The sequence below is a fragment of the Macaca fascicularis genome, chromosome X (assembly GCF_037993035.2).
Source record: "Macaca fascicularis isolate 582-1 chromosome X, T2T-MFA8v1.1".
In the NCBI taxonomy this organism is placed as follows: Eukaryota; Metazoa; Chordata; class Mammalia; order Primates; family Cercopithecidae; genus Macaca; species Macaca fascicularis.
The window spans coordinates 51,329,805-51,473,983 of NC_088395.1; the positions used below are offsets into that span (position 1 = coordinate 51,329,805).

Sequence of the window (144,179 nt, forward strand, 5' to 3'; positions counted from 1 at the left end):
ATATGAACTTTTTGAGGACTAGGACCCAGACTGAATCCTCCCCCATATCCTCAGAGCCTAGAACAGTGCCTGGAATTTGGAGATATTTGTCATTGATCCACAGATTAGAAATGTCTACTACAAGTGTATTCCCGATTTCTCAGCTTCATAATGTACCTGGGACAATCTGTTATTCCCTCAGGCTCTCATCTGGCCTCACAGGGAAACTGCATTGGATAATTCACTGGAGGCTTTTCCAATTCAAAATGGTTGATGAGCCATAGTAGGAGCTCAATAAATATTTGTTGATTAGAGGAATTGATGAACCAATAAAACCCTATTAATAAGATTTTTTTTTTAGGTGAATGGCATAGATGTTGTTCAGATTTACTTTGAAAGGATCAAGTATGTGAATGGATGAATGGAATTGTGAAGCACAGATGAGCTCTTTCGCACTCCAAGGACACAGCTCATCCTATGCTTTTGGACACTTCTTCCCTGTTTATTACAATGACTATTCTCCAGGTTGTTGCACTACCGCTGTATCTGTACAGAATTCTAACTTGGCACCTGTGGCCTTTTTTGTGCTTTTATGATTATGTGTCTGTATTTCCCACCAGATTATATGCCCTTGAATCCAAGGAACTTGTTTCCTTAGTCTTTTTTATATATCTAGCATATAAGATATTGCTTAGAATATGGTAGACATCACTGAAGATTTGTTTAAATAGTTCATATTTTGTAATGATACTGAATGGTTAAACAATCCCTTTCTAATCTGTCTAGCATATATGTGACTTTTGTTTATCAAGTGTCACACAACTGCTTCAAGGCAGCTGTGAGATACTAGAAAGCAAAAATTCTTACTCCTATGTCTGTGTCATCCCAGACATGTGCCTCCAGATGGCAGTATTCTACACCATCTATAAAATATATTTGCAAAGCCAGGCACAGTGTTAAGCATCTGCCTCAGGATAGCTTGAGCCCAGGAGCTTTAGTCTAGCCTGAGCAATATAATGAGACTCCGTCTCTTAAAATATTTGCCCAAACATTGAACCTAAATTTGACCACGCCCCTAGAAATAATTCCTAATTTTTAGAAAATAGGGCAGAGAAACATTATTTTACACCATGGAGATGAGATCAGCAGAATCCAGACTATAAGAAACTACAGGACACATGACTCAGTTTCTTCTGTAAATAACTTGCAAGGATGAAAGAGATGGAGGATGAACCTATAGATTTAAAGAGACTTAAGAGACATATTAACCAATTGTATGGATCTTATTTGAATTGTGATTTGACCGAACTGTAAAACAAATACATTTATGAGACAATCGGGGTAATTTGAACATTGGTGGGGTATTTGGTATTAGGATAATGGTTTTATCATTATGTTAGAAAGAAGGGTCCTCATCTACATTCTCAAACATTTGTGGCTGATATGATATGATTCTTGGAATTTGCTTCAAAATAGTAAATCTGGATGTTAAGTGCATTGCAAAGATTGATGAAACGAAATTGGCCTTGATAATTGTTGAAGCTGGGTGATGGCTAAAATGAGGTTCATTATATATGTTCATCTCTATTTTTGTATGTTTGGCATTTTCCGTAATAAAGTTTATAAAAGTAATTACTGGAGTTCTTCTTATTAAGCCTAATATACAAGGTAGAAAAAAAGGAAAACATTTAGATTGTTTAAAAAAGGTTGGCTGTGGCATACTGCTTCTGGCCCAAGAGGTCAAATGCCCAAAAAGAGAAGGGAGAAATACCCTGGAGTGGCTAGCAGTTCCCTTGCTGTAGACCAATGTTAGCAGTTTTTTCCTTTAATTTGGCCCATTGAAATAGGAAAAGCTAAATTCTTATTTATTCAAACTGGAAAGTAAGAATGGATTCTTATATGCTGGTGAGCAGGGGTTTTGATAACACCTACATACCAGTTCATACAAATGTGAAAAATCAAAGAGGTGGAGTCTCCAAGGGGAAAGTTTATGGAATTTTATAAAAACCTATATAAGCCACTTTTTAAATGGTTTTTAGGGAAACAATAGCTGTAGACTTGTTAGTTGCACATAATTAAGTTTAAAGTTGTATTTGAAGGTACGTAAAACAGGAAATTAAGCAGTTAACATTCCTGACTTCAGTGAACCATTTTGCATTTCACAGATTGCAGATACTCCTTCAGTTCTGGACTGCTTAAAATTCTGTAAAGGCCAAAATTCTGTAAAGGCCATGCTTACATCAACAAATGTGGAGTCTGCCCCTGATGTTTCTGTGAGTCAAGAAGGAACAGGCAGAAAGTAAGAAGAGTATAAGAGGTCCCTCCTAGGGGAGATGAATTCCTTCCTAAGTGTGAAGTACTGAAGCGGAAGCTGCCCCTTCTACTTCTGTTCTTTAAATGTGTTCTAATCCCAAGTGCAAGCAGCTCCCCAGAACCAACTGTTACTGGGAAAAGGGGAGGTGAAAAGTTTACCTTAGAGTCTTTTACCAGTCATAGCTGGACAGAGCTTTCAGTTCCAAGATTCCCCTGTGAGAAGGCACCATGATATACCAGAAAAACTTTCATCAAGTTTTCCCTGGAAACTGTTTTCTAATTTGAGTCTACTCTGATTGTAGCAGATTTTTTTTTAAGTTTGGAGGCGAGCAGAGCCAGGGAAGCTGTACTTTGGTGGGTGTAAACTAAAACAATTTATTGATTTGGAATCCAACAAGCTATGGCTCAAAACTGTCTTGACTAGAGGCTATATGGCCTCTGCCAGATTAGTTTACCTCTCTAACTTTCAATTTTCTCATCTGTAAATTTGCAGTAATTACAGTCCCTACTTTTGTAAATCGCTGCTTCTGAGAAGCCCTTCTTGATATTTTTTGAAAAAGTTCTTTTTTCATAGAGATGGGATCTTGCTGTATTGCCCTGACAGGAGTGCAGTGGCATGATCATAGCTCATTGCAGCTTAAGCAATCCTCCTGCCTTAGCCTCTTGAGTAACTGGGACTACAGGTGTATACCACCACACTTGGCTATTTTTTTAGTGTTTGTAGAGATGGAGTCTCACTATGTTGCCCAGGCTGGTCTCAAACTCTGGGGCTCTAGCAATCTGGAGTCTCACTATGTTGCCCAGGCTGGTCTCAAACTCTGGGGCTCTAGCAATCTGCTTGGCTTGGCCTCCCAAAGTGCTGGGATTACAGGTATGAGCTACCATGCCCAGCCCTGTTTTGTCATAGTTCTTATCAAAATTATACTTATTAGCCTGAATATCTCTGTCTTCTTAATTCTGAGGTCCACTGGCTCTGAGACCCAGACTGGGTTGTCTCTGTGTCCTGAGTCAGGCACAGAGCCTGGAATATGGCATCCCACAGATGTTCCTAACATGTTTATTATATAAATGGTTGTCACACCTTCTACTTGTGAAAGATACATTAGCTGTTATTTTGCCAGGTATTTGTTTACCTGAAAATATGAAAAATGAGATACCATAAGACTGTCATCTCTGATCAAGTTTCTTTTTTTTTTTAAGTTTCCCTTTATTGGGAAGAATATTTCATCTATAAACCATGCATTTTTCAGGATTTTCCAGTACCAATATATTCCTGACTTCTTAGCTTCGTAAAGTACTGTGTGCTTTAGCACCCTTAGGTGCTAAATTGGCACCACAGCTGCATTTGATAGTTCACTGAAGGCTAAGGCTTCCCAAATACAAATGAGTTAAAAACATGGTAATCCTTCAGTATTTATTTAATGTAAGAACCTTTGAATGAACACAAGTATCCTAATTATTTTAGTTTACAGGTAAAAGACATAAGACAGCAATTAGGATTATATGGTAACTAGCTAATATAGACAAGGCCAAGGCCTGACTGATTTGACTGGTAAAGATACAAGGAAACACTTTTAGATTGAGACAGTTTAGTACTTACATAAACAGTGCAAAGAATGAACCAAAGAGGCCAACTCCCTGGGTCCTTGTCTCATATACCCTAAAAGACAACAAAGAAACAAAAGGGGCTAGATGATTATAACGCAAGTTGAGGGATACTCCCTGGCTGAGGAGCCAAATCTATACTGCGGCTGAGTGGTTATATATTCTGCAGCTCTATTCCAAAGGGCACAGGACAGAAAGTTCCGTACCTCATCAGAATCTGGTAAGTGATGAGAAATTCATTCAAGACAGCCTCTCAGAAGAGAGAGGGAAGTGACTGAGAGAAGGCCTTATAGCAGCTCCTTACAGCCTCTGATCTTCTCATGTTCTGGGAGAATCATAAGGCATTTAACCAAAACTCAGATTAGCTACAGTTCAAGCCTATATGGATACATGCAAGGGTGCCAGGTCATCATGGAGGAGCCATTCCCCTACAACTCCACTCTCCTTTCATATATCCACCTGAGGATTCTTTTTACAAACATAAGCCACCTGTTATGGCCACTCTAAAGACACAGAATGGACCCCATGCAAAATTTGGTTTAGATATCGAGAGCGATAATACACATCAACAGGGTATTCAAAAGTTTATTACTCGCAGCTGGAAATGGAAGGTAATGAGCTGAGTGCCTATGAGAGCCTCTATTTCCAGGAGACTCCAGTATATATCCAGCAGTTGCCACTCTAACAATATACAGCATAAGACTTACGAAGGCAGTTTCTTGCATCAGAAGGTCATGGGCAACTCATAGCCATCATGGATGGTATAAAGACTCCAAGAGGCATTAGAGGAGGATGCTAAAGCTTCTACAGTGAAGAAGTCTCAGGGTGGGAGTGGCACTAATATGGTTGAAAAAATTCTAGAGTGTTTTGCTGGGAGGGGGGTCCCACTCAAGGTGGGCCTATTTTGCAAGTAATGGCATAAATGGGCCAAAGTAAAATTTGTAAGTGAGGAAAATGTTGCCTCCAGAACCCACAAAGGCCTAAATATGTTTGGCATGCTTTAATGTTGACAGAGATGGAACAGCCCTGAGTTTACCAATAATTTTCAGGAATTTAAACAAAGTGGCAAGACTTCGTGCCCTGTGTGGGGCAGTGGTCCATCCCCTTTTTGTGAGCTCCTTCTTAGAATATTTGTATGTCCTGAATGAGTGTTCTAAAGAATTCTCTTAGAAAAGAATGCCATCAATGTGGTGTCATATCTGTGCTCCTGGAGGAAGTTAGATGCAGTTAAGGTCTTGCCTCCAACGACTGTGTGAGATAGCAGAGCTGTTGAGGTACCCTCTAAGTAGCCAGGTAAAGGTGTACCATTTCACTTTGGAGGGGAAGGAAGAGAGGCTACTGAAGTATGCACTAAACAGAATGTATTAGCCAAATATACAATAGCAAAACATTTATCAGTTGCTGATTGGATGGAGTCAATAATTTCCATTGTAATAATAATTAGTTGGTCTAATTGCTGGGACCACAGCATAAAGGCTGTGGTAATTCATCAAGAAGTCTCATTCATTCTTTCCAAGTTTAGGAACGGGCCAAATTAAGCTGTTAAATGGAGAAGCAGTGGATATAATCACCCTCCCTCTTATCTAAATAGGCCTCGTAAAATGGGTTGCAATCCTTTGAAGGCTCTATCTTGAGCTAAGAGCCATTGTCTTGTCAATGTCTAATTGACACTAGGCTCTCTTAGCTCTGTATATTGGGGAGTTTTTCATGGAGGCTCATTTCTTCAAGTCAGTTTGTAAATGCCAAAGACTCAATCTAATTTTGATTTATTATTTAATGAGTCTGAGAGTCCATGCCCACTACTGGATATTTTAGGGCCATGGATGCTATAACCATGGGGAATTTAGTCAAGACAATAATTATGAAGGTTAAATGGAGGCATACATGTTTGTCCTCTATTTTATATTCAGTAACTACCCTAAGATTATAGGGTTACCCTGTGTATTAGGGTTCTCCAGGGAAACAGAACCAAGAGGATGTGTGTACATATATTGAAGCACATCTATTATAAGGACTTGGTTCATGAAATTATGGTGGCTGGGGTGAGTCCCAAATCTGCTATGTGGACTGGCAGCCTTGAGACCCAGGAGAGTTCATGGTACAGATGAAGTCCAAAGGCAGTCTGTTAGAGTATTCCCCCTTGCTCAGGGAGGTCAGCCATTTTATTCTATTCAGGCCTTCAGTTGATTGGCTGAGGCCTACTCATATTGTGGAGAGCCATCTGCTTAGTCAAAGTTCACTGATTTGAACATTAATCTCATCCCAAAACACCCTCCAAGTTGACATATAACATTAACCATCACAAGTCCAACGCTCGTCAAATTGGCACCCATACACATCTTAAACCATACTTTATCCCCCAAAAAAGACAATAACAAGGCCATACTTCTACTTAACATGATACAACTCTTCTGCATGCAGTGGGAAGTGAATAACCTTTTCCCCAGGAGAAGATGTGAAGTCTTTGCATTTAATCTCTTTGATATCTCATAAGTTAAATACTATGATAAAAAGTTCATACATCTTGTGTTACGTGAAAAGGAGATAAGATAGAGAAGAAAAAGATATTTGCTACACACACACACACACATACACATGCAAACACAAACATATAACAAAATAAGATGGAAATACTCATAGTGACTACTGTCTTCATTTCTGTAACTGGTCACATAGTAGTAGCTGGTATTTATAATTACCTTCTTCCACTACTGATTATGTATTCCCTTTGCCTTCAGCAAACACCTCACCTGGTCATAGTTCTTTTTCTGGTAGGGTGACCCAAACCTTCATTCCTAAGTACATTAGTAGTCTTACTTGAATTAGGTTGTAATAGTTTACCATTGATTTTAATTATAGGACATGATAATACTAAGAGAGGCCCTGGTGGATCCTCCTATATTGCAGACATACTCTTCCTTACCTCCATTGAGGAGTAGCAATCTGATTTCCTTAGTAGTCAGAATTACTCCAACTATCAGAGTAAGTCCTTTCTTTACCTGTTGATTCAAAGGCATGAGGATCCCAAAGTGGCCAGGTGGCAATCTTAACTTCCAGATCAATGGAATAATTGTATCTTCTGGTGGAAGCACTCCTCCCTTTGGGCGTAAGACCTCTAGGCCAGCAGAGTATAAGGTTGTGAGGAAAGGAAGCAAAACTGTTGCTAGTGGGTCACAAGGCTTGTTACTGAGTGGTGTCACTCCCATTTCCCTTCCTTGATTACTGGACCTGTGAATCCTGGCTATTGGAGAAACAGCACCATATACTGGACACTGATTCAGTGCATATATATCCTCCTGGAGAACCTTGCTCTAGCCCTGCAAGGTATTGTCACTTAGCTTGCAATCTTTTAAAGGTCACTCCACTGTTCTGTCAAGCCAGGTGCTTCAAGATGATGGGGAACTTGGTAAAAGCAGTGAATTTCATGAGCATGAGCTCATTTCAGCACTGCATTTGCTGTGAACTTAGTTTCTTGATTAGAAGCAATACTGTATGGAATGCCATGACAGTGGATAAGGCATCCTGTAAGTCCATGGATGGTAGTTTTGCAGAAGCATTGTATGTAGTGAAGACAAACCAGCATCCAGAGTAAATGTTTATTCCAGTAATAAAATTCTGCCTTTTTATAATGGAAGTTGCTATGGTTTCAATGTCTTTCCAAAATTAATGTTGAAACTTAATCCCTAATGTGGCAGTATTGAGAGATGGGGCCTTTAAAAGACAGAGCCCTCATGAATGGATTAATTTTTCATTCGTGGATTAATGGATTAACAGGTTATCATGAGAGTAAAACTGGCAGCTTTATAAGAAGGGGAAGAAAGACCTGAACTACATGTGAGCACACTCCTCAGCTGCCTCAACATGTGATGCCCTGCACCACCTTGGGCATACAAAAACAACCTCTATGAGGGTCCTCACCAGAAAGAAGACTTGTACCAGATGCAACCCCTTGACCTTGAACTTCTCAGCCTCCATAACTCTAAGAAATAAATTTATTTTCTTTATATATTACCAAGTTTCAGGTATTCTGTTGTAAACAACAAAAAAATAGTCTAACACAGAAGTAGTCCAATGTAATCAACCTGCCATCAGGTAGAGAGCTGATCACCCTGGGAAATAGTGCCATATTGGCAACTTGGTGTTAGTCTCTGATGATGGTAGTTTGGGCACTCAGCAGCAGCTGTAGCCAGGTCAGCCTTGGTGAGTGGAAATCCATTTTCCTGAGCCCATGCATAACCTCTATCCCTGCCACCATGGCCACTTTTTTCACAAGCCCGTTGCATGATGATGGAGTGACTGGGTAAAAGGCTGACTGGTATTCACAGAACATGTCATCTTATCCAATTGATTATGAAGATCCTTCTATACTAAGGTCACCTTTTGTGAGCATTCACATGAGATGAAATATCTTCACATTTTTCACCCAGACAAGTCTATCCACATAGCTCTTTCCCAACCTTGCATATCACCAGTTTTCCAATCATGTTCCCTCCAAGTCCCTGACCATCTGGCCAAAGCATTGGCTACGACCTGTGAATCAGGATGTAATCCCATGTTTGGACATTTCTCCTTCCAAGAAAAGTGAGAAAAAGTTGTATTCCTTATAGTTCTGCCCACTGGATAATTTTCTTTCACTAATGTCCTTCAGGGATGTTCCAGGAAGGGGATGTAGCACTATAGCTGTCCATGTTTGGGTGATGCCTGCATATCACGCATAATCACCTGTAAACCAGGTCCGAGCCTTCTCTTCCTCTGCCAACTGATCATAGGGTATTTGTGTCTCCAGGGCCTGCTTGGGCATGATTTTATTTATACACACACACATACACACACACACACACACATACACAACCACTTCCACTTCATGGAGTACTGCTGTGCACACCCAACTTGATGACCTAATGGATCAAATAACACTCATTTTATGAATAGCAGTTCAGGTCCCATGGTAACTTGGGGGCCCATGGTTATCATGGTTAATTGTTCAGTCTCTACTAAGGCCCGGTAGCAAGCCAAGAGCTATTTCTCAAAAGGAGAGTAGTTAAATGCAGAGCATGGCAGGGATCCCCTCCAAAATCCTAAGGGCCTGCACTGTGATTCACCTATAGGGGCCTGCACTGTGATTCACCTATAGGGACCTGCCAAGGGCTCTGTAGTAGTCCATTTTCATGCTGCTAATAAAGACATACCTGAGACTGCACAATTTACAAAAGACAGAGGTTTATTGGACTTACAATTCCATATGGCTGGGGAGGCCTTAAAATCATGGTGGAAGGTGAAAGGCATACCTCACATGGTGGCAGACAAGAGAGCTTGTGAAGAGAGACTTCCATTTTAAAAACCATCAGATCTCGTGAGACTTATTCACTATCATGAGAACAGCAAGGGAAAGACCTGTCCCCATGATTCAGTTACCTCCTACCGGGCCCTTCCCACAACACATGGGAATACAAGATGAGATTTGGGTAGGGACACAGCCAAACCATATCAGGCTCCAAACAGCATCTCTATCTGCCACTGTCACTTCAAGCACCACTGGATCTGCTGGATCATATGGCCCAAGTGACAGAGTAGCTTGCAGAGCAGCCTGGACTTGTTGTAGAACCCTGAGTTCCACAGTCAAGCAAATTAACATGCCCATCATCTCAATTTTGTTGTTGTTGTAATAAAGGTACCTAAAATCTGCTTTCTTCGCAAATTACCAGTATATGATACAATATTATTAACTATAGTCCTCATGGTGTACACTAGATGTGTAGACGTTCATCCTACATACCATAACTTTCTATTCTTTGATCTACATCTTCTCTATGTTCCTCTTGTTTCATTGCAGGAGGGGCCAGATGCAACAACTTATTCTTCACCTTAGAAGGGATATCTTGACATGTTCCACACCACTGGACCCCTAGAAATTTCACTAAAGAAGGCAGCCCCTGAATTTCTGTCAGATTTATTTCACATACCCTGGCATATTAATATGTTACCAATAAGTCTAGAATGGTTGCTACTTCTCATGCACTAGGTCCAATCAACACAATATAGTCAATGTAATGTACCAGTATGATTTCTTGTGGAAGGGAAAGATGATCAAGATCCCCACAAACTAAATTATGACACAGGGTAGGACAGTTGATATACCCCTGATGTAGAACAGTGAAAGTATATTCCTGGCCTTGACAGCTGAAAGAAAACTGCTTCTGGTGGGCCTTATGGACAGGTATGAAGAAAAAGGCATGTGCCAGATCAATAGCTGCATACCAGATGAGATGTGTTAATTTGCTCAAACAATGAAACCACACTGAAACAGCAGCTGCAATTGGAGTCACCACCTGATTAAGCTTATGATAATCCACTGCCATTCTCCAAATTCCATCTGTCTTCTGCACAGGTAAGATATTTGAGTTGAATGGGGATGTGGTGAGAATCACCATCCCTGTATTTTTTTCAAGTCCTTGATGGTGGCACTAATCTCTGCAATCCTTCCAGGAACATGGTATTGCTTTTGATTTACTACTTTCCTAGTGTATTAGTCCATTCTCATGCTGCCCAAGTGTGAACTGCCCAAGACTGGGTAATTTATAAGGAAAGACGTTTAATTGACTCATAGTTCCACATGGCTGGGGAGGCCTCAGGAAACTTACAATCATGGCAGAAGGGGAAGCAAACACACCCTTCCTCACATGGTGGCAGGAAACAGAAGTGCCAGAAGGGGATATGCCAGATGCTTATAAAACCATCAGATCTTGTGAGAACTATCACGAGAACAGCATGGGGGAAACCATCCCCATGATCCAATCACTTTCCACTAGGTCCCTCCCATGATATGTGGGGATTATTGGAACTACAGTTCAAGATGAGATTTGGGTGGGGGCATAGCCAAACCATATCACCTAGGTAAAGGAAGTTCTAGCAGCTTCCACTTGTCCTTTTCCACCATAATAGCCCTCACTGCAAAAGTCATTCTTTGAGATTCTGCCAGTTGCTGAGTATATCTACACTAATTATTCATTCTTAAAATAAAATAATCATAGGATGGACTCAGGGACTCACTGGGCCCACTATGAGGTGGACCTGAGCTAAAACTCCATTATCACCTGACCTCCATAAAACCTTACTCTGACAGTGATGTTTTAGGCCTCCTGGAATTAGTGTCAGAGCCAATAGTAGTCCCTGAAAGGTTTGATTATTTTCTTTTCTCCTATGCAGTTACCCTGGCATAAGGCTTTAGGTGCCTTTGGGAAATGTTGGGAGATAGATTAATAATATCCATTTTTGGCAGTGTTTCAGGGTCCTTGCTCAAGGGGATCTGGCCTCCTTTTCAATTCAAGAGTTTCTGTGTCTGTGAACTGGCTCACATCTGAGAATTGATTGAGGACCTGTGACACTATTTTTATGATTGTGAATTTTACCTAAAGTTTTCTGCTTATACAGATCAAACGTAACTTTAGTAGACTTCTATCTTTGTCCACTCAGACTGCTCTAATAAAATACCATAGACTGGGTTGTTTTAACAACAGACATTTATTTTTCATAATTCTGGAGTCAGACTCTTTATTATATGACCCTATCAGATATCCCAATTACTTCTACTCATTATACCAAATCTGTTCTGTTTGTCTTAGGCAACATTGGAGTAGAGTGACCATGACTATAACTCGTAGTAGGATAATTGAACCCATCTGCAGGATAGACTTCAGCCACTTGTAGTCAAGGCAGTTAAATATAGAAAAGCATAGAAAAGAGCCCAACAATAACAAGATGAGGCTAAAGGGAATCATATCAGTGTCCAAAATATTAATCTTATTATTGTTTCAAGTGGAGGCTAGTTCTGGAGCCAGTGGATGTTAGGTTTCTGAGAATTCTTAGATTGGGATTTCTTCTTGGCCAGAAATTAAGTTGTGAATGGTGGGAACATGAAATTGGCCAGATGCCCTGTGAACAAGGGCTGAGAGAGAGAGAGATTAATAGTCTCCCTTCCAACTCTTGACCATTCAGGGTCAACGGTGTTTTCTCCTCACTGTTCATGGTTGTTCTCTTTCCACAGCCACAAGACTGATGTGACTTGTTTCTGCAGCAGTCACTTCACTGTTTTTCCAGTCTTCCCAATGTCTTACCCACTCCATATCCCTGACCTCATCCCTATGTGGTTTGGAAGTTTCTTCTTCGTATTTCTTGTACCATCTAGATTATCTCACACTCCCTGACATGTGGGTCATGCCAAGATCACCTTAGAAGCGGTCATTTCATATTTATGATCAGTATCATCAATGTCCATAATTGCCCAAATATAGCCAGATGGCAAAAGAAGCATTAGGTTAATCTCCCGCCCCCACAGCTTACAAGTTTTAGTAGCTTGATTTCCCAGGAGTAGGTGTAGGAGTGAAAAAGGTAGAATGAGAGGAGAAAATTATGGTTTGTATTTTCTTACAGCTAGCCGGGACTTCCTTTCCCACTCTTCAGCCTCATATTAAACATTTTATTTAAATAGGAGTTACCCGTCTGAAGAATCACCACATTTAGAGCCCAAACTGCCTGTCTTAAGTGTGTGCTCCACTGGGATCTGAGCCTTGGTTAACCAGTTGCCTTTTTCATTTTCTCCTTTAAGAGTCCACTTTATCTTTCAGTGGCACCTGCTGCCTGGAAATTATATGGGGCATAAAATATCCAGAGAATATCTATACGGCTGCCCACTGTTTGTTACTTTTTGCTATAAAGGCAATACCTGATGTGTTCAGGGAATCCAAATATGTAACATAGTCCATCTTAGAGTCACTGAATAGTATGGCCCCCATTTGCTAAGTTGATAAGAATAGCAATGCCATGCCTGAAAAGTTGTCTATGAAAGTCAATGTCCAGGGGTAGCCTCAAGAGGAGGATAGGATGTACATATTTTCCAGGATTGGCCAGGTCTGGTACCTCTGGCTATGTGCCCCAAAGCTCCCTTTGCCACTTAGTTGCATAGCTTTCAGTTTGAACACATCTGCCAGGCTTCAAATCTCATGTTCTGGAATCATTAGGTCTTGTTTGTTTGTTGTTGTTGTTTGTTTTTGTTTTTGCCCAGTCCTGAATTGTAAATAGATTACTGTACTCCATGTGATGTTATATTCAAGTGGATGCCCTACCCAGGTGTCCTTTTATGGGTAGTACAGATTTGACCATCTTGCTGTTGCCATTGATGTTCATCTTCAAAAGGTCCTTTGTCATGGGCATCCATGTTAGTCATGAACAGAGGTTGTGGTCCTGTGCAATTTGCTGCTATGTTGTTTGTCTCTGCCAGGACTGAGACTTGATCATCCAGTCATCCTACTGCCAGTTACTACACTGCCAGACTCTTGACTCCTGCTCGTAAGTCAATGAAAAATATAACAGGGTGCATTTTGGGGGTTGTTTTCCAGGGAAAACACCATGAAAATATATCACTAAACAGACATCCCTTTTCCATGAGCAGTTATAGTACACAGTTTTCTTTGGAGATGCACTGCAGCAGTGACCCAGCACATCTCACTGGTTTTGAACTTAGCTGATCCATCTGTAAACCAGGCCCAGATGTCCTCAGGAACCTCAGTTTACTGAAGCCCTCAAGAAGCTGAAGGTGCTGGCACAGACCCCACATCTAAGACAGCCTCATCTAAAACATGACGAGCCAATATTTCATGTAACTGTGAGACTCCATAATGCCCAGCTTACTTTTTCCTGGATATACAACTTCCACTTAATAATGGATGCTTGTTGGGTGCTATAGTTGGAATGTTTTTGTCCCCTTCAAATTTCATATTAAAATTTAATCTGCAATGCAACAGTATTGGGAGATGTGGCCTTTGGGGGGTGATTGAGTCATGAGGGTAGAGTTGTTATAGGATTAGGTGCCATTATAAAAGGGCTAGATGGGGGGAGCTCATCCCTTTTTTGCACTTCCACCTTTTGCCATGTAAAGACATAGGGTTCCTCCCCTTCAGAGGAGGCAGCACTTACCAGACAACCAAACATGCCACCACCTTGATGTTGGACTTTCCAGCCTCCAGAACTGTGACAGAATAAATTTCTATTCCTTATGAATTACCCAGTCTATGGTATTTTGTTGTAACAGCACAAACGAAGACATTGGGCAACATCTACTTTGTTGATGTTCTCCTTTCTGACCCACCTGACAGTAGAAACGTCAGGGTGTCACAACACCTGCTGCTGCTTTGTTAGTTTCTCAGAGTCCACCAGCAACAAATAACAACCAGTAATAGGCTGACAAATGGACTATGCCAGGTGGTCATGCCAGCCAAGTGCTGTGTCCAAAACCCCAGGAAGCACCATTGCCTAGTGTATTAGTCTGTTCTCATGCTGCTGATAAACACATACCCAAGATTGGGCAATTTATGGAAGAAAGAGGTTTTAGTGGACTCACAGTTCCACATGACTGGGGAGGCCTCACAATCATGGCAGAAGTCAAGAAGGAGCAAGTCACATCTTACATGGATGGCAGCAGGCAAAAAGAGAACTTGTGCAGGGGAACTCCTCTTTATAAAACTGTCATATCTTGTGAAATTTATTCACTATCATGGAACAGCATGGGAAAGACTTGCCCCCATGATTCAGTTACCTCCCACCAGGTCCCTCCCATAACACATGGGAATTCAAGATGAGATTTGGGTAGGGACACAGCAAAACCATATCACCTAGTGACCACACTGTTTTGTCATAAGCTCCAGTCTGTGTAACTGTCAATTACTGATACTTATAGCTCAAAGAGCTTTTTAGGACTGACTGGCCTGAGTGGTAAGTCTGTACAGATTCACAGGACAGGTATAAAATTACGTAGTTTCTTGAGTCACTTCTGCCTCCATTAGTCCTTGGTTAGTATAGTGATATCCATTTCCTACCCCAATATCTTTATTGCTTTGCAGTTACTACATGACTAGACTGGGAAAGTCTGGAAGTCTGGCAGGCTTCTGGTTGTGCACTCACACTACTAGCACTGTTCTAATTGTGTCATTTCCCCTCAGGGTATATCCATTGCAACCATGAAATGTTACAACCACTTGAGTGTATACTGGTCTCAAATGACCCATATATAAGATTTTATAAGTTCATTGTCCAATCTGAGATTTCCACATCTAGTTAAAGTAATTTTGAAGCTATGTTAATTTCCTATTGCTGCAACAACAAATTAGTACAAACTCAGGGGCTCAAAAAATATATACATTTGTTCTATTACAATTCTGGAGATCAGAAGCCTAAAATTAAGGTGTTTGTACGGCTGCATTTCTTCTGGAGGCTTCTGGGGATAATCTATTTCCTTGCTTTTTCAATCTTCTAGAGGCCACCTGCATTATTTTCCCATCTCAAAATTTGTAACATAATCACATCTACTAAGTTCCTTTTGCCATGTAACATATTCATAGTTTCTGGGGATTAGGATGTGAACATTTTGGGGGGGACAGCATCATTCCACTTGTCAGACTAGCCATGTCTATGGATGCTACCCAGCATCACAGTGACTTGTATCCCAGTGTTCAAAAGAGTTGAAAAGGTTTGGCAACCTTGGTTGCTGTCAAGTCAGCAACATGCCTTGACCAGTGTATAAGGCCTCCAGTCCCACTTAGAGAAGTAGGGACCTTGGCCTCTGCCCTAGTTGTTTTTTTCTTGAAGCAGGGCAGGACCTGGGTTAAGAGGTAGTGTTGAAGGTGTTGGGTCAACACTAGCTTGAACAGCACAAATTTCATCAAGGATTCTAGGTCCTTTTGGTGCTCCTCCTGTTTGTCCACAGTAAATACCAAAGCTAGCTAAGGATTCTTCCCTCCTACAGCCAGGATCTTTAAATTGTGTGGTCCTCTTGGGGCCTGATAGTGAGAGAGAACTTCCCTCGTGGGAGTATTATACATCTCTTGGGGGACCCTGGCATAATAGCCAGCTCTACAAGGTACTATTGTCTGGATCTTCAGTTGGTTTCTTTCTCTCCTCCTTAGCCTGAAGGACATTTTCCTAGTCCTGTGTTCTGTAGCATTTTGTTTCCCAGGAACTGAGGAGTTTTCCAGAGGCTATGTCTGGGACACAAGAGAAGATTTTTATTGCCGCTGATAGCCTGGTGGTGCCAACTGAACAAACCAGTGAATCTGACCCTGTATGACTATCTCATCACCTAAGAACTCTTGTTCTCCATTATAAATCCAGCCTCAGGTTACTTTAGCTCTAAGGGAAGTTATAGCTGCCCCTGCTCTCACCCATAGGTGTTTATCAAATGACACAAATTCATCTCAGGTTGGTCACTGTTTCATTATGAATGTAAATATCTACTGCAACAATTCCTCACTGGTCTCAACATACTCTTCTATGTCAACGTTATCAGCCAATGTGTATGTGGCCAGGCTGGCTTGGAGCATGGGGCCAGTCTTTAGATGACTGAGTGATTTCCATTCCTTCTCATTTACAAAAACTGGAATGGCTATCTCATCTGCTAGTCAGATAAGCCAAGTCCCTGTACTCTTACTGGAATCTGTTCAAAGCTTTCTCCAATTTACCTAATTTCTAGCTCATTGTAAGAGTGGACCGCGGCACATGTATGAGTAACTGACTGCCCTTGATTATCAGGGCACATGTTATCTGCGGTTATGGCCACGGATTAGAGGAAAACAGTTTTGCTCTCCCAATGGGACAGAAGGGTGGATAATAACCATGGAATACTTCTTTTTGGCTTTATGGAGTCCCTATCTCTTATCTCTATCAATGCAAGTCATCAGGGGTCTCAGGGATTATGGTCAAGGACCACTTGTCCCCCCTTATTGCCAAACGCTTCAGTAACCAGGTCTGCGCTACTGCTCACCAATGTTCCATACCTGGCTACCCAGCTTATGGGGTCACAGCTGTCTTTTTTTTCCAAAAAAAGGCATTGTGACTTTATAGGCCTCCAGGAAGAGAGGATTAAAAATTAGAATGGAGTCAATCTGTCAGGGTAAGGTCAAAGTCCCCTATAGTGTGGCCTCTTTTACTATATACAAATGGTCAAATTTTGTAGGAGTTACAGTTTTTCTATCAGGAACATACCATTATTTAGTTTCCAAAACACAGTAGTTTTTCTTTGATGCCAGAGGGATTCAGTGTTGTGAAGCTACCTACATTGTTTCAAGAAATTTTATTTGATAAGCAGGCCTTCAATTTTGGGGGAGCTTATCAGTTTTTCCTGTAGCTGGGCAGCCAAGGGCTGATAATGAAACCCTTAATTTGTCAACCAACAAGACATCATTTATACAGTGAAAACTTTGGACATCAGAGGAATTTCCTAACACCGTATAAACATTTAAGATTCAAGTATATAACCTATCTTAAACCAATTACACATTTTTACAACTATATAAACAATGGATCTTCTCAAGCCTCACTCAAGTTACTTTTTTCTGTCTCCATAGCAAGTTTTGCCCAAATTCTACCAGGCATCTTTTTTTTTTTTTTTTTAACAGAAACATAGAACAAGAGGCACCTCCATTACAGGGTAGCTGGAAGCTCAGAGAATGGGGGAATAGGGTGGCACAGGGTGAGCAACTTACACCAATAAGTGCATCTTTGCACTTACTTTTGTGGTTGTAAGTGGTCATTCACTGGGTTTCAACAAATGTACTCTTAATAACATCAAAGCATCAACTGAACAGCTGGTTTCAATCTTACTTCTAGCCACCTGACCTCCAAATGTTTATCAGCAGGTAACATGGTAACACTATGGGATCCCTGGGAGTCCTGTCTCTTAACAGGGCTCATACAGACCCCGTGCGAGGACCCTTACTTCTCCTCCCTCACCTACTTCTTAGGCAAGGGTTACGTTACCAGGTCCTGGGAATCTTATCCTTCCTAATGTGGCCTATGTAATCCCTTAATAGAAGGACCCTCCTCCACCTTTTTCCCACCACATAGGCAAAAGCATGTGCAACCAGATGCCAAGGAATCTTTTTACTTAACCAGGACTGTGCAGCTTCATGTTTTCTAAAAGGACACTATAAATTTACTGGCTTCACATTGACACAAAATTAGGCTCACAAATAATGATAAGGCAAAGCCAAGGCCTGACTGATTTGACTAGTAAAAATTCAACAAGCTGTTTTTAGATTTAGGCAGTTTAGTACTTATATAGACAGTGAAAGAAAGATCAGCCAAAGGTGCCAGATCCCTGCGATCCTTGTCTCACACACCAGAAAGGATGACACCAAAACTAAAGGGACTAGGAGACTACAACACAACTTGTACAGTACTTTGTTACTGATGAGCTAAATCTAGACAGCAGTTAAGTGATTTTATATTTTGCAGCCCTATTTTGAAGAGGATGGGTCAGAAAGCCTCTTACCTCCTCAGAACCAGGAAGTAGATGGGAAACTGTCTCATGACAGCCTCCTGGGGAGCTAGGAAGGTAAGAGATCGTCTTATAGCAGCTTCTTATACGCTTCCCATTCTCTTGTGTTCCAGGAGGATCATAAGGCAGTCTTCTAAAACCCAGGTTAGCTGTGGTTCAAGCCTTTGCCAATGTGGACACAAACAGGGCACAAGGGCACCATGACAGAACCATTCCCCTATGGGCGAAAACCATAGATGTGAACCCAGTGATACATAGAATTACTAAGTCTGTTTAGGCCTTTCACATTTATAATGAGGGATATCTCATTTTCCTCCTCCTCATTTAGCCATTCATTCTCAGTCTACTTTGCTGTCTCTTCTATTTTTCCCCTCCGTGCTCAACATTTTACTCTATACAAACTGTAAATTCAGAACCTATACTCCTTTTGTTTGTGTTTGCTCCCTGTCTAGATTCTGAAACGTTTGTAGGGAAATATTCCATTTCATTGCCTTTTCCATATCCAGTAGATATCACACTGAATGAAATATGGTAGACTATTTGTTGAATTAAAATTAATTTTAGCATTGACACTAATTGGAAAAAGATCCCATCCAATCTGGATTAATAGATGATTTCTCTGTATGTGCTGTATGTGTCTTGTTTGTGATTTTAGTGCATCAAGTGCTATATAAATTATGTTAGGCAAGTGAGGTATTTGAGGACTAGAAATTGGACTCAATTTTTTGTATCTGTCCTCACAGTGACTATCTCAGTTCTTAATACAAAATATGTTAAGCATCATTTCTATCACTTTAGTAACTCATGTCATCCCTATGGTTTTTGTCTCATCTACATGTAGCCTGTACTTAATATTTTTAAAATTAAATTAACTCCAAAAATGAATCCTCTGGGTACTGAACAATATTATTAAATAAAAATAAATTTAAATGTTAATATATCCACAGATACTCCCATCCTTAGAATCCCCTCCCAGAACATACCCTCCATTCCTATGGATGCTTCAAGGGTTCACCTACCAGTTCCAGGGTTGGTATTTCCAGTCACAGACCCTCCTTAGGTGATGCAATGACCCTGAGTTAGGGCCACCATAGAAACCAGAGAAAGAACTGTTCCTGAAGCTAGAGAAAAGGAAAGTACTTACAATCTGAACCCAAAGGAATTTTGTACTTCCTATATCATGATCTCAGAACTTTTTTGAGCCAGTGAGGCAGAGCAGAAGGCAGACCAGAAAGAAAAAAAAAATGAGCTCACTTTGGCTTACTTTCCTTGAGGGGGAAGATATTCTAGCTTCATGCCTCTAAGGTTCTAGGAGAGATCACAGCCCCAGAGCTGCACCTAGAAAAAGAGGCACCTGCACATCAAACAACTCTGAAGAAAATCTGCCAAATTCCAAACTTCCCCTCTCCCACACGTTCCCCAGAGAAACTCCCCAACAAGGCCCTCAATAATAAAGTGGTAACACCAAGAGGATATATGTCAAAAGAAATATAGATCCAAGATTATTTTCTAGGTTCTAAGAAAGGCAATGGCAACAAAACCCAAAATAGACAAATGTGATCTAATTAAACTAAAGAGCTTCTGCACAGCAAAAGAAACGATCATCAGAGTGAACAGGCAACCTACAGAATGGGAGAAAATTTTTGCAATCTACCCATCTGACGAAGGGCTAATATCCAGAATCTACAAAGAACTTAAACAAATTTACAAGACAAAAACAAATGACCCCATCAAACAGTGGGCAAAGGGTATGAACAGACACTTCTCAAAAGAAGCCATTTATGTAGCCAACACACATATGAAAAAAATGCTCATCATCACTGGTCATCAGAGAAATGCAAATCAAAACCACAATGAGATACCATCTCACACCAGTTAGAATGGCAGTCATTAAAAAGTCAGGAAACAACAGATGCTGGAGAGGATGTGGAGAAACAGGAACACTTTTACACTGTTGCTGGGAGTGTAAATTAGTCCAACCATTGTGGAAGACAGTGTGGCAATTCCTCAGGGATCTAGAACTTGAAATGCCATTTGACCCAGCAATCCCATTACTGGGTATATACCCAAAGGATTATAAATCATGCTACTATAAAGACACATGCACACATATGTTTTTGTGTCACTATTCACAATAGCAAAGACTTGGAACTAACCCAAATGTCCATCAATGATAGACTGGATTAAGAAAATGTGGCACATATCCACCATGGAATACTATGCAGCCATAAAAAAGGATAAGTTCATGTCCTTTGCAGGGACACGGATGAAGCTGGAAACCATCATTCTAAACAAACTATCAGAAGGACAGAAAACCAAACACCAGATGTTCTCACTCATAGGTGGGAGTTGAACAATGAGAACACATGGACATAGGACAGGGAACATCACGCACCAGGGCCTGTCGGGGGGTTGGGGTTCAGGGGAGGGATAGCATTAGGAGAAATACCTAATGTAAATAACGAGTTGATGGGTGCAGCAAACCAACATGGCACATGTATACCTATGTAATAAACCTGCACGTTGTGTACACGTACCCTAGAACTTAAAGTATAATAATAATTTTAAAAAACGGCATCTAAAAACCTAACATTAACAGGAGGAGGACTGGAGACCATGAGAAAGAAGAAAGCTTAGGGGTAGAACATGAATCAGATAATAGAGACCTTTTCTTTGTCTTTTATAAATATGAAAATAGGGCTCATCAATCTAAAATAATCAAAAAGATGAGAATCTAGTTGAAAGAGTTTTATTCATGAGCAAAAGTTGAGGACAGGCTGCCCAGGAAAGCACAAGCTCCAAAGAATGGAAGTCAGTATTCCAAAGTGTAGAAGTTTGGGATCGTTTATATAGACAAAGTTCAGGAAAGTTTCACAGAATTTCAGTATCTTTCTATGTAAAACTTAAGGCACAGTTACAATGATCAGATTAGTTAAGGAGGTCCTTTTATTTCATGAAAGGTATATTTAACATTCCACAGTGAAGATGAAACTGTCATGGGGGTCCTATTCAGGTGCCATCTTGTCTGAGTTAGGTACAGGACAATAAAGGAAGCAGTTAATCTGTAACAAAGTTCAGTGATTGGAGGGGAAGGTCTCCTCTCTGGTCTTTCCTAGTCATTTACAGAAAAATAACAATAAGGACAAGAGTTAAGCTATAATCTGTCTGTGAAGTAGAATTATAATCATGCTATGTGACTCAGATTACAGTCACATCTCGCTCAAGGCTTAAAATGTTTTGGGGGTTCCAGTGATTTTTTAAAAATTCCAATGGCTTTTAAATCTTACTCATTTTCAAATTTCCCCCTTTTTAATCAAGATCTTTCAAAGATTAGAAGGAGCAAGATTATGTGTAAAAAAAAAAAAAGATATTTCAAAGAAAGCATCATAGATGACCACAATAGCTTTGCTTCCTTTTATGTTCAGGAGTTTAGTGCCATGTCACTAGGAAGGTTCTTTCATAGAATGTCATGTGCCATGAAAAAGGGAAATTGGACAAGCCATAAAGTTGATGGAGTATAGGCCAAATTTAAAGAAACATGAGAAAAATTATTTTGTGACCTCTGTTAAGCTAAACAGATACATCTTCAATTAATGCAGTTCTTTGGGCAATCATTATTCTAATCTTTTTAGTCATGTATCAACTCCATTGCAAACAAATGCCATAACAGCAGTGTAGACAAAAACAGGCCAAAACACAACATATGATTATAATTCCCAGGATAAATAACAGCTTTTGCCATCAAATTCCCCAAAATCCAAACAAGCTGCTTAGCCAATTGCTTGGAGAGGGTTTTGGATCTGAAAGGTTGGGTAGTTGGGTTTTCATGTCATTGTTTAATTTAGTGATGCTATTTGATTCATCTGGGATATAGACACAACATTCAGTTTTTATGATAGTGCATCTTCCCCCGTGGGCAGCACTGAATATGCTTAAAGTCATACACGTCTATAATATACCATTTCTCACAAGAGTAATTTCATTATTTAATAACAAAATACTCACGCAGCTATCATTTAGTGCCTTTTGTGTATAATTGATTAGGGTCTCTACATGGCAAAATGACATGTTGTGGTATGAAGATGGAAGCTAAATGGGCATACCAATGGGACACAACAAATCCAACAAGATTGTAAATGAGGAAAATTTAAAGGTTTTGACAAGGTATGTACTACTTAACCTTGTACCCAACCATAACCAAGGGAACACTGTCCTAACCTTCCTGGGGATAACCATGGCCACAGGTTAGTGCCACATCACCAAGATAGTCTATTTGGAGCTAACCAATAAATACATGGTCATTGTGCCTATTCAGTGTTATGTCAATCAGTACTTTTAAACATAATGTTGTCGATACAATATTGTTTGGGTATCCATCCCATATCTCTAGTGCTACTGGGCCAGGTATCTTTAGTATGATTTCTCTGTTCCCAACATAAAGGGCCCACCTGGCTAAGCTGACCAAAGGAGGGGTTAAACCAGAAAAAATGATACCAAATTTGTTATACCATCCTGAAATAGTATTTTCTTAGGTTTTAATTGGGGCAGTGTTGTGGTTTCATACATCAGTTGGGGTAGTGGCAGCATTAAAACTAATGAACTAAATTTTTTACTGATAAGCTTTTCCCATGCCTTTTTCTGTAAAGTACTAACAGACCAATGATGAACATCATCCTTAATTACACTAGTGTCAAGCACTAATGACTGGTTTTGAGAAAAGGTGGATATATTTCTGATGTTTTATCTATCCAGTCTTGCCTGAAGGGAAGAGATACTCACCACAGAAGGCTAGAAATACCAGAAAGGGGCATGAGACTACACACCCATCAAGCACCTTTTTGCTACCTACTGCATAGTCCTGGGCTCACTGCAGAAAGAGGTTTGCTTCATAAGCAACAGCTGGTGATAGTACTGCCACCATGGGAGAAACAAGGACAAAAGGAAAGAAGTTTAGTGGGAGTTTATAAAGGAAAATGTTCCCCATCTGTTAATAATTGTTAAATATTAAGTATTCATTTAGATAGAGGCCTAACCCAGAGTCTTGTGTTTTAGCTGTCTATATCAGATGTCATCTTCTTCTTGAACTGGCATCAACTTATTTTAAGTTGGAGGTCACTTTCTGGGGAAACAGTCTACTCAGGAGATGGAACATTCTTTAGAAGAGAAACGTGGATCTTTGTGTCTATTCCTTGTAATTTAACAGTACAAGGGTTACTAAGAAGCACATGGTAAGGGGCCCTCAACTTTGGTTGGAAAGAGTCTTTTAAATGATACGGGGGAGGGGGCGGGGTCAAGATTGCCTACTAGAAGCAATGGCATTTAGAGGCTCCCATGGAAACAACAACAACCAAAAACAACAACAACAGAAAAAAACATAATAAGCGTGTGAATCCTTTACCAGCAACCAAGGTATCCAGGTTCTATCATCAAAATTGACTAGAAGACAGGCGCGACCCACAGAGAGAAGGAAGAGCAATGTGGTGTGGTGGCCCACCTGAGAGGCACAAGAGCCACACAGGGAAGGGGAACCCCCTCCTGCCAGCCAAGAGAGGTGGTAGGTGAGCATGCTACCCAGTGGGGGAAACTGTGCTTTTCCCACCTAACTGTGCTACCCACGGATCGGAATATCCCACTCGTGAATCCATGCCACCGGGGCCTAGTGTCCCAACCCCAGAACACACAGATTCTTACAGCCTCTCAGCTAGAATCTGCTTAAGCCTACAGAACTCCTGGGGGGAGGGGCGACCAGCAGTAGCTGCTGCTGCCTGCTGTCTAAGCCCTTTGAGCTCTTTGGGGGTTGGGCAGCAGCCATCAATGGGACTCGCAAATGCCTAACATACTAAGCTCCCTGGGCAGGGGAAGGGCAGCACCCATCTCTATAGCCCCAGGCTGTGCTTTTCCCCTGCTGGAGCCAGGGAGGCTGGATGGCTTGGTCCCAAGAGTTGTCCCTGACAGCCCAACACACAAGCTGTGGTAGTCTGAGGCCAGAGGGCCTCTTCAGGCCTGAATCTGACCCATCCTTCCTCACTGGTTGTGGCTTCCCTGCAGGAACTCCAATAACTCCAGCCAGAGGCTCAGGGACAGAACCCAGATCTCCCTGGGCCTGAGTCCCTAGGGGGAGAGGTAGCCCCAGTCTCTGTGGACCAACAGACTTAGCCTTTCCTCCTGGTAGTTCTGAGGAATCTGGGCAGCCCAGATGAGTGGGTTTTCCCCCAGGGAGGCACACCCCCCTCCACCAAGGGACAAAGTGATTTGTTACACGGGTCCAGTCCCCCATGCCACCCAACTGGGTGAGACCCTCCAACAGAGGTTGTCAGATACCCTATACAGGAGTGATCCTACTGGCATCAGGTTGGTGCCCCTTGAGGTCAGAGGTCACAGAAAAAGAAGCAGGCACCCATGCCATCTGTGCTGTTCTCCAGCCTCCCTGAGTGACATCTCCAGGCGTGGGAGTGAATCAGATGAATAGGGTCTGAAGTGAACCCCCAGCCAATGGCAGCAGCCCTACAGAAGAGCGACCTGATCATTGACCGAAAAACAAACAAGTGGAAAGCAACAACAACAGCATCAACAACAACAACAAAAAGCCCCCATAAAAACCCCATCCAAGGGTCAGAGCAAAGAGTAAAGCTAGACAAACTCATGAACATGAGAAAGAATCAATGAAAAAATGCTGAAAACCCAAAAGGCCAGAGTGCCTCTTCTCTTCCAAATGGTCTCAATGTCTCTCCATCAAGGGCACAGAACCGCAGAGAGGATCAGGATCAGATGGACAAACTGACAGAAGTAGGCTTCAGAAGATGGGTAACAAAAAACAAAGATGTGCTAAAGGAACATGTTCTAATCCAATGCAAAGACGCTAAGAACGTTGATAAAAAGGTTAGAGGAATAGACCAGGCACAGTGGCTCAGGCCTGTAAGCCCAGCACTCTGGGAGGCTGAGGCAGGCAGATCACAAGGTCAGGAGATCGAGACCATCCTGGCTAACATGGTGAAACCCCGTCTCTACTAAAAATACACACACACAAAAAAAATTAGCCGGGCGTGGTGGTGGGCGCCTGTAGTCCCAGCTACTCAGGAGGCTGAGGCAGAAGAATGGCGTGAACCCGGGAGGCGGAGCTTGCAGTGAGCTGAGATCGTGCCACTGCATTCCCTGATGGAGCTGAAAAACACAGCATGAGAACTTCATGAAGCATACACAAGTATCAACAGCTGAATCAACTGAGTGGATGAAAGGATATAAGAGTTTGAAGATCACCTTACTGAAATAAGCCATGCAGACAAGACTTGAGAAAAAAAAAATGAAAAGGAATGAACAAAGCCTCCAAGAAATATAGGACTTCATAGAAACACCAAACCTACAATTGATTGGAGTACCAGAAACAGACAGGGAGAATGGAAACAAGCTGGAAAATACACAAGATATTATCCAGGAGAACTTCCCCAACCTAGCAAGATAGGCCAACATGCAAATTCAGGAAATACAGAGAACACCATTAAGATACTCAATGAGAAGATCAACCTCAAGACAAATAGTCATCAGATTCTTCAAGGTTAAAATGAAGAAAAAAATGTTAAGGGCAGTGAGAGAGAAAGACCAGGCCACCTACAAAGGAAAGCCTATCAGACTAACAGCAGAACTCTCACCAGAAACTCGACAAGCCAGAAGAGACTGGGGACCAATATTCAACATTCTTAAAGGAAAGAATTTCCAACCCAGAATCTCATATCTAGCAAAGCTAACCTTTGTAAGCGAAGGAGAAATAAAATTCTTTCCAGACAAGCAAATGCTGATGGATATTGTTATCACCAGGCCTGCCCTGCAAAAGCTCCTGAAAGCAGCACTAAATATGGAAAGGAAACACCAGTATCACCCACTGCAAAAACACACCAAAATATAAAGACCAATGACACTACAAATAAACTGCATCAACTAGGTGTGCAAAATAACCAAATAGCATCATGATGACAGGATCGAATTCACACATAAGAATACTAACCTTAAATGTAAATGGGCTAAATGCCACGATTAAAGTACACAGACTGAAAAATTGGATATGGAGTCAAGACCCATGGGTGTGCTATATTCAGGAGACCCATCTTACATGCAAAGACACACACAGGCTCAAAATAAAGGGATGAAGGAAAATTTACCAAGTACATGGAAAGCAAAAAAAGAAAAAGCAGGGGTTGCAATCCTAGTCTCTGACAAAACAGACTTTAAACCAGCAAAGATCAAAAAAGACAAAGAATGGCATTACATAATGGTAAAGGGAACAATTCAACAAGAAGAGCTAACTATTCTGAATATATATGCACCCAATTATCCCGGCCCGCGGGATAGTCAGAGCAGGCCCTGGAGGAGGGGGTGGGAATTTGGGGAACAAGAGACACGAGAAATGGAGACAAGACAGTGCTCTGATCAAGTCTCGTTTAATGGCGGTAATGCACTGCCTTATATACACTTGGAAGGGAAGGGGTTGGGCTAAGGCGGAAATGATCTCATTGCCGAGGGCGTGGCCAGGTTAGTTTCGGTTTCTCCGGTGGGACGTCATGTTGCGCTTGCGCTATTAAGTAACAATTTTCCCGGGCGCGGGAAAAGTGAGTGAAGAAGAAGCAGGAAGAGTGCCATCTTTAATGAGGTATTAGTACAGGGGAAGAAAGGCAAAGATAGGGAGAAGGTGTGGGGTGGAAATGAATATAGCTCAGGCGTTTAATCCTCAATTATTATTCGCTATGGCCGGGGCGTGCAGCTCCGGACAGGTCCCCCTTTTTATATTTTTATGATAAGAAAACCCCTCGGGAACTGCGCCTGTCTTAGGTTGGGTCAACTCACCCCCACCTTCTAGGCCCGTCATGGGATAAGGCAGCAGCAAGGGCGGCCCTCCTGTCTTAGGCTCCGATGGAGATAGTGTCCTCTTACCCGTCATTGACTGTCCAGTTCAGCACACAGGGGAGGTGGTCTTATTAAGGTAAATAAGACTCACCATTTTCAGTCATCTCAAGGCGATGATAATGGACCTATATAGGTTTGGCCTGGAAGGCCTCAATTTGTTGTCTGACAAATGCCATAAGCTTATTAAGGATTATAGGCCCGAGAGTGAGGAAGAGTAAAAGAGTGAGTAAAGGACCAAGAAATGGCAGGAGATAGGGGAGAAGTCCATCGAGTCCAGTCCATAGTGGATTGGCGGCCAAGCCTTTTCTGCGCTTTTCTAGTTCTTCTTGCAAAGTTTTTATCTTATCTCTGACGATTCCAGATTTGTTGGTGTAAAAACAGCACTTTTCCTGTAAAGCCAAACATATCCCTCCCTGTTCTGCCGTTAACAAATCTAGACCTCTTCTATTCTGGAGAACTACTTCAGCTAACGAGTCTACTTGGTCTTGTAAATCTTGTATAGTACTGGATAAGGTCTGTACATCTGAGATTAATTGATTGGATAATTTAGTATATTGGGTTAGTGAGACTCCTAGGCCTGTGGCTCCTGTAGTAAAAGCAGTGGTGATTCCTAGTCCAGCCAACAAGGGAATAAATTGTATGGCTCGTTTCGGTCTATAAATAAAATGTTCAATAGCGGGGATGGGGATAGGTTCATCTCCAGGGATGATATCAATGTCGGGGAGAAGAGTGGCCAGAACACAAAGCCCTGTCCAATTTGTAGGTAGATACGTATATGCCATGTTGTTTCCACAAACGAAAACCGAGCCATTTATAGCACACAAAGGGTTGGTGGCATTGATTATGGAAGTACAGTTGCCAAACACAACATAGCCTAAATCAATTTCTTTAGTGTTATTATATGATGGTGAAAAGAGGCAAGGGGAATTAGAAAACGTCATCGGTTGAACTAAGGGGGGGGGGTAATAGGACAGGAATTATTTACTAAGGATTCATTTGAGTAATTGACATAGGGCAATGAAAGGTTAGGTATGGCTAGAGGAATAGGGGGGCCCATTTTAAGACAAAGCCAACAATCGTGGGCCAGGCTTGTATTGGACATTTGAAGTAAATTGTAAGTAGCATTGAGGATATCAAAGGTTTTGGCATCGAGCCTAAAATTATCTCTAAGCTCAGGCAGGGCTAAAGGGTGATATTGAAGTTCAGGATAAGAAGCTTTATGAATTTCTTCTAATTTTTTCTGGACGGTTTTAATTCTTGCAATATCTAATGGGCCTCCTCCATCAGAAATGTGAATGGGGGCGGTAGTGCTCCAACAAACAGGCTTTCCTTTTTGGCCGTTACAAGGAGATTGTACAAGTTTATTAGTGGATCCTAATACTTGTACGTCATTGATGCCTCCAGTTTGTGTTTTTAGTAACGTGGCCGTATAATATGTTCTATTGCCTGATTTGCATTGTTGATAGGAGGTATAACAGGAACTATGTACAGAAGATTGGAAAGAGCTACAAGGGCATTCTAGGAGCGGCCCATTAGGTGAGGTATCTCTTGGGGTAGACTTACATTTCCATAACTGGTTTGGCATTAGGTAAGCTGTCTTGCCCGTGCAGGTCACCTGGGTGATTCTATCTGACGGAGGTTCAGATATTTGCCCCCCTCTGCAGTCACAAGGCTGGCCGTATTGTTTTCGTAATAATTCTCTTGCCTTACGAGGGTCACCAAAACCTGCATAGACTGTCACTATGTTATATAGAGCGATTATTCTCCAAAGGAATTTCATGTTAGGCTTCATTTTCTGAAAAACAAGAAGGAAAGAACTTCTCAGGGAGATTTATCTTCCCTGGACTGACAATGGTTATGATTTATTTGTCTTACCAATCTTTCAGGCAGCCATCTGGCTGCATCATTTTTTTGTGAGAAGATGCATACTGAGCCTCTTCCCCAAATTAAAACTGGATCGGGGCCATGCCATGAACTATCGAGTGGATCTTTCCATTTTACCATTGCAAACTGTTTTTGAGATTCAGGATGCCAGAAACGGTCGGCAGCCGATTTTCCATGACTGTCCAAATTTAAAAAATTAAGAATAAACAGGGCATGATTATGTTTCTGGGGGTACCCTTCACGGGGTACCAGCTCCCCCCTTTTAATTTTGTGATAATAGTTTTTAATGACAGATGAGCTCTTTCTACTATACCTTGTCCTTGGGGATTATAGGGAATGCCTGTGGTATGTTTAATTTGTAGGGTATTACAAAATTGTAAGAAGGTTTTGGATATATAACCGGGGCCATTATCTGTTTTGATTTGTTTGGGTATTCCTAAAATAGAAAAGCAGTGTAATAAATGAGCTATGACATGTTTGGTGGCCTCTCCTGTTTGGAGAGTTGCACTGATGAATCCACTATAGGTGTCTATGCATACATGGATATATTTTAGTTGACCGAATTCTAAGTGGTGAGTAACGTCCATTTGCCAAATTTCGTTGGGGATGAGTCCTTGGGGGTTAACTCCTAGATGGGGAACAGGTAAATATGTTATGCAGTTGGCGCATTGTTTAACTATTTGTCGAGCTTGTTCTCTGGTAAGTTTAAACATAAGTCTTAAGGTTTGGGCGTTTAAATGATGTAGGGCATGTGCTTTTTGCGCTTGTTGCAAATTGTCTGTAGTGACTGTGGCTATGGTTTTTGTTGCCGTGTCAGCTGTTGCGTTACCTTGTGTTAGAGGTCCCGGTAATCCTGAATGTGCTCTAATATGCCCAAGAAAAAAGGGAGTAGTCCTTTTTCGGATAAGTTGTTGACACTGTAAAAATAGGTTAGCTGTGTCTGAAATATGTTTAATTTGAGACACGGTCTCTAAGAGGGGTATTGAATGAGCCAGGTAGGCGCTGTCTGTATAAATGTTAAGTGGCTGACAAGGAAAAGCTGATAGTGCAGCAATTATAGCTTGCAATTCGACCAGCTGAGCTGATGTATAAGTGGTCTGGAATTTAACGACTACATTATTGTAAGTGTAAGCGGCAAGTCCTGTGGAAGATCCATCAGTGAAAATTAGTAATGCGTCATTGAGAGGTTCTTTACTGGTAATATGGGGAAATACAAACGCATGAAGTTTACAAAATTGAATAAGTTTGTTAGGTGGGTAATGGTTGTCAATCGCGCCAGTATAAGAAGCGCAAGCAATTGGCCAGGCTTCCGTATTTTGTAACAGCCAATGGATGCGTGATTGAGTGTAGGGCTGTATAATGGTAGAGGGTTCTATTCCAAAGTATTTTCTACTGTTCTCTCTTCCCAAGATAATTAGATCAGCTATGGCATCATAATAAGGCAAAAAAACCTTTTTAGGGGAGGAGGGCAGGTGTACCCACATAATGGGATTGTTCTGCCAAAATAGGCCAGTAGGGGTTATTGTTGTGTTAAAAATAAGGAATATTAATGGCTGAGAATAATCAATACCGGTAACAAATTGTGTTGCAATGGCATGTTCTACCTGTTGGAGTGTTATTAATGCTTCTTTAGTAATGGACCTGGGGGATTTTGGATTAGAGTCTCCTTTTAATATATCGAAAAGAGGTTTTAACTCTCCTGTGGTGAGCTTTAAGTACGGTCGAAGCCAATTTATGTCTCCCAGTAATTTTTGGAAATCATTTAAAGTTTTTAAATGATCACAACGTATAACGGCCTTTTGATTAATGATTTTGGGTCCATTAATCTGGAAACCAAGATAAGTGTATGGATCTTGTAATTGTACTTTTTCTGGGGCTATTTGTAGTCCGGCTGCTGTTAACTCTTGTTTGAGTTGGGCGAAGCACTGTAAGACTTGTTCGCCAATTTCTCCTGCTATTAAAATATCATCCATATAATGTATAATATACATTTGTGCCCATGTTTTTCTGACTGGCTCTATAGCGGCAGCTACATATTTTTGACACAAGGTAGGACTATTGGCCATACCCTGAGGTAAGACTTTCCATTGATAGCGCTTCATTGGTTGTTTAAAATTTGTAGATGGAAGACTAAAGGCAAATCTTTTCTGGTCAGCAGGGTGAAGGGGAATTGTAAAAAAGCAATCTTTAAGGTCAATAACGATTTTAAAATATTTTTGAGGAATCGCAACCGGTGAAGGCAATCCTGGTTGTAAGGCACCCATAAGGATCATAGTGATATTTACTGCTCTTAAATCTTGTAAGAGTCTCCATTTACCAGACTTCTTTTTAATAACAAAAATAGGTGTATTCCAAGGGGAATTACTTTCCTCAATATGTCCTGCTGCTAGTTGTTCCTGCACTAACTGTTGGGCAGCACTTAGTTTATCATTGAGTAAAGGCCACTGATCAACCCAAACGGGCTCATCTGACTTCCAAGTAATGGCGTCAGCGCACCTTTGGGGTGCAGGTATGTCAGTGGCCTGAGCTAAAAATTTCCAAACCCCTTTTTATCAAGTTGTCCTGAAACCAGTATAGGCTGTGGGATACCGTTCTCTCCTTTTCCAAGACCTTTACCAGGGGTGTATCCTTGAGTTAACATTTGTGCAGTAACTATATCATTTGGACTACACATTATAATTTTCATTTGAGAGAGTAGATCTCGCCCCCAAAGGTTAACAGGTAGGTAAGGGATGACAAATGGCTTAATGAGGCCTGAATTGTTTTCTTTATCTGTCCATGTTAGGTATTTAGAACTTTGTTTAGGATTACTGCTTTGTCCAATTCCTCTCAAGTGAGTTAAAGTTTCTGTAGTAGGCCAATGAGAGGGCCAATCTTCCTGTTTAATGATAGTTACATCAGCCCCTGTGTCTATTAGTCCAGTGAATGCCTTCCCGTCTAACCATAAGGTTAGAGAGGGTTTTTGATTTGTAATTGGTTGCACCCAATATATATCTGATGATCCGAAACCTTTTATATTTCTATTAGAGTATTGGATATTATTATCTGTTTTAACCAAAGGTAGCAGGAGTAACTGAGCTATTCTAACTCCTTGAGGGACAGTAATAATACTATCAATAGCTCTGGCCATAATTTTAATTTCTCCTTCATAATCATTATCGATAACTCCAGGGAGGACTTGTAAGCCTCTCATGGTGACACTACTTCTTCCTAAAAGTAGCCCAAAAGTGTTAGGTGGTAAGGGTCCATATATTCCGGTATTTAAAGTTTGCGGTCCCATTTCAGGTGTTAGTATTGTGTGGGAGGTGGAACTAAGGTCCAATCCCGCACTTCCTGGGGTTGCTCTACTAAGTTTTGAAATGGATTGCTGTTGCTGGCTGGAACAAAACTGACTGCCCCATATGCTTGTTTCGGGGCCTGAGGCTGGCCCCTCATCCCGTTTCCCTGCCTGGGGGGTAAAGGATTTCCTTGACTGTCAGTTTTAGATTTACATTCGTTTGCCCAGTGCCTTCCTCTTTTACACCTTGGGCAAAGGCCTGGGATTTTTGCTTCTGGACTCTTATTTTGGTTTTCACAGCAATCTTTTGCAAAGTGTCCCCTTTTACCGCATCTAAAACATCCCCCTTTATCTTTACCTTTGTTAATGAGGAAATCTCTTACTGTTTGGCCGCTAAAAGTGGCGGCCATTGCTAGGCCTTGTTGATATGAGGGCCCAATATCTGAACAAAGGCGAATGTATTCTGTTAAATCTGTTTTCTTTCGATAAGGTCTGATTGCCGCTTGGCAGGCGGGGTTAGCATTTTCATAAGCTAACTGTTTAACATAATCTACACCCGTTTCTGCATTTCCAAAGATTCTACCTGCCGTGGTCATAAGCCTATGCACAAAGTCTGAAAATGGCTCATCGGGTCCTTGTTTAACCGCTGTGAGCGAGGCCCCTGGATCTCCTTTAACGGGAAGTTTTCTCCAGGCTTTTGTAGCAGCAGCCTGGATTTGTGAGAACAGTCCAGGGTCATATTGCATTTGGGCCTGAGTGTCTGCATAATTACCTGAACCAGTTAACATATCAAAATCCCAACCGTTTCCTGCCTGTTGATTTCTTTTAGCTGTATCTCTACAATTTTCAAAGAACTCTGACTTCCAAATTAAGTGGTCTCCCCCAGAAAGAACTGCCCTGACTAAGGTATTCCAGTCTGTAGGAGTAAGCCAATTCTCAGCTACAGATTCCACTATAGCAAGAGTATATGGAGCAGTAGCCCCATACTGAGAGGCAGCAGTCTTTAACTCTTTTATAATAGTAAAATCAAATCCAGTATGATGCCTCCAAGCCTGTCCCTGTTCATCTATGGTTTCCGTGACAGGAAAAACGTCTTTGGGGGAGGAGTCTTCTCTATGTCGGCTAGCAACTAACCTCCCTCTTGGAACATGTTGTCCAGGCCGCTGAAGTGTGCGCAAGGAACCCTCCATAGTGTCTGAGTTAGGTATTTTTTCATTTCCTGTTTTTAGCTTTTGGAGCCTAATTATCAATGATTGATGTAACTCTTCAAGTTTAATCTGTTCTTCTAGTTGAGCAATTTTTTGCTTTAATTCTACTTTGGGAGCTATTGCTGCCATAACAATGGGCGCAGAAGCCTCATTATGTGTCTTATTATATGGGGGTGGGTATGAAGTAAAGGGAGGCAAATCAGGGTTGTGATATTTAGCCGCCTCTTCCTCTAAATCATCCCAATTTATATCCAATTGATTAGGCTTATTAATTTCCTCCTCCTTTTGAAGAATCTGTAAAATTGGGTATTTTTTTGGTTTGTTTTCGTGTGGTATTTCTTTATCTATTACAGAAGGAGACTTAATTTCCTCATGATCACTTTCGAGGGAAATGAGATCTTCCTCCGTATCTTGCGGAGGCTTTGTGAGGTTAGAGCGGGAGCTAACCCTTAAAATATGCTCTGTCTGAGCGACCGCAGCCATGACTTGCGGATTGGCCTCCTTCTTATCTATTAAATCTCTAATGAGGTTCCAATAAGAGAAGGCGGTTATAGGAATTTTTTCTGGCCCAAAAGTATTATAATAGTCCTGAAAACAATCCCCTACTCTACACCATCTTTTAATATCAATAGTTCCTTCCTGTGGGAACCAAGGGCAAGTGTCTTTTACAAAATCAAAAAATTTAAACAAATCATTACCTTTAACCTTTACTCCTCGTATCTTTAAAGCCTCTTTTAATTGTCCTACATATATTTGATGTTGGCTTAATTCTTGTCCCATTTCGGACGCGTCACTTACCTTCGATTCTGACGCGGCAGGTTCCCGCGGTGATCGGAAGAGTTTGACTCCTTTTGTCTTCGTTAGTGGTCGACCGTCCTTTGGCGTCCTCTTCCTCACGGAGTCCCTCGTTTCCAGGTCCCTGTTCGGGCGCCACGTATCCCGGCCCGCGGGATAGTCAGAGCGGGCCCTGGAGGAGGGGGTGGGAATTTGGGGAACAAGAGACACGAGAAATGGAGACAAGACAGTGCTCTGATCAAGTCTCGTTTAATGGCGGTAATGCACTGCCTTATATACACTTGGAAGGGAAGGGGTTGGGCTAAGGCGGAAATGATCTCATTGCCGAGGGCGTGGCCAGGTTAGTTTCGGTTTCTCCAGTCGGACGTCATGTTGCGCTTGCGCTATTAAGTAACAATTTTCCCGGGCACGGGAAAAGTGAGTGAAGAAGAAGCAGGAAGAGCGCCATCTTTAATGAGGTATTAGTACAGGGGAAGAAAGGCAAAGATAGGGAGAAGGTGTGGGGTGGAAATGAATATAGCTCAGGCGTTTAATCCTCAATTATTATTCGCTATGGCCGGGGCGTGCAGCTCCGGACACCCAATACAGGAGCACCCAGATTCAAAAACAAGTTCTTAGAGACCTACAAAGAGACTAGGAATCCCACACAATAATAGTGGGAGACTTTGACACCCCACTGTCAGTATTAGACAGATCAACAAGACAAAAAATTAACAAGGGTATTCAGGACTTGAACTTAGCTCTGGATCAAGTAGACCTAGTAGATATCTACAGAAATCTCCTCCCCAAACCAATAGACTGTACAGTATTCTCAGTGCCACATGGCACTTATTCTAAAATTGACCACATAATTGGAAGTAAAATGCTCCTCAGCAAATGCAAAGGAACTGACATCATAACAGTCTCCTAGACCACAGTGCCATCAAATTAGAACTCAGGATCAAGACACTCACTCAAAACCACACAATTTCATGGAGATTGAACAACCTGCTCCTGAATGACTCCTGGGTAAGTAATAAAATTAAGGCAGAAATCAAGAAGTTATTTGAAACCAATGAGAACAAAGAGACAATGTACCAGAATCTCTGGGACACAGCTAAAGCAGTGTTAAGAGGGAGATTTATAGCACTAAATGCCCATATCAGAAAGCTAGAAAGATCTCAAATCAGCACCCTAACATCACAATTAAAAGAGCTAGAGTGGCAAGAGCAAACTAATCCAAAAGCCAGCAGAAGACAAGAAATAACTAAGAGCAGAGAAGAACTGAAGGAGACAGAGACACGAAAAACCCTCCAAAAAGAAAAAAAAAAAGTCAATGAATCCAGGAGCTGGTTTTCTGAAAAAATTAACAAAATAGATAGACTGCCAGCTAGACTAATAAAGAAGAGAGAGAAGAATCAAATAGACACATTAAAAAAATGATTAAGGGGATATCAGCACTGACCCCACAGAAATACGAACTACCATCAGAGAATACTATAAACAATTCTACACAAATAAACTAGAAAATCTAGAAGAAATGAATAAATTCCTGGATGCATACACCCTATTGAGACTAAACCAGGAAGAAGTTGAATCACTGTATAGACCAATAACAAGCTCTGAAATTGAGGCAATAATTAATAACCTACCAACCAAAAAAAAAAAAAAAAAAAAAAAAAAAAGCCCAGGACTAAATAGATGGATTCACAGCTGAATTCTACCAGAAATACATAGAGGTGCTGGCACCATTTCTTCTGAAATTATTCCAAACAATTGAAAAGGAGGGACTCCTCCCTAACTCATTTTATGAAGCCATCTTCATCCCAATACCAAAACTGGGAAGAAACAACAAAAAAAGAAAACTTCAGGTCAATATCCCTGATGAACATTGATGTGAAAATCTTCAATAAAATACTGGCAAACCGAATCCAGCAGCACATCGAAAAGCTTATTCACCACAATCAAGTTGCCTTCACCTCTGGGATGCAAGGCTGGTTCAACATACGCAAATCAATAAACATAATCCATCACACAAACAGAGCCAAAGAGAAAAACTACACGATTATCTCAATAGATGCAGAAAAGGCCTTTGATAAAATTCAACATCCCTTCATGTTAAAAACTCTCAATAAACTAGGTATTGATGGAAAATATCTCAAAATAATAAGAGCTATTTATGACAAATCATAGCCAATATCATATTGAATGGGCAAAAGCTGGAAGCATTCCCTTTGAAAACTGGTACAAGACAAGGATGCCAACTCTCACCACTCCTATTCAACATTGTATTGCAAGTTCTGGCAAGGGCAATCAGGCAAGAGAAAGAAATAAAGGGTATTCAAATAGGAAGAGAGGAAGTCAAGTTGTTTCTGTTTCCAGATGACATGATTTTACATTAAGAAAACCCAATCATCTCGGCCCAAAAACTTCTTGAACTGATAAGCAACTTCAGCAAAGTCACAGGATACAAAATCAATGTGGAAAAATCACAAGCCTTCCTTTATACCAACAATAGGCAAGCAGAGAGCCAAATCATTAATGAACTCTGATTCACAATCACTACAAAGAGAATAAAATACCTAAGAATACAGCTAACAAGGGATGTGAAGGACCTCTTCAAGGAGAACTACAAACCACTGCTCAAGAAAATAAGAGAGAACACAAACAAATGGAAAAACATTCCATCCTCACGGACAGGAAGAAACATCGTGAAAATGGCCATACAGCCCAAAGTAATTTATAGATTCAATGTTATTCCCAAACTACCATTGACATTCTTCACAGGATTAGAAAAAAACTATTTTAAATTTAATATCGAATCAAAGACAACCCTGTATAGACAAGACAATTCTAAGCAAAAAGAACAAAGCTGGAGACATCACGCTGCCTGACTTCAAACTATACTACAAGGCTACAGCAACCAAAACAGCATGGTACTGGCACCAAAACAGACATATAGACCAATAGAGCAGTACAGAGACCTCAGAAATAATACCACACATCTACAACCATATGATCTTCAGCAAACCTGACAAAAACAAGCAATGGGGAAAGGATGTCCTATTCAGTAAATGGTGCTGGGAAAACTGGCTAGCCATATGCAGAAAACTGAACCTGGACCCCTTCCTTATACCTTATTCAAAAATTAACTCAAGATGAATGTAGACTTAAATGTAAAACCCAAAACCATAAAAACCCTAGAAGAAAACCTACGCAATGTCATTCAGGACATAGGCATGGGCAAAACTTGAAGAGAAAAACACCAAAAGCAATGGCAACAAAAGCCAAATTTGACAAATGGGATTTAATTAAACTAAAGAGCTTCTTCACAGCAAAAGAAATTATCATCAGAGTGAACAGGAAACCTACAGAATGAGAGAAAATTTTGGCAGTCTACCGATCTGACAAAGTTCTAATAGCCAGAATTGACAAGGAACCTAAACATATTAGCAAGAAAAAAACAACCCCATCAAAAAGTGGGCAAAGGATATGAACAGACACTTCTCAAAAGAAGACATTTATGTGGCCAACAAACATATAAAAAAAAAGCTCAACTTCACTGATCATCAGAGAAATGCAAATTAAAACCACAATGACATACCATCTCACGCCAGTCAGAATGACAATTATTAAAAAGTCAAGAAACAATAGATGCTGCAAGGCTGTGGAGAAACTGGAATACTTTTACACTGTTGGTGGGAATATGAATTAGTTCAACCATTGTGGAAGACAGTATGGCAATTCCTAAAGAGTCTAGAACCAGAAATAGCATTTCACCCAATGATCCCATTACTGGGTATATACCCAAAGGAATAAAAATCATTCTACTATAAAGTGACATGCACACGTATGCTTATTGCAGCACTATTTACAACAGCAAAGACATGGAACTAACCCAAATGCCCATCAATGATGGACTAAAAAAAAGGGGTACACGTATACCATGGAATACTATGCAGCCATAAAAAGGAATGAGATCACATCTTTTGCAGGGACATGGATGAAGCTGGAAGCCATCATCCTCAGCAAACTAACTCAGTAACAGAAAACGAAACAGCATATGTTCTCCCTCATAAGTGGGAGCTGAACACTGAGAACACATGGACACAGACAGGGGACACACCAGGGCCTGTTGGGGGGCAGGGGGCGAGGGGAGGGAATTTAGGGGACGGGTCAACAGGTGCAGCAAACCACCATGGCACACATATACCTTTGTAACAAATCTGCACGTTCTGCACATGTATCCCTTCCCCCACTTTTTTTTTAGAAGAAATTTAAAACAAAAATGCTGGGGAGAAGGTGGAGCAAGATGGCTGAACAGACAGCTGCCTAATTGCTCCCCCACCTTACCCACCACCACCAGCAAGGATACAAGGCTAACAACTATTTACACAGGAAAAAAAAAAAAAAAAACCCTTCATAAGAATCGAAAATCAGGTGAGTACACATAGTACCTTGTTTTAACTTCATATCACTGAAAGAGGCACTGAAGAGATAGCAAAAGCAGTCCTGAATCGCCAACACCACCCCTCCCCTACCCCAGCAGTGGCAAAGTGGTGCAGAGCTTCTCTGGGTGCTGGAAGAGAAACAGCACAACAGTTTTGAGGCATTGAACTCGGTGCTGTCTTGTTAGAGCAGAATGGAAAATTAGACCAAATAGAGCTGATGCCTCTCCATGAAGGGAGCATTTAAACCCGCCCTGGTTTACCGGAGCAAGATGACCAAATAGGAACAGCTGGAGCCTCCAGCTCCCAACACCAGCGACACAGAAGACGGGTGATTTCTGCATTTTCAATTTAGGTACTGTGTTCATCTCACTGGGGAATGCCGGACAATTGGCGCTGGTCAGCTGGTGCAGCCCGACCAGTGAGAGCTGAAGCAGGGCAAGGCATCACCTCACCTGGGAAGCGCAAGGGGGAAGGGAATCCCTTTTCCTAGCCAAGGGAAACTGAGACACACAACACCTGGAAAATCGGGTAACTCCCACCCTAACACTGTGCTTTACCAAGGGTCTTAGTAAACAGCACACTAGGAGATTATATCCCACACCTGGCCTGGAGGGTCCCACGCCCACGGAGCCTCCCTCATTGCTAGCACAGCAGTCTGAGATCTAACTGCAAGGTGGCAGCGAGGCTAGGGGAGGGGCGCCCGCCATTGCTGAGGCTTAAGTAGGTAAACAAAGCCTCCCGGAAGCTCGAACTGGGTGGAGTCCACTGCAGCTCAAGGAGGCTTGCCTGTCTGTAGACTCTGCCTCTGGGTGGAGTCTGACAGCTGACTGACAGCTTTGAAGAGAGCAGTGGATCTCCCAACACGGAGGTTGAGATCTGAGAAGGGACAGACTCCCTGCTCAAGTGGGTCCCTGACCCCTGAGTAGCCTAACTGGGAGACATCCCCCACTAGGGGCAGTCTGACACCCCACACCTCACAGGGTGGAGTACACCCCTGAGAGGAAGCTTCCAAAGCAAGAATCAGACAGGTACACTCGCTGTTCAGAAATATTCTATCTTCTGCAGCCTCTGCTGCTGATACCCAGGCAAACAGGGTCTGGAGTGGACCTCAAGCAATCTCCAACAGACCTACAGCTGAGGGTCCTGACTGTTAGAAGGAAAACTATCAAACAGAAAGGACACCCACACCAAAACCCCATGACTATGTCACCAGCATCAAACACCAAAGGCAAATAAAACCACAAAGATGGGGGAAAAGCAGGGCAGGAAACCTGGAAATTCAAAAAATCAGACCACATCTCCCCCTCCAAAGGAACACAGCTCATCGCCAGCAATGGATCAAAGCTGGACAGAGAATGACTTTGACGAGTGGAGAGGAGAAGGCTTCAGTCGATCAAACTTCTCAGAGCTAAAGGAGGAACTACATAACCAGCGCAAAGAAACTAAAAACCTTGAAAAAAGAATGGATGAATGGATAACTAGAATAATCAATGCAGAGAAGAACTGATAGAGATGAAAACCATAACACGAGAACTACGTGACAAATGCACAAGCTTCAGCAACCAACTCGATCAACTGGAAGAAAGTATTAGCAATTGAAGATCAAATGAAGTGACAAATGAAATGACAAAAGAAGTGTAGAGAAAAAAGAGTAAAAAGAAATGAACAAAGCCTCCAAGAAATATGGGATTATGTGAAGAGACCAAATCTACGTCTGATTGGGGTGCCTGAAAGTGATAGGGAAAATGGAACCAAGCTGGAAAACACTCTGCAGGATATCATCCAGGAGAACTTCCCCAACCTAGGAAGGCAGGCCAACATTCAAATTCAGGAAACACAGAGAACACCTCAAAGATACTCCTCGAGAAGAGCAATCCAAGACACATAACTGTCAGATTCACCAAAGTTGAAATGAAGGAAAAAATGTTAAGGGCAGCCAGAGAGAAAGGTCGGGTTACACACAAAGGGAAGCTCATCAGACTAACAGCAGATCTCTTGGCAGAAACGCTCCAAGTCAGAAGAGAGTGGGGGCCAATATTCAACATTCTTAAAGAAAAGAATTTTCAACCCAGAATTTCATATCCAACCAAACTAAGTTTCATCAGTGAAGGAGAAATAAAATCCTTTACAGACAAGCAAATGCTTAGAGATTTTGTCACCACCAGGCCTGCCCTACAAGAGATCCTGAAGGAAGCACTAAACATGGAAAGGAACAACCGATACCAGCCATTGCAAACACATGCCAAAATGTAAAGACCATCGATGCTAGGAAGAAATTGTATCAACTAACGAGCAAAATAACCAGCTAATACCACAATGACAGGATCAAGTTCACACATAACAATATTAACCTTAAATGTAAATGGACTAAATGCTCCAATTAAAAGACACAGACTGGCAAATTGGATAAAGAGTCAAGACCCATCAGGTTGCTATATTCAGGAGACCCATCTCACATGCAGAGACACACATAGGCTCAAAGTAAAGGGATGGAGGAAGTTCTACCAAGCAAATGGAGAACAAAAAAAAGCAGGGGTTGCAATCCTAGTCTCTGATAAAACAGACTTTAAACCATGAAAGATCAAAAAAGACAAAGAAGGCCATTACATAATGGTAAAGGGATCAATTCAACAGGAAGAGCTAACTATCCTAAATATATATGCGCCCAATACAGGAGCACCCAGATTCATAAAGCAAGTCCTTAGAGACTTACAAATAGGCTTAGACTCCCACACAATAATAATGGGAGACTTCAACACCCCACTGTCAACATTAGACAGATCTACGAGACAGAAAGTTAACAAGGATATTCAGGAATTGAACTCAACTCTGCACCAAGCAGACCTAATAGATATCTACAGAATTCTCCACCCCAAATCAACAGAATATACATTCTTCTCAGCACCACATCGCATTTATTACAAAATTGACCACATAGTTGGAAGTAAAGCACTCCTCAGCAAATGTAAAAGAACAGAAATTATAACAAACTGTCTCTCAGACCACAATGCAATCGAACTAGAACTCAGGACTAAGAAAATCAATCAAAACCGCTCAACTACATGGAAACTGAACAACCTGCTCCATTTAAAGCAGTGTGTAGAGGGAAATTTATAGCACTAAATGCCCACGAGAGAAAGCAGGAAAGATCTAAAATTGACACCCTAACATCACAATTAAAAGAACTAGAGAAGCAAGAGCAAACACATTCAAAAGCTAGCAGAAGGCAAGAAATAACTAAGATCAGAGCAGAACAGTAGGAGATAGAGACACAAAAAACCCTCCAAAAAATCAATGAATCCAGGAGCTGGTTTGTTGAAAAGATCAACAAAATTGATAGACCACTAGCAAGACTAATAAAGAAGAAAAAAGAGAAGAATCAAATAGACGCAATAAAAAATGATAAAGGGGATATCACCACCGACCCCACAGAAATACAAACTACCATCAGAGAATACCATAAACACCTCTACACAAATAAACTAGAAAACCTAGAAGAAATGGATAATTTCCTGGACACTTACACTCTTCCAAGACTAAACCAGGAAGAAGCTGAATTCCTGAATAGACCAATAGCAGGCTCTGAAATTGAGGCAATAATTAATAGCCTACCAACCAAAAAAAGTCCAGGACCAGATGGATTCACAGTCGAATTCTACCGGAGATACAAGGAGGAGCTGGTACCATTCCTTCTGAAACTATTCCAATCAATAGAAAAAGAGGGAATCTTCCCTAACTCGTTTTATGAGGCCAACATCATCCTGATACCAAAGCCTGGCAGAGACACAACAAAAAAAGAGAATTTTAGACCAATATCCCTGATGAACATCGATGCAAAAATCCTCAATAAAATACTGGCAAACCGAATCCAGCAGCACATCAAAAAGCTTATCCACCATGATCAAGTGGGCTTCATCCCTGGGATGAAAGGCTGGTTCAACATACGCAAATCAATAAACGTAATCCAGCATATAAACAGAACCAAAGACAAAAACCACATGATTATCTCAATAGATGCAGATAAGGCCTTTGACAAAATTCAACAGCCCTTCATGCTAAAAACTCTCAATAAATTCGGTATTGATGGAACGTATCTCAAAATAATAAGAGCTATTTATGACAAACCCACAGCCAATATCATAATGAATGGGCAAAAACTGGAAGCATTCCCTTTGAAAACTGGCACAAGACAGGGATGCCCTCTCTCACCACTCCTATTCAACATAGTGTTGGAAGTTCTGGCTAGGGCAATCAGGCAAGAGAAAGAAATCAAGGGTATTCAATTAGGAAAACAAGAAGTCAAATTGTCCCTGTTTGCAGATGACATGATTGTGTATTTAGAAAACCCCATCATCTCAGCCCAAAATCTCCTTAAGCTGATAAGCAACATCAGCAAAGTCTCAGCATACAAAATTAATGTGCAAAAATCACAAGCATTCTTATACACCAGTAACAGACAAACAGAGAGCCAAATCATGAATGAACTCCCATTCACAATTGCTTGAAAGAGAATAAAATACCTAGGAATCCAACTTACAAGGGATATCAAGGACCTCTTCAAGGAGAACTATAAACCACTGCTCAGTGAAATAAAAGAGGACACAAACAAATGGAAGAACATATCATGCTCATCGATAGGAAGAATCAATATCGTGAAAATGGCCATACTGCCCAAGGTAATTTATAGATTCAATGCTATTCCCATCAAGCTACCAATGAGTTTCTTCATAGAATTGGAAAAAAATGCTTTAAAGTTCATATGGAACCAAAAAAGAGCCTGCATTGCCAAGACAATCCTAAGTCAAAAGAACAAAGCTGGAGGCATCATGCTACCTGACTTCAAACTGTACTACAAGTCTACCGTAACCAAAACAGCATGGTACTGGTACCAAAACAGAGATATAGACCAATGGAACAGAACAGAGTCCTCAGAAATAATACCACACATCTACAGCCATCTGATCTTTGACAAACCTGACAAAAACAAGAAATGGGGAAAGGATTCCCTATTGAATAAATGGTGCTGGGAAAATTGGCTAGCCATAAGTAGAAAGCTGAAACTGGATCCTTTCCTTACTCCTTATACGAAAATTAATTCAAGATGGATTGGAGACTTAAATGTCAGACCTAAAACCATAAAAACCCTAGAAGAAAACCTAGGGAATACCATTCAGGACATAGGCATGGGCAAGGACTTCATGTCTAAAACACCAAAAGCAACAGCAACAAAAGCCAAAATTGACAAATGGGATCTCATTAAACTAAAGAGCTTCTGCACAGCAAAAGAAACTACCATCAGAGTGAACAGGCAACCTACACAATGGGAGAAAATTTTTGCAATCTACTCATCTGACAAAGGGCTAATATCCAGAACCTACAAAGATCTCAAACAAATTTATAAGAAAAAAACAAACAACCCCATCGAAAAGTGGGCAAAGGATATGAACAGACATTTCTCAAAAGAAGACATTCATACAGCCAACAGATACATGAAAAAATGCTCGTCATCACTGGCCATCAGAGAAATGCAAATCAAAACCACAATGAGATACCATCTCACACCAGTTAGAATGGGAATCATTAAAAAGTCAGGAAACAACAAGTGCTGGAGAGGATGTGGAGAAATAGGAACACTTTTACACTGTTGGTGGGATTGTAAACTGGTTCAATCATTGTGGAAAACAGTATGGCGATTCCTCAAGGATCTAGAACTAGAAATACCCAGCCATCCCATTACTGGGTATATACCCAAAGGATTATAAATCATGCTGCTATAAAGACACATGCACACGTATGTTTATTGCATCACTATTCACAATAGCAAGGGCTTGAAATCAACCCAAATGTCCATCAGTAACAGACTGGATTAAGAAAATGTGGCACATATACACCATGGAATACTATGCAGCCATAAAAAAGGGGAGTTCGTGTCCTTTGTAGGGACATGGATGCAGCTGGAAACCATCATTCTCAGCAAACTATCACAAGGACAGAAAACCAAACACCACATGTTCTCACTCATAGGTGGGAACTGAACAATGAGATCACTTGGACTCGGGAAGGGGAACATCACACACTGGGGCCTATTATGGGGAGATGGGAGGGGAGAGGGATGGCATTGGGAGTTATACCTGACGTAAATGACGAGTTGATGGGTGCTGACGAGTTGATGGGTGCAGCACACCAACGTGGCACAAGTATACATATGTAACAAACCTGCAAGTTGTGCACATGTACCCTAGAACTTAAAGTACAAAAAAAAAAAAAAAAAAAACCAGCCCTAACCAGAAGAGAATCACCCATCCCAGAAGTCTGAACTTGAGTGCCTACAGACCTCACCACCAAGGTCTACACCACTCTGTGTCTCCAGGTAAATGTGAAAAGCACGCTAGGCCATAAGAAGTTAAAATCTTAGGGGATAAGCCAGTCCTAGGGCTGAACTAGGCCCAGAAACAGTGGACTAGGCAGTGGGGGTGGGAGGACTCGACCTATTGAGACACCAGGAGTTAGGGTAGCCAAGGAGTGTTGACATCACCCCTCCCCTAATCCCAAGCTGCACAGCTCCAAAACAGACTCCTTCCCTCATTTGAGAAGAGGAGAGGGAAGCATGGGGAGGACTTCGTCTTGGATCTGGGATACCAGCTCAGTCACAGAAGTACAGGGCAACAGTCAGAGCTGTGAGACCCCCATTCCAGGCCCTAGCTCCCGGAGAACATTTATAGACACACCCTGGGCCAGTAAAGAACCCATTGCCTTGAAGAAAAGGACCTAATCCTGGCAGGATTCATCACCTACTAACTGAAGAGACCTTGGGCCATGAATAACCAGTAGTGATACCCAGGTACCACACCAAAGGCCTTCGGTGAACCTCTGACATCTGCTGGCTCCAAGTACCAGCGCAGCCACAGTGGGGTAGAGCACCAAGTCGGCTCTTGATGTCCCTGATTCCAGGACTTGATGCTTAAATGGCATTTCTAGACCTGCCCTAAGCCAGAATGTAGCTCACTTCCCTGAAGGGTGAGTTCCAGGCCAGGCAGCATTTACAACATGCTCACTTACAAGACCTCGGGCCTTAGGAGGACATCAGTGGTAGTCTGGCAGTACTCCTCATGGCGGGGGGTTGTGGTGGCTACAGGGTAAGGCTCCTCCAAGGGAAGAAAGGGAAGGATTGCATCTTGTGGTTGAAGTGCCAGCTCAGCTGCAGTATAATAGAATACCAGGTAGATGTCTAAGGTTTTTGACTCTAGTCTCTGACTCCCTGACATCATTTATGGACCCTCCCAAAGCCTGGGGGACTTTGATGTCCTGAAGGGAAGGACACACCACATGCCTGGCTGGCTTTGCCACCTCCTGATTGTAGAGTCCCAGGGCCTTGAATGAACATAGGCAGTAGTCAGGGAGTGGTTACAGCAGGCCTTGAGCAAGACCCAGAACTTTGCTGGCTTCAGGTCTCACCCAGTACAGTCCTAGTGGTAGTGGCCACAGGGTGCCTGGGTCACTCCACCCCCAGCTTTAGGTGGCACAGAACAGAGAGACAATCTGTATGTTTGGGAGAGATTAATGGAAGAGAACAGGAGTCTCTGCCTGGTAATCCAGAGAATTCACTTGGATCTTGTGTAACACCATCAAGGTGATACTTCTATGAGTCTGCAAGAACCACAGTGTTATTGGTCTTGGCATGCCCCCGCTAAAGCAGATACAGCTGAGATCACATTACCCAAGTCCTTTCAAATATCCAAGAAGGATGGCTACAAATAAGCCCAAACAGTGAAGATTATGATAAATACCTACTCTTCAATGCCCAGACACTGAAGAACCTTTACTAGCATCAACACCATCCAGTAAAACATGATCTCACCAAATGAACTAAATAAGGCACCAGGGACCAGTCCTAGAGTAAAAGAGATATGTGACCTTTTGAGAAGATAATTCAAAATGGCTTTTGGAGGAAACTTCAAGAAATTCAGATAACACAAAGAATTAATTCAGAATTCTATCTGATACATTTGACAAAGATATTGAAATAATTAAAAAGCAGCAGAAATTCTGGAGCTGAAAAAAATGCCATTGTCATACTGAAAAATGTATCAGAATCCTTTAATAGAATGGATCAAGCAGAAGAAAGAATTAATGAGCTTGAAGATAGGCTATTTCAAAATACATAGAGGAGACAAAAGAAAAAATAAAAAACAATGAAGCACGCCTACAAAATCTAGAAAATAGCATCAAAAGGGAAAATCTAAGCGATATTGGCCCTACAGAAGAGGTAGAGAAAGAAATAGGGGTGGAAAGTTTATTCAAAGAGATAAAACTTCCCAAACCTAGGGAAACATATCAATATCCAAGTACAAGAAGGTTATAGAACACCAAGCAGATGTAACCCAAAGAAGACTACCTTAAGGCATTTAACAATTGAAATCCCAAAGGTCAAGGAAAAATAAAGAATGGTAAAAGAAGCAAGAGAAAGGAAACAAGTAACATACAATGGAGGTCCAATACATCTGGCAGCAGACTTTTCAGTGGAAACCTTACATGCCATATTTAAAGTGCTGAAGAAAAAAATCTTTTACCCTAGAATAGTATACCTGACAAAAATATCTTTGAAGCATGAAGGAGAAATAAAGACTTTCCTGGACAAACAAAAGCTGAGGGATTTCATGAACACCAGACCTGTCCTATAAGAAATGCTAAAGCGAGGACTTTAATCAGAAAGAACAGAATATTAATGAGCAATAATCACCTGAAGCTACAAAACTCACTGGTAACAGTAAGTACACAGAAAAACACAGAATATTATAACATTGTAACTATGGTGTATAAACTACTCTTATCCTAAGTAGAAAGACTAAACAATAAACCAATTAAAACAGTAACTACAACAAAGTTTTTCAAGACATAGGAAGTACAATACCATATAAATAGAAACAACAAAAAGTTAAACAGCAGAGGAACAAAGTTAAGGTGTAAAGTTTTATTAGTTTTTGTTTGATTGTTTATGCAAATAGTGTTAAGTTTTTATCAGGTTAAAATAATGGGTTATAAGATAGTATTTGCAAGCCTCATGGTAACCTCAAACCAAAAAACATACAATGGATACACCAAAATAAAAAGCAAGAAACTAAATCATATCACCAGAGAAAATCACCTTCACTAGAGGAAGACAGGAAGGAAAGAAGGAAGAAAAGGCCAGAAAACAAATAGCAAAATGGCAGAAGTCTTTACTTATTAATAATAACATTGAATATAAATGGACTAAACTCTCACATCAAAAGACAGACTGGTTGAATGGATGAAAAACAAGACCCATTGATTTGCTATCCTCAAAAAACATACTTCACCTATAAAAACACACATAGACTGACAATAAAGGGAGAGAAAAAGATATTCCATGCCAAAGGAAAACAAGAGCAGGAATAGCTATATTTATATCAGGCAAAATAGATTTCAAAACTATTAGAAAAGACAAAGAGATCAGTGTGTAATGATAAAGGGGTCAATTCAGCAAGAGAATATGACAGTCTTAAATATATATGCCCCCAACACTGGAACATCCAGATATATAAAGGAAAATCTATTAGAGCTAAAGAGAGAGTTCAGCCCCAATGCAATCATAGCTAGAGACTTCAGCAACCCACTTTCAGCATTAAACAGATCTTCCAGACAGAAAATCAACAAAGAAACATCAGACTCAATCTGCACTATAGACCAAATGGGTCTAATATATATTTACAGAACATTTTATCCAAGAGTTGCAGATCTAATGTATATCTATAGAACATTTCATCCAAGAGCTGGAGAATACACCTTCTTTTCCTCAGAATATTCTCAAGAATAAACCATATGATAGGTCACAAAACAAGTCTTAAAACATTCAAAAAATTGAAAAATATCAAGCATCTTATCTTACCACGATTGAATAAAACTAGAAATTAATAATAGAGAAATTTTGGAAACTATATGAATACATGGAAATTAAACAATATGCTCCTCAATGACTAATGGGTCAATAAAGAAATTAAGAAGGAAATTGAAAAATATCTTGAAACAAATGTTAATGGAAATACAACATACCAAAACCTATGGGATGCAGCAAAAGCAGTAGTAAGAAGGAAGTTCATAGCTATAAGGGCTACATCAAAAAAGAAGAAAATCTTCAAATGAACAATTTAACAATGCATCTTAGAAAATCTAGAAAAGCAAGAGCAAACCAAACCCAAAATTAATACAAGAAAATAAATAAAAACATCTGAGCAGCAATAAATGAAATTGAAATGAAGAAAACAAGACAAAAGATCAATTAAACAAAAGTTGGTTTTTTGGAAAGTTAAACAAAATTGGCAAATCTTTAGCCAGACAAAGAAAGAAATAATACACTAATAAATAAAAAGAAAAATGAAAAAGAAGACATTATAACTGATACCACATAAATTAAAGGATCATTAGTGGCTACTATGAATGACTATACACCAATAAGTTGGAAAATCTAGAAAAAATGGACAAATTCCTAGATACATACAACCTACCAAGATTGAATCAGGAAGAAATCCAAAACCTGAACAGACCATAACAAGTAATGAGATAAAAGCTGTAATAAAAAGTCTCCCAGAAAAGAAAAACCCAGGAGCTGCTGGCTTGACTGCTGAATCCAACATTAATATAAATCCTACTTAAACTTTTCTGAAAAATAGAAGATGATGGAACACTTCCAAACTCATTCCACGAAGCCAGTATTACCCTGATACCAAAACCAGACAAAGACACATTGAAAAAAGAAAACTACAGGACAACATCTCTGAGGAATATGATGCAAAAATCTCAACAAAATACTAGCAAACTGAACTCAACAAACATTAGAAAGATCATTCATCGTGATCAAGTGGGATTTATCCCTGGGATTATTAGTACAAGCACTATGGACCATGGTTTGGAGGTACCTCAAAAACTAAATATTGAGCTACCATATGATCCAGCAATTCCACTGCTGGTATATACCCAAAAGAAAGGAAATCAGTATATGGAAGAGAAACCTGCACTCCTATATTTGTTGCAGCACTTTGCAATCACTAAGATTTGGAAGCAGCCCAAGTGTTCAACAGATGAATGGATAAAGAAGCTGTGGTACATATACCCACTGGAATAATATTCAGCCATAAAAAAGAATGAGATCCAGTGATTTGCAATAACCTGGATGGAACTGGAGATCATTGTGATAAATTAAATAAGCCAGACACAGAAAGACCAACATCACATGTTCTCACTTATTTGTGGGATTTAAAAATCAAAACAATTGAACTCATAGAGATAGAAAGTAGAAGGATAGTTACCAGAGGCTGGGAAGGGTAGTGAGAGTCTGGGGGTGGGGATGGTTTATGGGTACAAAAAATAGTTAGAAAGAATGCAGAAGACCTACTATTTGATAGCACAATAGGGTGACTATAGTCAATATTAATTGTATATTTTAAAATCTTAAAGAGTATACCTGGATAGTTTGTTACTCAAAGGATAAATGCTTGAGGGGATGGATACCCCATTCTCCATGATGTGCTTATTGTATATTGCATGCCTGTATCAAAACATCTCATGTACCCGATAAGTATGTATACCTCCTATGTACCCACAAATTTTTTTTTAAAAGATGTCATTTCCAGTAGACAAAATCTCCTGGTTGAAAATTGTGGGTCTTGAATTCTTTATTTCCTGGGAGCCCACTATAAAAATAATCTTTCACTAGGTTATAATTTTTAGTTAATTAATAAGGTTAGAACAACGAATATGTCTCCCCTTGCAATTATGGAGTTACAATGTCCTGGGGTAGACTCATAGGTCTTCCAGTTGTTATTTCAAATAGGGATAACTGTTGTTTTCCAAAAGGGGCTGATCTTAGGTTAAGCAAAACCAAGGAAAGCTCATTCAGCCAAGGAATCTTAAGAACTTCTGTTATTTTTGCCAACTGAGTCTTTATTCCATTTGTACATTCCACCAGTCCAGACGGTTGGAGACGATACGCACAACAAAAGTGTTTGAGGATGGGTCAAATTTTACATATTGATTATCTGTCCAGTGAAGTGAGTGCCTCTGTTTCTCTGAAATTCCATGGGAACTCCCCACATTGGAATAATTTTTTCTAAGAGAATTTTACTTGCCACTAAAAGTCCATTTCTTTTCTGAATGGAAATGCTTCTATTCAACAAGAAAACATCCAAATCGTCAGTAGAACAGAATTGTATCCTTGTGATAGTGGCAGCTAAATAAAATCTCATTGCCATACTTCAAAGGGGCCAACAAGTAAAGGAAAATGTCCTTGGAAACTGTGTAAAAGTTTTCCTGGATTCTATTTTGGGCAGATGTGGCAGCGATTGTATGCCCCATGAGCTATAGTCAGAGAAAGTTTCCAAAAATATTATTTTCCACAAGCAACCATTTTACCAGGGCTCCAATGAGTGAAATCACATACATAGGTAAAAATGATGACTTTTTTTCAGCAGGAAGTATAGGCAAGTTTTTTGACCCCTCCTGTATCTAATCTTTGGGAGAGTATGTTCCTCCTTTTGTTTTCCAACTTTCCTGTTTGGATTTTGGAGCTCTAGATTTAGTTCATTTTATGTCAAATTCAGGTGCTTTTAAAAAAATTATTCTCTTTTTTGGGGTTATTATTTTAAAGTTAATATAAATTGCTTTTCTTGTTTAGATGCATTTAGAGCAGCTCTTTTTGTTACCTTATCAGCTAGCTGATTTCCTTTGCTTTCTGGAGCATCTGATTTGGAATGACCTAGAATTTTAATAATGGCCAGTGATTTGGGTAATAATATGGCTTCTAATTATTGTGAAATAAGATATCCATTTTTTATGTGCTGACCAGAAGTTAAAAATCATTTGCTTCCACAGCATTCCAGAATTATTAGCTACTCTAAAAGAATATCTGCTGTCTGTATGAATATTAGCATTTATTTTTTTCACCAACTAACAGACCCTGATTAATGCTATCAATTCTACTTGTTGAGCTGAGGTGGCTCCTGGAAGGGAAGCACTTTCCATTTATTCAGTTAAATATACTCCTGTATAGCATGCACAGTAAGTCCTAGATTCATCTTTTAACTAAGGTCCATCTATAAACCAAACAACATTAGTGTTAGTAAGGGTAGTCTCCTGCAGGTCCGTTCTAGAAGAGAGAAGCTTGTCAGTTAAGATTACGCAATCATGCAGCATCTCATCTGAAGGTAGAGGCAGAAGGGTGGCAGGGTTTACATTATTGCACCTAGAGATTGTTAAGGTGAGGTACAGAAAGAACTACATAAAAAGCTAGTCCGCTGACAGAATAATGCTGAGTGTGGTTTGAATTTAGAAGTGCTTCCACAGAATGTGGAATGAAGACAGTGAAGGGAATCCCACTGCTATTTTTTCCAGTTTTTTTTGTTTGTTTGTTTTTACTAAAACAGCAGTGGTAGTTACTCTCTTCAGGCAGTGTGGCAATCTTTTAGCCTTGGCGTCCACTTGCTGACTACAGTATCCTATAGGCCTATTTTGGTCTCAGTGTTTTTGTGACATAACACCTAAAGCATTTCCCTTACTTTTATGAACAAACAATGAAATGGAATATAGATGCTGGGGTATTTATAAAGCTCTTTGTAATCTCTTCCAAAGTTAATGAATTTCCTCAGTCCATTCCAGGGGATCTGGCTTGTGTTTCTTTAGAAGAGTATACAGAGGTTGAGTTTTTATTTTTTTTTTTTTTAAGATTGGAATCCAATTTCTACAGTATACTGCCAGTCCCCCAAATCTTCTTGGTTGTTTCTTAGTTTGGGGGACAGGAAGGCCAATATTTCTTTTATTCTATCCTGGTAAAAAGACCTTGCCTTGATATTAGATGACCCAAATATCTTACCTGTTTTTGACAAAACTGAAGTTTTTCCTTTGACACCTTGCATTCCTTTAAGGCTAATTGTTGCAATAAGTGAATCCCATCTTCTGTAGAGTCTTCTTTATCCTCTGAACTGAGAAGCAAATCATCTATGTATTGTATTAAAATACATTTATTAAGGAAGTCAATATCTGAGAGATCTCCTTCTAATATTTTTTAAAAGTAAGTAGGGCATTCAGTGTATCCCTAAGGCATAAGTGTCCATATGTATTGCTTGTCTTCCCAAGTGAAGGCAAAGAGAAATTGAATGTCCTTATCCACAGGAATACTAAAGAACGCACTATATAACTTAATCACAGTAATGATTCACATTAGGTAAGGATAGCAGTCAAAAATGTATGGGGCTTTGGAACTACCAGATGGTGAGAAATGATTATATTGTTAATCACTCTTAGACCCTGTACAAACCTCTATGCTCCAGCATTTGCTTTTCTTACAGGAAGGATTGGAGCATTACATGGGTATGTACAGAGAATAATCAGACTCGTTTTTATATAGTCTGGAACTATGAGTCTTATTCCTTCCAAAGCTTCTGGTTTTAAAGGGTACTGTTTAAAGTTTGGACGAGGTTTTTGTGGGTCTATTTGAATTTTGTTTTGTTTTGTTTTGTTTTGTTTTTGTTTTTTTGAGACAGAGTCTTGCTCAGTCACCCAGGCTGGAGTGCAGTGGCCCGATCTCAGCTCATGGCAAGCTCCGCCTCCCGGGTTCACGCCATTCTCCTGCCTCAGCCTCCCGAGTAGCTGGGACTACAGGCGCCTGCCGCCACGCCAGGCTAATTTTTTGCATTTTTAGTAGAGACGGGGTTTCACCGTGTTAGCCAGGATGGTCTCGATCTCCTGACCTCGTGATCCGCCCGCCTCGGCCTCCCAAAGTGCTGAGATTACAGGTGTGAGCCACTGCACCCAGCTCGTCTGTTTGAATTTTTATTGGAGAAGCTAAATCCTTCCATCTTCTAACCCCTATTACTACCAAAAACCTAGAATCTGCATTTTCAAATTATAGACACGGATTCTCATACCTGTGGAGGAGGGAAAGCTGCTTTCTCAACCAAATCTCCAAATAGCACCTGTGGTCTCTCAAATTTATATTCCCAGAATTAAGGACACAAACTTGAAATCAATTAAAATAATCAAAGGGCAAGAATGGGGTTGATTGGGTATGGAAATTCAGTTTTATCTTAGTAGTGCTAAGAGGGAAAAGATATAGCTATAAATGCTTACATTAAAAAAGAAAAAAAATCTCTCATCTACAACCTAACTTTACATCTCAAAGAACTAGAAAAGGAACAATCTTAAGCAAAGCTAGCAGAAATAAATAAATAATAAATATTAGAGCAGAAATCATTAACATAGAGAATACAAAAAGTAGGGAAAAACAATGAAGCCAATACTTGGTTCTTTGAAAAGACCAATGTGACTGGTGTATATTTAGCTAGATTAAGAAGAGACAAAACGCAAATAACTAAAAGCAGAAATGAAAGGACATTACAAGTGATTTTGCAGAATTAAAAAGCATTAAGACATAATACGAATAACTGTACACCAAAAATATGATGACCTAAATGAAACGCATAAATTCCTAGAAACAGACAATTTGCTAAAACTGAATCCAGAAGAACTAGAAAATTTGAACAGACATAGCTAGTAAGGGGATTATATCTGTAATAAATAACCAAAACTCCTGGACCAGAAAGCTTCACTGCTGAATTCTACCAAACAGTTAAAGGAAGAATTAGTACCAGTCCTTCTGAAACTCTTCCATAAAAATTAAAGTAGGGAACACTTCTACAGTCATTCTATGAGACCAGCATTATCCTGATACCAAAGCCGGACAAAGGCACTACCATCAGAAAAAAACTACTCTACAATATCTCAGATGAACATTAATGTAAAAATTCTCAACAAAATACTAGCAAAGAGATTTCATCAGTACATTAAAAAGATTATACACCATGACCCAGAGGGATATTTTTCTTGGAATGCAAAAATAGTTCAACACACAAAAATCAAAGCAATAATATCATATTAACAGACTGAAGGGAAAAAAAAAAACCCCACATGATCATCTCAGTTGATGTAGAAAAAGCATTTGACAAAATTCAATATCTTTTCATGGAAAAAACTCTCAATAAACTAGAAATAGAAGGAAATTCCCTAACATAATAAAGACCATATATGCAAAGCCCACAGCTAACATCATACTAAATAGTGGAAGATTGAAATCTTTTCCTCTAGTATCAGAAACAAAATAAGGTTTCTTAGTTTCACCACTTCTATTCAATATAATTCTTGAAGTCCTAGCCATAGCAATTAAGCAAAAAAGAAATAAAAGGCATACAAATTGGAAAAGAAGTAAAATTACTTCTATTCACAGATAGCACGATTTCATATGTAGAAAACCCTATAGAGTCCACACCAAAAAAAGCTGTTATAATAAACAAATTCAGCAAAATTGCAGGATACAAAATCAACACACAATCAACACACAAAATTCAGTTGCATTTCTACATACTAACAATGAATAATCTGAAAAGGAAATTGAGAAAACAATTTTATTTGTAAAAGACCCAAAAATAATGAAATACTTAATAACTTTCTCTCTTCAACAAATGGTGTCTGGACAACTTCATATCCATATGCAAAAGAATGAAGTTGAACCCTTTCCTTAACTGACATACAAAAATTAATTGAAAATATATCAAAAAACTAAACAAGAAAAACAACTAAAACTCATAGAAAAAGACATAGGGGAAAATTTTATGACACTGAATTTGTCAATGACTTCTTACATATGACATCAAAAGCAGAGGCAACAAAAGTAAAAAGCAGATAAACTGGCCAGGCACGGTGGCTCACACCTGTAATCCCAGCACTTTGGAAGGGAGGGAGGGAGGAACTGGGAGATGTAGTTCAAAGGGCACAAAAGTTGCAGTTACTTACGATGAATAAGTCTAGAGATTTAACATACAGCATAATTACTAGAGTTAATAATATTGCAGTGTATACTGGCAATTTGCTAAGAGAGTAGATTTTAGGTGTTCTTACCCCAATACACAAAAGGTAAGTTTGAGACACTAGGATAGATATGTTAAATGACTTGAACACAGTAATAATATAACAATATATGTATATCAAAACATGTTGTATGCCTTAAATATATGCAATTTTTTTAAAAAAAGAATTTCAGGCATGGTCTTAGAGATTTGCACACCCACGTTTACAGCAGCATTACTCACAAAAGTCAGGAGGTAGAAGCAACCCAAGTTTCTTTCAACGAATTAATGGATAAACAAAATGTGGTCTATACATTCAAGGAAATATTATCAGCCATTAAAAGGACAGAAATTCTGACACGTTATAACATGGATGAAATTTGAAGATATTATGCTAAGTGAAACAAGCTGATCACAAATGTGAAATACTATATGATTACACTTATATGAGGCAATCAGAATAGTCAAACAGAAACAAAAAGTAGAAAGGTGTTTGTTGGGGCTGAAGGAGAAATGAGGTGTTGTTTAATAGGTATAGAGTTTACATTTTGCAAGATGAAAAATTCCTGGAAACTGATTGCATAACAATGGAAATAACGTAAAACTATTGAACTGTACACTTTAAAATGTTTAAGGCGGTAGATTTAATGTCATGTGTACCTCACCACTATTAAAAATTTTTTACACAGCAGTTTCTTATTGCATGTCTGCCATGCATCAGCCACTATACTCTTCTTTTTCATGATTTTTAAAAAGATATCTCTCTCAAACTCCTCACCTCCTCCTTAACTCATTCTACAAAGCCAGCATACCATGATACCAAAACCTGGCAAAAAAAAAACAAAACAAAAACAAACAAACAAACAAACAAAAAAACAATTAAAAAAGAAAACTACAAACCAAAATATTCCTGATAAACACAAATGCAAAAATCCTTAACAAAATACTAGCAAACCAATTCAGCAGCATATCAAAAATCTAATTCACCAAGATCAAGTAGGCTTCATTCCCGGGATGCAAGATTGGATCAACATATGCAAATCAATAAATGTGATTCACCATATAAACAGAATTAAAAACAAAAATCATATGATCATCTGAATAGATGGAGAAAAAGCTTTTGATAAAATCCAACATCCCTTCATGATAAAAACCCACAACATATTAGACATCAAAGGAATATACTTCAAAATAATAAGAGCCATCTATGCCATACCCACACCAAACATCGTATTGAATGGGCTAAAGCTGGAAGCATTCCCCTTAGGAACTGGAACAAGACAAGGATGCCCACTCTTACCACTCCTATTCAGTATGATACTGGAAGTCCTAGCCACAGCAAACAGGCAAGAGAAAGAAATAAAAGCCATCCAAATAAGAAAAGAAGAATTCAAATTATCTCTCTTCACTGATAACATGATTCTATACTTAGAAAACCCTAAAGACTCCACCAAAAGGCTCCTAGAACTGATAAGTGACTTCAGTAATGTTTATGGATGCAAAATCAGTGTACAAAAATCAGTAGCATTTCTATACATCAAGACCATTCAAACTGTGAGCCAAATCAAGAATACAATTGAATTTACAATAGCCACAAAAAATAAAATACCAAGGAATACAGCTAACCAAGAAAGTAAAAGATCTCTACAAGGATAACTACAAAACGCTGCTGAAAGAAATCATAGATGACACAAACAAATGGAAAAACACTGATGCTCATGGAGTGGAAGAATCATTATCATTAAAATAACTATACTGCTCAAAGCAATCTCCAGATTCAATGCTATTCCTGTCAAGCTACGAAAGTCATTTTTTTTCACAGAATTAGAAAACACCATTCTAAAATTCATATGGAAACAAAAAAAAAAGAGCCCAAATAGCCAAAGCTATTCTAAGAAAAAAGAGCAAAGCTATGGGCATCACATTATCTGACTTCAAACTGTTATAAGGCTAGAGTAACCAAAAGAGCATGGCACTGGTATAAGAACAGCACATAAACCAATGAAACAGAATAAAGAGCCCAGAAATAAAACCACACACCAACAGCCATTTGATTTTCAGCAAAGTTGGCAAAAAGAAAGCAAGGAGGAAAGGACTCCTGATTCAATAAATGGTGCTTGGATACTGTATAGCTATATGTAGAAAAATGAAAGTAGATTCCTACCTTTCACCATATATAAAAATTAACTCAAGATGCATTAAAGATTTAAATGTAAGACCTCAAAACTATTATAATCATAGAAGAAAACCTAGGAAACATCATTCTGGATATCAGCCTTGGGAAATAATTTATGACTAAATCTTCAAAAGCAATGGGAACAAAAACAAAAATTGACAAGTGGGACCTAATTAAACTGAAGAGTTTCTGCACAGCAAAAGAAACTATCAACAGAGTAAAGAGCCTACAGAAGGTATGAAAATATTTGCAAACTGTGCATCCAACAAGGGTCTAATCTCCAGAATCTATAAGGAACTTAAACAATTCAATAAGCAAAACATAAATAACTCCATTGCTCAATATCACTAATCATCAGGAAAATGCAAATCAAAACCACAATCAGTCAGAATGGCTATTACTAAAAAGTCAAAAACAATAGATGCTGGCAAGGCTGTGGAGAAAAGGGAATGCTTATACACTATTAGTGGGAATGTAAATTAGTTCAGCCACTGTGTAAGGCGGTTTAGAGATTTCTCAAAGAACTTAGAACTACCATTCAACCCATCAATCACATTGCTGAGTATATATCCAAAATAAAACAGATCATTCTACCAGAAAGACACATGCACTGGTATGTTCACTGCAGCACTATTCACACTAGCAAAGACATGGAATCAGCTTAGGTGCCCATTGACAGTGGATTGGATAAAGAAAATGTGGTACACATACACCTGGAATACTAGGGAGCCACACAAAAAAACACTATCATGTCTTTTGCAGTAACATGGATGCAGCTGGTGGCCATTATCCTAAGTGAATTAACACAGGAACAGAAAACCAAATACCACATTTTCTCACTTATAAGTGAAAGCTAAACACTGAATACACACGGACATAAAGATGGCAACAATAGACACTGGCAAGCACTCAGGGAGAAGTAGTTGACGGGAGGAGGGTGAAGGGATGAAAGACTATTACATACTATGCTCAATATCTGGGTGATGGAATCAGTCATACCCCAAACCTCAGCATCACACAATATATCCATGTAAGAAACCAGTACATGTACTCTCCGAATCTAAAATAGAAGTTGAAATTATTTAAATTTATAAAAGTATACATAAGTTTAAAAAATTAAAATAGAAATGATATACAATAGTTGTACATATTACATATTTTAGGGGTACATGTGATATTTTGCTATATGTATATGATGCATAATAATTAAATCAGGGTAACTGGGATATCCATCATCTCTAACATTTATCTTTTCCTTGTGTTGGGGACATTACAATTCTCTTCTAGCTATTTTGAAATATATAACAAATTATCATTAACTATAATCTCTCTGCTATACTATCAAATAATAAAATGTATTCCTTCTATATAACAATATGCTTGTATCTATTAATCCCCCTCTCTTCTACCGTTCTCAGCCTGTAGTATCCACTATTCTACTCTCTATGTCTATGACATCTACTTTTTAAGGTCCCATATATAAGTGAGAACATGTAATATTTGTTTTTCTGCACCTGGCTTATTTCACTTAACATAATGATCTCAAGTTTCACTCATGTTGCTGCAAATGACAGAATATCTGTTTCCTAGCTAAGTAATATTACATTGTATGGAGATTCCATATTTTTTATTCATTCATTTGTTAAGGGGCACTCAGGTTGCTTCCAAATCTTGACTATTGTGACTAGTGCTGCAATAAATATGGGAATGCAGATATCTCTTTGATATACTGATTTCTCTACTTTGGCATATATACCCAGCAGAGGGATTGCTGGATAAAATGATAGTTCTATTTTCATCTTTTTGAGGAACTACCAAATTGTTCATCACAGTGGTTGTACAAATTTACATTCCCACTAACAGTATTTGAGTGTTTTAGTCCATTCTCATGCTGCTATAAAGAACTGCCCAAGACTGGGTAATTTATAAAGAAAAGAGGTTTAACTGACTCACAGTTCTGCATTGCTGGGGAGGTCTCAGGAAACTTACAATCATGGTGGAAGGCAAAGGAGAAGTGGGCACTTTCTTCACAGGGGGGCAGAACAGAGTAAGTGCAAGCAGAGGAAATGCCAGACACTTATAAAACCATCATATCCTCAGATCACTCACTATCATAAAAATAACATGGGGAAACTGCCCTCATGATCTGATTACCTCCACATGGTCACACCCTTGACATGTGGGGATTATGATAATTACAATTCAAGGTGAGATTTGGGTGGGGACACAGAGCCAAACCATATCATTCTACCCCTGGCACCTCCCAAATATCATGTCTTTTCACATTTCAAAACCAACCATGCCTTCCCAACACTCCCCCAAAACCTTAACTCATTTCAGCATTAACACAAAAGTCCATAGCCCAAAGTCTCATCTAAGACAAGGAAAGTCCCTTCTGCCTATGAACCTGTAAAATCAAAAGCATGTTAGTTAAGTCCTATATACAATGGAGGTACAGGCATTGGGTATATACACCTGTTCCAAATGGGAGAAATAGGTCAAAGCAAAGGGGCAACAGGCCCCATGCAAGTCCAAAATCCAACAGGGCAGTCATTAAACCTTAAAGTTCCAAAATGATCTCCTTTGACTCCATGTCTCACATCCAGGTCAAGCTGACGTAAGGTGGCTCCCGTGATCTTGGGCAGTTCCGCCCCTGTGGCTTTGTGGGATACAGCCCCACTCCTAGCTGCTTTCGTGGGCTGGTGTTGAGTGTTTGCCACTTTTCTAGCTGCACAGTACAAGCTGTTGGTGGATCTACTATTCAGGGGTCTGGAGGACAGAGGCCCTCTTCTCACAGATCCACTAGGCAGTGCCCCAGTGGGGACTCCGTGTGGGGGATCTGACCCCACATTTGCCTTCTGCAGTGCCCTACCAGAGGTTCACCATGAGGGATCCACTCCTGCAGCACACTTCTGCCTAGACATCCAGGTGTTTCCATACATCCTCTGAAGTCTAGGCAGAGGTTCCCAAACCTCAATTCTTGACTTTTGTCCACCCACAGGCTCAACACCATGTGGAACCTGCCAAGGCTTGGGGCTTGCACCCTCTGAAGCAATGACCTGAGCTTTACCTTGGCCCCTTTTAGACATGGTTGGAGCTGAAGCAGCTGGGACACAGGGCACCATGTCATGAAGCTGCACAGGGCAGGGGAGCAGGGGGGCAGGGGGACAGTGGGACCGGCCCAGGAAACCATTTTCCCTCCTAAGCCTCTGGGCCTGTGATGAGACGGGCTGCCCTGAAGTTCTCTGATAGGGCCTGGAGACATTTTCCCCATTGTCTTGGTGATTAACCTTTGGCTCCTTGTTATTATACAAACTTCTGCAGTGAGCTTGAATTTCTCCCCAGAAAATGGGGTTTTCTTTTCTATTGCATAGTCAGGCTGCAGATTTTTCAAACTTTTATGCTCTGCTTCCTCTTGAATGCTTTGCAACTTAGAAATTTATTCTGCCAGATACCCTAAATCATCTCCCTCAAGTTCAAAGCTCCACAGATCTCTAGGGCAGGGGCAAAATGCCACCACCCTCTTTGCTACAGCATAGGAAGAGTCATCTTTGCTCCAGTTCCCAACAAGTTCCTCATCTCCATTTGAGACCACCTCAGCCTGGACTTCATTGTCCATATCACTATCAGCATTTTGGTCAAAGCCATTCATCAAGTCACTAGGAAGTTCCAAACCTTCCCACATCTTCCTGTCTTCTGAACCCTCCATGTCTCTAGGAAGTTCTAAACTTTCCCACATTTTCCTCTCTTCTTTTGAGCCCTCCAAACTGTTCCAACCTCTGCCTGTTACCCAGTTCCAAAGTCACTTCCACATTTTCGGGTATCCTTATAGCAGTGCCCCACTACCTTGGTACCAATTTACCGTATTAGTCCATTCTCGTGATGCTATAAAGAACTGCCAGAGACTGGGTAATTTATAAAGGAAAGAGGTTTAATTGACTCACAGTTCTGCATTGCTGGGGAGGCTTAGGAAACTTACAATCATGGCAGAAGGCAAAGGAGCAACAGGCACCTTCTTTACAGGGCAGCAGGATGGAGTGAGTGCAAGCAGGGAAAATGCCAGACGCTTATAGAAACCATCAAATCTCGTGAGCCTCACTCACTATCATGAGAACAGCATGGGAGAAACAGCCCCATGATCCGATTACCTCCACCTGGTCATGCCCTTAACACATGGGGATTATGGGGATTATAATTTGAGGGAAGGTTTGGGTGGAGACACAGAGCCAAACCATATCAATTCCCTTTTATCTGCATCCTTGCCAGCATTCACCATCTTTCATCTTTTTCATAATAGCAACTTTAGGTCATACTGCCCAAAGAAATTTATAGATTCAATGCTATTCCTGTCAAACTATCAACAACATTCTTAACAGAACTAGAATAAACTATTTTAAAATTCATATGGAACCCAAAACAGAGCCTGAATAGCCAAGGCAATCCTAAGCAAAAAGAACAAAGCCGGAGGCATCACTTTATCCAACTTCAAACTATACTACAGGGCTACAGTAATCAAAACGGCATGGTACTGGTACAAAAACAGATAGACACATAGACCAATGGAACAGAATAGAGATTCCAGAAATAATGCCGCACAACTACAATCATCTAGTCTTCAACAAAACTGACAAAAACAAGCAATGGGGAAAGTACTTCCTATTCAATACATGGGCCGGGATAACTGGCTAGCTATATGCAGAAGATTGAAACTGGACCCCTCCTTACACCATATATAAAAATCAATTCAAGATGGACTAAACACTTAAGTGTAAAACTCCAAACTATAAAAACCCTGGAAAATAACCTAGGAATACCATTCTGGATGGGAACTGGCAAAGATTTCATGACTAAGACACCAAAAGCAGTTGCAACAAAAGAAAAATTGACAAATGAGTTCTAATTAAGCTGAGGACCTTATGTACAGCAAAAGAAACTATCAACAGAGTGAACAAATAACCTACAGAATAGGTGAAGATATTTGCAAACTATGCATCTGATGAAGGTCTAATATCCAGAATCTATGAGGAACTTAAATTTATAAGAAAAAAAACCTCATTAAAAAGTGGGCAAAGGACATGAACAGACAGTTCTCAAAAGAAGACTTTCATTCAGCCAACAAGCATAAGTAAAAAAGCTCAACATCACTCTTTGTTAGAGAAATGCAAATCAAAACCACATGAGATATAATCTCACACCAGTCAGAATGGCCATTACTGAAAAGTCAAAAAATAACAGATGCTGGTAAGTTGCAGAGAAAAAGGGACACTTCTACACTGCTGGTGGGAGTCCAAATTAGTGCAACCACTGTGAAGGACAGTGTGGCAATTCCTCAAAGAACTAAAACAGAACTATTATTTGATTCAACAATCCAATTACTGAGTATATACCCAAAGGAATATAAATTTTTCTACCATGAAGACACATGTATGTATATGTTCACTGCAGTGCTATTCACAATAGCAAAGACATCAAATCAACCTAAATGCCCATCAACAGTAGACTGGATAAAGAAAGTGTGGTACTTATACACAATGGAATACTATGCAGCCATCAAAAAGAATGATATCATGCCCTTTGCAGGAACAATTGATGGATCTGGAGGCCATTATCCTTATCAACTAATATGAGAACAGAAAACCAAATACCATATGTTCTTGATTATAAGTGAGAACTAAATAATGAGAACAAATTGACATAAAGGGGAACAACAGACACTGGGCCCTACTTGAGGGAGGAAAGTGAGAGGAAAGAGGATCAGAAAACCTAATTACTGGGTACTGTGCTTAGTACCTAGGTGATGAAATAATCTGTACACAAAATCCCCATGACATGAGTTTACCTATATAACAAACCTGCACATGTACCAATGAACCTAAAATAAATGTTAAAAATAAAAGACAATAGCCACTTCAACTGGGGTGAGATCATATCTCATAGCAAAACCTGTGAGACACAGTGAAAGAAGTACTAAGAAGAAAGTTTGTACCTATAAGTGCCTACATAAAAAAACTAGAAAAATTTCAAATCACCAACCTAATGATGCATCTTAAAGAACTAGAAAAGAGCAAGCAAAACCCAAAATTAGAAGAAATAAAAATCAGAGCAGAAATAAATGAAATTGAAATAAAAAACATACAAAAGAGCAACAGAAAAGTTGCTTTCTTGAAAAGACAAGCAAATCAAAAAACTTTCAGCCAGACTAAGAAAAAAAGAGAGAAGATCCAAATAAATAAAATTAGAGATGAAAAAGGAGACATTATAACCAATACCTCAGAAATTCAGATGATCATTATAGGCTACTATGATAAATTATATGCCAAAAAATTAGTAAATCTAGCAGAAATGGATAAATTCCTAGACACATACAACCTATCAAGATTGAACCATGAAGAAATCTAAAATTGGAACAGACCAATAACAAGTAATAAGATAAAGCTATAAGTAGCAAAGAAAAACCTGAGACTCAATGGCTTCATTGTGAACTTTTACCAAACATTTAAAGAAAAATAGAATGCCAATTCTACTCAACCTATTCTGAAAATAGAGGAGCAGGGAATATTTCCAAACTCATTCTATGAGGCCAGTGGATTACCCTGATACCAAAACCAGACAATGACTTATCAAAAGAAAGAAAACTATAAATCAATATCTCTGATGAATATTTATATAAAAATCCTCAACAAAATGCTAGCAAACCAAATTCAATGACACATTAAAAAGATCATTTATCATGACTAAATGGTATTTATCCCAGGGATGCAAGGATTATTCAACACACACAAATTAAATCAATGGGATACATCATACCAACACAATGAAGGACAAAATCTATATGATCATTTCAATTGATGCTTAAAACCCATTTAATTCTACATTCATTCACGATAAAAACCCTCAAAAAAACTGAGTATAGAAGGAACATACCCCAACACAATAAAAGCCATATACAACAGACCCACAGCTAGTATCACATTGAATAAAGAAAAAGCAAAAGCCTTTCTTCTAAGAACTCGTACATGATAAAGGATGCCCACTTTCAATACTGTGCCAGAAGTCCTATCTAATGCAACTAGAGAAGAGAAAGAAATAAAGGGCATCCAAATTGGAAAGGAAGAAATCAAATTATCCTTGTTTACAGACGATATGATCTTATATTTGGAAACACCTAAAGACTCCACCTAAAGACTTCCAAGATCTGTTAAAACTGATATTCAGTAAAGTTTCAAGATACAGTATCAATATTCAAAAATCTGTAGCACTCATATATACCAACAGCAAACAATCAGAAAATGAAATTTAAAAAGTAATCGCATTTACAATAACTGCAAATACAATTAAATAACGTAGGAATTAACTTGACCAAGAAGTGAAAGAGCTCTACAATAAAAACAATAAAACATTGATGAAAGAAATAGAAGAGAACACAAAAATGGAAATATTTTCCATGTCCATAAATTTAAAAAATCAATGAGGTTAAAATATTCATAGTACCCAAAGCAATCTACAGATTCAATGCAATCCCTATCATAAAACCAATGACATTCTTCACAGAAACAGAAAAAAAATCCTAAAATTTATATGGAATTACTAAAGACCCCAATAAGCCAAAGCTATCCTGAGAAAAAAAGAACAAAACTGGAAAAATTATATTACCTGACTTCAAATTATACTACAGAGATACAGTAGCCAAAACAGCATGGTACTGACATAAAAATAGATACAGACAAATGGAACAGAAGAGAGAACCCAGATATAACTCCATCCATCTACAGTGAACTCATTTTCAACAAAGGTGCCATAGTATACATTGAAGAAAGGACAGTCTCTTCAATAAGTGATGCCAGGAAAACTGAGTATTCATATGGAGAAGAATAAAACTAGACCCCTATCTTTGACCATATACAATAATCAAATCAACATGAATTACAGACTTAAAACTGAGACCTTGGACTATGAAACTACTAAAAGAAAACATTGGGGAAACTGTCCAGGACATTGGACTGGGCAAAGATTTCTGGAATAATACCCCACAAGCACAGGCAACCAAAGCAAAAATGGACACATGGGATCACATCAAGTTCAAAAGCTTCTGCAAAGCAAAGGAAACAATCAACAAAGTGAAGAGACAACCCACAGAATGGGAGAAAATATTTGCAAACTATCCATCTGACAAGAGCTTAATAACCAGAATATATACGGAACTCAAACACCTCAATGACAAAAAGTGTAATAATCCAATTAAAGATCTGAATAGACATTTCTCAAAAGAAGACATGCAAATGGCAAACGGGCATAGGAAAAGTTGTTCAACATCACTGATTATCACAGAAATGCAAATCAAAACTACAATGAGATATCATCTCATCTCAGTTAAAATGGCTTTTTTTCCCCAAAAGATAGACAATAAATGCTGGCAAGGATGTAGAGAAAAGAGAACCATCATACACTGTTAGTGGGAATGTAAATTAGTACAACCACTATAATGAACAGTGTGGAAGTTCCTCAATAAACTAAAAATAGAACTATCATATGATCTAGCAATCCCACTGCTAGATATATATCCCAAAGAAAGGAAATTAGTATATCAAAGAGATATACCTGTACTCCCATATTTATTGCTACACTATTCACAGTAACCAAGATTTGGAAGCAACCTAAGTGTCCATGAACAGATGAATGGATAAAGAAAATGTGGTACGTGTACACAATGGAGTACTATTCAGCCATAAAAAAGAATGAGATCCTGTCATTTGCATCATGGATAGAACTGGAGGTCACTATGTGAAGTAAAATAAGCCAGTCACAGAAAGACAAACTGTGCATGTTCTCACTTATTTGTGGGAGCTAAAAACTTAAACAACTGTGAGATAGAGAGTAGACTGATGGTTACCAGAGGCTGAGATGGGTAGTGGGTGGGAATGAGTGAGTGCCAATGGTAAATAGGGACAAAATCATAGACAGAATGAATAAGATCTAGATTTGATAGTACAGAATGACTACAGTCAACAATTTATATATTTTAAAATAATTAAAAGAGTATAATTGGATTGGAACACAAAGAAGGGGTAAATGCCTAAGGTGATGGATACTCTATTTTCCCTGATTTGATTATAACGCATTGTATTCCTATATCAAAATATCTCATGTACCCCATAAATATATATACCTAATATGTACCCACAAAAATTAAAAATTAAAAAAAAGAAAAACCATGAGCTTGTACACTTATGATTTGCATAAATTTATGTATCCTTACTTGAAAAAATTAAGACTGGCTTCCAGATCAGAGCACAGCCAAGACTTACTATATCTACTAAAAGAATGCATAAGTCAAAAGATGGTTGGTTGGTCAGGGATGGAAACAAACACTGACAATTCCCTTCTGAACACTGGACTTACCTTGGTCTCATGCTCTTAATGGGAAAACTATAGATACACATATGTTAAGTGTAAGTTAGCTCTCCCCACCCCACCGTCTGGTTCCTATGCCACTATAGCCAATTATTTTTCACTCTACACCAATCTAGATCTAGAAATCAGACTTAGCTTCAGGTTCATTCTATCTTACATATGTACACACACATATACTCCTTTCATACCCACCAGATGTGAGGCCTAGAACTTCTGCAGGCATCGTGGGACCTTCAGAATAAGGATGAAGCCAGCACTGAGGATTTCAATAAATCACCAATCTCTTTCTTGCATCTTCTTTCTCTGACATACTGATATAAACCCTTCCATTATGTAGTCCCTACCCATACTCTCTCCTGTCTGCTGGCTCACTCCTTCTGGATGGCCTTCCCCACTCTACCCTCTAGGAACCAAAAATATCATCCTCTTATATTCTGTTCTATCAAACCTCAGGAAGTTCTGAGATGCCAAGAATAGGAATTGGGAAGGAAGGTTACAACAGAGGTGACACAATATATGTCTTTGAGTCCTTAGCATGGCATTCAAGGGTCCTCATAATCTTACTCTTGCTAATCTCATTAAAATCATCTCCGTACACCATTTCCATTCACATTTAACACATGTGTGTTTGTAGCTCCCCTTCACCCATACACCATTCTATTTATAACCTCTGAGCCATTGCTCACACAATTCTTTTTTGTCTGAATTACCCCCATATCCCTTAAACCATCTGCTTATCCATTTACACATAACTGAAGTGCCATCTCTTCCAAAAAGTCTTCCTTTACCATAACATTTACAACACTCTAATAAAATTGTCTATGTGTTTGTCTCTCCCACTAGATAGTGAGAGCTTTCAGGGCAGAACTATTTCTCTGATTTTCCTCTCTAAGCCTCACTGTACTGTAGGTGTTTAACAAACATCTTCTCACTGTACAGTGTCAATGAAATAGAAAGGGCAACGATTTTGAGGGAAAGGAACAAGGGGAGTAGATTATGTGTGATTTAGAATCACATATACCTGGATTTGAATCTCTGCTGCCAACTTCACAGCAGAGGGGCCTGGCCAAGCTCCTATGTCCTCCTCCATGTAGTGAATTGACTCATAGTGCACTTATGAGTCAGTAAATGGGAGAGATAAACACATGACTTCAGGGTCAGGTTGCCTGGGTTCATATCAGCTTCATTACTAACTTCTAGTGTGACCATAAGAAATTTTCTGACCCTCTCTGTGCCTCAGTTCTCTCATTTGAAAAATAAGCTTTGTAATAATTCATCTCTCTTAGAGCTTCTGGAAGGATTAAACTGGGATGAAACCTGATAGAATAGCACTATGCAAGTGTTAAATAGTTATTAAAGTTAGCAATTATTACATAATATGGGGATAATACTACTTATTTTAAAGGTACTAAAAGCATATACAGTGGATGAGTAAATGATAGTTGTTACCATTAATTGATATATGTCAAATAAAGAACATTTACACATTTTTACAAAGAAACTAGAGTGTAGCTGAGGTAGGAAAAATAAATTCTGAGAACTAAAATATCATTCTAAAACTCTACTTAAAACAAAAATCTCAGGCCAGGCATGATGGCTCACACCTGTAATCCCTCCTTTGGGAGGTCAAGGTGGGCAGATTACCTGAGGTCAGAAGTTCGAGACCAGCCTGGCCAACATGGTGAAACCCCATCTCTACTAAAAATACAAAAATTAGCCTGGCATGCTAGTGGATTCCTGTAATCCCAGCTAGTTGGGACACTGAGGTACAAGGATCACTTGAATCCGGAAGGTGGAGGTTGCAATGAGCCAAGATCATGCCACTGCACTCCAGCCTGGGCAAAGAAGCGAGAATCCGCCTCAAAAAAAAAAAAAAAAACAAAAAAAAAAACTTAATCCTGGTGAATTTTCAGCATCACTAAAGAAAAACAAAAGAGGATTTAACATTATGCACTAACACATGTAGTGAAAATAACATAAGCTTCGGAGTCAGATAAGACACACCTGCATTCTAATCCTGGTCCTATCACTTAAGTCATTGTTTCCAATAAAGTATCAGTATTTAGGGTTTTTCCTTGGAAGATGTCTTACAATACGTTTCTTCACTGTATTCAGCATTTTTTTTTTTAACAATTCCAAGGCAAGCAGTGCCTGGAACTGGCATTACTGGGTATATACCCAAAGGATTATAAATCATGCTGCTATAAAGACACATGCACACGTATGTTTATTGCGGCACTATTCACAATAGCAAAGACTTGGAATCAACCCAAATGTCCATCAGTGACAGACTGGATTAAGAAAATGTGGCACATATACACCATGGAATACTATGCAGCCATAAAAAAGGATGAGTTTGTGTCCTTTGTAGGGACATGGATGCAGCTGGAAACCATCATTCTTAGCAAACTATCACAAGAACAGAAAACCAAACACCACATGTTCTCACTCATAGGTGGGAACTGAACAATGAGATCACTTGGACTCGGGAAGGGGAACATCACACACCGGGGCCTATCATGGGGAGGGGGGAGGGGGGAGGGGGGAGGGATTGCATTGGGAGTTATACCTGATGTAAATGACGAGTTGATGGGTGCTGACGAGTTGATGGGTGCAGCACAGCAACATGGCACAAGTATACATATGTAACAAACCTGCACGTTATGCACATGTACCCTAGAACTTAAAGTATAATAATAATAATAATTTAAAAAATAAATAAATAAATAAATAAAAATGAATGACACTGTCACTAAGGGTGAGCTCAAGGTAATGAAAACTGCATGAGACACTGGGGCCAGACAGACCTGGGGTTGAAAACGGTTTCCACCTCTGCCTTGCTGTGAGACCTTGGGCAAGTTACATAAACTCTCCGGCTCTCAGACGACTCTTCTGTAAATTGGGATAATAATAGTATCTACTTCACAATCACGTCCTCTGAGAGGAGCCTATGCTGATCCTGCCTACCTACCTCTGGCTGTGGTTAAGGGGTCTTAGTCTGTGTTCCCAGAGCCCACCGTTCTTGTTATTTTACAGATGAAAGGCATAGATGTCATTCTGGGTTACGCTGAAAGAACCAAGAATGTGAACTCAAAGATTAGTGGAATTGTCAAAAACAGATGAGCCTTACACTCACAAGGAGACAGCTCTCTCAAGTTTCCTGTTTCTTCTTTGACCATTCATCCCCAGTCCATCTCAGTCTGCAGCTTTTCTCTTTGTGTCTCTCTACGCATTCTCATCGTACTCCTAAAAGACTTATAATTCTTCACTTCAAGCCCTTTCGTGTAATTTTTATGTGTGTCTGGCTACCACACAAGACTGTGAGATGCTTGAGGAAAAGGATCGAGTTACGTTGGCTTTTACCCATCCAGCAACCAGAACACTTCCTGAATCTTGGCACGAAAACAAAAAATAAATCCAAGAAAAACTGAAAACTTATTGAAAAAAAAAAGTTTAGAAATAATATGTTTATATATACATATATATAATATATCCAATTCTTTTCTGCTGTATTAAATATTTCAAATAAATTCTTGCATTTACTCCCCACTGCATCTGGGATATATTATTCCCTTTTTAAAAATATGAGATTACTAGGAACCAGAGAACTTCGGAGTCATTTCCATGGTTACAGGGCAGGTATGTAACAGAATGAGCATGGAAACTCTGCGTATGTAATGCCAACGCACACAAGGACGGCAGCACAGGCAATCTCCATACCTATGTGTGGACAATGTAAAAATACCTCTTGGGAGAAGGGGCTGCAAATACAGTTTACCAACATGTTACACCAGTAAAGCTGTCATTTTAAGATAAAGGGAAGGGTCTTCCGGACCCATTTTCAACAAGTGGCCAATCTTGGTAGTGCAGACAAAGAAGCAGCCCAGTAAGTTCTTAGAACCGGAAACTCCCCTCCCCGCAAACAACACCCGCGCGGCACACGCTGCAGAGCCACGACTTGGCCGCATTTATGTTCATGGCTGAGGATGCCACGGGCAGAGTAAGAAACGGAACCGCCACCCAACCGCGCAACCAAGAGCAACCCAGAGATCCCGCCTCTGCTTGCTCCCCTCCCCCACCCTTGCTGTACCTCTGCGCAGCCACCTTTGTAACCGGCGCCTGGGGCGCTCGGCGGCCTGCTGTCCAAACCGGGGTCAGGAGCCTTGCGGTAGCAAAGAGCATCACCAAAAGGAAGCTGGTAGGCTAGCAAGGCCGGCCCCAAAGACCCACAGCTACACTCGCGGCTCCGAACTCACGGGCCCGCGGCGTCTACCAATGAGATGAACCTGGGCGCGCAGCGGCTGGACCTCAGCTGCTAGGGCGCCGCCAAGGCCCTGCTGGATACCTTGTGGTACCTTGGCCTCGTGTATTACACCTGTGGCTGCCGCCGAGGCGCGGTTCAATTTGAAGTCTGGGTCCCTACAGGCCCGTGAATCCTGGATTACAACTGCAGTTTGTGCAAGCAGCAGCAGCACCTGCACTTCCACTTAGCAACCTCCGGCTTCACGCTCCTCCAGGGTGCAGAGAGCATCAAAGCATTATCACCGACCCAACACACACCCGTGCTGCGTAGTTTCTGCAGCAGGTGTGGGGTGAAGAGTTGCCACACAGCTATCTCTGACACCGGGTGTACGGCATCACCCCTCACTGCCTGGACAAGGGAACATTTTCCTAAAGGTAAAGCCCATGAACATGTAGAGGCCCCCTTACTCTCATGCTAGTCCACATTCAGCCGGAAGCAATTCAGCAAATTTGCCATTTCAGTGACACCCTGGATCTGTCTTTCAAAGTAGTGGCTTACCCTGCAACCTCATTTCTCTGATAAGTATTTTTTAAAGCCATTGATTCAGTTTGTTCAGCTTTTTCTTGCTGGAAGAAGGGGATGGGGTGACAATTTCCAGCTTCTTTACATGAAAGAGCTGAAACCAGAAGTCTCGCTTGTGACCATTTTTGCAATATACTACAATCAGTATAAGCCTATGATTTAGAAATATCATGGTAAATGCCTGAGAAACAGGAAAAAAAGTTGAAAGAAGTTTTCTCAGGGAGCCAGAGCAGGAGTGGGGGCGAGTATAGATTTAGAATCAAATGATTTCTGGTTTTATTAAAGGCTAGTATTATTATTCTTTAAGAACTTTTAAGATCATGTATGTATAATATTTTGAGAAAATTAAAGAGTAAGTGATGCATTTTATGTAGAAATAATCTATATAAATTCTACATAGAAAAATACGTAGAAATACCAAGCTTAATTTCAAGATTAAATAAATGCTCAAAAATACATACAATTCCTAAAACAGTTATTACCACTTGTTAATGTTAGATGTAACTGTTTGTAAATTAAAGTGCACATTTTACTCTTGATCCAAATGTTACTGTTTGAACATTAGTTGGCTTAAGTAATAATTTTTAAATTGCACTTCACAAAATTTAGAGGAAACAATGCAAGGGAAGGGACTGTATTCCCATTTCCCCAATGAAGACACTAAAGCTCAAAAGATTAGGTAACTTGCTGAAAGTCATGCACTAAGTAAGTGGTGGACTGGCACAGTCTCACAAATCCATCTGATGTTACGTATACCTCTTTCCCTCTACACATTTTTGAATAGCCATGCCTTTATCAGAAAAAATGGTGTTACTCTTCCACTAGGATTGGGAACCAAAATTACTGATAAAAATACAAGGAGAGTTGAATACAATGTTTTAGTTCTTTTCAGGAATCACAAATCCCTAAGCCAATAAAAAAGTTGTTTAGAAGCTAGAAGCAAGACAGAAATCTTCCAAATTTGTTTAATGAAGGAAGTCTAAACTCTGATTCCAAAACCTGGCAAAGATAGTTCACTACACACAAAGAAAGATGTGGATCTCTCTCACTTATTAACTTATATTTAATTTTTTATTAATAAAATTTGGGTCCATAAAATTCAACTGTATATAAAAATCTGTCATATCCTGGTAGTTTCCCAGTCATGAGAGCATGATGTAATATTAGGAAATATTTTAATTAACCCTCAACAGTATATAAAAATCTGTCATATTCTGGTAGTTTCCTAGTCATGAGAGCATGGCATAATATTAAGAAATATTTTAATTAACCCATCATATCAATAGATCAAAGGAGAAAAATCCTGTCATCTGAGGTGCTGAACAAAGAATTCAATAAATTCAATCAATCTGATGCACTCTGCAATCATTCTAAGTTCTTGTCTACTAAAATCCTCGACTACTACACATCCACAATCCCTTCTGTGAAACTCTTGGGACCAAATGGTTTAGAATTTGTCTCCCATACATACATAATATCCATGTCAAGGCCTGTAGTAATACTGTGGAATCTAATACAATGATATTTCTGTAGTGAAACATAAAAATGTTCACTCCAAGATCTAAAGATTACAAATAGCATCATGTCAGTTCAAATCAGGTTTTATGGATAAATGAGTCAGGAAAAGTATGTTTTTCAAAGCATTTTGGATGTTAGACTTGCCCATCATAAGGGATTGTGAGTCTGAATCATATTTCCATCAACTCTTCTTGCCTTTCATATAATTTTTTTCTTTTATCTTTTTTATCATTGAAATACAACATTTAAATATAAAATTGTGCAAATCATAAGGGACAACAAATTGATGACGTTTTACAATGTGAATATATGGATGTAACAACCAGTAAGACCAAAATATAGAACTTTACTGGCACCCCAGCAACTTATACCCCTACCTAGTCATTACCCCTGAAAGTTAAGTACTATTCTAACCTATGTTACTATAGAATTGTTTTGCCGGCTTTTTATACTTTATACAAACAGAATTATAAAGTATTTACATTTTTATGCCTGGTTTCTATTGCTCAATATGAATGCGTTTGAGATCTGTATATTGTGTTGCATGTAGGGATATTTGCTTGTTTTGTTCGTAAATAGTATTCCATTGTATGAATGTACCACAACTTATTCATTCAACTGTTGATATATATTTAGATTGTTTCTAGTTTGTGACTATTTCCAATAATGCCACTGTGAACATCCTTATCATGTCTTTCGAAAAACAAGTTTATGTATCTCTGTTGGATATATACTTGTGTGGTAAGCAGGATTCTAAGGTGATCTCCAATGACTCTTGTCTTGGTATAATCTCTTTCCATTGGGTGTAGGTGGAACCTGTAAATATGATGAGATCTTACTTTTATGATTATGTTATTTCATATGGCAAAAAGGATTTTGCAGATATAATTAAGGTCACAAATCAGTTGTCCTTAAAGTAGGTGAGGCAGACCTAATCAGGTGAGCACTTACAAGGGCCCAGATGTTTGCTGAGAGATTCGAAGCATGAGAGAGCATTTGGAGGGGGCCACATGACAAGGAACTGCAGGAGTCCTCTAGGTGATGAGTTACTGCCCCTTGTTGACAGCCAGCAAAAGAATGGAGGGGCCTCAGTACTACAGCTACAGGGCACTGGACTCAGCTGGCAACATAGATGGGTCTGCAAGGGCTTCTTCCCCAGAGATCCAGAAAGGAACACAGGAAGTCCAAGAGCATCTCACCCTTTGAGACCTTGAGCAGGGAAACCAGTCACACGGTACACAGACCTCTGACCTACACAACTGTGAGCTAATAAATGAGTGTTGGTGTAAGCTACTAAGACTGTAGCAATGTGTTTCACACCAATAGAAGCCACTAGAGATTTTGATACCTTGATGTGAGGTGTAGTCACTGTAAACACCGTAAAATGTGGATGTGGCCTTGGAACTGGATAGTAAGCAAAGGCTGGAAGAATTTTGAGATGCATGACAGGGAAAGCCTAAATTGCCTTGGACAGACTGGTAGTAGATGTCAGCTGGATATCCAAACTGCTTTGGAACTCCTAACTCTTTTCTGCCTTCTATTTTCTCCCATATAAAACAGACTGTTTGTAGATGTTATCCTGTGCCCGTCCCATCATTGTATGTGGTGGTATTGGGGAAAATAGCTTGTCACTTTAGTGCTGATGGTCCACAGTTGAAGAGGGATTTTGCCCTAGGAGTTTTATTGGATAGGATCATACCCAGGAATCTCATCCGTTCATGATTCAGATGATGAAATTGAGATGAGCTTTTGGAATTGAGCTGATGTTATAACACAAAGAAATTTGGAGACTGTGGGGTGAATTGAATGTATTTTGTATGTGGGAAAGACTGGATCACTGAGGGCCAGAGGGCAATGTATTTTGTATGTGGGAAAGACTGAATCACTGCTGAGGCAGGCAGAATTCTAAGATGACCTCTAATGACCTCTGATCTTATGTGAACTTCTCTTGAATATAAGAACGGCCTGTGAATATGATGAGATACCACTCCTGTGATTATGTTACACAATATGGGGAAAGAGATTTTGCAGATGCATTATGCTCCCAAATCAGTGAACCTCAAAATAAAGAGGTTGACCTGTGTGGGCCAGACCTAAGTAAGTGAGCCCTTAAGATGGCCTGAACCCTTCTTGGGAGATTGAAAGTGTGAGAAGGAACATGTAGAGCTCTATGTGGCAAGAAACTGCATGAGGCCTCTAGAAGCTAAAAATGGAACTGAATTCTGCCAATTACCTGAATGAGTTTGGAAATATATTCCTCCTCAGTCTCCAGACAGAAACACAGACTCACTGACCAATAGCACAGGCTGATTTCACTCTGTGAGACTTGAACAGAGTACTTGTAAACCTATGGAACTGGGAGCCTAAATAAATGGCCATTGTTTAAAGCCATTAAATTTGTGGTGATTTGTTACTCAGGGATAGAAAAGTAACATAGATGGAATTTCTGGGTTATAGAAAATGCATAAATTCAGCTTTAATAGGTACTCCCAGTCTTCCAAGGGTACTAATCTACACTCCTACCGGCAGTTAGAGTTTCAGTTCCTCTATACTCTCCCCAGCTCCTCATATTGATAGTCATTCTAGCTATTCTGGTAGATGTTTGCCAGTGTCTTCTTGTGATTTTAATTTGCATGTCTTTGATGACTTATTTTGGGCAGTCTTTGTTATTTGTCAGTTTAATATCCTATTTTGTGAAGTACCTGTTGAAATATTGTGCCAGTGTTTAACTGCATTTACTTTTATTCTTTATTTTATTCTGTACATAAAATGTTTTCTGAATGTGTGCATGCATACATGTTTATTTGTAGCTAATGTTTTCCTTTACCATTAGTGGTTCTTGTGTTTTAGATATAATTTACCCCAAGGTCATCAAGATATGCTTGTATATTATTTTTCTAGAAGCTTTATCTCCTGGAACTCATTTTTGTGTATGGCGTAAGTTAGGAGCCAAAGTTATTTTTTCTATATGGCTGGATATCCAATTTGTCCCGTTCCACTTAAATGATTATCTTTCTCCCTGAGCACTGCATTGGTATCTTTGTTGTGAATGAGGTGATCATATGTGTGTGTCTGTTTGTGGACCCTTTTATTGTCTAATTGGTCTATTTATCTATCTTTATCTAAACATATATATCTTTATCTATTCCTGCATAACAAAATATTATTGTACACAAATCATACTATCTTAATTATTATGGCTTTTCTGACTGTGAAAATTCTTCAAATTTCTTCTTCTGGATGGCTTTGGCTATTCTTAGATCTTTGATATCCATACATATTTTAGAATCAGTTTGCTGATTTACATTTTCAAACAATCTGTTGAGATTTTGATTTGCATTGCATTGAATACATAGACTATTTGGATGAGAATTTTCTCTGATTTAATTTTCATAATCTACAAACATGACATATCTCTGATTAATGTAGGGCTTCTTTATTTAAGAAATGTCATGTTGATTTCTGGACAAAGGTCTTATGAATTTTTTATTAGATTTGTTCCTAGTTATTTGATATTTTCTGATGCTATAGGAAATGGAAATTTTAAAATTTTCTCTTTATAATTTTTACTGCTAATATGTGGAAATACAATTCCATTGTGTAATACTGACCTTATGTCCAGTGAGTATACCAAATTCATTTATTCTAACATTTGATATATATTCTTTAATTTTTTAATGTAAAAAACATGTTGTGTCTTTTATTTTTTGAAGAGCTGAGAAACCTTTCCCCCAAAACCCTAAAACACAAGCATCCATATCTTATTGACTGCAACTGGGAAATGCCTATTCCCAAACCAGTCACCGGAGTGGTAGTGAAATTACTACGACCTGGTTAGTCCACACTACTATTTATATATCAGCTACACTGTGTTATAAATCAGTTTTTCTTTATTTTAACCACATATGTAAATATTTATACATTAATGATTTTATTATAAGTTTGAACATCTCTGTTGGATTGATAATTGTGGAATATTCCTCCATCTAAATGAGCTGAAATTACAGATCTTAAATTTTATAAGTTCTTAGCAATCAGGCCAGGCATGGTGGCTCAAGCCTAGAATCCCAGCACTTTGGGAGGCCGAGGTGGACAGATCACTTGAGCTCTGGCGTTCAAGATCAGCCTGGCCAACATGGTGAAACTCCATCTTTTCCAAAAATAACAAAAATTTAGCTGGGCATGGTCACACACACCTGTAATTCCAACTACTCGGGTGGCTGAGGCAGGAGAGTCACTTGAGAGGGGGAGGCTGCAGTAAGCCAAGATCACACCACTGCACTCCGGCCTAGACTTGGTCTCATTAAAAAAAAAAAAAAAAAAAATCACACCTGTAATCTCAGCACTGGCAGAGGCAGGTGATCACTTGAGGTCAGGAGTTCCAGATAAGCCTGGCCAACATGGTGAAACCCTGTCTCTACTAAAATTACAAAATTTAGCTGGGTATGGTGGTACACACCTGTAATCCCAGCTACTCGGGAGACTGAGGCAGGAGAATCACTTGAACCCAGGAGGCGGAGGTTGCAGTGAGCCGAGATCGCACCACTGCACTCCAGCCTGGGCAACACAGTGAGACTGTCTCAAAAAACAAACAAACAGTAAATTATTAAGCAATGAGTAGTATGCTTAATATGTGAAAAATATTTGTGGCTTATTCAGGAATAACGAATTTTTTAAATGGCTTAGTTTATTTCAGAAATATACTGTTGATTATAAAATACAAAAATATCAGAATATTTAATATGTACATATATCAGACTATTAAAAATAGTTATCAATCACTGGTAAAATTGCTTGTGATTCAAATTATCTTAAACTTTTCTAAATTATCTAAATTCCGTACTGCAAGGTTTGCCGGACTTCGCACAACTGGCATTTTGGACCAGGTAATTCTATGTTGTTGGAGGCTCTCCTGTGCATTGAAGGAGTTGAGCAGGAAACTTGATGCCTATATACTAAACGCTGGTAGAACTCCTCCTCCCCAATTATGGCACTCTTCAGACATTTTAAAATTTCCCCTGTGGGGCAAAATGCCCCTAGCTGAGAACAACAACTGTACTATGGTGAACAAAATTTTAATAACTAGGTAGATATAAAAATAAACAGATATAAATACAGATCAGTAGATACAGTACATCATGGTTTTTTTTTAATCTCGTAGCCATTTTCCTATGACATTAAAATTTTTTCAATCCCAGCACTTTGGGAGGCCGAGGCGGGCGGATCACAAGGTCAGGAGATAGAGACCATCCTGGCTAACACGGTGAAACCCCGTCTCTACTAAAAATACAAAAAATTAGCCGGACGTGGTGGTGTGCGCCTGTAGTCCCAGCTACTCGGAGGCTGAGGCAGGAGAATGGCGTGAACCCGGGAGGCGGAGCTTGCAGTGAGCCGAGATCGGGCCACTGCACTCCAGCCTGGGTGAGAGAGCGAGACTCCGTCTCAAAAAAAAAAAAAAAAAATTTTCAAAAACATCCTGTAACATCCTATATAAGTTTATTCTATAGGCATCTAGCATTCTCCTGGAAATTGAGGTTGTTTCAGATTTTTAAAAATAATTGATACTATAATAATCACCTTTGAGCATATAACACTGTGAAGATATAAGAGTATTTTTTTTTTAGAATTCATGCCTGGAGAGGAATTATGCATTTCATATAAGACTTTTTGTATGTATCATCATATCATCAAATTTTCATCTTGGAAGGTGCTATGAATTTATAATTTTATCCAGTAGTATATATGAGAGCTTGTTTTCTTACAATAGCTTAAAACCTGATTAAACATAATTCTTTTCAGAAATACAGTAGCTATATTTGCTTAGTACAAGAGTGATATATGCTCACTGAAACCATTCAGAAGATGAAGTATGAAAAGAATGAAAAACCACCCTTTCAGATTTTTTTAATGAGCACATAGATACATATATACTTTTAAATGGAACAGAGGCAAAGAGAAAGGAGAGGATATTGAAGGCAACAATGGAGTTAAAAAGAGGGGCTTCTTTAAAGTTTGAGATCTTCGAGGATAGCAAAACAGTAAGTAGAAGACATATGTATTCCTTTAAAGAGAGCAAGGATAGATAGGAGCATTTTAATTATTACTAAGTCAGGGACCATGACTAAGGCCCACGGAGATTCAAGAAAGGAGGAAAACTCTCAGAGAATAGACTGAAATGACTCCCAAGAGGAAAAGTGGATCTATAAAACTGGTGAAAGTTGACCTACAGAACAAAGAGAATAGCTATAAGTGGGGTTTATACCCCAAAATTTCAACTATACAGGGAATAGTAGTTAACATGGTCATAACAGAATCACTGATTCCCACCATCTTCCTGATCTTTTCAATGGAGCAAGTTTTCCCTGTTTCGGTAAAAATATAGGATTCATCATTTACTGCTGTTCTTCCCTCATGATCTCACAGCCGTTCAAGTTTCCAGCTGAAGTCCCAGACATCAAGGAACACAGACAATCTATCCCCACTATGTACTGTCTGAATTCTAGCTCTATAAAATCCATGGAAATGTTAAAATGGATGTTGTTTCATGACACTAAATTGTGGAATAATGATGAGCAGACACATTCTGTTCATTTTTCTTCTTCATTTATGTCCATCCTGTATTTTATCAATATTTTGTTTTCCACATTCCATTCTTATTGAATTCCTATTCCATCCTTCATAAACCATATTCTGTATTTCATTCTAAATTTCATTCTATTCCGGTATTTAAAAATCTATACTGCATATTTCATAGTCCATTTATTTCAGGCCATTGCACATTTTGTTCCATTCTATATTCCTTCCAATTTTGATTTCCTTTTATTTTCTTTAATATTTTATTTCATACTGTATTGCACTCATTCCTTTTCTCATATATTTTTCCTTTATTCCATATGACATTAGATATTTGTTTTCATTTCCTGTTCCATTTCATTTTCCCATTAAATTCCATTAAATTTCCAATATTCCATTTCACATCCTGTTCAAACCTGTATTCTACTCCCCATTTTATTCAAATTTCCATTGCAGTCTCCATTTCATCCCATTCTGCATACCATTTCAAATCCATTTTCCATACTATATTATTTAATACTCCAAATAGCATTCCATTCTATTTTTGAGTTGCATTTCAGCCCAATTGTTCACCAATTCCATTAAATATCCGATTTTATTCTGCTCAAAATATTATAACAGTGACATTCAGGAGACTAGTTTGTCAATATTTTTAATCAAACAATTACAAATGTGGCTGGGCACAGTGGCTCACGCCTGTAATCCCAGCACTTTGGGAGGCCGAGGCGGGTGGATCACCTGAGGTCAGGAGTTTGAGACCAGCCTGGCTGACATGGTGAAACCCTGCCTCTACTAAAAATACAAAAAATTAGCTGGGCATGGTGGTATGCACCTGTAGTCCCAGCTATTCAGGAGGCTGAGGCAGGAGAATCGCTTGAACCCGGGAGGCAGAAGTTGCAGTGGGCCAAGATCATGCCACTGCACTCGAGCCTGGGTGACAGAGCCAGACCCCACCTCAAAAATAAATTAATTAATTAAAATAATTACAAATGTTCATAGACTTGTACCAAGAATTTTCTCTTCTGGGAATTTATCCACAATGACACATTTAAGTATATGAACAATTTTAAATGAGAAGGATGTGTCTCACAATGATGTAAAATGTTGGAAACAGCATAAATGGTGGCCAATATGGGAATGTTTGAAAATGTAAGCTTCTTCTATAAACGGAGTATTTTGTAATTTAAAGTGGCCTTGTAGAAATTTGTTTACTGACATAGAAAGTGTGCTTTTTGGAACCCAAAGCAGGTTACAACGCAGTATCTATGGAGAAACTATTCCATTTCATAAAATAAAAAAGTTTAAAAACTATGAAATATGTATGAATGGCCTTTCTATCAACGTCTAAGTAAAAATTTCCAGCACTTGCCCATTGGGCATGTGAGGATTTAGGTATAGTTTCCTTACATTTGCTTTTCTGTTTTGAGTACTGAACATGACACCTTTTGTAATAAATAATGACTAAAAATGAGTGGCCAAATATTAAACTTCAAGTCTGTACATTACAGCATATTTATATTAATAGGAGCTAGAGACCACGCTAAATAAATTAATATATGTTCATCAGCGGATTACTATGCAGCCCATACAAATATTTAAGGACGGTGTCACCCTTAAGCAATCCCAAACTGTGCCTTGGGGGAAAAGGCAGGGAGAAGCATCTGACTGGAAAGTTCTAAATCCCCCTCTGGTGTGTGGGACCTGAGGGAAGCAGCAGTGCTGAACATCCAGAGCCAAGACGGTGTGGGCCCCATCCCTCTTCTCGCCTTCAGGCCTCTGTGCAACCCTAAAACCCACCAGACCCCACATGGGGTCATCTAGATGCCTGGAGGAGTTCCAGGGTGGTCCCCTCAGGCATCGTGCCTGGGTTCATTGTCCTGACCGGGTGCAAGGAGGGACACCTGGCTAGGAGATATAACCTGCCGGCCAGTGTGACATTTCTTTCAAATGACCACTTAAGCCTCAGCCACGATTTGGGGTGACTCAAATCCTTCATGTAGAACACACACACTCAAATCGTTCACACAGAACACACACACATGTCTTAGGGGTGGACACACACAAACAGGTGTCTTAGGGGCCCCGTGTGAGGAGAGGAGATTCACACTATTGACCCAGTGGCCAGGCTTGACCCCAGAGAGCTGGAGCACACACTGCCGGTTGACGACAGGCGCCTGGCTGTGGGTTGCACGGTTCCGGATTGGACGGCTCCCGGGAAGAGAGGCGTCATCTGACGTCCAGCTCGCCAATCAGAGTCGAGGACTTGCCGAGCTCCGCCCACCTTCTTGCTCTACCGGCTCGCGCTCTCCTCAGGCAGCAGTAGCAGCTGCGCTCCTCGCTCTCTGAGGCAGAACCTGGTGTTACGGCCACCCAGTCGGACATGGAGAAGGAACAGAAGCACCAGCAGGACAAGGTGCAGGGAGGGCTTAACAACAAAGCCGCCCTTGCCTCCGGGGATGCCTGCGGGACCGAGAATCAAGATCCTGCTGCTTCCGTCCCCACAGTCTCCAGCCAAGCATCTCCCTCGGGCGGCGCCGCTCTGAGCAGCAGCACAGCCGGTTCTTCCGCTGCAGCCGCCACCTCCGCCGCCATTTTCATCACCGATGAGGCCTCGGGGCTGCCAATCATAGCTGCTGTGCGGAGGGAGAGGCATTCTGACCTCCGGGACTGTCTCAGTCCTCACGAAGTCTTTGGGTGTGTGATGCCTGAGGGGGGCAGCCAGGCCGCTGTGGGACCCCAGAAGGCCACTGGCCACGCCGACGAGCACCTGGCCCAGACCAAGAACCCCCGGAACAGCCGTCGTAGGAAGCAGCCCTGCCGCAACCAGGCTGCTCCGGCTCAGAAGGCCCCAGGGCGGCGTCTGTTTCCTGGGCCTTTGCCGCCATCTTCTCCAGGGTTCCGGCCCAGCAGCCATCCCCGTTCCGGGGCTTCTACATCGAGTCAGGCAACCCACCCAGGCCCTGCACTCCTAAGCCACGCATCTGAGGCAAGGCCTGCTAGCCAAAGCCGCATCACCCTGGCAGCTTCTGCTCTCCGCAGACGTGCATCTGGTCCAGGCCCTGTCATCCGACGCTGCACCGCCCAGCCAGGCCCTGCTTTTCCACGCCGCGCCACTCATCTAGACGCTGCTCGCCTAAGCCCTGAATCTGCGCCAGGCCCTGCTCGCCGAGGCCGTGCATCTGCGCCAGGCTCTGCCCGTCGAGACCGTTCATCTGCGCCAGGCCCTGCCCGCCGAGGCCGCGATTCTGCGCCAGGCCCTGCCCGCCGAGGCCACACATCTGCGCCAGGCCCTGCCCTTCGCGGCCGCACAGCAAGGTCAGATCCCGCTCATCGCAGCACCAGCACGACGCCAGGCACTGGTCTCCCGAGCCGTTCCACCCAGCGAAGTTCAGCCCTTCTCAGCCGCCGCTCTCTGTCTGGGCCAGCTGATGAGAATCCTTCCTGTGGGGCTGGCTTACGAAGGCTTGCCTTTCAGAGCAGATCAGGCTCTCCTGATCCTGAGGTCCCAAGCCGTGCTTCCCCGCCTGTTTGGCATGCAGTCCGTATGCGTGCCTCCTCACCCTCACCCCCTGGGAGGTTCTTCCTTCCCATCCCTCAGCAGTGGGATGAGAGCTCCTCCTCCTATGCTTCCAACTCCTCCTCCTGCTCCCCGAGTAGGTCTCCTGGCCTAAGCCCCTCTTCCCCTTCCCCTGAGTTTCTGGGCCTGAGATCTATCTCCACTCCTAGCCCTGATAGCCTTAGGCGTGCCTTGATGCCTGAGTTTTATGCTCTGAGCCCTGTCCCTCCAGAAGAGCAGGCAGAAATAGAGGGCACAGCTCACCCTGCAACACCGCCTGAGCCGTGACCCTCTATGAGCATCCTGTAAGACCCACAGAAGGAGTCAACATCTACCCACTTTGTGAATGGGCTGCTTGCCCTGTAGTTACCTGCGAGGTCTCCCAAAGTTCCAGCCATTAACCAGCATTCTGAGTAGTTTTGAAGCCTCTCCTCCCCATGATTCCACCACCTAGCACTTACCTGCTTTTGGCCCTTGATTCTGGGCCACCCTCTTCCTCAAAAGTTTGCCTTAGCCCTTGAGCTGAGATTTCTGTTTTCCAAGTTGCTTTTCTGTTATGAAATGTTTTAATTAGTAAAATAAGTTGGTTGTTTTGTTTTTAAAATGTAGAGGTGTGTTTTTTTTTATTGCGGTTCGAAAAATCGTTAATCCTATATCATATTTGGAGGGTTAAAGAAAATTAACATACTACCTGACTCTTTGGACGAGAGAAGAAATAAAATACTGTCCTAGCAATAATTTATTCCCACTGGCCGAAATGGAGTTCTGTGCAGGAAGTTCCCACTTAGGTTCTATATACCCTCGTAGCAGAGGTGATTTGCAACTTGGGCAAGAAAAGGGGGCAGGGTTTAACCCAGGTGGCTGGAGAAAAGGAGGGGTGATGGAGACATCCAGGGTCAGGAAAGGAGAGGGCATGATGAAGTTTGGGGTGAGAGGGAGGGGGACGATAACCTAGATGGGAGTAGGGAAGCTGGGAGGAAGATCTAGAATCAGGAAATGGAGAACAGCAGGAGTCAGAAGCTTGAGAGGGGAACATCTCAGATTCTAAAGGATAAAAAAATGTTTATGTGTGGGGAACGGGCTCCTGAGGTCTTTGGGGGTGGGAAGAATGTGGGAGGGTGATTCAGGGCTAATAATTCATGGGAAAATGGTCAGCCATTCAGTGAAAATGCGTGTTAATCGATACTGTAACAAAAATAATTGTAACTGAGTTTGAGCAGATACGTGAGGGTGTGTGTGTGTTTGTGTGTGTGTGTGTGTGTGTGTGTGTGTAGACATTTGGAGAGAACTACATGGGCATATGCCATGCTGTGAACAAGGTGTATATCTGTTTTTTTTAATAACCGGTGATATGGTCTTCTATAGTCGACAAGTTCCACATTGACCACATAACTATTTTTGTAAATTAAACTCAGCTGTTTTTCAAAAAATTTAAGCTGTAGAAACATAATAGGAGAGACCACATTAAAAGAACAGGGTGAAAAAATATAAAGCAAACCAGCAAAAGAAACTCCCTTTCCCTCCTTTCTCATATTTCTCCTCTCCTTTGCTATTCTGTTATGTGAACAGTACAGGCATAGACCTGACCAAAAAGGGCCCTAGTCACAATTTGGAGGGTCCTGTTCAGGCCCTGCCCATACTTTATTCACACCACAAAGCTAAGAGTCCACAGGGACAAGTGGGACCTATGCGCCCACCAGGTCCCAACATCCTGCCACTTTTATAGGAAGTGTTTCAGGTACCCTCATTCTTCAAGGCTGTTTCTAGGGCCCGCAAGGCCCTATTCTCAGGGTCCTTCCTAAGGAAAGAACACATATTTTAAAAGCTCTGACTTTGTTGTATTTCTTTTTCTCGAGTAATTCTAGATATCCAAAGACTAAGACAAAAAGCAGACAGTTTCAATGCAGGAAGTCACAACCTCCCAGTATTGGCGGGCCTACATTTATTCCCATTTCACAGATGTGGAAATTGAGGCTCAGAGCAATTTTGTGATTTTCAAAATCTCATACCTAATAGAGTTTGGCTTCAGAGTCAGAATTCCTGGGTTTGAATTCTGGTGTTCCTATTGAATCACTGTGTGACCCAGTGCAAGTTAGTTAACCTGGGATCCAAAGCTTCTGCATTTGTCAATTGGGCACAGTAAGAGTGCACGCCTCCAAGATTATTGTAAGGATTAAAATGGATGGTGCATATTAAGTGCTTCCAACAGTGTCTTGCACATCATAAGTGCCCAGTAGAGATGGTTCTTATTCTGATTAGGATTATGATCATGTGTCCAGATATTTCTGACAGCCCCTTAACATTTTACTAGTCTTTCCTAAACACCAATACTTTCAAAATCAAACTGGCTGTTTCAGAAATGGGAAGGGACATTCTTTATTGTACTTAGTACTTCAAAATATGAAGGCATTTCCACAAGCTATTGAGCAACATTTTCACCAATACCAGAGACCACTGTGCAAAAATGTAAAAAAAAAAAAAACAAAACAAAACAAAAAAAAGGATTGAGCCTCGGAGGTACAAACTCTAGGAATTTAACAAATGTATACTTGCAGCAGTTACATGAATGCTTCTGAGAACAGCAGTTTTCCTCCCAGCATTATTTGTATCTTAACTTGTTTAAAATATTCATTTTAACGAATGAATGGAATACATCAAGGATTAACATTGACTGTAAGTTGCCTTTATACAATACCTGGCATGCATGATATAACAGGTAAAACTCATAGTATGCTTGTGTGTGTTAAGTACTGTTTTAACGTTTATACATACACTAACTCATTTAATTCACAGAACAACCTTAGGAAGTAGATGTTCATATTGAGCCCATTTTATAGATGAAGACATTGAGGAACAGAGGTTACATAAAATATAATATGAAGGAAAGACACATTGAACTGTGGACTCTGTCATGGCCCTCTTGCGAGGTTATTAACTTCTTTTGTGAAGTAAATTGCATGATATGCCCCTGCACAGGGTACTACTGTTTTGCCAAGTGTGAAGGTAATGGTTTGGGCATATTCATCTGCTATTTATTATGAGAAATGGTGTTGGTTTTGTGTTGTGTAAATTTACTCTATCAACCTAAACTTCATATGGAAGGTGAAAAATTCTCGCCCAACCACATTAACTCATTTCACTCGTGAAAATATTCATAGGTGGAGGTTGTAATTGATTGTGTAGGAAAGGCTTATCTACCTAGAAGCAGGAGCCGGTTTAGAAAGTAACAGCAACATTACAGGCCTTTCCTAGGAATTTGTGTGCCCTGTCTGTAGCTTCCCTATGTGTCTCCATGTCTAAGTGGTGTCCAATCCCCAGAAACAGCTGTGAACTGGGAAAGAGATGGGGCTGAAAGGCCCATTTCAGAGCCCTGCACTCCTCACAGCTGAGCACAGCTTTCACCCCAGGATTCCTCTGTGGGGAACACGGAAATACCCAAAAATCCTTCAGCTGCCTTTCCCTGGAAGTTGCCACAATCAGCTACTATACTGAACAGGGCTGGTTTTATAGGTACGTGACCTGTGCAGTTGCACAGGCCCCTGCTTGTTTTAATGATGTGTTGTTGCCATCTTAATTGCTTAATGATTTTTGAACCAGTTGTCCCACATTTTCATTTTTCACTGGACTTCAAAAATTATATAGCTGATCCTAAAACTGTTTTTAGTACTTAAAAAAATTTTTTCTAGCAAACAGAGCACCAGGAAGTGTAGCTGGTGGCTGGTAATAAAAACAGATGACATTGTCATAAGAGTGAGCTTAGGGTAATGCAAACTGCATGAGACACGGGTTGGACAAGCCTAGGCTTGAAATTTGCCCCATCTCTGCCTTGCTGTGTGACCTTAGGTAAGGTTCATAATCTCTCTGATCCTCAGTTTCCACACCTGCAAATTGGGGATAATAGTATCTACTTCATACTAACAACCTCTGAGAGGAACCTAGGCTAATCCTGTCTACCCATCCTTCTGGCTGTTGTTTAGGGTCCTTCCCCTGTGTTCCCAGAGCCTCTTGTTCTTACCCTTGCCAATGCCCTCATTACACAATTTTGGGAATTATATTTCTGTATAACCATCTTCCCACTAGACTATGGGAACTTTGATGACTTGGATAGAGCCTGGATTTTCCCTCTGTCCCCAGAACCTAGGGGCCCTAGGCCTTGGTAGGTGGAAAGAAGTATTTCTTGGCTTAATGGTAATAGTATAAGCTACATGCTTAATAAAGAATAACAACTAATTTACAAAATATGTGTTGGAAATAATATGTAAGAAGTGTGTAAACCCAAGATACTTCCCTACTTAAATTTTCTTCACTCAGGGTGTGGCCTTTTATCCTTTTTTTCGGAACCATCAAGAGCCAGTGTTTTCCCGGTATCTTAACTTCGTAGTGTAACTGGCACTGGCATCTTCTGTTACTCCCTCAGTCTCAGATTTGGCCTCACAGTGGACCTGCATTGGACACATCACTGAAGGCTTCCCAAACACAGTGTTATTGATGCTAAATAGGCCCTCAAGAAATATTTGTTGAATAAATGCCTTGTTAGATTAATAGAAGCCAGCTAATTACATTATTTTATTTTATAGGTAAAAGGGTTCAATATCATTTGATCTTATACTGGCAAAATCGAGGACATGAGCTAAGAAGTCAGTGGAACTGTGAAGTTCAAGTGAGCATGTTCACACACACACACAAAGAGCCCACTCTCCCGGTGTTCTGTTTTTTCCATGACCACTCATTTCCAGTCAATTTCACTTTCTTCTCTCCTGTGTTCCATTTTCACATCAATACGCTATACTGCAGATGCCATCAAATTCATCAGATACAGACTTTTATTGAGCTTCTCAGGTTGTGTAACTGCCTTCCCAAACAGAATGTGAGATTCTTGAGGGCAAGGAACATGCTATCTTGGTCATTACAAAAAACAGAATCCAAAATAATGCCTAAAATATGGTAGGAGTCACTGAATAGTTGTTGAATTAATTAATCTGTTGTGACACATATGAAAAAATATCTGCCTTTCATTTTGAGGATCGTTGTATAGGCACCATTATTCTATAGACACTATCTGTATAGGCAGTGTGTGTGTGGCTTTTTTATATCAGTTACCAGATGCATTCTGATATTCAGCTGTAAGGAATTGAGAGAGGATTATTCCAATTCTTCTTTCTACAGCATTTTTGTATAGTAAGTAGTACAGTTTTCAGTACACACCTTAAATAGGGATAGTGTTTCCCAAACCTCAAGCATTCTTAAGAAACCTTTAGGATTTCTTAAAATTTTCCTTATTTTTATCTTTCCCTTTCCTTTTTACTTTCTCTTTCATTATCTTTCCCTCTTCTCTTTCTCCCTCCATCTTTCCCTCCCTCTCTTCCCACTTCCCCTCCTTCTTTCCTTCCTTCCACTGTATGGATAGTCCACAATTTTTATTTATCCAAACACATTAATTGATATTCGATTTGTTTTCATGTTTGGGCTATTACAAATAAAGCTTCCATGAACACTCATGTACAGATACTTGTATAGACAAGCTTTCTTTCCTCTTGAGTAAATACCTAATAGTGAAATAGCTGGGTCATGATAAGTATTTGTCTGACTTTTTAAAAAATGGTCAAATTGTTTTTCAAACTGTATGTAGAGTTTTATATTCCCACTGGCAGTGTATGAGTCCAGTTCCTCCACAGCCTTGCCAACAATTGATGGGGCAGACATTAAAATTTTAGACATTCTACCATCAATTATAGACTGCATTAAGAAAATGTGGCGCATATACACCATGGAATGCTATGCAGCCACAAAAAAGGATGAGTTCATGTCCTTTGTAGGGACATAGATGAAGCTGGAAACCATCATTCTCAGCAAACTATCGCAAGGACAGAAAACCAAACACCGCATGTTCTCACTCATAGGTGGGAATTGAACAATGAGAACACTTGGACACAGGGCGGGGAACATCACACACCGGGGCCTGTTGTGGGGTAGGGGGATGGGTGAGGGATAGCATTAAGAGAAATACCTAATGTGAATGACGAGTTATGGATGCAGCAAATCAACATGGCACATGTATACATATGTAACAAACCTGCATGTTGTGCACATGTACCCTAGAACTTAAAGTATTATTTTAAAAAAATTTTTTAGACATTCTAATAGGTGTGTAGCAGATCTCGTGGTGGTTTGTTGTTGTTGTTGTCGTTGTTGGGGTGTGTGTATGTGTGTGTGTGTGTGTGTGTGTGTTTGAAATGGAGTCTCACTCTGTTGACCAGACTGCAGTGGCGTGATCTCCACTCACTGCAACCTCCACCTCCCGGGTTCAAGCAGTTCTCCTGCCTCAGCCACCCGAGTAGCTGGGATTACAGGCGCCCACCACCATGCCTGGCTAGTTTTTGTTTCTTTTAGTAGAGACAGAGTTTCACCATGTTGGCCGGGCTGGTCTCAAACTCCAGACCTCAAGTGATATGCACACCTCAGCCTCCCAAAGTGCTGGGATTACAGGGGTGAGCCACCATGCCTGGCCTCTCATGTTTTTAATATGAATTTTCCCAATGGCTAATGATGTTGAGTATCTTTTCACATGCTGATTTGTAAATACTCTGGCAATTATTTATTGGGCTGTTCATTTTCTTACTTTGAGTTCTGAGAGTTCTTTATATATTCTGGATACAAGTCTTCTGTTAGATATGTGACTTGCAAATATCTTTTCTCACTCTATTGCTTATCTTCTTATTTTTATAGTACCTTTTGAAGAGTAGAAATTTTTAATTTTAATGAAGTCCAATTTATCAATTTCTTTTATAAATCAGGCTTTTGGTGGTGTATCTAAGAAATATTTTTCTAACTCAAGGTCATAAAGCTTTTGTTTTACATTTTTCTCAAATTTTTATATATTTAGCTCTCATATTTAGTTTTATGATCTAGGTTGAGTTAATTTTTAGATATCACTCAAGGTATAGATCAACATTCATATTTTACTTTTGGATGTGGATAACTACTGGTTCCAGGACCATTTATTGAAAAGATTAACATTTTCCCACTGAATTGCCTTTGTGCTTTTGTTGAAAATCAATTGACCATATATGTGCTGACTTTTCTGGACTCTATTCTATTACATTGAATTTCAAAGAGCCAGGACCACACTATCTTGATAACTGTTACTTTATCTTGATAACTGTTACTTTATAGTAAGTCAAAAAGACAGTTTCTTCTTTTTCAAGGTGGTTCTAGCAATTTCAGCTCTTTTATAATTCTGTAAGAATTTTAGAGCCAGCTTATCCATTTCTACTAAAAAATCTCCAGATTTATTAAATATAATTTGAGATATAATAAGGCACATATATTTAAAGTACACAAATTTGTATATATTTTGACATATGTATATACCCATGAACCATCACCACAATCAAGATAATCAATATATTCACCAAACTCCAAAAGTTTTCTCCTGCTTAACTGTAATCCCTTCCTCTTTTCCTATATCCTTACCCTGTCCATAGGCAATCAATTATCAGCAGTCTGTCACTACAGATTAATTTATATTTTCTAAATTTTATATAAATGGAATCACACAGTATGTATACTTTTATGCTCTGGCTTCTTTCAGCATACTTATTTTCAGATACATCCATATGCATTTGTTGTATATGTCAATACATTATACTGTTTTAATCAATGAGTGGCATTATATGTATATACCAAGATTTATTTAATCATTTACCTGTTGAAGGACATTTGGATTCTGTTTAATTTTTGACTATTACAAACTACTATGAATATTTTTGTATGTGTTTATATGGACATATTCTTTTCCTTTTCATGAGTGAATACCTAGGTGATGAATGACCTAGGAGATAAATATGATAGGCATATGTTTAATTTTGTAAGAAACCTCCAAATATTTTTCAAAGTGGTGGTATCATTTTACACTCCCACCACCACTGTGTGAGGTTTCCTGTTCCCTTACATCCTTGCCAAACCTTAACATCGTTTGTGTTTATAAATTTTCACATTCTAGCTGTGTAATGGTAGCACATTGTGGCTTTAGTTTGCATTTCCTTAAGAACAAATAAGGTTTGTCTTTTTTATGTGCTTGTCAGTAACATAATTTCATTTGTGAAGTGTGCAAACAAATGTGAACCTAAAACAGCCAGTCCTTCAAGATGGATTTTGAGTGGTTAATGGGACCTAAATTTAAAATACAGCCAAGCAGCCATTTGCTGACTAGAGGTCACACAGGTACTCTGAGTTTCCTGGAAAACTCATGCCTGTGTTTACCTTTGGGGCTTTCAGAGCTCACAAACCAATTGGTTGGGCTCTGAACCAACCAATCAGAGCCCACCTACCTTAGTCAAAGAGAGCTCAGTTGTATCGACCAGTTAGAGCTCAGCTGTGTTCACCAATCAGAACCAAGCAAGTCTGAATCCTACATTTGTACAAAAGGTCCTGACTGGGAACCTGGGCAAGAACTTTCTCTGTGAAAGCCAAACCATCTCTTTGTTCTCTGGAATACAGTTTTGTTTTACACAGAAGGCTGTGTCCGTTTGCAAACTGTTCATAGGAATTCAGTCTTTCCTCCAAATTCCTTTTCAGAGAACTTTTGTTTACATTCTTAGTGTCAGAAACAGAATTTGAAGCGATCCGCAACTGCTCCCAATGCCGTTTGAGACAACGTATAAGCGTCTGCAAGAGCCTCCTGAGTTCTCCCGTTGTCTTCTCACTGGTGCCAGGGCTTCAGGGATAGGCTGGGGTAAGTTCTCTCAAATTCGGACTTCCTACCCTTTGTTTAAGGTCTCAGAGACTTTATTCCTTTCCTGTAGGTTCCCTCCATCCAGATCCCAAAGGAGACCTTCCTTTTGTCTCCTGGATGGGATGGGGGGGGGGGGTCGGAGGCTTGGGAGGGTGGCCTTCCCAGCCAGTTCCCCCTATCTGGACTCTGAAGGGGGCATTGCCTGTTGGCCCTAGGCTTAGTGGGGGGCCTTCCAAGTCTCAGCCAGTTCCCTCCATCTGCATCCCAGAGGTGGCCTTCCCAGTCACCCCGGGTTTAGAGTGTTGAGGGATTCAGGAGGACAAGAGAGACCTCGGGTTGAAAGAGGAGAATCTTTATTGAGTGCACTCAGGCCCAGCTGACTCCCGTCCAAAAGACTGGGCCCAGAACAAAGACAGTACCTGACTTTTATACACACTTTACAAAAGAGGGTTGGCTAGCTTGAAGCAAGCTTACAGTGGCATGAAAGCAGGGATACAGAGGCAGGACAATGACAGGATTGGACATGACTGTTGCCAAGCAACCCAGATGTTCATTGTCTAGGTTTGCCTGGGCACAGGCTTATCCTATAACCTTCACTATGGTGCCCAGGCAGCTGTAGTTCAGGCCTACTCAGGCTTCTCGTGTCCTTCGTTGTACTTCTTAGATAAAACAGAGTACTTGAAGTCACTAGTTACAGAGAACAAGAATCTATACACTCATTTCGTAAAACAAAGGAAAATTTGTTTTTGTTTTCCTTATGTTGAGGGAGTGCTGGGAGAGCCTCCAGAGCACATTAGATAATATTATCAAGACTTTTCCTGGGTCTGGGCCATGCCTGTTGCTGCCTCTGGGACAAGTCGTGTAATACAGGAAAACTTATTTCTCTTTCTTTTTAATTTTATTTTTATTTAATTTCACACCTCAATAGGGGGTCCCTCCCAGCCCAACTCAACCGGTCTATAAGGTTTCTTGGGGATGCTCATGCTAAGGGCACTGACAGGGATGCATTCGTCATGTCAGTGCAATGGGTAACTCATATTTTAAGTTTATCCTGATCAGCTGCCTTCTGGCACTCCAGCTTGATTTATGAGCAAAAATTATGGTCCAGGGAATTGTAATTGGCTAGGTCTCTGGACAAAAATTATGCAGGACAATCTTTAACTTTATTGGCCAAGTGGGGCTTCTTTGAAATTCCAAAACTTGCCTATGTGCAGGCACAATTAGAAGAAAGAAAACATGGAACATTCCAGAGACAATGGGAAATCTTTTTTTCAACCAGTACTTTGAAAGTTCTAAATGAATCAAGGAGCTACCATTACCTTCTTAGGGAAAATAATTCCCAATTGAGTGAGTGCCTTAATGAAACAGAGACAAGTGCTTGTCAGATTGAAACTAAAGATGAAAAAAAGAAGCCCCCTCTGGAAGAACCTTCTTCCACTAGCCTCCCCTTGCCTGCCACTCGGCCTGTCTTCTGCACCTTTTTTCCCACCTCTACTTTATCTTTCACTCCCTCCTTCCTCTTCTACTCTTTCATTTTGAAGGGATTACATTTTCTCTAGACTCATCTGTATGTTTTCTTGTAAAATTCTGTCATAAATTCCTGTGATTTTGTTACCTTGGTATCCATTTCAGTCTTCCTCTAAAACACCCAAACCACTTGAAAAAGCTTAAATTTTCTGTGCTTTGAAATGTAAATTTGTCGCGCTGTTCTCTAAAATTCGGTAAAGGTATCAACCATGTGGGACAGATAAATGTCAGTTTATTCCATTTACAGAGAAATAGTTTGAATCTAACTGTTCTTTAAACTATGAGTTTTACCTGACTCATAGCTATAGGCTTACGATTAAAGCTACAAAATCTTTTTTGTCTGTCTGTATTTTGTGTGTGTATATGTATGTGTATGTGTGTGTGTATATATATTATATATGTATATATGTGTGTATATATATATCTGTATATTGTCTACAGAACCAAATTGGCTTATAAATAAATGAACACTCGTAAATTAAGCAAATAAACCCAAATGCTTTTCAAGTTCATGTGACAGCAATCTTTTGGTGGATGAGACTGGTCTAATATTGTTGGTTTGATGGCAATGGCTATGTCTTCTGAGTCATTAGAAAAATGCGTATATATTTAAATTTAGGGCTCTTTTATACTTATCTGGCATACAGTAATGTAAACTTGTTGATAGAAAATTTTGTTTGCGCTAGTGGCTAGATTTTTCTAATATCTCATGAAGTCTTCTATGTAATTGTTAAGAGTGAATGAATTGAATGGATGTAAATGGGATAAAAGTTTGTAAATGAACTTTTGAAAATGATTATGTTTCATAATATGTTTACTTGGGAGGACGTTCATTGAATTAGATCATTTCCAGATAAGATGTAATTCTGAGACATTGGTTACTGAATGTGAGTTCAGGCTCATATGCTTTTGGCTTCTTATTTGAAGGAAAGAAAAGTCATTTGAGTCTGTTGGTAAATATGTCCTGTTCTGTGTTAAAAAGATATTCTGTTAGCCTATGTTTCTGGGAATTGTAAAATGTGTATTCATGGATTGTTGGTACATGACTGGCAGTTAAAAATTGCTTAAGTCCTAGGTTTTCACTGAAGATTAGGGTTACTAAGAGTTAACATTTTAATTAATGTGTGTGATTAAACAGACGAGAAATACAGTCTGTATGCAAGTGTATGAAGAGGGTAGGATGTATTTTTGGTAAGACAGATTGACGAGAAAAGAGAATAATTTTGTATAAGAAATAATCTTTTGTGGTAAATTTTTGTCCCAGAGTAAAGTGACTGGTTATTTAAGAAAGAGGAAGTATGGGAGAAAGCAGAAAATCTAAACATGTCATAAATTATCTAAACACATTATAATAGATTTATGAAAATACGGCCGGGCGCGGTGGCTCAAGCCTGTAATCCCAGCACTTTGGGAGGCCGAGACGGGTGGATCATGAGGTCAGGAGATCAAGACCATCCTGGCTAACACGGTGAAACCCCGTCTCTACTAAAAAATACAAAAAACTAGCCGGGCGAGGTGGCGGGCGCCTATAGTCCCAGCTACACAGGAGGCTGAGGCAGGACAATGGCGTAAACCCGGGAGGCGGAGCTTGCAGTGAGCTGAGATCCGGCCACTGCACTCCAGCCCGGGCGACAGAGCGAGACTCCGTCTCAAAAAAAAAAAGAAAATAAAATTTATCTCTCAATAAATTTGGTATTCATGGAATGTATCTCAAAATAATAAGCTATTTATGACAGACCCACAGCCAATATCATACTGAATGGGCAAAAACTGGAAAAATTCCCTTTGAAATCTGGCACAAGACAGGGATGCCCTCTCTACCACTCCTATTCAACATAGTGTTGGAAGTTCTGGCTAGGGCAATCAGGGAAGAGAAAGAAATAATGGGTGTTCAATTAGGAAAAGAAGAAGTCAAATTGCCCCTGTTTGCAGATGACATGAATTGTATATTTAGAAAACCCCATCGTCTCAGCCCAAAATCTCCTTAAGCTGATAAGCAACTTCAGCAAAGTCTCAGGATACAAAATCAGTGTGCAAAAATCACAAGCATTCTTATATACCAATAACAGACAAACAGAGAACCAAATCATGAATGAACTCCCATTCACAATTGCTTCAAAGTGAATAAAATACCTAGGAATCCAACTTACAAGGGATGTCAAGGACCTCTTCAAGGAGAACTACAAACCACTGCTCAGTGAAATAAAAGAGAACACAAACAAATGGAAGAACATACCATGCTCATGGATAGGAAGAATCAATATTGTGAAAATGGCCATACTGTCCAAGGTAATTTATAGATTCAATGCCATCCCCATTAAGCTACCAATGACTTTCTTCACAAAATTGGAAAAAATTGCTTTAAAGTTCATATGGAACCAAAAAAGAGCCCGTGTTGTCAAGACAATCCTAAGCCAAAAGAACAAACCTGGAGGCATCACGCTACCTGACTTCAAACTGTACTACAAGGCTACCGTAACCAAACCAGCATGGTACTGTTACCAAAACAGAGATATAGACCAATGGAACAGAACAGAGCCCTCAGAAATAATACCACACATCTACAACCATCTGATCTTTGACAAACCTGACAAAAACAAGAAAGGGGGAAAGGATTCCCTATTTAATAAATGGTGCTGGGAAAATTGGCTAGCTGTAAGTAGAAAGCTGAAACTAGATCCTTTCCTTACTCCTTATACGAAAATTAATTCAAGATGGATTAGAGACTTATATGTTAGACTTAAAACCATAAAAACCCTAGAAGAAAACCTAGGTAATACCATTCAGGACATGGGCATGGGCAAGGACTTCATGTCTAAAACACCAAAAGCAACGGCAACAAAAGCCAAAATTGACAAATGGGATCTAATTCAACTAAAGAGCTTCTGCACAGCAAAAGAAACTACCATCAGAGTGAACAGGCAACCTACAGAATGGGAGAAAAATTTTGCAATCTACTCATCTGACAAAGGGCTAATATTCAGAACCTACAAAGAACTCAAATTTACAAGAAAAAAACAGCCCCATCAAAAAGTAGGCAAAGGATATGAACAGACATTTCTCAAAAGAAGACATTTATACAGCCAGCAGACACATGAAAAAATGCTCATCATCACTGGCCATCAGAGAAATGCAAATCAAAACCACAATGAGATACCATCTCACACCAGTTAGAATGGCGATCATTAAAAAGTCAGGAAACAACAGGTGCTGGAGAGGATGTGGAGAACTAGGAACACTTTTACACTGTTGGTGGGACTGTAAACTAGTTCAATCATTGTGGAAAACAGTGTGGCGATTCCTCAAAGATCTAGAACTAGAAATACCATTTGACCCAGCCATCCCATTACTGGGTATATACCCAAAGGATTATAAATCATGCTGCTATAAAGGCACATGCACACATATGTTTATTGTGGCACTATTCACAATAGCAAAGACTTGGAATCAACCCAAATGTCTATCAGTGACAGACTGGATTAAGAAAATGTGGCACATACCCACCATGGCATACTATGCAGCCATAAAAAAGGATGAGTTTGTGTCCTTTGTAGGGACATGGATTCAGCTGGAAACCATCACTCTCAGCAGACTATCTCAAGAACAGAAAACCAAACACCGCATGTTCTCACTCAGAGGTGCGAATTGAACAATAAGATCACTTGGACACAGGAAGGGGAACATCACACACTGGGGCCTATTGTGGGGAGGGAGGAGGGGGGAGGGATAGCATTAGGAGATATACCTAATGTAAATGACGAGTTAATGGGTGCAGCACACCAACATGGCACATGTATACATATGTAACAAACCTGCACGTTGTGCACATGTACCCTAGAACTTAAAGTATAATAAAAAAAAAAAAAGCAAAAAAAAGAAAGAAAATAACGTTTATAAAAGGAATTTTCTGTGTGATCAGGTTGGCTACAATTGAAAGGACATTTTTTATTGGTTTTTCTAAGGATTGAGCTTTGATGTTTAGAAATGCACTGATGCAGAATTTTTAAATCTAATCCCCTGTGTTAGAACAAAATTTTCTTAAAATGCTGATTTGCTCTTAGCAAAGTTGCAGGACATTTTTATTTTTAATTCCAAAATCTCTTCCCTTAACAGCCATCCTGCAAACTATAAACAGTTTTTATTTATGCTACATTTCTTTCTTAGATCTACCTAATTTTCCTAGTTTCAGGTTAGAAATGCAGCTGTCCTTTTTACTCTTGAAAAGCTATATTGTTTTGCTTGGCTGCAGTAATAATCCTCTCCTTCAATCTTTTCACCTCCAGTAATTTTTCTCCAGTTCTAACACTGATGTTATGGCCCGACGCTAAAATTTTGATCTTGAAAGTCTAGAAAGACAATGTTTCCTTCAGTACAACTTGATTCTGTATTTTTTACTTCTCTTGATGTTTCTGAATTGTTCCATGTAACCAGGAAACTTCCCATGCTGTTACTAAAAACCATGTATTCCCCTCTGCTCAAGGTACTAGTTTTCTTGTTTCCATCCCTCTTTAATATAGTGTACACACATAATCCTGGACACACTTTTCCTGTGTCTGATTAAATTCAGGTATCCTTTTCATCAGGTTTAACTTCCAGATTATCTAAATGGGCTTTCCATAAGGAGAAGCAACACACTGCAGGAGGTTTTCTTTTCCTTGCCTTTTTGATAACTGGCCTAGGAAACAAAGATTCTGTGTTTTACCAAGATAATTTCCTGTGCTTCATGTCTTTATTAGGTTTTTGATTATGTTGGGAAACTAACCTTCAGAAGAGTTCAGGTTTCTACATCCAAATAGCATTCTGTATTGCTTTTAAAGTCTTTTGGTTATCACTCTGGTTAAGAGAATAAATATTATTTTACAGTCATCTGTGATTCTGTTTAATCAAGGACTTTGAACCTTTTGACATCTTTGGCAGGTATCCACAGGATCAAAATCCTAAGTCTTTTTGACCTAAAGCTAACTTTGGGATTTTCTAATTGGGCCTTGAAGAGCATAAAAGAATGTGTTTGTCATCTTGTGGAAATATTAAATGATTAGGCTTACGTGGTAAATTGTATGGGAAACATTGTTAATTGATAAGTGATTCTGGATCCTTTCTCAGTTACACTTATGGGTATATTATTAAAATATATTTCAAAACTATAGGTTCCTACAAATCTAATATGTTATCAGTCATAAACCTGGATTATTAGTATGAGTATTCCAAAAAATTACATGAAATTTGTAAAAGTCTGATGGTCCTGATGTGAAGATGTCAATTATAATTCTGGTTGTTATCTTAAAATGCTGCATATAGTAGAGGTGGCTCAATTTCCTTGTCAATTGTAAACTCTCATCAGATTTTTGACCATGACTGTTCTGGGTTTTTGTCATCCATGGTTAATGTTTTAATTCTTCTCTGGAAGCAGTTGCAATCAGCTGTAGTCCAAAATTGTTTTTCATGGAATTGCTAGTCAAGATTGAGTAAAATAATGGATGATGAAATTATTGATGGGTGGATAAAAACTGTGTGCTGATTGTCATGTTCTGATTTGTCTCTGTCGCACTCGCGTGACCGATGTGTGTCCATGTAGCTCCTGTCTGGGAGCTGGAGGAAGCCTATAACACTTTTAACTGCTACCCAGCATTTGTCCCAGGAGTCCCTTTAGTGGTCAAAGTATTGCTAATTGGCACATAAGGCTATCTGTTAAGCAATTTTTAATGCCACTACTTAGTGTGTTTTTGTCTGGTGTTAGAGAAAAAAGTGGATGGCTAGTTTTCTTACAAGTTGAAAGGATTTAAAATAAGGTTTAGTGTAAATTTTGTTGAGTACAAAAGCATTCTTGATGTGTGTGAGCCTAGAAAAGATAATTACCCCTTTACTCGGCTTTCTGGGTGTCTGGTCAAGATTGAGTACTGCTGAGAATATTTAGAACTTAGGCAACTGGGAACTAGAGAGTAAGGGTTGCTTTGGTTTGGATGCTAATGGTGATATTTTTCCCCTGGGAGAAAAAAAGATTGAGTAAAACAAAATACTTTACATAAAATTAAGTAATCGACAAGGATATTGTTTTTATGACTTATTGAAAACATTGTTTTTTCCTTAAATGTTTTGTTCTACAGATTTAATAAAACTTTCTTTCATAAGCTATCTGTAGTATGCAATAATTTGGTAAAGTATCTTTTTATGAAAGGTGGGAGCATTTGCTTTTTCTCCCTAATTGATTTCTCAAAAATTCAGAAACTAGTCATAAGTATTCTTATTTTTATTTATATAAGTTCAATAAAAATTTGCTGTCTCTTTATAAGCAGGATATAATTGGAAACATTGGCTATGTTATCAAGGTTTTGACTGATATGTCATATTTATGAATATGCATAAAATACCTGGCTTTAGGAGTTCCCAGCCTTAGTGAATGAGTAGACATTGTCACTTCCTGGAGGGCCCAGGAACCTTAAGATTTTAAGTAACATTTAAAGCCTGCCGTGCATTGGTTTTCTAGCCTCAACAGGTTTTTAAATCTGGGATTCCTATATGATCAATGTGGAGATAAAAAGTTACGTTTCTGAAGAAAAACTAAAGTACACCTGTTATTAGATTGTAACCCTGTGCATTGTTTTTAAGTTCTTACCTACGTGCAGACCGCACTAGATCCTGAATTATCCTAATTTCTCTAATATTTGGCTACAACTAATCCTGATAAAGTATCCCAACCCTCTTCCCCCAAGCAAAATTACACATAATTTGGGGACATTAAAGGTACATCTCCCCTACTTAAAACTAACCAGGTATTAATTAATTAGGTATTAAAATTGGAGATGAACCAGTCAGAGCTCTGGATGACACAGGAACTACTCTGTCTATCCTTAATTTTGACACACTTTCCACATCCCCTCTCTGGAGTTCTGAATTCATCCAGATGGTTGGGGTAGCCAACCAACCTATGATTCTTAAATCTCTATGTATACCCTTCCAGCTTGGGCCCCTCACTCTCAGTCATTGCCTTTTGCTTGTCTCATTGTCCCACATTCACCTCATGGGAAGAGACTTTTTAGAAACTTGCTGTGCCTATATTTCCTTGTCCCAAAAAGAGGAAGTAAGTTATAAGCTTGAGCTGTCCTTGCCAGGAGATTTTGTCAAAAAAAAGGGCTTTTACCTAAGTTTCCATCTGTTCAGTTAGCCTCGCTAATGCTACCTACCCTGATCTCTGAAAGCTACCTGAGAGTCTTCAGGCATGATTCAACACCAATGATAACCCCTCAGATTATGAAGATGACAGTGGTAGACATTCCCAAGGATTCCATTTACCAAGAGGAGTTAACCCTAGTGAAGGAGCTAGATAAGGAAGTTTTCTGGAGTTCGGATTTGAACTAGGCCCTGCTTGGGATGAATATATGATCAGAAACCTTTACTACACTGTTAACAAAATTGCCTATACCACTAACTGGACCATCAGGGTGTAACAGAGGTCCCTAGACTTCTTTGCTTGTATGGCCCTAGGCAACTGCATTACTTTAGACTATTACAAGGTGGTGTTTGTGCTGTTGCTAACACTTCCTACTGCACCTGGGTAAATACTTTCAGTCAGGTTGAATTAGAAACATGTAAGATCCTAAAGCTGGTCAAATCTTTGAAAGGAACATCTTCACAAAGCCTCCTGGATGGCTTACTGGACCAAATTTCTGATTTCCAAATATTTTCAGCTGGCTCCCCACCAGATCCCTTCTATGTCCTACCCTACAAGTATTAATAATCCTCTCATATTTGGGCTAAGCATTTGACTCCTGTTTAAAATTCTTCTATCCTGTTTTAATAGATGCCCACAAGAGACTTCCCACTAGTATCATGTTGACCCAATGCTTTTAAGACTTTAAAATCACTCCAGCTGGAAACCAGAACCAACTTAACCCAAGAGACTTTGATTCAAATGCAACAGTACCTGAGTGCCTCTCATAAGTAAATGGCTCTGGTTGCTCAATTGGCCACTGCCCTGCCATTAGGATTCCTGCACAGGACTAGACAGACTCACAGCAGGTATCAGCTGTGTGTTGCAGTGGCCCTTTATGAGTTTGGGGACGTTCTCTCTACTTTTAGTTTTCAGACAGCTCTTTTTAGGAAAGGATGTTGGATTTTTGTGAAATGCTTTTTGTCTCTCTATATACTGATGAATCTTTTATCTTCATATTTTAATTGTAATTTGATGTAGTACTGGTTTTTGAAGTTTTATTTTATATTTAATTGACAGATAAAAATTGTATACATTTATGGTGCATAATATGATGTTTTGATACTAAACTTTATGGAATGATCAAATCAGGCCAAATAATGTATCCATAATCTTAAACACATCATTTATTTGTGGTTAGAACACTCCAAATTCTTTTAGCCATTTTGTAATATACAATACATAATTATTAACTGTACTCACCACACTGTATAATGGATCAACAGTACCTATTCTTTCTGTGCAACTAAAACTTTGTATCCTTTGACCAACAGCTCCACTTTACCCCTCATCTGCACCCCAGTATCCACAGCCTCCCTTCCAACCTCTGGTAACTACCATACTACTCTATTCTTCTTTGAGTTCCCATTTTTTTAGGTTCTATATATAAGTGAGATCATGCATATTTATCTCTTAGTGCCTGGCTTATTTCACTTAGCGTACTGTCCTCTAGGTCCATCTATGTTATCACAAATGACAACATTTCTTGCTTTTTTAGTATTTTATTGTGTGTATATATATCACATTTATTTAGCCCATTCATTGGTTGATGGGCACTTCTGTTGTTTCCATATCTTGGCTATAGTGAATAATGCTGCATTGAGTATAGGAGTGCTAATATCCCTTCAACATACTGATTTCAATTCCTTTGGATATATACCCACAAGTGGGATTGCTGGATCATATGGTAATTATATTTTTAGTTTTCTGAGGGACTTCCATACTGTTTTCAAAAATGGCTGTACTAACTTACAATACCACCAACTGTGTACAAGGGTTCCCTTTTTTCTACATCTTCACCAACATTTGTTATCTTTCATCTTTTTTTTTTATCATATCCAGTCTAACAGGTATGAGGTGATAGGTCATTGTGGTCTTCATTTACATTTCTCTGATGATTAGCGATGTTGAGCACTTTTTGTGTATCTGTTGGTCATTCATATGTCTTTTTACATTTTTTTACTTTTTTTTTTTTTTAGAGACAGGGTCTTGCTCTGTCACCCAGGCTGAAGTGTAGCGATGCAATTATAGCTCACTGCAACCTCAAATTCCTATGCAACCTCAAATTCCTGGACTCAAGCAATCCTCCCACTTCAGCCTCCCAAGCAGCGAGGACTACAGGCACATGCTACCATGCCTGGCTAATTTTTAAAAAAATTATAGAGATGGGGTCTTGCTATATTGCCCAGGTTGGTCTTAAACTTCTGGCCTCAAGCAGTCCTCTCACCTCAGCTTCCCAAAGTGCTGGGATTACAGGCATGAGCCACCATGTCTGGCCTGTGTGTGTGTGTGTGTGTGTGTGTGTATACAGACAGTGTGTATGTCTTCTTTTGCAAAACATCAATTCAGGTCCTTTGCCCATTTTTAAATAGGGCTATTTGTTTTCTTGTTATTGAGTAGTTTGAGTTCCTTGTATATTTTGGATATTAGCCGCTTATCTGACATATGATTTGCAAGTATTTTGTCCTTATCTGTGGGTTGTCTCTTTATTGTGTTGTTGTTTGTTTTGTTGTGCAGAAGTTTTTAGTTTGATGCAATTTCATTTTTCTATTTTTGCTTTCATTGCCTGTGCTTCTGGGGTCATATAAAAAAAAAAATCTCTCTTCCTATACTACTGTTATGGAGCTTTTTCCCTGTTTTCTTCTAGTAGTTTTACAGCATCATGTCTTACATTTAAGTCTTTAATCCATTTTGAGTTGATTCTTCTATAAGGAGTGAGATAAGAGTCCATTTTCATTCTTCTGCATGTGAATATGAGATTTTCCCAGTATCATTTATTGAAGAGGATGGCTGTGATCATATTGTGGTTAGTACTTTCAGTTGTGTATTATTCCTATTTTAAATATTACATTACTTGATTTGTTAAATATTTTAAAATTTTTCCATCTGTGTTCATGATGAATGTGTCTGGCAGTTTTTTCTTTTGATATCTTTGGTTTTCTATAAGAGCAATGGAAAGAATTTGTATAGAATTGTTATTATTTCTTCCATAAATGTTTGGTAAAATGCAATACTAAAATCATCTGGTCCTGGAGTTTTCCCTGTGAGAACGTCTTTAACTACAGCATCAGTTTTTTAAATAGATATAGGGTTGTTCAGATTCTGTATTTCTTCTTGAGTAAGCTTTGATAGTGTAAGACTTTCAAAGAATTTGCACATTTCTTAAAGATTGTCTAATTCATTAGCATTAAGTTGTTCTTAATATTCCGTTTTAACCATTTAAAAATCTGTAGAACCTCTGGTGATGTTTCTTCTTTTATTCCTGATATTAATTATCTGCAATGGGAGGTTTATTAATTTTATTGATCTTCTCAAAGAAATATATTTTTTTTGAGACAGGGTCTCACTTTGTCGTTGCCCAGGCTGGAGTGCAGTGGCATGATCATGGCTCACTGCATCATCGACCTCCCTGGCTCAGGTGATTCGCCCACCTCAGCCTCTTGCGTAACTGGGACTACAGGCACGCACCACCACACCTGGCTAATTTTTGTATTTTTTTTGTAGAGACAGGGATTCACCATGCTCCCCAGGCTGATCTTGAACTCTTCATCTCAAGCCATCTGCCCACCTCGGCCTCCTAAAGTGCTGAGATGACAGGCGTGAACCACTGTGCCCAGCCCTCAAATAACTATTTTTAAATTGCACTAATTTTTTTTTTTTTTTTTACTGTTTCATTGACTTTTTTTTTTTTTTTTACTTTTTTTTTAACTATTTTTTTACTTTTTTTTACAGGCTTTTTTTTTTTTAACAGTTTAAAGAATAATTAATAAAGATCAAAACAAAAATCAATGAAATAAAGTGCAATAATATAGGAGGGGCAAAATAGTTTAAATAGTGAAACTTTTTAAAAACTGTCTTACCTCTACTATGTTATTGCATCTTATTTCACTGATCTTTGATTTGGTCTTTACTCTTTAAAATGCTTAATTTGGATTTCATTTGCTCTCTTATTCTCTTGTATTTTAAGGTAGAAACTGAGACCATCAATTTCAGCTTTTGTTCTTTTCTAATATTAGGTTTTATTACTATAAAATTTTCCCTAAGTAAGGCTTTACTAAATCCCATAAATTTTGAAAGAGTTTTCATTTAGTTCAGAATGTTTTCCGATATTTCTTTTGATTTCTTGTTAAACTCAATGATTGCCTAGAACTGTCTTATTTAGCTTCCAAATATTTGGAGATTTTCCACATAACTTTCTAGTATTGATTCCTATTTTAATTCCACTATAGTCAGATGACATACTTTTTATGGCATGCATTTAAGTTTATTGAGACTTATTGTATGGTCCAGGATGTGGTCTACCTTGGTAAATTATTTGTGTAATTGAAAAGATATAGTCTTCTGTGGTGGGGTGGAATGTTGTGTAAATGCCTTGATAGTGTTGTTCAAGTATTCTGTATTCATACTGATTTTGTATTTTCTTGGTTTTTGTTTTGTTTTTGTTTTTGTGGTTGTTTGAGATGGAGTCTTGCTGTGTCACCCAGGCTGGAATGCAGTGGCATGATCTCAGCTCACTGCAACCTCCACCTCCTGGGTTCAAGTGATTCTCCTGCCTCAGTCTCCCAAGTAGCTGGGATTACAGGTGCCCGCCACCATGACCGGCTAATTTTTGTATTTTTAGTAGAGGTGAGGTTTCACCATGTTGTCCAGGCTGGTCTCGAACTCTTGACCTCAGGTGATCCGCCCACCTCTGCCTCCCAAAGTGCTAGGATTACAGGCGTGAGTCACTGTGCCTGGCCTATTGCCTTGTTTTATAAATTACTGAGAAAGTAATATTGAAATCTTAGACATACTTGTGAAAATTTCTATTTGTCCTTTTAGTTCTATCATCTTTTCTTAATTTTTTTTGCAACTCTGTTACTAAGTATATACATATTTAGGATTTTATGTCATTTTAATGTATTGACCACTTTGTTATTGTGAAGTGACCAAGCGACTCTCTTTGTTCTTGCTCTGACATATATTTTGTTGGGTTAATAATGTAGTCACTCTAGCATTCTTTTGATGAGTGTTATCTTCTGCAAACTTCTCTCTTTAAGCAATTTATGGTTTAGTATTTAAAGTGGGACAGATATACCTTGGATTTTTTCCCCTGTCTGATGATCACTACCTATTAACTAGAGTGATTAAATAATTTACAATTTAAAGTGATTACTGATATGGTTAGATTTAAATCTACCATCTTGGTATTTGTTAGCTATTTATCCAATCTGTTATTTGTTTCCTTTTGCCTTTTTCTCTGATTTCTCTTGGATTGAGAGTTTTTTCTTCTTCTGATATAAAATTCTCATAACGTAATAGTCTCTCTTTTAAAGTGTACAATTCAGTGGTTTTTAGTATATTCACCAGAGCTCTGGAGTTGGGAACAGGAATCTGATTTTCCAGGAAATAACCCCACTCTACAAATGAGCACTGGACAAGGATGGCAGCCCTTGATCTTTTTGGCTTGCCCTGCCAGCCATGGAACCTTTGCTTTATAGAGGAATGGAGGAATGTGGGTCAGAGGCAATCAGTGCCCCAGTGTTCTTCGCCTGTTGCATCTGGGATTCGAGCTTTTACCATATAAATTGAGGCTGGGTGAAAGAAGGGAACTTTAGTCCTCTCAGCAGCTACTGCCTAGAAGAGAGCTTCCATCTCATGTGGCTGAGTGAGAGGAATGATACTGGCAGCTCGCCCTTCTTACTGTGAAACCATAGCCCCAGGCTGGGAGCTGGAGAGAGAGGGAGCCCCTGTTTTTTGGCTGCACGTGCCTGGAGCTGAGCTTCCATAACATGGAGCTGGAGGTGGAGAGTAATCAAACAAACTGTTAATCTTCTTACCAAGATTTAGTTAAGTTTTCTTGAATAAATGCTTCTCCATTTGTCACATATCCTGAGGTTAATTTCCATAGGCTTCCAATGATTGCTTTTTAATAACTTTTACCAGTTAAATAGTTGGTTTGCTAGGTAGAGGGTAATCTGAGCTCCTTCCTCTGTCATTCAAGAAGTCTCACCTTAATAATCACTTCCTGATTTTTTCTGCACCAAACTCTTAATTCTTTCAGTTATTTGAAAGACACAAATATTACACTTTTAATATTGCCTCACAGAACACTAATTTGGGTAATTCCCATTGATCTTTCTTCAAGTTTACTGATTCTTTCATTTAATTTCTGTTGTTAGGTCCATCCAGTGAATGTTTTATACTCATTAATTTGTTTTCTGTTCTTAACTTTGTATTTTTTAAATAGTTTTTGTTCTGTAGATATCTACTTTTTCATTCATTTCAAAAGTGTTTTTACCTCATGGAACATAGATATACCAGCTACTTTAAAGCCTTTGATAATTCCAACATTTTGGTCATATTATAATTGGTATCTATTGATTATTTCTTTGGGAATTGATCATATTTTCCTGATCCTTTATATGTGGTATAATTTTGGTTTGTATTTGCAAATTTTTAAATAGTCTGTTGTGAATGTTTTAATATGGGATCTTGAAGATAGAGAGTACCTGTGCAATTATTAGGAGAGACACGGGGAGGAAATAAAGAGTCTATTACTTATAGCTCTTGGGGGTCCATGGCACATGTAGAGACTGTACACACTGAGGTCAGGGAGTACATGGAAAAAGAGAGAAAGAGAGAAAGAGAGAGGCCCATCAGCCAGTACTCTTATTGGGGTTAGGGCAGTTATCCAAACCAGATTTCCTGAGGGGGCTTTTCATTGTTAGATTTAAAGCAAACACACAAGAGTTCCAGGAGGTCACACTGTAAATGAGAGTTGGTCACTGTGGCATATCTGCACAGTTCATGAGGGTGTGTGGGTCAGTGGGGATAGTCAAGTAGCTTATATCTAGCTGTCCCTTAGGGAGATGGTCAACAGAAGGAGATTGTATAAGTCAGATATCTGTATCAAATATATTGAGAAACTAGGGGAGGTACAGAACTGGAAGCTGTGCCAAGGGTGACTAAGCCCTGCTTCTGGTATGAGAAAATTAAACTTATATATAAAATGGATGTCAAGGCAACAGAAAATTATGAGAATTTACTACATAAGCCATTAAGTCTGTTAAAATAACCTGGAAAATATTGATCATTGTTTCTTTGTTAAGCAATCAATGTAGTTAAGTTCAGACCACATGTTCTCTCCTTTGTTTTTTTAATGTATTCTTAATTATGGATGCATAATCATTGTATGTAATAATGGAGTACATGTGATGTTCTGATACATGTATACAACGTATGATGATTGAATCGGAATGATTGAGGTCTCCATTACCTCAGTCATCTAACATTTGTTTGTGTTAGGAACATTCCAATTCTACCTTTTAATTATTTTAAAATATACAATAAATTGTTGTTAACTCTGGTCACCCTATTGTGCTACTAAATACTAGATATTATTTATTCTGTTATTTTGCACTACCCTCACTTTATTCTTATTCATTCTCTCTATCTCCCTCCCCCATGCCCCCCCACTCTCCCCTACCCTTCCCAGCCTCTGGTAACCATCAATCAACTCTCTGTATGTATGAGTTCATTTAAAAAAAAATTTTAGCTCCCATATATAAGTGAGAACATGTGGTATTTGTCTTTCCACCCCTGTCTTTTTTCACTTAACATAATGTCCTCCAGATCCATCCATCTTCTTGCAAGTGTGTGTGTGTGTGTGTGTGTGCGCGCGCGTACATATATATATAATATTTTCTTTATCCAGTTGTTCACTGATGAACACTTAGGTTGATTCCATATCTTGGCTATTGTGAGTAATGCCAGAGTAAACAAGGGAGTGCAGATATCTCTTCGATATATTGATTTCCTTTCTTTAGAAATATATAGCCAGCACTGGGATTTCTGGATCATGTGGTACTTCTACTTTTAGTTTTTTGAGAACTTGCATATGTGGCCTTTATTATTTTGAGGTATGTTATTTATATTCCTAGTTCATTGAGGATTTTTATCATGAAGGAATTCTGTAATTTTTTTTTTTTTTTTTTTTTTTTTTTTGAGACAGTCTTACTCTGTCACCCAGGCTGCAGTGCAATGGTGCGATCTCAGCTCACTGCAACCTCCGCTTCCCCGGTTCAAGTGAAGGAAGGGTGAATTTTATCAAATGCTTCTTCTGTATCTATTGGGATGATCATATTTTTTGTCCTTAATTCTGTTTGCATGATGGACTGCATTTATTAGTTTGCGTATGTTGAACTATCTTTGCATCACTGGTGTAAAAAAACCCACTTGATCATGATGTATTATCTTTGATGTGTTGGATCTGGTTTGCTAGTATTTTGTTGGGGATTTTTGTGTTATGTTCATAGGGACATTCATCTGTAGTTTTCTTGTTGTGTTCTTGTCTGATTTTGATATCAGGGTGATATTGGTCTCATAGAAGTTGAGAATTCCCTCCTTCTTGATTTTTTGGAACAGTCTCTGGAAGATTGGTGTTAGTTTTTCTTTGTAAGTTTGATAGAGTTTGTCTGTGAATTCATTTGGTCCTGGGCTTTTCTTTGTTGGGAGGTTTTTAATTACTGATTTAAACTCACTATCTCACTGCTTCTTATTGACCTGTTCAGGTTTTCTGTTTCTTCCTGGCTCAATCTTGGGAGGTTGTATGTCTCCAGAAATTTATCCATTTCCTCTAGGTTTTCTAATTTGCAAGTGTATAGTTGTTCATCATAGTCTCTAATGATCTTTTGTATTTCTGGGGTATCATTTTTAATGTCTCCTTTTCATTTCTGATCTTGTTTATTTACGTCTTCTCTCCTTTTCTTTTAGTCTAGCTAGCAGTTTATCAATTTTATCTTTCCAAAGGACCATTTTTTTTGTTTTCATTAATCCTTCATGTTTGTTTTGGCCCTATTTTATTTACTGGAGCTCTAATCTTTCTTATTTATTTTCTTTGCTAATTTTGGGTTTGGTTGGTTCTTGCTTTTCTAGTTCCTTACGTTTCATTATTAGGTTGTTAATTTGTAACCTTTCTACTTTTGTGATATAGGCATTTAATGCTATGAACTTCCCTTTTAGCACTGCTTTTGCCAGTATCCCACAGGTGTTGGTATGTTTTGTTTCCAGTTTCATTTGTTTCAAAAACTCACAGGCAGTGTTTTTTTTCTCCTGACCTTTTTCTGGTGTCATGCTATTCTAGTTGTTTAGATGTCTTGTAAATTTCTTGTTGGGAAATGGAGATTTTAGATAATACATTGTAGCAATTCTGGATACTGCCCATCCCACCCCACCCCCGAGTCTTATTATTGCTAGTATGTTTGTTAATTTGTTTAGTGACTGGCTAAATTTGTTTATTTCCCCTCCCTGTAGTGTTAGATCTCTGATGCTGCTTCTCAAATAGGCGCAGCCTTGTGTATACCCACAGTCACACTGGGGTGACATTGGTTTTGTTAGAGCTCTCTTTGACTATTCTTTTACTTGACTATCCAGCTGTTAAGCCCTACAAATTAATGATTGGTTGTTGTATGGTCTTTAGTAGTGCTTCAGGACTTAAATTGCTGAACAGACTAATCCAATAACATTCAGGCTCTTTTGAAGAAGTTCCTGTGGACCATGATTGAGATTTTTTTCTGAACCCTCCTGGGCTCTTCCCACATCTTTTTCACAGGCTCTTTTATCTTCCCAGGTCAAACCTCTGAGTCGTGACCCTGGAGGTGGGGTATAGACAATGGCATGCTTCTCTCTGAGTGATATTTCACTTTAGCAGCTGAATGCTCAGTGGGTATGTGTGTAAACTAACCTCAAATTATCTTGACTTGCCTCTCCTAGTGTGGAACCACTGCCTTACAGGAGTGATTGGATCACTGCCAAGGGTGATTTGGACCTCAGTATTCTCAGTGGCACCCTGTCCGAGATGGAGATTTCACCCCTCAAGTGGTATTCAGATCAAAGAAGGGAAACCCCACCTCTCAGCTACACTCATCTGGAACTTAGTAACAGGTAGCTGGGGGAAGGATAAGAAATACCGACATCTACCCTTCCCTGAAAGATTGTCCTCTAACTGGGAGTTTTGGAGAGAGGAAGCCCTGTGCTCTTGGCTGCAGCAGTCTGGAGTATAGTTCCTGTGTTACTGATCTGTGAAAGGGGAAACAAGGAGCAGGTTTCAGCTTGAACACCACAGACTCACCATTTTTATCAAACTCTAGTAGATTTCCTTGAATAAATGCTTCTTCGTTACTTACATGCCCCCCGAGACCACTTCTAGAGACTTTAAATGGCTGTTTATTTTTAATATATTTTTTACCATTTTCACTGGGGAGCAGGTCCATGAAAATCTTCACACTGCCATGCCAGGAGTAGAACTCTGATAGTTCTCTTTTTAATGAAATTCATATTCTGACTGAAAAAGAACTTATGTAGTTATAAGGTGACTCAATCTGGGTTGCTATAACAAAATACTATAACTGAGTAGTGTATAAGCAATATACATTTACTTTCACAGTTCTGGAGGCTAGAAGTGTGAGATCAAGGTGCTAGCAACTTCAGTGTCTGCTGAGAGTCCAATTTATGGTTCACAGATGGCACTTTCTCACTGTGTCCTCCTCACATGGTAGAAGGGGCTAAGCAGTTCCCTGAGGCCTCATTTAAAAGGTCACTAATCTCAAAATGAGGGCTCTGCCCTCATGATCTCATCACCCCAAAGGCTTCACATCCTAATACTATCACATTAGTGATTAGGTTTTCAACATATAAACTTTGGGGGGACACAAACATCCAGACCATAGCTTAAAATATAAAAGCGAAAGAGAAAACGAGGGAGAGAGAGAGCATACAACACAGAAAATAATAAAAAATACTTAAAATGCCACAGTCAGCATTTTATTATATATATTTCCAGACTTCCGTCAATGCATACACACACAGATTTCTTTATAGAAATAGGATTAGGTCATACCTGCTGTTTTTTAAATTGTTCTTTTCATTTACAAAAGAAGGTAGATGTATTTCATGTTAAATAATATATGTGCTTCATCATTTTTAATGTTTTCATAATATTCCATTACACTGATGTACTATGTTTATTTAACCAGCCCTCTTCTGATCAACATTTAGGTTGTTTTATGCATTGCATTATGACAGTGCGTTCTGAAAAATAGACAAGGCATAATTTGCTGGGTTTTTTATCATATGGGTAAAAATCAGTGGGTAGTCTATGACCCAATAAATGTGCTTAGATGTTACTGAATTCTTTAACATGCTTAGGTAATAACAATGTGTTTAAAAGCTGTAAATAAATACACTCAAAGTAATCTTTTTCTCCTGTGTGTACTATACAAGAAATAACTTACCTAGCCTAACAAACAGAAAAGCTCATCACACTTCGATCTCTCTCCTCCCTTCTTTCTCCAGCTCATACCCACCCCCATCCTGACGGAGCAAATTTAGGATCCTGTGTCTTTACCATATTCTTTCCCTACAGAGCCATTGCTGCTTTGTTATATAAAGACATCCCTATGCTGCAACACTCTGCTCACCAAGCAAATGGATGATAGTCTGGCATCTTGTCTACATCAGCGTCCAGTCGGGAGACAGAAACTACACCCATGATTTTATAATACAGCATGAGTTTAAAAGTTAACCAGATATAAAATTCTTAACTAGGTAACTGACAGGAAAAAAAGAACTGTAAGGTACCATGAAGGGAGCAACTGCATGAAGCAGGTATAACCCTCATGGCAGAGGAAACAAAGCACTTGGAATTATTAAAACTTGGAAACTTAAAGGAGGAAGCTTCATGGAACTGGTGTTTCTTTGTTTGGAGAAGAATCCACATGAATCTGAGACCACGTTCTCTGAGGAGGGGTGCTTCTCAGATAGTGTTGGTATATTTGAGCTTGGGAGAGGGGCACTGCAGAGCTGAAAGTCAGACCTCTAAGAAGAGGGCACTGGATGGAAGACTATTTCTAGTGTGCCTGAGCTCAGAAGAGAAGTCCTATTGAGCAGAATTTCACACCTCAGAGGAGGATGCTCTGCTAACGGGTGTTGGTATCTCTGAGCTCTAAAGAGAGGACCAGGAAAAGAGTTTGGGGGCACATGACCCAGAAATTTTAACCCCAGGTTTATAACCAAAAGCATTTAAAACTGGTGTTCAAGCCAAAACTTTTACACAGATGTTCATAGCATGCCTATTCACAAGAGAAAATGTGAAAACAATCCAAATGACCAACTGTGGTATATTCATACAATGAAATAATATTATCTATAAAAGGAATGAAATACTGATATGTACTACAATATGAATGAACCTCAAAACCATTATGCTAAGGGAAAGAAGCCAGACACAAAAGGCCACAATAATGTATAATTCTATTTACATGAAATATAAATAATAGGCAAATTCATAGGGAAAGAAGGCAGATTAATGGTTGACAAAGACTAGGAGAAATAGAGAGTGACTCCTTAATAAGTACAGAGTTACCTTTTGGGGGATGAAAATGTTCTGGAACTAGATTGTGGTGATGTTTGTGCAATGTTAGTGTACTAAATACCACTGAGTTGTATATTTTAAAATGGTTCAAATGGTAAATTTTATGATATATGTATTTACCCCAATTAAAGTAATTAATTGCCCCAATTAATTAATTAAAGAGCAAGGTAAATGGGCTGAGACCCATACCCTTGAGTAACATTACAAAGTTGCATATAGAAGAGTGGGTTTGAATTGAGGGGCAATATCTTAATAACTGACATATACTGAATGCAGTTTGTTTATCAGAGGGAAAAAATGATGTCTGCCAGAGGATCCTGCTTAGGGGATCTGGCTGTCACTGATTATTAACCATGTGGCACATTACATGTTATTCACTTACAGTAGTTAGAACAAGTCTGCCACCTGAGATACTCGTCCAATTTTGGGGTGGACGAATCCAGCTTTCCAGCCTTAATTTAAGGGCAAGACTGTGGTGAATCTTGCTACTATGCAGGGTTGATGTAACACACATACCAAGTTAGTTTCTAAAGAGAAATCCCCAAACTCAACTTGCACCTTCTTTTTCCAACCATGCGCTGAGTTAGTTAAGACTGAAGTAGGGTCTCTAGATTTACATAGTTCTGAGGCAGGATAGGCAGTCAAGGAAGTGATCATGTCCTTGGGATGCAGTAACCATGGCGACCATACAGTCAACACAATAAGCTCCAGCATTCTCATTGTAGTTAAGCTCATTCAAGCAAAGCACTCTCCAGTAGGAACTTTCCCCTCTAGAAAGCACGCGCATTTTGATTTTCCCTGTCCTCAGACTCACATTTTGCTCATTATAATAGTAAAAAATACACCCCTGGGTGGAGATTTAAGATGCTAATGAGACATGTGACCTATGAACAAGCACGTACAGGTACTGCAAATGTGCACCTAGAGGACCACCCAGAACATGCTTACTAGTAACACCTCTTCCCACCTCCTTATAAATAATCATGTAAGACTCCCAGAAAAGGAGTTTCATGTCTAAACAGGATGACAAAAAAACAGGATGGGGGGCGTGGCAGTCCAAAAAGCAACTTTTTGGGCGCCAAAACAGAAAAGCCTGTCCTCATTTAGGTCTGTGGGCACAGGCCTGAGGGTGGAGCCGTCACCAGGGACTCCGCCCTTCTCTACCCAGCAGTTCCCTGCCCCGCTCCCGTATCACCAACACTGCTTTTGCCAGCATTGTTTCAATGAAGTTCTGGGGGAAATGATTTAAGTTGTCTGTATTGCTTATATGAATATATGTGCTACCCTCCTTTTGAATGCTGCTTCTGTATTAGTCATAATTATACTAACCACATGGGTTGCTGTCAACATTCAATATTTGCGTATTTTGCTGCTTAGTTTTACATCTTTCAGGCCACATTTCTTTTTTGTTTTTTAAAATTTTTTATTATACTTTAAGTTCTAGGGTACATGTGCACAACGTGCAGGTTTGTTACGTATGTATACATGTGCTATGTTGGTGTGCTGCACCCATTAACTCGTCATTTACATTAGGTATATCTCGTAATGCTATCCCTCCCCTCTTCCCCCACCCCACAACAGGCCCCAGTGTGTGATGTTCCCCTTCCTGTGTCCAAGTGTTCTCATTGTTCAATTTCCACCTGTGAGTGAGAACATGCGGTGTTTGGTTTTCTGTTCTTGTGATAGTTTGCTGAGAATGATGGTTTCCAGCTGCATCCATGTCCCTACAAAGGACATGAATGCATCCTTTTTTATGGCTGCATAGTATTCCATGGTGGATATGTGCCACATTTCTTAATCCAGTCTGTCACTGATGGACATTTGGGTTGATTCCAAGTCTATTGTGAATAGTGCCGCAATAAACATATGTGTGCATGTGTCTTTATAGCAGCATGACTTATAATCCTTTGGCTATATCCCCAGTAAAGGGATGGCTGGGTCAAATGGTATTTCTAGTTCTAGATCTTTGAGGATCTAGTTTACAGTCCCACCAACAGGGGAAAAGTGTTCCTAGTTCTCCACATCCTCTCCAGCACCTGTTGTTTCCTGATTTTTTTAATGATTGCCATTCTAACTGGTGTGAGATGGTATCTCATTGTGGTTTTGATTTGCATTTCTCTGATGGCGAGTGGTGATGAGCATTTTTTCATGTGTCTGTTGGCTGTATGAATGTCTTCTTTTGAGAAGTGTCTGTTCATATCCTTTGCCTACTTTTTGATGGGGTTGTTTTTTTCTTCTAAATTTGATTGAGTTCTTTGTAGGTTCTGGATATTAGCCCTTTGTCAGATGAGTAGATTGCAAAACATTTCTCCCATTCTGTAGGTTGCCTTTTCACTCTGATGGTAGTTTCTTTTGCTGTGCAGAAGCTCTTTAGTTGAATTAGATCCCATTTGTCAATTTTGGCTTTTGTTGCTGTTGCTTTTGGTGTTTTAGACATGAAGTCCTTGCCCATGCCTATGTCCTGAATGGTATTGCTTAGGTTTTCTTCTAGGGTTTTTATGGTTTTAGGTCTAACATGTAAGTCTCTAATCCATCTTGAATTAATTTTCGTATAAGGTGTAAGTAAGGGATTCAGTTTCAGCTTTCTACATATGGCTAAGCCAGTTTTCCCAGCACCATTTATTCAATAGGGAATCCTTTCCCCATTTCTTGTTTTTGTCAGGTTTGTCAAAGATCAGATGGCTGTAGATGTGTGGTATTATTTCTGAGGGCTCTGTTCTGTTCCATTGGTCTAGATCTCTGTTTTGGTACCAGTACCATGCTGTTTTGGTTACTGTAGCCTTGTAGTATAGTTTGAAGTCAGGTAGCGTGATACCTCCAGGTTTGTTCTTTTGGCTTAGGATTGTCTTGACAACACGGGCTCTTTTTTGATTCCATATGAACTTTAAAGCAGTTTTTTCCAATTCTGTGAAGAAAGTCGTTGGTAGCTTAATGGGGATGGCAGTGAATCTATAAATTGCCTTGGGCAGTATGGCCATTTTCATGATATTGATTCTTCCTATCCATGAGCATGGAATGTTCTTCCATTTGTTTGTGTCCTCTTTTATTTCACTGAGCAGTGGTTTGTAGTTCTCCTTGAAGAGGTCCTTAACATCCTTTGTAAGTTGGATTTCTAGGTATTTTATTCTCTTTGAAGCAATTGTGAATGGGAGTTCACTCATGATTTAACTCTCTGTTCGTCTGTTATTGGTGTATAAAAATGCTTGTGATTTTTTGTACATTGATGTTTTATCCTGAGACTTTGCTGAAGTTACTTATCAGCTTAAGGAGATTTTGGGCTGAGACAGTGGGGTTTTCTAAATATACAATCATGTCATCTGCAAACAGGGACAATTTGACTTCCTCTTTTCCTAATTGAATACTCTTTATTTCTTTCTCCTGTCGGGCTACATTTCATATTCAACTTGTTTGTTGTCCCTCCAGCAGTACTTGAGACTGCCACCTAGTGGACGTTGTGATTTATTTGTTGATCAAGTTTTCTGTTGACAAAATTTTCTCCATTTTCAGGAGCACATTAACAGTACCCCATTCCTCCAGGTTTTATGCATTTTCAGACTCCTTCAGATTGTCCTTCAATAGGCTTTCTTTGCTGAACAAAAGAAGCACAGTCATGTGGATGCCCAATTGCGGGGATTTCACTGGTGAATTCCAGGTATTATAACTGGCAAACCAGTGAGGTATGGAAAGGCTTGTTGGGGAGACATTCCAGCTCCCCAGCTCGCAGCAGGGGCCATCTTGGTGGGGCCTGGAGATGTCCAGTGTCGGTTAGACTTAGGATGGTGCATTGCAAATGCTCATTACCTCCTAGGGCTTCGGTTTTATGGGGATTCAAGGGGACTCCCTGGACCCCACCGTGGTCCAGCTTTGCTCTTAGAGACACCCATGGCCTCCCGTATTTCAATATATGTTTCAAGCAGAACCCCTTATTCCCTTAGGTTTAGTCCTATCCTCTCTATTGGGATTAGCAGGGTCAACTATGGGAGTTGGAGCCTTGGGAAGCCAGCACTAACTGTCTCAGGAGACTGCAGTGGCCCTCCAATAAACAGCAAAGGACCTCACTAGGCTTCAACAACAGCTAGACTCCGTGGCTGCTATAGTCCTACAGAGCCAAAGAGCCTTAGATCTCCTCACAGCTAGATAAGGAAGAACATTTTTGTATCTAAGAGAAAAATGCTGTTTTTATATCAACCTGTCTGGTCTGGTCCAGGAAAATATTAAAAATATTGTTATCCAGGCAGACAAAATTGAATCTTTAGGAACTTCTGTGGGAACTTAGAAGCAATGGCTATTATCTGCCCTGCTTCCTTTAATATAAGTGGCAATTATTACCGTACTTTTAGCCTTAACTTTTGGGCTAACTTTGTTTAAAATTCTAACTGATTTCTTGCTCTCTACGTTACAGCAATTCCAGGACCACATGATGGTTTTCCAAAGCTTCTAACCTTTAGCTGCTAATGAGCTATCTCATGTCTTGTCCACTGGTCCCATGAATGACATGGCTTACACTCCATTAGATCAGGCAAGAAGAGACGTTAGGGCCCAGGCTAGGCAGGGACAATGTTGCACTCAACAGGAAGCAGTTTCAGAAGAAATGACCTAGTCCCTCAACCTCCCATATGATTATGGGCCCTAAAATCTCTTAGGTGGGGAATTGAGGCAGGATAGGTGGTTGAGGAAGTGACCGTGTCCTCGGGATGCAGCAAACATGGCAACCATACAGTCAACACAATAAGCCCCAGCATTCGCATTGTAGTTAAGCACATTCAAGCAAAGCGCTCTCCAGTAGGGACTTTCCCCTCTAGAGAAGATGTGCATTTTGATTTTGCCTGTCCTCAGACTGACCCTTTGCTCATTATAATAGTAAATAAATACAGCCCTGGGTGGAGATTTAAGATGCTAATGAGACATGTGACCTATGAACAAGCATGTGTAGCTACTGTGCATGTGCACTCAGAAGACCACCCAGAGCATGCTTACTAGTAACATGTCTTCCCACCTCCTTATGAATAATCATGTAAGACTATCAGAAAGGGAGTTTCCCCAGTAATAATCAGCACTGTCTCATCCTTATGAACATCCCATCCTGAATTCTCTCTGTCTCAGGGTGTACTCTTATTCTGCACTTAACTTTCAAAATATTATTTTTCCTTTGCAATAAACTGCTCTATCTTGTGTCTCCTTTTCTGTGTGTCTCTTGTTTAAATTATTTTAAACTAAGAAGACAAGAACCAAGGTCTCACAACAGCCATCAACAGTACCAAATCCATAAACCCCAAGGATATTTTTCTGACAACTGTGATTTTAGCTTCTCTCTAGGTAGTTATACTAGCTAATTCGTAGTATAACTATGGGCTATATACTTTGAAGATATGGCATAATGCTATTTCCAATTAATGGAAGCTTCCAAGTCAAGGGAAACTTCAAATCTGATCACACAGATTACAGTAATCTCACTATTGCACTTCTATTTATAATCAACCTAATTGTGTTTACTATAGTAGTAAAGGTAGATGTGTTTTTCTTTATGACTTAATTTTCCTTTTTATATTTTCTGTCTAAGATCATGAGTCATTTGAAACTGTATTAGAGCCTCAATTCACCATGTAAAGTAATGCAAATGATGTATTCTTTCCAGCTGTAGTTCACATGTCAGCAAAGGACACAAATGGAAAGTATCTTAACTCCTTCCTTCAACATTTGCTGCACCAGGTGTTACAGGAATAGTGAAAAAGTGGACAAAAGCTCTCAGAAATGGAGAGAGAAAAAAGACAGGTACACAATGACAACACAGTTTGATCAGTGTTACACAGAGATAAAGATACTGGGGTGTAGAATCACAGAAAGTGGGTATTTTCCCTTGTCTGGTGGATCAGTAAAGACAGCCTAAAGGAAAATATATGTCTCTAAATTTTGTAATATGAGAAGGGCTTAACTAGAGATGTAGTAGAAGATATTTCTAACAAAGAGAATAGCAGTTGCTGGAAAATTCAGAGTGGTTTGTTTAAATTAGTGATTCCCATCAGGGAAAATTTTGCCCTCCTCCTTCAGGGACATTTGGTAACAGCTGGAAATATTTTTTATTGTCACAACTGGGATTTTCCTAGTAGCATCTAGTAGGTAGAGGAGCCAGGGATGCTGCTAAACATCCCACAATGTACAGTACAGTCCCCCACAATAAAGAATTATCTGGCCCAAAATGTCTATAGTACCCAAATTGAGAAATCCTGGTTTAAATAGATCATGAAGCAATGAAAGAAATGTTTCCATTACTAACCACACAAGATTGGGTGATATGGGGTCATTCTACAGATACTGGATTCAATATAATAATATTATTTTCCATAATAAATAGGAATTACTCATTTATTAAGGCCTTAATTGTGTCAGAATAAAAAACTGTACTTGACAGAATATTATATACTCTGCAGGGACATATCACGCAGTTTTACTTTGAAAAGTAGTTCATCAAACACTTTGCCAGGTAAGATATAGAGACAACAGATGACCACAAGAAAAGATGATTCAACATCTTTAAGTCATTAGGGAAATTCTAATTAAAATCACAATGAGATAGCACTACACACCCACTAGGATGACTAAAATTAACAAGTGGCCATACAAAGTATGACAAGGATATGGGATAATTGGAACTCTCATATACTGCTAGTGGGAATGTAGAATTATACAACCACTTTGGAAAATAATTTGGTCATTTTGTAAAAATTATTTACATAGGTAATTATCCAAAAATACAAAAGCATCTGTCCATGCAAAGATTTGTTCATGAATATTCTAATAGCAGCTTTATTTGAAATAGCCAAAAGTTAAAAGCAATCCAAATGTTTATCAATGGCAAATGGATAAACAAACTCGTATATTCTTAAAATTAAATACTACTCAGTAATTAAATGTATTGAACTACTGATACATGCAAAAACATAAATGAATTTCAGAATAATTCTGCTGAGTGAAAGAAACAAGACAGAGTACATACTATATGATTCTATTTACATAAAACTTTAGAAACTGCAAACTATAGTGTCATAAAGCATATTAATTGTTACCTGCAAATGAAGGGGCAGGGAAGGTGGGAGGAAAATATTATAAAAGGGCATGAAGAACATATTGGGTATGATGGATGTGTTTATTATCTTGATGATAGTGATGGCTTCGTATATCAAAATTCATCAAATTGTATACTCAAAATGTATATAATTTGTTATATGTAAATTGAAACTCAACAGAACTATTAAAAATGTGGTTCATAATATTACCAAGCAGTTTGATCAGCTTACAAGTTAGCATTTCTCTCTAATCACTATTAACTTCTTTTTCAATGGATACATAAAGATGTACATATTTTAGGGTACATGTGATGTTTTGATACATTCATATTATGTCTAAAGATTAAATCAGGGTAATTGAGATATCCAGCAGCTTAAATATTCACCTTTTCTTTATGATAGGAATGTTCAAATTATTTTCTTCTAGCAATTTTGAAATGTATACTAGATTATTGACTATACTCACCCTACTGATCTGTCGAACACTAGGTTTTATTTCTTCTATCAATCACTGTATATTTGTACCCATTAATCATCTCTCTTTATCCTCCATTCCTTTCTACCCTTCCTGGCCCCTGGTAACCAACAATTCACTCTCCATCTTTGTGAAATCCACCTTTTAACTTCCACATATGATAAGAACATATAATACTTGTCTTTCTATGCTTATTTCACTTAACATAATGACCTGCAGTTTCATCCATGGTGCTGCAAATGATAAGATTTCATCCTGTTTATGGCTGAATAATACTCCATTTTGTATATATACCACATTTTCTTTATCCATTCATCCACTGATGGGCACTTAGGTTCATTCTGTATTTTGGCTATCGTGAATAGTGCTGCAATAAACATGGGAGTGCAGATACCTCTTTGACATACTAATTTCATTTCCTTTGGAGATATAACCAATAGTGGAATTGTTGGATCACATGATAGATCTATTTTACGTTTTCTGAGGAACTGCCATACTGTTTTCCATAGTGGCTATACTAATTTACATCCCCACCAACAGTCTATGAGGGTTCCTCTTTCTCCACATCCTCACCAGCATCCATTATTGACTGTCTTTCAGAAAAAGGCCATTTTAACTGAGGTGAGATGATATCTCATTGTGGTTTTGATTTGCATTTCACTGATGACTAGTGATGTTGAGCAATTTTTCATATACCTGTTGGCCATTTGTATGTCTTCTTTTAAGAAATGTCTATCCAGGTCTTTTGCCCATTTTTAAATCAAATTATTTGATTTTTGGTTTTGGTATCAGGGTAATGCTGACCTTACAGAATGAGTTTAAGAATACTCCCTTCTCTTCAGTTTTTTCAAAGAGTGTGAGTAGAATTGGTATTGGTTCTTCTTTAAATGTCTGGTAGAATTCACCAGTGAAGGCATCAAGTCTTGGGCTTTTCTTTGATGGGAGATATTTACTTCTTATTTAACATCTCTACTCCTCAGTTTTCTCATAAGTAAACTGCTTTCTTGTTTTAGCTATTCTCAAATCTAAGTATAAATTTAATTGGCCACTAAGAAATGAAGTACTGATGACCTCTTAGAACTATTCACATAGTGATTATGTAGAATTTTATTAAATTACAAGAATTTTTGCCCTGTAGACTGCACCCTTTATACGCACTGTCTTATTTTACAATAACACCAGTAAAAATACATTCCTTAAATTTAAACAATTTTATTCTTAACATCCTATTATCTGGGACTTTAACAAGGGGTCGCCTTGCCACTCTGGGCTGTTTGTTTTCTGTATTTTTAGTCATCCTCATTTCTTTTCCCAGAAGTGATATCTGAGAGTCAAAAATGATTGAAACAACTTAAACCATTTTCTCTTTTTTTTTCCTTATTATCTGCTCTGAACATAAGCCTTATTGCAAAAACTACTAATGAACAATTTTTTTATTCTGCCTTCCTCTTATTGATTATTTCTCTCTTGCTACCACACTGGCTGGCTCTAGCCAAGAAGGTTTACAATACTTTTTTTTTCCTTCTATAAAAAGGATTTTTGAATCCCAAATGGAATTTGAGCAGAGGTCCAAAAATGAATTTGGTGACTCTCCGTATAATCCAATTTATGATAACAATTTAGTTAAATGTTACCTAAACTTGTAAGCCAAGGATTCAATGGTCTTGGAATATTATACTGAAAATTTATGGTTCCACCATATACCAAAATAGGAAATACAGAACACTTATAAAAACATATCCAGCCATATATATAAACTGGCCCCAGGCACTCACACAGACTCACATACACATTCCAGAGAGAGAATGTCTTTTAATTTTATCAATGGACATGAATGTTTATAATTTTGTAGCTCAATTATTATCTTTTGGGAGGATTCATCACAAACAATTACTGTCTGTGACTTTTATTCCTTGATTCAATTCAATTAACTTCCAACTGATTTACACACATTACAGAACTTCAAAGGCAAATTTCTTCATTTAGAAAAAAAACCCCACTTGATCAAGGAGAAATATTATTAACATATTTTATATAGAAGTACTAACATTTAGAAAGACAAAATCATAGGCTAGTTATTTTACCATTTTTATATCTCTTGATCACTTTAGTTAAATATAATATATAGTCTTAACCCTAAATATAACTGAAGATCCTCAAGCCATTTTGGTCCTTCTTGCTGATCAAAGTTTGGTTCATGAACCAGCAGCATAGGTATCATTTAGGAACTTCTTAGAAATGTGAAACCTCAGGCCCTACCCTATTCTTACTTGAATCAAACTCTGTATTTTAACAAAGACCTCCATGAGATGTATATGTACATAAAAGTTTGAGAAGTACCTGTGGTAATATCTTTAGTTGAGTCTGTTTCTTGTTTTCATCCAGGAGCCCATCTTATCTTTAAATGTGATTTTCATACCTCTGTTCTGATTTTGTAGTTAATCCTTTGATTACAATATTATTTTTCTTATATCCAAGTTCTCCTAGTTGCCTCACTTTTTCCACCATGTGTGTCCAAATGGAAATGGCTTATTTCCTGCTGATTTTTCTCTCACTTCAAAATGTGTAAAGGCCAGAATATTATATACTTTCACCAGAGGTCATGGTATAGTCACAACTCAAATATTAGGGTAGATTGAAGTAATGGGCATTTGGAGGATACATTGTAGTTGTCCTTGAGATGCTGTTGCCATACTGAGTGTTTTGAAAATAAAAGAGTTATTGAGACATGCTGACCTACAGAAACAGGTCAACATAGATTGAGTACTTTCCATGTGTCATGAACAATTCTAAGACAATTGCACACATTAATCCATTAGTCTTCAAACGTATAATGCTGAGTTGTCAATGTTTCATAGAGGCATAGAGAGCTGAAAACAACTATCCTAACACTGCATAACTAGTAAGTGGCAGGAACAATCCAAGTTGCCCAAGAACAGATATCCAGTTTTAAATGCTATGTGTTTCCTCTTACAACAGACAGATTTCCTATATCTAGTTTGGTCAGAAGTATGAAATGGCTTAACAATTACCAAGGCTATTAGTTTTCTCCCATTTCTCACCCTGCGTCAGTGAGAGGCTCTGTTAAGGAAGCTTAGGGTCACAAAATCTCATTACAAATTCGGTCATGTCATATAAAATCAATTTTTGTTAAACATTTTATTTTGAAATCATTGTAGATACACATTCAGTTGTAAGAATAATACAGAGTGGGGGGGGCGGAGCAAGATGGCCGAATAGGAACAGCTCCAGTCTCCAACTCCCAGCGCGAGCGACACAGAAGACCAGTGATTTCTGCATTTTCAACTGAGGTACTGGGTTCATCTCACTGGGGAGTGCCGGACGATCGGTGCTGGTCAGCTGCTGCAGCGCGACCAGCGAGAGCTGAAGCAGGGCAAGGCATTGCCTCACCTGGGAAGCGCAAGGGGGAAGGGAATCTTTTTCCTAGCCAGGGGAACTGAGACACACAACACCTGGAAAATCGGGTAACTCCCACCCCAATACTGCACTTTAAGCAAACAGGCACACCAGGAGATCATATCCCACACCTGGCTGGGAGGGTCCCACACACACGGAGCCTCCCTCATTGCTAGCACAGCAGTCTGTGATCTACCGGCAAGGCAGCAGCGAGGCTGGGGGAGGGGCGCCCGCCATTGCTGAGGCTTAAGTAGGTAAACAAAGCCTCCCGGAAGCTCGAACTGGGTGGAGCTCACAGCAGCTCAAGGAAACCTGCCTGTCTCTGTAGACTCCACCTCTGGGGACAGGGCAATAACAAACACAGCCGAAACCTCTGCAGACACAAAGGACTCTGTCTGACAGCTTTGAAGAGAGCAGTGGATCTCCCAACACGGAGGTTGAGATCTGAGAAGGGACAGACTCCCTGCTCAAGTGGGTCCCTGACCCCTGAGTAGCCTAACTGGGAGACATCCCCCACTAGGGGCAGTCTGACACCCCACACCTCACAGGGTGGAGTACACCCCTGAGAGGAAGCTTCCAAAGCAAGAATCAGACAGGTACACTCGCTGTTCAGAAATATTCTATCTTCTGCAGCCTCTGCTGCTGATACCCAGGCAAACAGGGTCTGGAGTGGACCTCAAGCAATCTCCAACAGACCTACAGCTGAGGGTCCTGACTGTTAGAAGGAAAACTATCAAACAGGAAGGACACCTACACCAAAACCTCATCAGTACATCACCATCATCAAGACCAGAGGCAGATAAAACCACAAAGATGGGGAAAAAGCAGGGCAGAAAAGCTGGAAATTCAAAAAATAAGAGTGCATCTCCCCCGGCAAAGGAGCGCAGCTCATCGCCAGCAACGGATCAAAGCTGGACAGAGAATGACTTTGACGAGATGAGAGAAGAAGGCTTCAGTCCATCAAATTTCTCAGAGCTAAAGGAGGAATTACGTACCCAGCGCAAAGAAACTAAAAATCTTGAAAAAAAAGTGGAAGAATTGATGGCTAGAGTAATTAATGCAGAGAAGGTCATAAACAAAATGAAAGAGATGAAAACCATGACACGAGAAATATGTGACAAATGCACAAGCTTCAGTAACCGACTCGATCAACTGGAAGAAAGAGTATCTGCGATTGAGGATCAAATGAATGAAATGAAGCGAGAAGAGAAACCAAAAGAAAAAAGAAGAAAAAGAAATGAACAAAGCCTGCAAGAAGTATGGGATTATGTAAAAAGACCAAATCTACGTCTGATTGGGGTGCCTGAAAGTGAGGGGGAAAATGGAACCAAGTTGGAAAACACTCTTCAGGATATCATCCAGGAGAACTTCCCCAACCTAGTAGGGCAGGCCAACATTCAAATCCAGGAAATACAGAGAACGCCACAAAGATACTCCTCGAGAAGAGCAACTCCAAGACACATAATTGCCAGATTCACCAAAGTTGAAATGAAGGAAAAAATCTTAAGGGCAGCCAGAGAGAAAGGTCGGGTTACCCACAAAGGGAAGCCCATCAGACTAACAGCAGATCTCTCAGCAGAAACTCTATAAGCCAGAAGAGAGTGGGGGCCAATATTCAACATTCTTAAAGAAAAGAATTTTAAACCCAGAATTTCATATCCAGCCAAACTAAGTTTCATAAGTGAAGGAGAAATAAAATCCTTTACAGATAAGCAAATGCTTAGAGATTTTGTCACCACTAGGCCTGCCTTACAAGAGACCCTGAAGGAAGCACTAAACATGGAAAGGAACAACTGGTACCAGCCACTGCAAAAACATGCCAAAATGTAAAGACCATCGAGGCTAGGAAGAAACTGCATCAACTAACAAGCAAAATAACCAGTTAATATCATAATGGCAGGCTCAAGTTCACACATAACAATCTTAACCTTAAATGTAAATGGACTAAATGCTCCAATTAAAAGACACAGACTGGCAAACTGGATAAAGAGTCAAGACCCATCAGTCTGCTGTATTCAGGAGACCCATCTCACACGCAGAGACATACATAGGCTCAAAATAAAGGGATGGAGGAAGATTTACCAAGCAAATGGAGAACAAAAAAAAGCGGGGGTTGCAATACTAGTCTCTGATAAAACAGACTTTAAACCATCAAAGATCAAAAGAGACAAAGAAGGCCATTACATAATGGTAAAGGGATCAATTCATCAGGAAGAGCTAACTATCCTAAATATATATGCACCCAATACAGGAGCACCCAGATTCATAAAGCAAGTCCTTAGAGACTTACAAAGAGACTTAGACTCCCATACAATAATAATGGGAGACTTCAACACTCCACTGTCAACATTAGACAGATCAACGAGACAGAAAGTTAACAAGGATATCCAGGAATTGAACTCATCACTGCAGCAAGCAGACCTAATAGACATCTATAGAACTCTCCACCCCAAATCAACAGAATATACATTCTTCTCAGCACCACATCATACTTACTCCAAAATCGACCACGTAATTGGAAGTAAAGCACTCCTCAGCAAATGTACAAGAACAGAAATTATAACAAACTGTCTCTCAGACCACAGTGCAATCAAACTAGAACTCAGGACTAAGAAACTCAATCAAAACCGCTCAACTACATGGAAACTGAACAACCTGATCCTGAATGACTACTGGGTACATAATGAAATGAAGGCAGAAATAAAGATGTTCTTTGAAACCAAGGAGAACAAAGATACAACATACCAGAATCTCTGGGACACATTTAAAGCAGTGTGTAGAGGGAAATTTATAGCACTAAATGCCCACAAGAGAAAGCAGGAAAGATCTAAAATTGACACTCTAACATCGCAATTAAAAGACCTAGAGAAGCAAGAGCAAACACATTCGAAAGCTAGCAGAAGGCAAGAAATAACTAAGATCAGAGCAGAACTGAAGGAGATAGGGACACAAAAAACTCTCCAAAAAATCAATGAATCCAGGAGTTGGTTTTTTGAAAAGATCAAGAAAATTGACAGACCACTAGCAAGACTAATAAAGAAGAAAAGAGAGAAGAATCAAATCGATGCAATTAAAAATGATAAAGGGGATATCACCACCGATCCCACAGAAATACAAACTACCATCAGAGAATACTATAAACACCTCTACGCAAATAACCTGGAAAATCTAGAAGAAATGGATAATTTCCTGGACACTTACACTCTTCCAAGACTAAACCAGGAAGAAGTTGAATCCCTGAATAGACCAATAGTAGGCTCTGAAATTGAGGCAATAATTAATAGCCTACCAACCAAAAAAAGTCCAGGACCAGATGGATTCACAGCTGAATTCTACCAGAGGTACAAGGAGGAGTTGGTACCATTCCTTCTGAAACTATTCCAATCAATAGAAAAAGAGGGAATCCTCCCTAACTCATTTTATGAGGCCAACATCATCCTGATACCAAAGCCTGGCAGAGACACAACAAAAAAAGAGAATTTTAGACCAATATCCCTGATGAACATCGATGCAAAAATCCTCAATGAAATACTGGCAAACCGGATTCAGCAACACATCAAAAAGCTTATCCACCATGATCAAGTGGGCTTCATCCCTGGGATGCAAGGCTGGTTCAACATTCGCAAATCAATAAACATAATCCAGCATATAAACAGAACCAAAGACAAGAACCACATGATTATCTCAATAGATGCAGAAAAGGCTTTTGACAAAATTCAACAGCCCTTCATGCTAAAAACGCTCAATAAATTCGGTATTGATGGAACGTACCTCAAAATAATAACAGCTATTTATGACAAACCCACAGCCAATATCATAATGAATGGGCAAAAACTGGAAAAATTCCCTTTGAAAACTGGCACAAGACAGGGATGCCCTCTCTCACCACTCCTATTCAACATAGTGTTGGAAGTTCTGGCTAGGGCAATTAGGCAAGAGAAAGAAATCAAGGGTATTCAGTTAGGAAAAGAAGAAGTCAAATTGTCCCTGTTTGCAGATGACATGATTGTATATTTAGAAAACCCCATTGTCTCAGCCCAAAATCTCCTTAAGCTGATAAGCAACTTCAGCAAAGTCTCAGGATACAAAATTAATGTGCAAAAATCACAAGCATTCTCATACATCAGTAACAGACAAACAGAGAGCCAAATCAGGAATGAACTTCCATTCACAATTGCTTCAAAGAGAATAAAATACCTAGGAATCCAACTTACAAGGGATGTAAAGGACCTCTTCAAGGAGAACTACAAACCACTGCTCAGTGAAATAAAAGAGAACACAAACAAATGGAAGAACATACCATGCTCATGGATAGGAAGAATCAATATCATGAAAATGGCCATACTCCCCAAGGTAATTTATAGATTCAATGCCATCCCCATCAAGCTACCAATGAGTTTCTTCACAGAATTGGAAAAAACTGCTTTAAAGTTCATATGGAACCAAAAAAGAGCCCCCATCTCCAAGACAATCCTAAGTCAAAAGAACAAAGCTGGAGGCATCACGCTACCTGACTTCAAACTATACTACAAGGCTACAGTAACCAAAACAGCATGGTACTGGTACCAAAACAGAGATATAGACCAATGGAACAGAACAGAGTCCTCAGAAATAATACCACACATCTACAGCCATCTGATCTTTGACAAACCTGAGAGAAACAAGAAATGGGGAAAGGATTCCCTATTTAATAAATGGTGCTGGGAAAATTGGCTAGCCATAAGTAGAAAGCTGAAACTGGATCCTTTCCTTACTCCTTATACGAAAATTAATTCAAGATGGATTAGAGACTTAAATGTTAGACCTAATACCATAAAAATCCTAGAGGAAAACCTAGGTAGTACCATTCAGGACATAGGCATGGGCAAAGACTTCATGTCTAAAACACCAAAAGCAACGACAGCAAAAGCCAAAATTGACAAATGGGATCTCATTAAACTAAAGAGCTTCTGCACAGCAAAAGAAACTACCATCAGAGTGAACAGGCAACCTACAGAATGGGAGAAAATTTTTGCAATCTACTCATCTGACAAAGGGCTAATATCAAGAACCTATAAAGAACTCAAACAAATTTACAAGAAAAAAACAAACAACCCCATCAAAAAGTGGGCAAAGGATATGAACAGACATTTCTCAAAAGAAGACATTCATACAGCCAACAGACACATGAAAAAATGCTCATCATCACTGGCCATCAGAGAAATGCAAATCAAAACCACAATGAGATACCATCTCACACCAGTTAGAATGGCGATCATTAAAAAGTCAGGAAACAACAGGTGCTGGAGAGGATGTGGAGAAATAGGAACACTTTTACACTGTTGGTGGGATTGTAAACTAGTTCAACCATTATGGAAAACAGTATGGCGATTCCTCAAGGATCTAGAACTAGATGTACCATATGACCCAGCCATCCCATTACTGGGTATATACCCAAAGGATTATAAATTATGCTGCTATAAAGACACATGCACACGTATGTTTTTTGCAGCACTATTCACAATAGCAAAGACTTGGAATCAACCCAAATGTCCATCAGTGACAGATTGGATTAAGAAAATGTGGCACATATACACCATGGAATACTATGCAGCCATCAAAAAGGATGAGTTTGTGTCCTTTGTAGGGACATGGATGCAGCTGGAAACCATCATTCTTAGCAAACTATCACAAGAACAGAAAACCAAACACTGCATGTTCTCACTCATAGGTGGGAACTGAACAATGAGATCACTTGGACTCAGGAAGGGGAACATCACACACAGGGGCCTATCATGGGGAGGGGGGAGGGGGGAGGGATTGCATTGGGAGTTATACCTGATGTAAATGACGAGTTGATGGGTGCAGCACACCAACATGGCACAAGTATACATATGTAACAAACCTGCACGTTATGCACAGGTACCCTACAACTTAAAGTATAATAATAATAAATAAATTTTTTAAAAAAAAGAATAATACAGAGAAATCCAGTGTACCTTTTATCCAGTTTCTCCACAATGGTATCAACTTGAAGAACTATGGTATAATATCACAACCAGTATATTGACATTGATATACTGCACTTATTTTATTAGTTTTACTTATATTCGTGTGTGTGTGTGTGTTTAGTTCCATGAAATTTTATCACATGTGTAGGTTCATGTACCCACCACCGCAGTAAAGATATACAACAGTTCCATCAGCACAAAGATCCTTTCTGTTGCCCTTTATTTATTTATTTATTTATTTATTTATTTATTTGTTCGTTTATTGAGATGGAGTCTTGCTCTGTCACCAGGCTGGAGTGCAATGGCACAATCTTAGCTCACTGCAACCTCCGCCTCCCGGGTTCAAGCGATTCTCCTGCCTCAGCCTCCTGAGTAGCTGGGACTACAGATGTGCACCACCACCCCTGGCTAATTTTTGTATTTTTAGTAGAGACAGGGTTTCACCATGTTGGCGAGGATCGTCTCGATCTCTTGACCTCGTGATTCACCCACCTCTTGACCTCGTGATCCACCCACCTCAGCCGCCCAAGGTGCTGGGATTGCAGGCGTGAGCCACTGTGCCCGGCCTGTGTTGCCCTTTTAAAACCATACCCACTTCCCTTCATAACACCTTTGTCCTTAACCATAGGAATATTATATAAATTGAATCACACCTGTGATGAACATCTGTCTACAGGCTTTTATGTGAACATGAAGGTTTCATTTCTTTGAGATGAATGCCTAAGTGTTCAACTTCTGGGTTGTATGATAATTGCATATTTAGTTTTGTAAGAAATTTCCAAACTGTTTTCATGATCATTTTTAAATACAAATTAATCAATCAAGTGCATAAGAAATTGATTAGGGTAAATGCCTCTAAGAGAAAATAGAAGCTGGGTGAGGCAAAAACAGATTCTTGCACATTTAATCTTGTCTTAGCTTCCGCTTCTCTGAGGACTTGAATAAGTATATGAGTGATGCTTGTGGACACTGCCTTCACTAAGCCTATAGTTCAGCTGGGAAGTCAGCCTGTAATGACATTGTACATTACTGAAACTGAAGGCAGTTCGAGCAGAAAGGCTTTGGAGTCAGATATATCCTGTGCTATATCTTTTTGGTTTTGTGATCAGTGAGATAGTCTATGCTTCTAAAGCGGTTTGATTCAGATGAGGAAAACAAAACCCTACCTCAAAGGGTTATCGTTAGATATTAGTGCCAGTATACTAGTCTCTCAATAAATGTTTACTTCTAGTACTAATACTGTACTACTCAGAATATAGGATGAAAAATAATTAAGTACTGTCCATGCCATCCAGACAGCACATATAGAAGACCAGTGTCTTTAGTGCAAATTAGATGTTGGCCTGAGGATGTGACAGTCTGACAACAGGAAAAACATAGTGTCTGATAGCCTTTGAGAGTATTAAGAGGTATAGATAATTGTGTGAGAAATAACTGAGTTATTAACAATAATGACACTAAGGATCATGAGAGCTCAATTTTATACAGTGCTCAATATGTGCCCAATACTCTTGAAAGCAATTTATGTGCAATCCCATATGTAATCCTTACAACAATTTTATGATGTATAATTATCCTCATTATATAGATGAAGAATATGAGGATCAGAGATTAAGTGACTTTCTCATGATCACAGAGATCCTAGCATGTAGCTTGACTCCAGTGTCTGACTTTGAAATGCCAAATTCAACAAGCACTTTGTGAGATCTTGACCTCTGTTAACAATTCTGACCCTCATATTCCCCATCTGTGTAATGAGGAAGAAATATGACATATCTCACCAGGAAGCTGTGAGGTTTAAATAAGGAAATATATGTAAAGTACTGGCACTGTGTAGCTATTCAATAAATGAAAAATATTACAATTGTCAGTTATGTTACATGACACTCCCATCTTGTGTCACATAGACACTCAGCAAATCCAGAGAAATCTTAGTAAAAGCTCAGGTAGGTTCCATTGACTGTAAAATCACTGGGACTTCTTACACAAGGCTTACAATTCCCAAAGGAATTTTCCCCTCCTTCGCATGGTAAAGGCACCACCATGCTCTCAGTCAGCCTGAGTTCAGGCACACCACAAGCCAAAACAACCACGAGTTAAGTCTTTCCCTTTGCAGGTAGATGGGAATGAGGTGTAGGGGAAGCTTACCCCAGATCAGCAGACAGGCTACCCAGAGGGGGAAGGTATAGAAGCCACACTGAGATTTGTGGGGCATTTTTCCATCTCTGTGTATCTTTGAAACCCTGCCATTACCAGGGATTTTAGTTGTTCAAGGAGCTGGGGAACAAGATCCAAGGAGAGTCCTATCCCCATAAGAAGGGAATCTTGCTGCCTCATCTCTTCAGAGTTACCCCTTCACTTGGCCATTACTTATTGATCTTTCAGTGCCCAGCTTAGCCATTAATTCCTCTTTATAAATATCTCAAGTACAAACATCTCACAGAAGTCATATTATATTTACAAATCACTCATACCCACATGGCAAAGATAACCTTATTGGAAGTCTGAGAGTTCAAAAAGGCTAGGTTATACTCATAAATCTTTCACGTTTTACTTCTGTGAACTTTAGGAGGTTCCTTTTCCTTATTCTTTTTAGTTGAAAAGAAGTGTATTTTAATAGCCTTTTCTGGTAATTGCAGATGTTCTTTCTGGATGCTACATCAAAACTTGAGAAGTGGTAGTTTCTTAAAAGTTAGTTACAGGGACGTGCCCAAGATGGCCGAATAGGAACAGCTGTAGCCTCCAGCTCCCACCATGAGTGACACAGAAGACAGGTGATTTCTGCATTTTCAACTGAGACACTGGGTTCATCTCACTGGGGCATGTCGGACAGTTGGCGCTGGTCCGCGGGTGCAGCCCAACCAGCAAGAGCTGAAGCAGGGTGAGGCATCGCCTCACCTGGGAAGTGCAAGGGAGAAGGGAATTCCTTTTGCTAGCCGAAGGAAATTGAGACACACAACACCTGGAAAATCGGGTAACTCCCACCCTAATACTGCACTTTACCAAGGGTCTTAGCAAACGGCACATCAGGAGATTATATCCGACACCTGGCCCAGAGGGTCCCATGCCCACGGAGCCTCCCTCATTGCTACCACAGCAGTCTGAGATCTAACTGCAAGGCAGCAGCGAGGCTGGGGGAGGGGCACTCGCCATTGCTGAGGCTTAAGTAGGTAAACAAAGCCGCCAGGAAGCTCGAATTGGGTGGAGCCCACCACAGCTCAAGGAGGTGGGCCTGCCTCTGTAGACTTCTACTCTGGGGACAGGGCATAGCTAAACAAACAGCAGAAACCTCAGCAGAGGTAAATGCCCCTGTCTGACAGCTTTGAAGAGAGCAGTGGATCTCCCAGCATGGAGGTTGAGATCTGAGAACGGACAGACTGCCTGCTCAAGTGGGTCCCTGACCCTTGAGTAGCCTAACTGGGAGACATCCCCCACTAGGTGCAGACTGACACCTCACACCTCACATGGCGGGGTACACCCCTGAGACATAGCTTCCAGAGCAAGAATCAGACAGCAACACTCGCTGTTCAGCAATATTCTATCTTCTGCAGCCTCCGCTGCTGATACCCAGGCAAACAGGGTCTGGAGTGGACTTCAGGCAAACTCCAACAGACCTACAGCTGAGGGTCCTGACTGTTAGAAGGAAAACTAACAAGCTTACAGACAAGCAAATGCTTAGAGATTTTGTCACCACCAGGCCTGCCCTACAAGAGATCCTGAAGGAAGCACTAAACATGGAAAGGAACAACTGGTACCAGCCATTGCAAAAACATGTCAAAATATAAAGTCCGTTGATGCTAGGAAGAAACTGCATCAACTAGCGAGAAAAATAACCAGCTAATATCATGATGACAGGATCAAGTTCACACATAACAATATTAACCTTAAATGTAAATGGACTAAATAGTCCAATTAAAAGACACAGACTGGCAAATTGGATAAAGAGTCAAGACCCATCAGTTTGCTGTATTCAGGAGACCCATCTCACATGCAGAGACACACATAGGCTCAAAATAAAGGGATGGAGGAAGATTTACCAAGCAAATGGAAAACAAAAAAAAGCAGGGGTTGCAATCCTAGTCTCTGATAAAACAGACTTTAAACCATCAAAGATCAAAAGAGACAAAGAAGACCATTATATAATGGTAAAGGGATCAATTCATCAGGAAGAGCTAACTATCCTAAATATATATGTACCCAATACAGGAGCACCCAGATTCATAAAGCAAGTCCTTAGAGACTTACAAAGAGACTTAGGCTCCCATACAATAATCATAGGAGACTTCAACACCACACTGTCAACATTAGACAGATCAACGAGACAGAAAGTTAACAAAGATACCCAGGAATTGAACTCAACTCTGCAGCAAGCAGACATAATAGACCTCTACACAACTCTCCACCCCAAATCAACAGAATATACATTCTTGTCAGCACCACATCGCACTTAGTCCAAAATTGACCATATAGTTGGAAGTAAAGCACTCCTCAGCAAATGTACAAGAACAGAAATTATAATAAACTGTCTCTCAGACCACAGTGCAATCAAACTAGAACTCAGGACTAAGAAACTCAATCAAAACCGCTCAACTACATGGAAACTGAACAACCTGATCCTGAATGACTACTGGGTACGTAACAAAATGAAGGCAGAAATAAAGATGTTCTTTGAAACCAATGAGAACAAAGATACAACATACCAGAATCTCTGGGACACATTTAAAGCAGTGTGTAGAGGATATTTACAGCACTAAATGCCCACAAGAGAAAGCAGGAAAGATCTAAAATTGACACCCTAACATCACAATTAAAAGAACTAGAGAAGCAAGAGCAAACACATTCAAAAGCTAGCAGAAGGCAAGAAATAACTAAGATCAGAGCAGAACTGAAGGAGATAGAGACACAAAAAACCCTCCAAAAAATCAATGAATCCAGGAGCTGGTTTTTTGAAAAGATCAACAAAATTAATAGACCGCTAGCAAGACTAATAAAGAAGAAAAGAGAGAAGAATCAAATAGATGCAATAAAAAATGATAAAGGAGATCACCACCAACCCCACAGAAATACAAACTACCATCAGAGAATACCATAAACACCTCTACGCAAATAAACTAGAAAACCTAGAAGAAATGGATAATTTCCTGGACACTTACACTCTCCCAAGACTAAACCAGGAGGACGTTGAATCCCTGAATAGACCAATAGCAGGCTCTGAAATTGAGGCAATAATTAATAGCCTACCAACCAAAAAAAGTCCAGGACCAGACGGATTCTCAGCTGAATTCTATCAGAGGTACAAGGAGTAGTTGGTACCATTCCTTCTGAAACTATTCCAATCAATAGTAAAAGAGGGAATCCTCCCTAACTCATTTTATGAGGCCAACATCATCCAGATACCAAAGCCTGACAGAGATACAACAAAAGAAGAGAGTTTAAGACCAATATCCCGGCCGGGCGCGGTGGCTCAAGCCTGTAATCCCAGCACTTTGGGAGGCCGAGATGGGCGGATCACGAGGTCAGGAGATCGAGACCATCCTGGCTAACACGGTGAAACCCCATCTCTACTAAGAAATACAAAAAATAGCCGGGCGAGGTGGCAGCGCCTGTAGTCCCAGCTACTCGGGAGGCTGAGGCCGGAGAATGGCATGAACCCGGGAGGCGGAGCTTGCAGTGAGCTGAGATCCGGCCACTGCACTCCAGCCTGGGCTACAGAGCAAGACTCCGTCTCAAAAAAAAAAAAAAAAAAAAAGACCAATATCCCTGAATGAACATCGATGCAAAAATCCTCAATAAAATACTGGCAAACCGAATCCAGCAGCACATGAAAAAGCTTATCCACCATGATCAAGTGGGCTTCATCCCTGGGATGCAAGGCTTGTTCAACATATGCAAATCAATAAATATAATCCAGCATATAAACAGAACCAAAGACAAAAATCACATGATTACCTCAATAGGTGTAGAAAAGGCCTTTGACAAAATTCAACACACCTTCATACTAAAAACTCTCAATAAATTCGGTATTGGTGGAACATATCTCAAAATTATAAGAGCTATTTATGACAAACCCACAGCCAATATCATACTGAATGGGCAAAAACTGGAAGCATTCCCTTTGAAAACTGGCACAAGACATGGATGCCCTCTCTCACTAGTCTTAAATAAGACTAAATAGCATAGTGTTGGAAGTTCTCGCTAGGGCAATCAGGCAAGAGAAAGAAATGAAGGGTATTCAGTAAGGAATAGAAGATGTCAAATTGTCCCTGTTTGCAGATGACATGATTGTATATTTAGAAAACCCCATTGTCTCAGCCCCAAATCTCCTTAAGCTGATAAGCAGCTTCAGCAAAGTCTCAGGATACAAAATTAATGTGCAAAAATCATGAGCATTCTTACACACCAGTAACAGACAAACAGAGATCCAAATCATGAATGAACTCCCATTCACAATAGCTTCAAAAAGAATAAAATACCTAGGAATCCAACTTACAAGGGATGTAAAGGACCTCTTCAAGGAGAACTACAAACCACTGCTCAATGAAATAAAAGAGGACACAAACAAATGGAAGAACATTCCATGCTCATGGATAGGAAGAATCAATATCCTGAAAATGGCCATACTGCCCAAGGCAATTTATAGATTCAATGCCATCCCCATTAAGCTACCAATGACTTTCTTCACAGAATTGGAAAAAACTGCTTTAAAGTTCATATGGAACCAAAAAAGAGCCTGCATTGCCAAGATAATCCTAAGCCAAAAGAACAAATCTGGAGGCATCATGCTTCCTGACTTCAAACCATACTACAAGGCTACAGTAACCAAAACAGCATGGTACTGGTACCAAAAGAGAGATATAGACCAATGGAACAGAACAGAGTCCTCAGAAATAATACCACACATCTACAGCCATCTGATCTTTGACAAACCTGACAAAAACAAGAAATGGGGAAAGGATTCCCTATTGAATAAATGGTGCTGGGAAAACTGGCTTAGCCATATGTAGAAAGCTGAAACTGAATCCCTTACTTACACCTTATACGAAAATTAATTCAAGATGGATTAGAGACTTAAATGTGAGACCTAAAACCATAAAAACCCTAGAAGAAAACCTAGGCAATACTATTCAGGACATAGGCATGGGCAAGGACTTCATGTCTAAAACACCAAAAGCAACGGTAACAAAAGCCAAAGTTGACAAATGGGATCTAATTCAACTAAAGAGCTTCTGCACAGCAAAAGAAACTACCATCAGAGTGAATAGGCAACCTATAGAATGGGAGAAATGTTTTGCAATCTACTTATCTGACAAAGGGCTAATATCCAGAACCTATAAAGAACTCAATCAAATTTACAAGAAAAAAACAAACAGCCCCATCCAAAAGTGGGCAAAGGATATGAACAGACACTTCTCAAAAGAAGACATTCATACAGCCAACAGACACATGAAAAAATGCTCATCACCACTTGCCATCAGAGAAATGCAAATCAAAACCACAATGAGATACCATCTCACACCAGTTAGAATGGCAATCATTAAAAAATCAGGAAACAACAGGTGCTGCAGAGGATGTGGAGACCTAGGAACACTTTTCCCCTGTTGGTGGGACTGTAAACTAGTTCAATCATTGTGGAAAACAGTGTGGCAATTCCTCAAAGATCTAGAACTAGAAATACCATTTGACCTAGCCATCCCATTACTGGGGATATACCCAAAGGATTATAAGTCATGCTGCTATAAAGACACATGCACACATATGTTTATTGCAGCACTATTCACAATAGCAAAGACTTGGAATCAACCCAAATGTCCATCAGTGACAGACTGGATTAAGAAAATGTGGCACATATCCACCATGGAATACTATGCAGCCATAAAAAAGGATGAGTTCGTGTCCTTTGTAGGGACATGGATGCAGCTGGAAACCATCATTCTCAGCAAACTATCGCAAGAACAGAAAACCAAATACCGCATGTTCTCACTCATAGGTGGGAATTGAACGATGAGATCACTTGGACACAGAAGGGGGATCATCACACACTGGGTCCTATTGTGGGGGCGGGGGCAGGGATAGCATTAGAAGATATACCTAATGTAAATGACGCATTAATGGGTGCAACACACCAACATGGCACATGTATACTTATGTAACAAACCTGCACGTCGTGAACATGTACCCTAGAACTTAAAGTATAAAAAAAAAGTTAGTTACAATGTGTAATCAAACCATATCAATGACATTTTTATACTCTTAAATCCATTAGGCTATCTTGTATTTTGAATGTATCCTTTACCCATACATGATCTTGTAACCTCATGATTGATTATTTGGAAAAGGTTAGTTCACTGAATTATACAAATCTCACTTAGGAAGGTTTCTAAACCGCTCTGAGCTTAATTTTCTGCAAAATAGGAAAATAATGATGTAACAAATTAGATAAGCAATAAATAATTAAAAATATAAACAAAACATACAAAGGATTAGTAGTCCTATGAACATAATTAAGCCAGAATAAGTAGATAAGTGAGTGTTCCCAGTGAGAAGAGAGGCAATGAAGGTGAGAAAGAGCAATGTGGGTTTCAAGGAACCTGACATGATTTAGTAAGGCTAGAGAAAGAATGAGATAAGGAGTATGGTGTCACGGTGAGAAATAAGGAAATATAATCCACTGATCTGACCAGTTGGATGGGTAGAGAGGTAGGAGATGGGAGCTAGATAGAGAGGTGAAGGAAGAGTTGGGAGATATATAGAGAGGGGAATGAAGGGGGTCCATTTAGGGAGACTTCTAAGTTACTAGCTTGACTAGGGAAAGGAAAAGATTAATGGAGAAGAGACAATGGTTATCATCTGATGAATCAATCAAAAGAGGAAAGAGGATCAAACTAGGAGTCAGCACACCTGTCATCCTTTTTTTCCTTTTTCTTTTCTTTTTTCCTTTTTTTTTTTTTTTTTTTTTTTTTTTTTGCTATCTTCTCCTGATAATATGACTTGAATTACAAGAGAGCAGAGATATTCCATTTTATTGCAGGAAAATGGGACAAAAACACTTCAGGTGAGGAACAGAAATTTGCTCTTCAAACCATAGAACTATGTATAGTCATGAGGATAGCTCCATCTAATGATCTTCCACTCTAATAACATTAGAACAAAAATACTAGTAAATACTTACTGAGCGTTTTCTCTGTGATAGGCACTGTATTATGTGCTTTCTGTGCTTGGCATCATTTAATCCCTACAAGAAGGTGTCCTTCTCATTGAGGTTAGCTTTTGTGTTTCAAAAGGACTTAAAAACCTAAGGTCCAGATAGAAACCAAGTTTCCATGTTGGTTATACAAGGCAATGTGCCATGGGATCAAAAGAAGATTACTGGACTTAGGAGCTAGATGGAACCAACAGGAGATGTGTTCAAAACAGCAGATAGGGTATCACTAACTGAAGGAAAAGAACTCAGGGAAAGTTGCTAAGGCATTATTACAGCAGGGACTACTACCTTGCAGACTCCATGGTCTTCAGTATCAACTAGCCCTGGGTTTGCATCTTTGATCTGCTGAGTAGTAGCCATGTGATGACAGGAAAGTTCATCAGTTTTTCTGAGACTCAGTTTTCCCAATTTTAAAAATAAGAATTGTAGTACTTATGTTGAAAGCTTGTTGAGATTAATAAATTAGAAAACATGAAGTACTAATTACCTTATAAGTGGATTGTGTGTGAGTGTATATATGTATATATAGATATATACATAATTTGCAAAGTAAAAACCATAATTTTAAAGAAATTTATTTCTATAAACATCTATAATTCTGGTCTTGCGTTTTCAAGTGTGATATCATTTTCTTACAAAATAAATGTAGTTAAAGAGCAAAAGGTATACAAAATGACAGAATAGGAAGCTCTAAGCCCTCATACTCCCACAAAAATGTCCAAAAAAACCCCTAAATTTGTAGGAGCTCTTGAAAACAGTGAAAGATGTACAGCCACCAAGCAAACATCAAATAAAAAAAAAAGCATTTTTAAAAGGATAGAAATGTTTTATGGCACTTTTCACCCCTGCTCCACCCCCTCTCCAGTGTGACAATGGTCTTACCTTGAGCAGGCAGCACCCTGGTTCCCAGTTACAACCTCCCTTAAAAGGAGGGAGTAGGGCATGTCTTATGTGCAAAATATATGTGTACTTGTTCACATCTGTCTGGGAGGTATCTGAAGGATTGATGCAAGGCACTCATGTGTTTTGACTCTCTTGGAATTAATATCAGTCCTTCTCAAGCTCTTCCAAAAAGCTGAAGAGAAAGAAACACTTCCTAACTCAGTCTATGAGGCTGATACAAATAGCAGACAAAGACACAACAAGGAAAGAAAACTACAAACTAATATCCCTTATAAATTGTCTTAGTCCATTTAGTATTGCTATAAGGGAACACCTGAGGCTTGATAATTTATAAAGAAAAGAAGTGTATTTGGCTCACAGGTCTGCAGGCTATACAAGAAGCATGGAACCAGCATCTAGTTTTGGTGAGGGCTGCAGACTGCTTCCACTCATGGTGGAAGGCCAAGAACCAGCATATACAGAGATCACATGGCAAGAGAGGGAAAAAGAGAGAAGGGAGGAAGGCATCAGGCTCTTTTAACAACCAACTCTCATGAGAACTAAAAAGAGTGAGAACTTATTCACCCCGACCCCAACCAAGGGCATGAATCCGTTCATGAGGGATCCGCCTTCATGACCCAAGAACCTCCTATTAGGTCCCACTTCCAAAATTGGGGATCAAATTTCAACATGAGGTTTGGAGGGATAAACATACAGAAATTCTCAAAAAAAAAAAAAAAAAAACTAGTAAACCAATTTCAGCAGCTTGTTAAAAGGCTTATACACTGTGACCATGTGGGATTTGTTCCCAGAATAAAAGGATGGTTGAACATATAAAAATATATTAATGTAATATGCCACATTAATAGCATGAAGAAATGGAACCACATGATCATCTGAATTAATACAGAAAAAAAGCATTTGAAAAACATTCAACACCATTTCGTGATAAAAACACTCAATAAACTGGAAATAGAAGGAGACTTCCTCAACAAGGTAAAGACTATTTGTGTAAAGCCCACAGCTAACATCACACTCAATGGAAGACTGAAAGTTCTTCCTTTAAGATAGGAACACGATAAGAATGCCTGGTTAATCCACCTCTGTTCAACATAGTACTGGAAATTCTAGCTAGAGCCATTAAGTAAGACAAAGAAAAACAATTCAAATTTGAAAGGAAGGAGTAAAATTATCTCCCTTCATAGATAACACAATATTATGTGTTAAAAACCCTGAAGATTCCACAAGATAAACGATTCCAACTAATAAACCAATACAACAAAGTTGGAGCATACAAAATCAGTGCACAAAAATAATTTACCTTTCTATAGACTAGCAATGGGAAACAATAAAGAAATCAAGAAAACACTTCAATTTACAATAGCATCAAAAAGAGTAAAATACTTAGGAACAAATTTAACTGAGGAGCCAAAAGACATACACAGGAGCAGAGTAAGAATAGAAGCCTCCACTGGTCATTCCCCCCTTCCACAGGAACACCAAATTTTAACAAGCAACTATATGCACACACACAAAAGCACCATTATAAGAACCAAAAATAATATGAGCGATCACAGTACCTGATTTTAACTTCACATCACTAAAAGAGGCACTGAAGAGGGTAAGAAAGACAATCTTGTATTGCTGATGCCACCCCTCCCCCATCCCCCAGCAGGAGCCATTTCACATGGAGAGAATCTGTGCACTTGGAGGAGGGACAGCACAGCAACTGGGGGACTTGGTATTGAACTCAGTGCTGCACTGTCACAGTGGAAAGCAAAGCTGTGCTGAGCTCAGCTGGCATCCACCCATGGGGGGAGCATTTGGACCACCCTAGCCAGAGAGGGGAATCGCCCATCCCAGTGGTGGGAACTTGAGTTTCTCAGCAAGCCTTCCCACTGCAGGCTAAAGTCAGAGTCCTCATGAATGGGATTAGTGCCCTTATAAAAGAGGCCGCAGAGAGATGCCTTTCCTTTTCCACCATGTGAAGACACAGTGAGAAGGCTGTATTTATGAACCAGTAAATGGGCCCTCACCAGACACTAAATCCCGCAGCATCTTAATCTTGGAATTTCCAGCTTCCAGAACTGTGAGAAGTTAATGTCTATTGTTTACAAGCTTCCTGGTTTATGGCATTTTGTTATAGCAGAATTAAAATATGGACTAAGACAAAAAATGGTACCAAGAGGTGGAGGTGCTGCTCTAACAAGTACTTAAAATATGGAAGCACCTTCAGAACTGGATAATAGGTAGAGACTGGACAAATTTTGAGGTAGATGGTAGGAAAAACCTACATCGCCATAAAAGGGCCTTAAATGGTGACTCTGGTGAGGTATCTGAAGAATAGGAGAGCTGTAGAGAAAACCTCAGTCTTCTTAGAGAATATCTAAGTGGTCATGAACAAACTGTTCTTAGAAATATGGATGGTAAAGGCCATTCTGATAAGACTCAGATGGAAATGAGTAACGTACTATCGGAAACTGAAGGAAAGGTGATCCTTGTTATAAAGGGGGAAAGGATGTGGCTGAACTTTATTACTGTCCTAGTGTTTGTTAGAAAGTAGACCTTGCAAGCAACGAAATAGGATACTTGGCTGATGAAATTTCTGAGTTAAGTACTGGTGGTTTGGCATGTCTTCTCTTGAATGCTTGAACATCACGAGAACATCAATGTGTGTGGCCAGCCAACTATTTAATAAGGAGATTAGTATGGATCAGCCAGGTTTTATTCATCAAGATAATGGAAGAATGACCCCAAAGGCATTTCAGAGATGTGCTGGCCCTCCCTTCACAGGCCCATAGTTCTAGGGCCTTGCAGGCAGAAAGATTTCGAAAAAGGAGCTGAGGCATCCATGGGCCTTAGTGCTTGCTGCCCAACACTGCCTCAAGGATCTGCTCTCTGCATTCTGGCTCAGTGCACCTTGATCATCCCAGGTGTGGCTGCAGTGAATCCAGGTACAGTATGGGCTACAGTGGCCACTCCTCCAGAGGGCATAGGCAGTAACTCCTGGTGGCACCTACTTGATGCTGTCTTTGCTGGCATACAGTATAATTGAGCTGTGGGGGTATGATTGCCTGCAAATGGATTTCAAAGGATGGAGCCACCTGGAACTTAGAGCATACAACCCAGGCAGAAGGCTGCTGTGAGGTCAGGGCCACTGCAGACAGTCCCCACCAGGATAATGCCTAGTGGAGTTGAGGCGGTGAGGCCCCCACTGTGATCTCAGACCAGTAGAGCTACCAGCTTGTGATTACAGCCTGGGAGAGCTGCAGTGTAGACTACACATTGCAAAGCTGTGGGGGTGGGGCTGCTCAAACTCATGGGGGCAGGGATGCCCTGAACACTGAAGGCCCAATTCATGCGAGCAAGTCTGTGGAGGTGGGACCCCCAACCCAGTGGGCCTGGAGGACAGACCCTCAAGTCAAAGATAGAGCAGTAAGGTTTTAGACTTACTTGGAGTTCATTAGCTCTTTCTTTTTCCTATTTCTCCCTTTTACAATAGGAATGTCTATCCCATGCCTATCCTACCATTATATTTTGGAAGCACATAACTTGTCTGATTTTATATGTTGACAGCTGGAGAGCAAT

At 39.6% G+C, this 144,179-nt stretch overlaps 3 protein-coding genes, 1 long non-coding RNA gene and 1 other non-coding gene across 5 annotated transcripts in view; 4 read left to right on the forward strand and 1 right to left on the reverse strand.

The window, feature by feature from the left end:
* Positions 1-1,611, forward strand: part of NUDT10 (nudix hydrolase 10) — a 4,761-nt gene extending 3,150 nt beyond the window's left edge. Inside the window, exon 2 of the mRNA XM_005593598.4 lies at positions 341-1,611. Coding sequence (XP_005593655.1) covers position 341 — 1 coding nt within the window. The 3' untranslated portion in view covers positions 342-1,611. The remainder of the gene's footprint in view (positions 1-340) is intronic.
* Positions 1,612-26,638: 25,027 nt separating this feature from the next.
* Positions 26,639-34,311, reverse strand: LOC135969097 (uncharacterized). The gene is made up of 2 exons (XM_065537902.2): positions 34,286-34,311; positions 26,639-28,913 (listed from the first exon to the last, which is right to left on the reverse strand). Exon 2 carries the CDS (start codon positions 28,908-28,910, stop codon positions 28,068-28,070), a length of 843 nt encoding a protein of 280 aa, XP_065393974.2. The 5' UTR covers positions 28,911-28,913; positions 34,286-34,311; the 3' UTR covers positions 26,639-28,067.
* A 36,816-nt stretch (positions 34,312-71,127) lies between these two features.
* On the forward strand, positions 71,128-112,432 carry LOC135969020 (uncharacterized). Its single transcript, XR_010584072.1, has 3 exons — positions 71,128-71,886; positions 92,282-92,415; positions 110,903-112,432. It is a non-coding gene; the product is annotated as an uncharacterized lncRNA (long non-coding RNA).
* On the forward strand, positions 82,413-84,285 carry EZHIP (EZH inhibitory protein). The gene has a single exon (XM_015443614.3). The coding sequence runs from the start codon at positions 82,506-82,508 to the stop codon at positions 83,967-83,969; it is 1,464 nt and encodes a 487-aa protein (XP_015299100.3). The 5' UTR covers positions 82,413-82,505; the 3' UTR covers positions 83,970-84,285.
* On the forward strand, positions 99,415-99,477 carry LOC123571481 (small nucleolar RNA SNORD43). Its single transcript, XR_006695637.1, has one exon. It is a non-coding gene; the product is annotated as a small nucleolar RNA SNORD43 (small nucleolar RNA).
* Positions 112,433-144,179: the final 31,747 nt, after the last annotated feature.

What these genes read in the sequence shown, in the direction of transcription:
- EZHIP (XM_015443614.3), top strand. Translation starts at nt 82,506, where the DNA reads ATGGAGAAGGAACAGAAGCACCAGCAGGACAAGGTGCAGGGAGGGCTT.
- LOC135969097 (XM_065537902.2), bottom strand. Translation starts at nt 28,910, where the DNA reads ATGAAGCCTAACATGAAATTCCTTTGGAGAATAATCGCTCTATATAAC.